The sequence below is a fragment of the Pleurodeles waltl genome, chromosome 5, assembly GCF_031143425.1.
Source record: "Pleurodeles waltl isolate 20211129_DDA chromosome 5, aPleWal1.hap1.20221129, whole genome shotgun sequence".
In the NCBI taxonomy this organism is placed as follows: Eukaryota; Metazoa; Chordata; class Amphibia; order Caudata; family Salamandridae; genus Pleurodeles; species Pleurodeles waltl.
The window spans coordinates 791965830-792110008 of NC_090444.1; the positions used below are offsets into that span (position 1 = coordinate 791965830).

The 144179-nt window shown below is 44.8% G+C and overlaps 1 protein-coding gene across 1 annotated transcript; it reads left to right on the plus strand.

The window, feature by feature from the left end:
• The first annotated feature begins 9212 nt into the window (after nucleotides 1-9212).
• Nucleotides 9213-80969, plus strand: HEY2 (hes related family bHLH transcription factor with YRPW motif 2). Its single transcript, XM_069234808.1, has 5 exons — nucleotides 9213-9436; nucleotides 25533-25611; nucleotides 25729-25812; nucleotides 48087-48168; nucleotides 79053-80969. Exons 1-5 carry the CDS (start codon nucleotides 9354-9356, stop codon nucleotides 79718-79720), a joined length of 996 nt encoding a protein of 331 aa, XP_069090909.1. The 5' UTR covers nucleotides 9213-9353; the 3' UTR covers nucleotides 79721-80969.
• The last annotated feature ends 63210 nt before the right edge of the window (nucleotides 80970-144179 follow it).

Below are 144179 nucleotides of genomic sequence, written 5' to 3' on the forward strand. Positions count from 1 at the left end.
CCACAAAAATATGGGATTCTTCAATATAGCTCTAAAACATTCAGTATTTTTGGTAAAATTTCTTAAGAATTTGGCATAGAATTTGCACAACCCAAGAAATGACAGTAGATGGTCTCTGGACTTAGGGGGAGGAGCTTCTAATATGCTTTTAACTAAACTTGGTTTAGGTTTAATGCCATCCTTTGAAAAAACATGGCCAAGATATTCAATCTCTCTGGCTTTGAAAATACATTTGTCTTTTCTCAATGTCACATCTCTACTTTCCAATGTATACAACACCTCTTCTAAGACTTTTTCGTGCATAGATTCATCATTGGAAAAAAACAAGACATCGTCCTGAAAAATCACAACATTGGGATTTTCAGGAAACATGTCTGACATTAATCTTCGGAAAGCTGCGGCCGCTGAGGCTAAGCTAAAAGGTAACCTACAGAATTGGAAGGTTCCATCAGGAGTAACAAACATAGTTAAATGTCTTGAATCTACATCCAACTCCACTTGGTGATAAGCAGATTTTAAATCTAGGTTGGTGAACCACCTGGATGAACCAATCTTCGCAATTAAATCATCAATTCTCGGAAGTGGAAAACTGTCTACCCAAATTGCCTCATTTAGACTTCTCAAATCCACACACATTCTCAGGTCACCTGTTTTTTTCTTGGCTAAAACTATGGGGGACAACCACAGTGTCGGTTCAACCTTTTCAATTACACCCTGTTCACACATTTCTTTTAGCAGTTTAGACAATTCAGATCTCACACTCAAGGGTACATTCCTTAGCTTATGTTTGACAGGAATGGCACCATGTTTAAGTTTTATTGTGTGAGTGTAATTAGTAATTTTTCCTAATTGTTCCTGAAACAAATTTTTACATTTCTGGTGCCAATCACACACAAGATTGGAAGCAATGTTAACTGGGCTTAAACTTTCTTTTTCTATAACTACAGGTTTGTCTCTACCAGGCTTAATAGCCAGATTAAATTCTGCCTGATGGAGTAGCCCTAGAACATTGATACCTTTCTTAGCAACATAGCCTTTTCCATTTAGCGTCTTATCTAAGATGGTCATTGAAGCCCAAAAATAGCCCAACAAATCGATCTTTCTACCTTCAAATGTGACAGTGGAGACATCTGGAGGATATAGGATTCTGGAGACCCAATTCTCTTTGTATTTTTCTTGGGCTACTATGGTTATATGAGCCCCTGTATCTACCAATAATCTAATTTGTATCCATCAATTGTCACATTGATAGCTGGATCAACAACAACTTTGTTAGAACTGGAAGTATCTTTGACCACTAATACATATTCATTCATTTGTTCATCCACAAAATTCTCAGTAACATCACTCAGAACACAACGGACATTGTTCTTTCTGATACTTCTACACACTCTTGCAAAGTGTCCCATTTTGTTACAATTTCTACACTGTAGGTGAAGCGCTGGACAGTTCTTAAAAGATGATACATGTGCCGAAGAACCACATCTATAACATATCAGTTTCTGATTGAGCTTGCTTCTGAAAGGTGTATTGTCCTGTTTTTTCTCAAAACGCTCTTGCTTTTTGTTGTTGCTAAATTGCGTATTAACAACTGCTCCAGAAATGGTTGTATTAGCCATGGATACTTCTAGTTGTCTGGCGTCCTACATAGAACATTCAATGCTCTTGGCAATGGCAAGGGCCTTGTCTAGTGAAGGATCCTTACAAGTCAGTAATTTCTCTTGGATTCTTTTTGAATAACATCTGGCAACTAGTTGATCTCTGATGAGTTGAGATGTGAAGTTCTCAAATTCACATTTAGCTGCTAACACCTTTAATGCAGTTATAAAGGTGTCAATACTCTTGCTAGAGCTTTGTGATCTTTTAAAAAATTTGTAGCGATGCACCACGATGTTCTTTGTTTTAATAAAATATTTATCCAATTGAGCAATGGCCATTTCAAACTCATCTAGTTCTTCCTCTTCAGCTAATTCATAAGTCGGGAGATGATCAAATATGTTCTGGCCCTCAATCCCTAAATGATAAGATAGTAAGCTTTTTTTTCTTTCCGGTCTGAATTTATGACCATCAATGGCACCAAGATATGCTTTGAACGACCGTAGCCACAGTTTCCATTCGAGAGGTTGATCACCAGGATCTTGTAAAAAAGGCGCTGGAGGTATTACGTTTTGCATCTTTAATATGAAACTATCATTATAATTGTTATTATTTTATTTTATTTTATTGTTATATTAAACCTTCAATCTTAATACTTCAATTGAAAGATGGGCGAACTGGTAAGGAAACAAAAAAAAATTAGCATTTCTATTTTTACTATAGATCCTAAAGACTAGAGTCCGTCTTCTGTTTTTATTTTCCACGTTTTTTTGTTTTTTTTTTTTAGTCTGAGGAGTCCTCTAAGAGAACTGGTGTGAACTGGAATAGGCAAAAGCAATTCTCCGGGAGATAAGGTAATGACGACGTGCTTATTTGATTCCTTGCTTCCTGCGCCGGTGTTTGTGAAAGCATGTGCCGCCGCGCGTGTATCCTTGGAAGCTGTACACACTCGTGCAGCCGCGCATGTAATAATGAAGACTGTACACGCCCGTGCAGCCGCGCGTGCGATAATGGAGACTGCACGCGCGCTACAGCAGCAGCTGGTATAATTCCTGCTGCTATGGCAGCGGCAGATGCGGCGGTTGGCGGCTCGAAAGGAGGGGCTGTGAGGCGCGTTAAAACCACAACAAAACACCTATCACAAAATCGCTCCAGGCGAAAGGGAGGGGCAGTAGTCTCCAATCTCCTTTACACCTCTTGAATGAATACGAGATTCAATGTCCCTCGAACGAACAAGAGACAGTTTCTCTGCTGCCAGCCGCGCTTCTTAAAAAAAACAATAGCGAGCGCCCACGCAGCTCCAAGATCTCTGTGCCCCGTAGTAGTGCAAATTAAAAATAAAGCTCACGTAAGGAGAAGTGTTGAGGAGGTCCGGCCGACTTCTTCAATTAAAGGTGCCTCTTTTGCATGGAGCATCTTGGCTGACCCGCTGTAGAAGACATTTCATCCTCGTCGCCACTGAAGTGAAACACACACAGCGACTTGCGTTTTGTTTCTTTCTTTATTTGTACCCGGAGCTCACAGAAACATGTCCATACCAGAAAGGGGCACAGAGCTGTCAATGTGGAACACGGAACACTGTGACATCATTGTAATGATGCCACGATATTCCGTGAGATCACCACAAGAGTGTCTTCATTTCTCATAAGGGAGGGACCAGCCTCTTCACTATCCTAGCTCTGTGCAATTTGTGTTATGGATAAAACTTGACGGGCTCTGGCTACTTCCTTTGTACTGATCCAGGTGTACCATTGTATCAAAAATAAAGAGAGGTATTGAAAACAATGCCCAAAAAAGAACTGTACCCAGTTCTTAACCACTGGGGTTGCAGTGGTGATGTAGAGAATTTAGATCTTGATTATGGGTTGGCTGAAGCAGTATGCCTAGGGGCCTGAATTTAGGACCCTGTAGTATTTTTGGGCCTTGCACGTTAGTCCATTTTCCAGGGCAAAAGCTCAGAATAGAATTATGCTGGGGAGGCTTTCACAGTCAGAATTTGTCATTTTGGCCTTTGTAATACCAGCAGCCCTGCATTGTTCTATTCATAATTAGGGCCTGATTCACAAGCTGCACTTTCTGATATGCTTCATAATGCTACAAAACATACTACAAAATGTAACTTTTGCCTATACTTATATGTGCTGAGTTCTCTACCCCGGTCATTAGTCCTAAATGTGGGAGGGACACAGGGAATGGTTGGGAAAAGGGAGGACTTACTACAAAACTGGATGGGATTAGAGAGGAGTAGGAGGGGTTTAACTAGGTTAAGGAAGAAGATTAGAAAGTGATGTCACCCAGCCACACAAGAGTAAGCCAATTCCATTACTTTGGGTTTAGAGACACATGACTTACACTTTTGTAGTAAGTTTACACTCAGTGTTTGTGAATACTGCAGTAGTAAACTTATCTGTTAGAAATGGCCCTCTCTACAGGGTCAACCCCAAACGCTTTACTTGCCTCTTCCTGATGTTTGCTGCATTTTTGCGTGTTAGCCTTAGGATTATGTGCACTTTACCACTGCTAACCAGTGCCAAAGTGTCTGTGCTCTCTCCCTAAAACATGATTTGATTGGAATATATCTGATTGGCATATTAAATGTACATGTAAGTCCCTTATAGTTTGGTATGTCATATACCCAAGGCCTGTAAATTAAATTCTACCAGTTGGCCTGCAGCACGTATTGTGCCTCCCCACTTAAGTAGCTCCTTAAAACTTGTCCCAGGCCTGTTATTGCAAAATAGGACTCTCAGACCCACTCGTCAGTTCATTACTGGACCTGTGGAAGAACTCTCAGAGGACTGCCTGTTGCTGTGCCCTGCTGCGTATTCTACCAGACTGCTGGTGCACCTATAAAGACTGCTTTGCTGCCTGGAGCCTGCCTTGAACCTTCAGAGGCCAGCCCTGCTGTGGAGCCCTGCGTCTTCACCTGTACCCAGGACTTCAGAAGTGACTCCAAGGGCTAGTTTAGCTGGTCTCCTGTTCAGAGCCACATGGACATAACAGGCTCTCACAATCTTGAACTTGAGTGAGTCTAGAGCCCCCAAGAGGTCTCCATCTACTCCCACACCCTTGGTTGTGGTGTTAAAGGTGCCCAGGTTGCCATTTTCTTAAACTGAGGACTTGCTATTTTGAACCTTAAACTTTAAAAATCCATAAATAACTCTGTTTCTACTAACTGGATTTTGATGGTCTTGGTGTCAAATAATGTATTAATATGTTCTCTATTTTTCTAAATTGGCTTGGTATTTTTATTGTGTTCTGTTTTCACTGTGTTGCTGTTTGTGTGCTGCATAAATACTTAACACATTGCCTCTAAGATTAGCCTGACTGATTTTTGTGCCACGAAAGTCACTAATTTGAACTGTACTTAGAGTGAAGTACAGGTTAAATTAGTGACTTTTGTGGCTCCCCCTGCAAGTGATTGTGGCTGTTGCCAGTCAACCAAAAACCCAATTTCTCACATTATAACAAAGTTTAAATGTACTTAAAAGTGTAACTTACATTTGTGAATCAGGACCTTAATCTTCATTTTAGGGGTTGAATTTGGTTTGCATCTTCACATGCCTTGCAAACCCATCCCTTTAATACACTTTCCTTAATGGATGCCTTTTAGTTTCCACTGAGGCAAAGAATTTGCATAGTCAACCCTGGAACTCCATGTTGTGAATATGAGCAACACTGGATTTGGTTTTCAGTATGCCCAACTGTGAATTACATTCAAATCCAACAAAGTTACCCTTTTTCAGTTTAAAGGTAACTCTTATAACTGAAATTCCCACAGATGTATTACACCTGTACTCCCAGAATGATAGAGGTAAAGTACATTTGCAGGGCATGTGGCTTTTGTATGGTAGTGGGCTAGAGGTGGACCAGCCACTGAAAGCTCGGATAAGGCTCTGTCTCAGTTCGAGGTCCTGATGAAACCTCGAGCCAAGAACAAGGTGAGCTTTCAAGTAACTCCTGCCTGTCTTCCTCTCTCTGCCCAGTATGTGGTCGTTATTGCCAGAGCTGCAGACTGTGGAAGTGAGGAACCAGGTTAGAGTCTCAGCACTGGATCAACATCCTGTAATGCTGGGAAAATCAAATAATCACCCCATGTCTAAACACAATGCATGTGGCCTTGTTCAAAAAAACTGGCACTCATATAACGAACTCCAATACATTTGTGCCAAGTCTGAGATATGATTAGAACAAGCATTTGCAATGCAACAGGTCTCGTGTTTGCTCATGTTAGAGCTAATAGCGTTGTAAACTCCTAACCGGACTTTTCACTCGTAATGAAACCTATCGGCAAAAGTGCAATTATGTACGTAACCAGAAAAAGTGCAATTAACTGTGTAATGGGGTCGATATTATCCAAAGCGCTGGACTTCTGCCCAGCGAGATCGCACTGCGAAAATAGAGAAAAAGTAGTCCACGAACCGGACGGAAAATAGCGAGCCTCGTATGTTTTCTATACTTGGTTGATGCGCTCGAGGAGGGCTAACCACTGGAAAAGGCATGACGTGTGCGTGCCTTCCACTAATGAATTCAAGCAGATTCTAACAGGCAAGCCCACGAACCAAGGAAAGCCACTGACGTGATGTGGACGGGGCTCCGAGCCCTTTTTAATTCCTAAAGCGTCTCGGTTAGCGAAACGCATCCGCAAGCGCACGCGACGCAGGCTCGACTCTAAAAAGGAAACAATGATGCACTGAAATCTGCTTCACACGATGATACTCCCGCTGCAATGACTTGGGCAGCCTCTGAAAACTTGTAAATTTTCCCTAGAATATGGAATCCTTAATTTGCAGGATACTGGATGGATGCTTCTATCTACACCAATCTTTGAACAATATCAGCGGACAAGTTACAGTTCCTGAATTTTCGCTTGTGTTCCTCTTCTAAGATTAGGCAAGCCAAAGACTGTCAGTGTCACCCTTCCCTCAGCAGCATTCCTTGGCTCCAAAAGAAGTATCCCTTCTCGTTCACTACCCTTACGCAGCTTGTGAAATCGAGTGGCGAAGAGTTATTCCTCCAGCCCCCTTATTTCCTACCCCCCCCCGTTGCCTGTGATTTGCAGTCCCACTCACACCCTCTTTATACCTTATGTTCAGTGGTGACCGCAAAAGAGCTCAGATGGTCCAACCCCCAACAAACAAAAAACAGTCACTGGGAGTCTCACAGTGAGCTAGCTGTGTGGCAATGGAAATATTTCTAGAAGTAAACATCTAATGATATTTCGTGGTGCAATCACTCATTTATCATCATCCAAATGTGACAAAATCACATTCATCCTTGCAAAAACACCTGAAAACATCAAACAACGTGTCAATCCTTCCTAAATCCTCGTACATCAGCTAGTTCAAGTGTGCACCATTTGTGGTATCACCTAGATCAGATGGCAAAGGATCTGTTTCAAGTTTCCTTTTACCATTGCCCAGAATAGGTATACACCAGATTTTCCCTGCCTGCAGTTAATCATGACCGAAAAAAACCAAGGAAACCTATGCATTTGTGAAGATTTTTACTTTGTCTACAGCTTCAGTAAAAGCAATATAAAGAGAGTCTTGCACTTATAAGACACCCTAGCAAGGCAGAAGGGAGTGCCAGCCTGACCTCGTTTCTGTAACAAAGTAGACACTGCGTTCAGGTTTTGCTTTTGTAAATGAAAAGACTCCTAAAGTGAACAACGCTACTGTAGGGATTTCTTTGTTAATCTGTGAGGACGGAGACACCGATCTGTGGAACAAAGCGCTGTCCTAATGTACTGTGCTTTGACCTGAAGTCAGGCCATGGACGGACTCACTTGCATTCAAGTAATTATTATGGAATGCCCATGATACTCATGTCTATAAAGCTTACAAGTTCAGACCAGTACAGCTCAACAACAACCTTCTCATCTCGCTCTTCAAAACAAATATGTAACTGTAAAGTCGCCGATCCACATTTAATGAGTTTTGCAATATTCTGTATGTTGATTTTGTGCAAGGGATCAAGCTGAACCTGGTGAAAGAAACTGTAAGACAGGGCAGAAACAGGAGGTGCATAGTGCGCATCGACTTTCTTCGACCTGCCTGAAATTTGGAGACGGGACTTATGTACTGATAGGTCGTGTCATAAAATGTCCATCGTCGAGGGTCACAGTATGCCCCCCCACTTAACAAATACTAATTAAGCAGGTCAATATTTGCAGCTTCCATTTGATTGTGTACAAACATGGGTATGGTGGTCCGAACAACAGATGACTACCAGTCCTGTGTTAGTATTTCCTAATTAGAGCGCTATTTTTTTTTTAATTATGTACGTAACCGGAAAAAGTGCAATTAACTGTGAAACAGGGCCGATGTCATGCAAAGCGCTCGACTTCTGCCAAGCGAGATCGCGCTGCTAACAAAAGATCATAAAAAGTAGTCCAGAAACCGGATGGAAAACAGCGAGCCTCACATGTTTTCTGTACTTGGTCGGTGCGCTCGAGGAGAGCTAACCACTGGAAAAGGCATGACGTATGCGTGCCTTCCACTAATGAAATCAAGCAGATTCTAACAGGCAAGCCCACAAACCAATAAAAGCCACTGACGTGACGTGGACGGGCTCCGAGCCCTTTTAATTCCTAAAGCGTCTCGCTTAGCGAAACGCATGTGCAAGCGCATGCGACGCAGACTCGACCCTAAAAATGCACTTTGAGGTAAAAACAAAGCTTTCACATAAGAGAAGACAAATAGATATCCATTTACTGGTTGATTTGTACAGTGTGAAACCAAAAAACCTAGAAAAATTGTGGCTTCCCCATCTAACTTGTGTGGTGTTAGACAAATATTGTATTTTACCAAAACTCCTTTTTCTTTATTATCTCATGTAAAAGCACTTACAAATATATTAGCTCACACTACCAGATGCACAAAACTATCACTTTGATTAGTACTACACAGTGCAGTGGTATAATGTGCCCTATTAATGTAAAAGCTTTCACGTCTTACAGAAATACAGTTTTTTAATATTTGAAGAGACCTTATCATAGTTTAGGTGATGTTTGTTGTATGATTTACATAGCAAATATTTTCAGGGCTGGCTCCTGTATTGGCTCTAACATCCGACCCAGACTCTTGGCTAAACTCTGCTCTCCCTGTTAATTTGTTGGCTCTTCCATCTCAACCCCCCCTCCCTCCCCCCTCAAAAATAGGTTTCTTGTAGAGGGCTCCGCTAAAGTTCTGGTAGGCCACTGGGAAACATAGAACAATTCCCCACTTCGTGGGATCTAACTTGTTATCGCAAGAATTCCATAGATTACAGTCCACGTTGATAATTTCATCCACCCCAAATCTCTGCATAGAACTCTACAAACACCAACCCATCCTCCCCGTTCTTTCGGCAGTGCAGATCTATCTAGATTACGCTGATGAAACGAGCCGAGACAGCCTGAGCACAGGAGGGGAAATAAAGCGTGTGTCCATGAAACAGACACGGCTTGTTTCCGGGGAAGATGCTTGGGTCCCATGGGAAGCGCGTGTCCCTGCAGGCAGGAAGCCTGATTCTCTGGGACTTGACACCTCAGAGCTCCGCCTTCACACTCATAGGTCCTGGAGAGAAGGATGTGCCCTCCCGGGAAGGGGCGTGTCCTCGCCAGAGAGGGGGACGAGCCCTCGCGGAGGGGGGGGTGGCTCGTCGTCGAGGTCAGGCTGGGCGGCGTGGGAAAGCACCGCAGAGATCGCTGAGGTTGCCAAGTCCGCGGAGTTGTCCTGTCTTAGCCGACCTCTGGCATCCCGGGCACCGCCGCCATGAAGAGACCGTGCGAGGACTCCAGCTCGGACAGCGACATGGACGAGACCATTGACGTGGGCAGCGAGAACAACTACTCGGGGTGAGTGGCAGCTCACGCACCTGCCCGCAGCTGGGGTTCGGGCACTGCCACGCAGAGGGTACAGTGCCGGGCACTACGAGCCCGGGGAGTGAATATGGTGCAAGACGTTCTTGCCTGCCAGAGCGGGGAGACCCTCCAACTAGGACTGGCACTGGACGCGACTCCCACCGGACTGTCAAAATAAGGCTGCACGTAACCTGTAGTTTTAGTCACCACGGCAGTGTCGCCTCACTGGCCCAGAGCGCAAGCATCACTTGTACATTGTGCTCATCATTTGTACGCACTGCCCCTACTCTCGCAAAAGTATTGCTTGTGTCCATATTGCCCTTTTTTTCCAGACGGTGCCCCCGTCCCCACCACTTGCCTAAAGATACCCTATCATGCCTAAAGATGCCTTCACTGGCCTAAGGTCCTCTCTCTAGTGCTCATCGCTTGCAGAAAGCGCCCCTCTCTTGCCTAAAGTGCCCATCTCTTGGATAGAGTGTCCCTCGGTTATCCAATGTGCCACTCAAACAAGGAGCCCCTTACATTCAGCGATTGTATGGCACTTTCAAATACTTTCCTGTCTTCACGAATTAGCCCTCGTGTTCAGGTGGCTCCCACACCTTGTCTCTAAGAAGCGCTTAAGCTTGCACAAAGCACACTTCCCACAACTACACAAACACGTTCTCTCACACAAGCGTTCACTCTCAAAGTTACATTATGAGACGAGGCTGTTATAGGCCTGCAGTCGGACCGCTTGGTCGAACAGCGTTCTGGTCCCTTCTGACCAGGAGAGGAATAGCTCTCAATGGAGTAGCAGGAGCAGTGGCACCGGGGACAATGGGCGCAATGGTCCACTGCACCCAATTTATGAGTGCCTTTTACCCCCCCCGCCAAACGGAATGGGTCTGTCTTCATTGCTTGCATTAGGGCCAATGGCACACTTCTATGCCAGTGACAACAGCTCGGATTTCCAGGGGTGCCGAGAGGATTTAAAGCTCTGTGGCCTCGCTCCTTCAGTATAGCTTTGATCGAGGGGAAAATTGGCAAACTGGCTTCGCTCTGTTTGCTGCTTGCGTAACTTTGAAATATAATGTTGCTTCAGCGAATGGATGTATCCGGTTCAGAGCTGTGACGATGTCCATTTCACATTTATTTACCGTCCACACTTTTGACTTCCTTTGTAATGTCATGTGCAAAATTACACAGTGAGAGCGGGAGAAATAAAAATAGTTTTCATATAGAAAAATGTGACAAATCGAGGATTTAGCTGCTCATTTAGGGCCAGTAGCCAAATGCGAATACGAATGAGGGGCTACGTCTGAAAAAAGTCTGCTCTTGTCTTCCTGTGTACGCCGCGCCAATTTAATTTATTTCTCACGTGCAACGATTTTCATATTTTCAGATCATTAAACCCATTAGCGCATTCCGTTGTGCTGAGTTCAAATAACGCAGCCTTTAAAATGGTCCACAAGGGACATGTTCAATAGTTACCCTCGTGAAGACAAGGTACTGTAAAACCTCTCAGAGTTCGGGTGGACTGTCACTTCAGACGAAGCAGAGAGCAGGCCTCATGACATTGCTGGGAATAAACATTTTTGACAAATATATATATATTTTTTGTGTGTTTTAGTTGCCCACGCTGCTATCCTTTAGAATACTTTGTAAGTGACCGAGCAACAGCACTTATCAGTCAACTTTCACAATACTTAGAAACAGACAGGGCAACATCATTAATCCAATCATTTTTGGAATACATAAAAATGTATCGAGCATGTGCGTTAATCTGCAAATGTTGAGAATATTTAGGAGCAGAGATGGCACCTGATTTAATCTTCCATTTCTTAGAACGCTTGGGAAAAGGGTACCAGAATTGGTGTGGCAATTTTCATAAAATTTAGGAACAAGCAGAGCAGTTGATGTAATGTGCCAATTTTCAGAATATTTAGGAACAACCAGCGCACTAGGTTTAATGTCCTAATTCTCAGAGAATTTAGGAACAACTATCTCAATAGGTTTAATGTAACATTTTTCAGGGTATTTAGAACAAGCAGCACACTACGATTAATATGCCAATTTTCAGAATAATTAGGAACAATCAGCACAGTAGGTTTAATGAGCCAATTTGCAAAATATTTAGGAGCAAACAGTGCACTAGGTTTAATGTGCCAATTCTCAGATTATTTAGGAACAACCATTTCACTAGGTTTAATGTGACAGTTTTCAGAGTAATTAGACAAGCAGCGCACTAGGTTTAATGTGCCAATTCTCCGACTATTTAGCAACAAGCAGCGCACTAGGTTTAATGAGCCAGTTTTCAGCATACAAAAGAACTGACAGAGCATTCATCTGCTCATTGTGGACTAGTGAAGAACAGACAGGGCATTGCTCTGCTATTCCTTGATATAGACTGGACCAGACAGAGCACCAGCATTATTCTTTTAACGTTATGAGTGCTTAGAAACAGAGACATCAGCACCTTAATTCAGTCAATTTTTACAATACTGAAAACAGACACATGACCAGTATTAATCTGCTAATGTGTGGGTTGCACATGGACAGGCAGAACACTAGCATTAATCAAGCTACTTTTACAATATTTATAAACAAAGCACCAGCATTAATCTGTCAATTGCTAGAATTCTTGGAAGAGAGTACCAGCAATGCTTTGCCAATTGTCGGAATCTTCTGGATAATAGGATTAATGTGCTAATTTTTAGCACACTGAGCAACAAACTAGCACCAACATGTATCTGCTAATCTTTGGAGTAATCAGGGACAGCCAAAGCACCAGCATTATTCTGTAGCTGTTTATAATACTTATAAATAGAGCACCCACATTACTGTGCCATTTTTAGAATACTTGGAAACCGAGCAATGTTATTCTGAGAATTTTATGATTCTGTTTGGAAGATCAGAGGAGCAGGATTAATACGACAATTTTTAGAATGAAGAGAAACTATGACTTCTCCAGGATTAACCTTCCAACTTGTGTAATATTTAGGAATATACAGAGAGGATCCTCTTTAATCTGACAGTTTTTGTAGTAGGAAGGAACAGACAGAGTAACAACATTAATCTGCTGATTTCTAGAGTAGTTCAGAATGATCTAGTTTTTTTTTCTTCACATTTCTGTGATGGTGAATGCTGGTGTTCTGTTGGTTCCTTTCAGCCTGACAGCGCCTAGAGGAGATCCTGTTTGCCGTGTTGCGCTATTGCCGGCGTCTCCAGGGGATAACACCACCAATAACGACTAACTTAATTTTCACACCGCGCTTGTCACAGAGACGAGTAGCTTCTTATATATGTAATTACTAGATTTTGTTATTACCCTAATAATGTTACTTTTTCTTCGAGTAGTTCATAGGAAAACTGCAAACGCACCGCTCAAGCTTGTGTCTTAACGCCCTAATATTATCAGCAGGGTCAATGTGTCGTACTTTAATGATCAAAGGGGGTGTTTAGTATTAAACCTCAAGGAAAAAAACGAATATTCGTCCCGCACCCATACGCTTCAGTAAATTGAAGGCAGCCTGATGATCAGCTTGCAGACCATTCACAACTTCTGGAACTTGCCAGCATATACTATAATGAAAGTAACGTGTTTGTATGTACACTTTACCCAGAGGTTCTGCTGTTTCTAAGCGCTTGAAACAACCGTTATTACTATAACCCACTTTTGTGGCACTAGATTTTCTGCGTGGGAGGCTGGCCCGACCACCTCAGGGTGCAGACTTGCAAATCACCGCACGTTATAGTAGTGAGCGTTCAAATAACTGAATTAATTTTCCAGCGATGGGAGCACTTTTACAGTCTCTCGCACCCGGAAGTTCAGTGAGGTCACTTCGTAGTGTGACCAGTTTTTGAGGAGCAAAAACTGGGGCAGGTCAGCCATAAAAGTAGGACTAAAGCCTTTAGCCTTACTTCTATATCTGGCCTGGCCCGTTTTTACCTAGCCTTGTAAATGTGTGTGCGCGCGCGCACTAGGGTTTGTAATTATGTGCATACACACACACATTTACAAATACATATATGTACACGGATTTACAAGACTATGTTAACATTAGCAAAGGCAGAACCTGCACCCCTTGCCCGCTCCTTCCCGCCCTCTTTCTGCTGGGCGCAGGCTCCTGCTGTGCTGCCTGGCAGAAACAGATATGTTACTTAAATAATGTCATACTTTAGCAGCCCTTCGGGAAAGGAACGCACGCCTTTCAATTCTGCTTTGCAGGGTGACTTGACCTTTCTCTCAAAAACCCAGGACATTTATTTAAAATTACCAAAAGCGTGGGGACACCGTGGCAGTCCCCTGAAACCCTGGATTGTTCGGGGAAATCCGGGACGTCTGGTTCAGTGCTTTAAATGGGCCGGTACTGTCCGGTACTGAGTACCGGCACTTTTTTATTTTGAGAGGGAGAGTACCGGCATATCTCAAGAAAAACGTAATACTTTTAATTGGAGAGTACCGGCACTTCTCAGAAACAAGCAGGTACTCTGATAGAGAGTACCTGCACTTCTATTTTTCCATTTAAAGCACTGGTCTGGTTAGTTTGGAGACACTTCAAATATAGCAGTAGGCCAGAACCTTTCACCACCAGCAGGTTATCTATGCCCCCTTCAACAGCTCTTTACTATAGGGGAGGGGCACAGCCGTCATTATCAGTGATGTTACAATCCTTACACTAACACTGTCCTGTTGCCAGTAGGATTGTCAGTGGCACAATACCAAAGTCCATTAGAGCTTTCAAAATCGCCTGCAAATATGCTATAGTTTCCAATGAACTCCGTTATATGTCAGTTTTTTATCGTGAAAACCTGACAGGATTTTTCTGTTCGGTAGCCAATGCTTCTCTTTTTCAGGATATGGGCAGGGACACGATTAATCATATTAAGAGGCATACTTAAGAGCCCCTAGCGCCACCAGAGCGTAACTTTTCTTGACGCTCCGGTGGTGCTAAGTATTGCTTCATATTTACAAGGAAGTGTAACCCCACTTTTTTGTGGCATTATGCCTCCTTGTAAATATGGGCCCCTCCAACGCAATTTTCTGCGCCAGAGGGGTGTGCAAAGGGTGTTGCAGTTGACGTTCCACCGCAACACACATTGTTTTTGATGCTGCGTCAGATTGGCATGTTTTCCTAAACCTGAGGCAGCGCCAAAAACTAGCGACACCCCATGGGTGGAGTAAGCATGGTAAAACGAGGAGGAATGCTTTTATTCCTCCTCGTTTTTTTTGCTTTTTCTATGTGTGCCGCATTCTGATTCCATTATAGGAGCACCTTCCTGCAAATAAACAATCTATCCCCTTAACGCAGAAACCCTTGCACTATGGTGCAAGGATGCCTTTGTGTTGGCGCTAGGCAGCTTAATTTAGCGCCAGCGCAGGGAAAACACAGGGGCGCACTGTATTCCTCTAAATACGGTGCAGCTCTGCATTCCTAAACTGGCAAAGCGAGGCGCTGCAATTTTTGGCATAGCACCACTCTGCACCACTTTAACATAAATCTGGGCCTTAGCGTCTATATGATTGAAGTGGTAAGGAAAGTCTTATCACTTTAATGCTTATTTAGTTTTACTAGTCATAAGTGATTACACACATGTGTGTGTGTGTGTGTATACATATATTATTTACACTGTGCAGTTGTAGTTAGTACCCATTCACCAAAAGAAGAGTGCTTTTTGCATTGCTAATAAGTTTGGCGTATTTTATGAATTTTCACAAAACTTTCCAAAAAAAAAAGCTCATTCATCTCTGCTCTTACTTAGAAAGTTTCAGGGCGATCCATCGAATGGGGGCCGAGAAAAATGAATGGGCCCAAAATGCAATTTCCCTTTGCAATTTGCACAGCGAATTTTGAACAGAGCTACAGCTGAACAGAATTACACTAAATTTGTCAGATAGCTAGATCTTTACTCAGAACAAATGCTTTTTGTGATTAATGGGTTAATCCATTCAGTAGCTTTGAGAAATTAAGGTTCAAAATTGATCCATATCAGCACAGTTGGCATCGCAGGATTCTCACAAGAGTCCTGTGGGCTCGCAAACTTAAGATATAGAGCAATCTGAGTGTCCAAGGGTTTGTTTTTCCCCATCAGCTTTAATGCCTCCTGTGCAGTTGTTTTTCCCCATCAGCTTTAATGTCTCCTGTGCAGGAGCTTGCACTGTGATTGGCTGGCCACAACATGAGGATAAATATCAGGCCGACATTTTAGGACACAGGGGACTCGGTCCCCATGTCCTGAGAAGTATAAGAAAAGATTTAAGTGGGCAGGGTATAGGTACACTGACCCCATGGACCTTGTGAGCCACGTACACCCCTGTGACCAAATTCATTGTTATTTTTTTAACATAAAGTAAGATGTCGATTGCTAAGCGTGGCACGGGGTTGGGCGCAGGGCATGGCTGCATGCCAAACGCTGCCAAATGCTATGCAAGCTTTGGTGTTGTGCGCCCATGGGGGTTGTGCACCCAACCCTTCGCTGCACATGTTGATGGACATATTACTTTACGTTGTTTATGTTTTACTGGAGGAAAATATAGTGGTACTCATACTAATAACCTGGAAGGATAGAAAGCTCGGGTGGCCAGGCTATGATTCAAACTCATGACCTGCAGGTCAAAGCAAAATGTCGGTAGACAACATTTCACATTGCCATTTCACCACCAGTAACATGATGTTGAAAATTCTAGGACCATTAGGAAATATAAAACATTGTCTGGAGCTTTCCACAGGGTTGGTCTGGCCTAGAGGGTAAGCAGGCAGTCCCCAAAGAACTGGTCTGACAGGCCAGTGCGTGGGCCTTTTTTTGGCTGTGTTGTAGGTCTGTATTTTATGGTCTGGTGTGCCCCAATTTGCACACATGGGCCTCTAATTCATTAAAGGGCGTACTTTTTGTTTTTTTAGCCAGGGCCTATTTTCTTCCCATTCCAATACTTGCTTTCCAGTAGTAACTTGTGAAAAGTCCTTGCAGTGGAACAGAATGAAGTGCCCTCAGGAATCATAAATCAGGCTTTTAAAAAAATATATATCCTTAATAGAATAGTAATATTATTGCGTCGCCAACACAATAACTTGTATATTTCTAGGCTCTATAATAAGTCAGACGTTGGAAAACATCTTCTCAATCAGGCAAAAAATATAACTGGAATAGAACACGTTTTGACCAATCAGAGCCAATCCGCATAGTTGTGCAAAGGGAAGAAGCAAAACAAGTCACTCACTGAGTCAAAGCACCCCGAAATTGTGGGTTCCCCAACAATCAGCAGTGTGTTTTCTCAGTTCAGCTAAAGATAAAGCGCTACTTTGGCATGACTACGCCTCCTTGAAGTGTGCCAATTGTACACACAATATAATGTTTACATTATTTTAGTCAAAGGAAGCAGGTTTGTGTTGGGCCTACCTCTCGAGTATTTCACACGTGTTCCCCAAATCCCTAATTTTCTGAAATATACATGTATGACAACATTAACTCCAGAATATGAAACCTGCCGTGTTTGCTACACCCATAGCGTCACAGTTCTGAGTGACTGTCCTAGGAGTTTTGGTGAAGTCGTGCCAGCAGACGCCGGCTCAGATCGCAGGACCCCAGAGGCGATGCCACCCACAGTACACCTCACCTGTGTGGGAGAGCAAGCTATAGGGAGGGGTAAAGACAGGCTCGCGAGAGACATGTGAAGAAAATGCCCCCTGGCATGTTTGCAAGCTAATCAAAGCCGGACATTGTAACTTGTGAGCTTCGACATCCATCCGTGGTGGGTGGTGGGATGGGGGGAGGGGGAGTTGAAAGGTGGCGATATAGCAGTGGGTGGCGAAAATGATGGATCTCTGTGCAGAAAGCGCTGGGGGTCCCTGCTCCTCACAGAGCGGAGATATTAATATGCCTTGGGCTGAATGAGAGCTTCGTGAAGGGTGGGGCCCGCTGTGCCACAAGGGCTGTAGGTGCCAGCGTTAGGGCCCTGTGTCAAAGGGCTTCCTTACATGTCTTTCAGGTTAAAAAGGGGCCCCAGTTCAGACAATAAGTAATTTCTTTGGAATTTGAAAAAGCCAGGCAAACCTTTTATTATGGCCTGTGGCCTAAAATGCAGATAGTGGTTCAGGCCTTAGGCTTCTCCAGTCCTCTGGTAGCGCGTATAGCTAGGTGGGCGAGCCCAGGATGGCGCGAGGATGATCTGAGCCAAAAGTATGGCCCTGGCTTGGCTGTGGGGACAAAACGAAGGGCGAGCCGCAGACGAACCAAGGCACCCGGCATTATGCAGCTTGTTAACAGAAAAAAACAAGCAGTAGCCTGGAGCTTCTATTACACAATATGAGAAAGAATAAATGTGAAACGTGCATTTCATCTACTTACACATAATGTACAGTTCTAAACAAATGCAAAATAAGAGAGTGACAATATGTTTGTTTAGCAGATACTTCCGATGGCTGGGCTCGTGTATTGGCTCTTATGAAACTGATGGATTGCACATTCATCTCTAGCCAGAGTCTGCAACAGAGATTAAGTGTGCTTTCACTTGTGGGGGTTTGTGTTATTATTTCTAGCAACACTTTCCCGTGTTCTGTCAGGGGAAAGTCTGTTTATGATGGCATCATTTTGGGTCTTTTTGTTTTCCCCACAATGTTGCAAACATGTCTGGTGCCTTTCCGAATAGCAAGTAAAACGTGCGCAACAGGCTACAAATTAGTTGAATGCCAGGATGTAAAAAATAGATTTGTGTGTACCAAACCCTCAAATGACCTTAAATTGAATAGGCTTACGGTTGCAGTTTGAACCAAAGAAGAGAATGGCATCTCAGCAGTGTTTGCCTTTAGAGTAATATCACCCATTATCCCAATTGTATCCTATATTGTATGATTTGTATTGCATTTGTATGTTGCTTTCGTACCCTTTTCAAGGCCCAGAAGATTTCTTGGTGATGGATGGAGTAGCTTTACTGTTTGCGTTATTTACAGTGCTCATCCATCCTATACTCCTTAGCACGCTCTTGAATCACTTTGATTTGCATCAGGTTCCTTCTTCTTACAAAAGATAATGTCCTTTCATGACCAATTGTGCATAATCTTCAAGTTTGTACTAAACATCACTAATGTTTCTTTCGAGTTCAAATATTTCACCATTAATAGTGACATCACTGTGCCCACATTGAGATCTCACATCATGCCACAACCCTAAACTTCCTCTCTCTCTCTCTCTCTCTCTCTCTCTCTCTCTCTCTCTCTCTCAGTTTTGCAGTGTCTTTTTCATCCCTTCTTTTTTATCGTGTCATTGTTTTTTTTATTTATTTTTTAATGTTCGTTCTCAATTTTCTGCCATACTTTCTCTTGCTCAAAGTCAAAGTCTGAGGATGAAAGATAAGTCCGGTCCTCAAAAGTGACAGCCACTTTTACAAATTAAGTAATACTGTCAATGAATACCACAAATGAATTTGGGTAACACAGTCTACAGGGAACGTGGCCTAGACTACTTTAAGATAAAATCTTGTAAATATTTCTTCAAGACATAACTCTAGAAAAAGATTTTTGTGTGTAAATTTGCAGTACCACCCCATGAAATGCCTTCTGGGAGCCCATGTTTTGTGGAGACAAATGCTTCAGAAATGCTTGTGGCTAAAGCCCTACAATGATAGCCGAGAAGACCTTGATAAAAATAAAAAGTTGTACTTGTTATACAAACGACATCTTAACTAATCAATCAATGTTTGTGTTTACTAAGGGCCTGTACATGTTGAGCCTGTAATTGCTCTAAACTGTCTTACAACCCATGCTTCAATGTAAACAATATTCCTAGGTTCGTAGGTAGATTAGTATCATTTGGAGCTGTCTCGCAATCATAGGTTGCTTTGTCATGGAAGCTCGCCACTTCATATACCAGATTCTGTGCTTGTAACATGAGTTTGAGAGGTGCCTTGCCCACTTCCTGGTCACTTATTATTTGCTAAAAACATATATCTTGGGGCCAGATGTAGCAACTTTAAAATTTGCGAGGTGCAAAGTGCGAGTCCATGCGACTCGCACTTTGCACCTCGCAAATTGCTATGCAGTGCGGTGTCTCAGACACCGACTGCAACTCGCTATGGGGTCGCAATGACCCACCTCATGAATATTCATGAGGTGGGTCGCAAATTGCGGCCCCATAGCGAGTATAGGCACTCGCAAACATGGAGGCCTGCTGTCGTCAGCAGATCTCCATGTTCGTGACTGCTTTCAATAAAGCAGTTTTATTTTTTAAGTGTAGCCCGTTTTCCTTAAAGGAAAACAAGCTGCACTTAAAAAAAAAAAACGAAACCTTTAGTTTCGGTATTTTTTCAGGGCAGGGAATGGCCCCTGGGACCACTCCCTGCCCTGAAAAAATAATTTTGGGTCCATTCACAAAGTGGAAGGGGTCCCATGGGGACCCCTTCCAATTTGCGAGTAGGTTACCATCCACTTGAAGTGGATGGTAACTGCGATACCATTTGCGACCGCGTATGCGGTGCAAATGGTATTGCATCCCACTCAGACTCGCAAATAGGAAGGGAACACCCCTTCCTATTTGTGATTCTGAAATGCATATTGCGAGTCGGTACCGACTCGCAATATGCATTTCTGAATAGCAAAGAGGCTTTTGCGCCTCGCAAACGGCGATTTTCGCCGTTTGCGAGGCGCAAACCCTTTGCTACATCTGCCCCTTGGTTTGTTAAAAGAAAGGAATTTTCACATTTGGAGTGCTGTGATTCAAACTATCATGAGAGGAAATATTTATTATTTTAATTTTGAGTTTGTTTGTCTAGGACATGGGTACTCACAAACTTTTTCTCGGGGGCCAAAATTGCAGTATGGTTTGCGGCCGAGGGCCGCACTGAAGTGACAGCGGGGGGCGGGGCTTAGAGGGGGCGGGGCTTAGAGGGGGAACAACCACCCCACCCCCTTTTTCAAAACAATGCCCCTACCCCAGTAACACACACAGCGCGCACACATACAGCGCCATCTGCTCTCACCCCTACCCCAGTAACACACACACACAGCGCACACACACAGCGCCATCTGCTCTCACCCCTACCCCAGTAACACACACAGCGCGCACACACACAGCGCCATCTGCTCTCACCCCTACCCCAGTAACACACACAGCGCGCACACATACAGCGCCATCTGCTCTCACCCCTACCCCAGTAACACACACAGCGCGCACACACACAGCGCCATCTGCTCTCACCCCACCCCAGTAACACACACAGCGCACACACACAGCGCCATCTGCTCTCACGCCTACCCCAGTAACACACACAGCGCGCACACACACAGCGCCATCTGCTCTCACGCCTACCCCAGTAACACACACACACAGCGCACACACACAGCGCCATCTGCTCTCACGCCTACCCCAGTAACACACACACACAGCGCACACACACAGCGCCATCTGCTCTCACGCCTACCCCAGTAACACACACAGCGCGCACACACACAGCGCCATCTGCTCTCACGCCTACCCCAGTAACACACACACACAGCGCACACACACAGCGCCATCTGCTCTCACCCCTACCCCAGTAACACACACAGCGCGCACACACACAGCGCCATCTGCTCTCACCCCTACCCCAGTAACACACACAGCGCGCACACACACAGCGCCATCTGCTCTCACCCCACCCCAGTAACACACACAGCGCGCACACACACAGCGCCATCTGCTCTCACCCCACCCCAGTAAAACACACACACAGCGCACACACACAGCGCAATCTGCTCACACGCCTACCCCAGTAACACACACTACATTAAAAACAAATAAATAAATAACCAAAGAGCCTTACCTGACTCAAAGCACTGTAAAGATGCCACAAATCTGGAACAGCAGGCAGGCAGGCGGGCAGCAGACGTGGAGCCGGTGACAGCAGGCAGACGACCAAAGCCCCGTAAAAGTTAGCTGCAAGCGCTGACTTTTATGGGGCTTTGGCTTCCACAGATCGTCAGGGCAACGCAATAAACAATGGCCGCCGTATGTAAACATAGAGGAGGGCCGCGGGAGCATGCTCCCGCGGCCCTCCTCTATGTTTACATACGGCGGCCATTGTTTATTGCGTTTGGTGTGCGTCTCGCGGTCGCGGGCCGCCAAGTTAGGTCCGTGGGGCCGCTGGCGGCCCGCGGGCCGTACTTTGAGTACCGGTGGTCTAGGAGATAGAGGTTTACTTCAGAAGAAGCAAATTGTATTCCCGAGATGTGTTGAGGCTGTGTAACGGAATTCTTAACATCGTGATACAGTAAAATCTGGCTTATACACTAATCATAGATGAGGAATGAATATTCAAATGAAGAAACAGAATTAATTTCCCAACTACAAGTTCGCTGCAGTCTTCGTTAAGACTACACTGAAAAAACGTTTTTTTGTTATTTTGAGAGGCAAAGTTGCATTTGGTTGACCAGTAGCAGCATCTGAAATATCTGAAGCTCTTTATATGAAAACGTGTGGGACAAAGATAGAGATTAATGTTCCTGTTGTCAGCAAGCTGTAAATATGAATTGCTTGTTGACTAAAAAACCCTTAGGAATAATCTAGTCAAATTTGATAAGCACGTTGCCCAGTTCAATGTCCCCTGAATGGGCATTTTGGAATTGGAGGACTTGGATGTTGCTATTTTTTCCCCTACCTTTTGATTGGAATTTCCTGACCTCTTTGAATTTGATGACGCCTCTTTAAATGTGTACATAGATGGTGAAAGTTTGACTTGATTACCAGTATTAACATCTTCAATGAGTTGGGACTCTGCCATCATCACAAGAGCAGATTGGATCTGGATCTTGGATCTGCCCTTGGAAGGGCATTGAAACTCACCCGGGAGTAAAAGCTGCCTCCCACTCTGTCATTGGTTTTTGATCAAGCAAATACGCAGTGGTGCCTTTTGTCCTTGCCAATTTTTTTTGTTTTTTTTTGTTTCTGTTAAAACATTTTCTCAAAAACATTTCATATCTGCAAGTTCCTTTAGGAGGCAATATGTACATATATTTTTAAAACATGATAATAAAAGTAGAAATTAAATAATGCATCATGCACTGCACGCTAGATACATAAATTAGAGTTTCAGTGTGGATAAACATTGTCTCTGTAAACATGAATGGGTGAGTTAATACAAGGTTTAGCTGTGGTTGTTGGAACCAGTCAATGCAAGCCTCCAAAATGCTTCACAGGCATATTAGTGATATTTTTGCAGTGAGTTGCACTTATAGGGCTGTGCTTTATCTTTCATGAAGTCTTTATTTCGATTAATTAAAACCATAAAAGATAAATCAGTAAATTACAAATAAAAACATGATTTGTAAATTCCATCATCACTTAGGAAACCTAATCGATTGTAAGATTCAAATGCAGTTTATCAAATGCATAATGATTATATGAAAAATCACTAAAAGAATCAATAGAAAGGTTAAAACAGTTAATGTTCTAATTGTATTAACCATAAAAAAAAGTATTCAGAGACTGCATATAATTAAAACTCGTATGTACCCATCATGCCTGCAAATCACCTCCTCATTTACCAAATACAAAGGAGGAACGTAGCCAGGCAATAGAGGATTGCTTCTCTGGTATCTGTTCTCAATATCCTTAGGGCTACTGAATGTTGTGTTGCCCCGTGGGGTCGACGAATCAGGATTATTCACTTCCTTCTAGATGTAACATAAGCAGTATAGAACAGTAAACGGGCCACCGATTTGCTAGACGTGTTAAAACCTGGGCAAGTATAGGGTGGGAGGTTGGAATTATGCCACTTAGAACAAAAACTATTAGTAGGAAGAATGCCACATCTAAATTTAACATAAAGGTGCCTAGCAGCAGGCAGTGTGACAAAAGTAAATACATGTTAAAAACAGTAAGTACATTCAAAATCGAGGAAAGATGTGTTTAGGGACCCAATTTTGGGATTGGTAATTCACATTTCCATCACGTAATCCCAATATATTTATTTTATCTGCTCTTTACATATTGGCTAAGGAGTTGATGTATCTTTCTATTGTGCTTCCTAGCCGAGCACCATCATCGAGTGCACTTTATTAATGTATGGGACTGTATGCTGCGTCTCTAATGAAATGCTCTCCTCAAGGGTTTAGCTGTATTCCACTAATTCCAGAGTGTCATCTGCCAGAACAGACTATCCTCTTTTGGAAAGCAGGGGCCTTAGTAACTTCCTTACTCATGATTAGGCAATGTAAGATGTTTTGCTTCACTCAGTATGAATCACAGCTCCTCATATTTTGGAAATGTTACAGGCATCACCACACATTGTATAGCAATTAACATACTTTACACGTAAATGTCATTTTCTGTTTTTGAAAGGAAAGACAGTATTAACAATCTCTACCAAAGTAAACTCTTCTAGGCAAAACAAGGCCATTCCAGTTATTTTTATGCCTGGCTTTAACCACAACCTAATAATTTTACTAAAATTATATATATATATAATAGACTTCCTTGTAGAGACTGTCAGGTGCCCCTGTTCATCCATTAGTCTGTTGTTGTCAGTCATATTTTCCTTCCTACCACTGCAGCATACAGCAAGGGACAATGGTTCGCCCATTTCAGCCATTTGCTAGCTTCACTGACAGTGACAGATTTCTGCTCTTTCAGAAGGAGAAGTAGCATCCTTAAGTGCCTGGACTGCTGTGGCAAAGCATGCTGTATGGAAGAGGAAAAATGCTTCAATCAAAATGTTTTACTTTTCATAAATTATGAGGGACCGACAAGTCCTGCAACAATAACGTTTTACAAAAAAACTTGAAAACACAAAACAAGTGTTGACAAAGCAAAAGGCCAGAAGCCAATGTCAGATCTGTTACCTTTGCTAGTGCTAATAATTTTAGGCAAGAACCTCATAGCGGCCTTCCCTTGGGCAGTAGTTAGGCCAGATGCAGACTAAGAAAGATGAGGATTGATATTCTAACCCAAGAATTTGTTCAAACTGGATGGTCACAGTAGTGTGCTCCTAACAAAGAAAAGTGAGCGAACCCCGCTTTCAACAAAACTAATACCTACTGGCATTAGGCCGGCAGGCTGGAGCTGTGAGATTCTGCTACTGCAGTGTTTACTGCATAGTTATGGATTTATTGCACTTGAAACAGAATCCACCATATTTTGCATGATTTGCAGATTTCAACAAAAAATAGTTTCTACCCTAAAATGGATCTAAAGTTATTTAAAAATGCCACATGTGATGCCACACAGGAGCAGACCCCCTGCAAAAGTTAACAGGTCACTAGCCAGTTGTGGATTTTAGGTGTTAAATTGATACCAATGCGGTATAACTTTTGCCTGAACAGCATTAAAACGTGAGGAAATTATAAAATAGTGAAATAATACAGGAACAGAATTTGCCCCAACATGTTGCACAATTTACCTTTTCCTGATGCATAATTTCATGATCTCTGCCACATAGTTTGGTCCTCCACTGCAGCATATGACCAGGACTCTGGGATTAATGTAAAATTACTTACCACTCGGGAGCCTTTGTTGTAGAGGCCTTTGTTGTAGAGCTCATGAACCCACTCTTAAGGCAACATGGAAATTCCACCAGATCCTGAATTCCCTGGGATGCTCTGTGGTGTGCTTTTGTCCTGCTCTGCTTGTTGGTTGCACTCTGTTGGGCATGTCATGTTTTGTGGTTTAATCTCTGGGGCTTGTGTTCTGATTTTGAACTGAAACGATCCTTTGAAACCAAATATGCAGTCAATCATAGCTTTGTGTAATTGTGCTGATCTGTATTATTTAGTGGGATTTGTGTGTAAAAGGCCAGTTTACGGGGTTAAGTATCTGCAGTGTCACATGAACACTCTGGTGGTATTGCAAATGGATCTATCTGCCCATAGTAAGCAATGAACTAGCCTTCCGAAGGCATTGAAAACATGGTTGTTCAAAGCATAATTGTCATGGTGGTCTGGGTAGTCTCGATATCAGCGCTTGGAGGCCTACGGGTAGCCAGGCGCTTTATAATTCTATATTACATAACATAACATAACTGTGGTAAAAGGCAGACAGAGCTGTCATCAACACCACCAGGACCAATGCCTTCTTCTGTAGCGCCTAGGATTGGAACACGTCATATGATTGCACTCCTGAAATCCCTCTCTTTACCATTTCACAGGCAAAGCAGCGGCTCTGCAATGCGCTCAAACTCCCCAACTACCACATCTCAGATCATGGCAAGGAAGAAAAGGCGAGGTGTAAGTTCCTCAAGCGAGACTCATTCCTACCAATAACCACAGGAGACAGTGAGTACTGTTGAGTATTCCAACCTAGGTGTCCTAACAGCCGATTCTGTGTGCTTGCTCTCTCCACAGATAATCGAGAAAAGGCGCAGGGACCGCATCAACAACAGCCTGTCAGAGTTAAGAAGACTGGTGCCAACCGCCTTTGAAAAACAAGTAACTTCTTCTTCTTGCAATTCTACTTTTTTTCTATGTGTGTTTTTTAAAGCTTGTGCTGCCTGAGCTGGCATGAAAGCATCAATGCAAGGAAATGCTGTGTTGTGGCTGGACTGTACTCCTCCCTCCCTCCACCACCACATCCTCCATGCTCTGTAACAGTTTGTCCGTTTCTTTTTTTTATTTTATTTTTTTATGCTCTTTTTATCGGTGCCGGTGTCGTGTTTGGTGAACTTCAGTGTTTCATTAAGTTAAAGACCCTGACCACAGAACTTTGCTGGATGTGAAATTAGTTATTTCAGTCAAGTTAACAAAAGTGGACTCGGCCGAATAGAGTACTCGTGAATTTTATGTCTAGGTTTCCAAGCGAAAGGATAATGAGATTTAATTAGTAAAATAGGATAAAGGGGAACTTGGCAGAATCGCAGAAGTCAGCAGCGATCAGGTAGAGCACGCACAGCGGAGGTTGAAAGATACCACAGCGTCAACAAGTCGTAATGTAAACACGCTCGCGCGCCAGTACGTACCTCCTCTGAGCATCACTGGTGGGACTGAAGCCGTGGCACATTCACACCGTGCGTCGCGTGCAGCTGGTACCAAAACACGACGCAGACTCATAGTCTGACCGAAGCAATTTTCAGACACAACAGCGACATGAGAGACAAACTGTGGTTCTTCCACTAAGATGTTTACTGCATGAAAACCGCAAGCATGCTAGAGAGCAGTTAGCAAAGCAAGTAAAAAGTGGGCAAAGAAAGGCAATGTTGAACAGTTAGCTGAGTGATTTCATACCGCTTTCCTCTAAAAGACAAGCAAATCAAAAACATAGTTTATCTATTTGCTATATATGGATGGATGAAAAACTCTATTTGATTTCCGACTTTTATTTTGGCGAGGCATAGAGAAGAAGATACAATTTTTCTCCATGATGACTTTGAACTCACTTCACTCAATTTACTAGATTTTGAAGCGACTATTGCCTTATTTTGTGTGTGCATATGTATACTGTTAGAAATTGGATCTCTAGTTGGCAGAGCTATGCATCCTGTCCAGTAGGCACCGCAATCCTAGTCATGGTAAGTCAGTTACATACCTTAAATTGCCCTTTGCTAAACTCTGGTAGTTTGGCACAGAGCAAGCAGGCTTAAGAGGAAATGTGTAAAGTATTTCTGCAACTCTTAAAACAGTAAAACAGTGATAACACCCCAAAAAAATGATGCACACCAAGTTAGGAAAAAAGTAGCAGTCCAGATATGATTTTTAAAAGAATGTCTGCAATTGTAGTGCCTAAAAGCTTAAAGCACCAACCAGGGCCATCTGGTTGTACTAGACCGAGGTAAATCCAAAGTTCAGGCCGACCGCGGTGGAGCACCAGCCAGCTACGGGAACCAACTTGTCCCGCTCAAACAGTACTTTGTGTGGAGGGCTGCGTCAACATCAAAGAGCTGATGCGAGGAGCAGAAGGGACGATGCAAAAGTGATGTGTCAGTTCTGATCCACACATTCAGGATGCATCGTCGTCGAGTCACGCAGTCGTCTAGCCCTGAGCAGTGGTGCAGCATCAAAAACTTTGCGATGAAGGTGATGTGTCATCAAGCCGCAAAGCCAGCGATGCGAAGGTGATGCACTGGGGCTGATTGTGAAGAGTCGATCCTGAGCCGCGCAGTTAGTGATGTGATGTCCTCGTCCTCAGCTGGGATGCATTGACGTTGAGGTGAGAGCAAGCAGCTCCGACAGCCATACGTGGATTCTGCTGGACCAGCACAGGGGCATTCACTACCAAGGGCCCAGTACTGGATTGTCACCACTTGGCAGGGCAGGACTCACAGTTGGCAGCGTCCAGCAGCTGTCGCAGAGGTCAATTAAGTCTTTGATGTACCTGAAACCTCAGAACAAGAGGCAACTCAGCAAGCCCTTGGAGTCACTTTGGTTCTGGGGATGTAGAGATGCAGGTCCAGTTCTTCTCACTTCCAGGCAAGGAGGGCAGCAGGCAGCAAGGCAGGCACAGCAAAGCAGGAGTCCAGCAATGTCCAGCAGAGATCCAGCAGAGTGACAGTCCCCTTAGCAGTAGAGCAGTCCTTGGTCTTGGCAGAATGTCCTCAGGTTCAGAAGTGTACTGAGTTGGTAAGGTCAGAAGTCCAGTTCCTATACACAGTGGTGCCTTTGAAGTGGGGGAGAATTCAAAGAGAGAAAGTCTCTGTCCTTGTTCCAGACACACTACAGGCAGTTATGCAGCCCTTTGTGAGAACTCAAGGCCCAGCCCATTCAGGTGTTAGTGTCAGGTCCTCCCTCCCATCCTGTACAGGATGAGCCATTAACATGCAGATGGCCACTCAGTCACACCTAAGCCCTTTGTGTGTGGCTGTCTGGAGGGAATGCACAAGAGTCAAGCTGTCACCCACTCAGAGAGTGGAATCCAGAGATAGGCAGTAGGCACTAGATGGCACTAGATGTTAAAGTAAGGAAATACCAACTTTCTAAAAGTGGCATTTTTAATATTACAATTTAAAATCAGACCTGACCATAAGTTGTGATTTTACATTGTGATTCCAGAAACTCCAAACTCGGGGCTCCCATCTCTACCCGGTTGGAAATTACACTTATAAAATGTAATTCAGCAATCTTAAAGTTAATCTATGGGAGAGATAAGACATGCAGTAGTGAAAATGAGTGTAAGAGATTTTCATTGCTTCGACATGTAAAACACAAAAGTGCATGTCCAACTTTTTAAATACACTGCACTTTGCCCATGGGGCTGTCCGGGGCCTACTTTAGGGTTGACTTATATGTATTAATAATAAAAAGGACAGTTTGGGACTGGCAAGCAGGTTAACTTGCCAGGTTGACTTGGCAGTATAAAACTGTACACACAGGCTCTGCAATGGAAGGTCAGAATCATGTTTAAAGTGTTCCTTATGTGGGTGGCACAATCAGTGCTGCAGACCCACTTGTAGCCTTTAATTTACAATCCCTGGGCACATGTAGTGCAACCAACTAGGGACTCATAAGTAAATTAAATATGCCAATTGTGGATAAGCCAAAGGTAACATGTTTTAGGGAAAGAGCAAATACACTTTAGCACTGGCCAGCAGTGGTAAAGTGCCCAGAGCCCTCAAGCCAGACAAAATGAAGTCAGCAAATAGGAGGCCAGAAGAAAAAAAAAGTCAGGGGAAACCATGCCAAGGATGCCAGATCTAACATATACATATTGTGTGTGGGCGTGTCAGTTTGAGTTTTTGGTAGAGTTGTGCGTGTTTGTTTCTTTATATTTATATGTATATGCATTTCTAAGTATACATTCAAGATACAAATATCGAACGTTTAACTAATAATTGAAAAATATGAAAAGAGATAGTTTCTAAACTATACTCACTTTGTTGCCAGGCATTATCTGAATACTCTTCTAGCAGCTACTGAGTGTAAACTTTAACATAAATATTTTAAGAATGTTTATGTTGATTTTATGTTATAATTCCCAATAACAACAATCTCATGTTCATGCAGATTTTGTTTGCTAAATTTGGGTTAGGTTAAAGGGGCCTTAATGACCAGGAACTGTCAGATTTCTTCCTGCAAAGCTTAGAAATTAGATGTGAAATTTCCCAAGCGAATGCGATTCTCGAGTGATGGTAAGGTGCTGCATGAGCCACCTCGCAGTTTGAGGCAGGGCCAGCTTTAGTGCTAGTGGCTTCCAGTGCGACAAACTTTTTTGGCATCCCCCCCATGACCTCCTTCTCCACGGATTCCCTCAGTACCACCCTCCAACAGTGTCCCTCATCTCTCCATAGTCTCTCTCCTACATATTAGGAATGTATTGATACCCAAACGAACCCTTTATAAGTGCAACATTAGGATAATCAAAGACGGGGGGAAAACATTGCGTTCTAACCTATACTATGCAGTTTGTATACAGCTCTTTGATGACAGTTCATAGGTCACTGTGCTATATTAGGATTGGAATTTACAAAAGGCAAGTAATGATGGAGTACACACCTAATGTCGGACATATATTTTTCGTGAGGAATTGACCTTTGGCGGTGGGGTGAACCCCTTGTGGTCCATAATATACCCTCTTGTTTTTAATATTGTGGCAGTGAGATATAAATAAACAGAGTTTACCTAATGCTACACAATTTAAATTTCCTTGATCCTACAATGTCACTCTTACATAAAATGTTCTACCCAGTTCAGACGCTTCATTGGCAGAGTGGATGCTGGAGGACTCCAGTCATATGTAGGGCACACATTTGGACACACATTCCTAAGAGGTCAGTAGTAGCCCACCATAGATGACAGGATTCTACCATGGCAGCGCAGACCCTGTGAGGAAGCATGCCACTCTGAGTTAATGAGGGGCCTTTGACCAACTCAGCATTCTATTAGTTAGGGTTAGCAATTCAGTAGATAAGGTAGTTCAGCTGAAAGAGAGTTTTGCACTGCTTGATACATGTTGCTAATTAGGGTGTGTTGAAATCCTTAAATACTTATCCCATCACTACGTGTTTATTGTCATAGATTGCTGTGATGCAAATCCATTGATGATGAGAATACACAGGCTAGTGCCTTCCACCATAAAGATGTGTGGGTGAAACAAGTGAAAGGTAAACTAAGGGAAGAAGAAACTGAGGCAGAAAAGAAGCAGATTTCAAGTTAGGGAGCATATCAGGAACATAAGTTAGTCTCTGATAAGTGGTTGGATACATGGACGGACACCCAAAGATAATCAGAGTGTTGCTTGTGACCTAATTGTAATTAGCCAAGTTTGCTTTCGTTTTCTTTAAAAAAAAAGGTAGTCGTTCACAGTGTGTGAGAAAATGAGTTGTCCCCATTCACTCTCACTAGAGTGATCGTAAGTGCATATTCTCTTTGAATGTTCTTGGAGTTGGGAAGCCTGCCTAAGGCAAGACAACAAGAAGTGAATAAAAAGCCCACCACAAAAGCACGAGGAAGTAATAAAGATACCGCAGTACTGTAAGCATATCAGCAATAAAGGGCAACAAAGCACGGGGCTTGCTGGCATCTCTTTCTCGTCGTACTGCCCCCTACGGGTTGGGGTCTGTGTTTCCTTCCCGTCAAAACTCGCAAGAAGTGATCCCGTGTTTGAAGTCTCCTCACAGCCTTGTGTGCTCGTGAGGCCAGAAGCCTTGCTGCTCTAAGCCCCCAGCCGCCTCTGCATACCATCATCTCAGTAATTCCGCGGTTCTATGAAGTTTTAAACAGTGTTTCTGTGTGTCCGACTGTTTCACACATTTTCTACTACGTTCTAAAAAAATGAGGCTCCAGTGAATACTTCCACTCACTGTACTGCAGGAAATGTTCTAAAGCATTTTATTTTATATAGGAAAAAAAAATCAGAAACAGAAATATCCTGCAGCAGTTTGCCTCGGTTATATCACAACCAAGACTCAAGTGTTGGGTTTGGTTAGTAATTTGCATGCATACGTTTTAGAAACTATACACAGTCCATCCATAAAAATGTAAACATTTCGTTTTGAAATGTGTGCTTATTTGGTACAGAATGTACTGTATTGTAATTGATTTGATGAAGTGCTTGAGCTCTATGACGACGTATGGTTGTGCGTTAGCAGATGGCAGCTAAGCAGAGAGTTAGCAAACAATACCACATGCATAAAAGATGACGTGAGAAGCCTGCAGTTTGTCTATCCACTATCATTCAGGGTAGCATTTCACTCCCTTGATCTTTTTCCCACCATGCTACCTCATTTTGGACCAAGCATATGCAAATCAGTCTTCACCCTGCTCAAATAGGAAAAGTCCAGCCTGAATTGCCAGGCCAGCTCCTCCCTTAACTGGAACACAAGCAACCCAAAACTGGTATCGCTCTAATCGGGGCTCTTCAGTCAGGTGGTTCCAGTGTCACAACACCGCAAGGATGTGCATAGTGCAAACTTTCAGCATAGCCAATGTGGTAAATGTGTTGATGTTATGCTTTAGTTACCATAATGGTGCCTTTAGTTTGCCCTGACTGTGTCTTGCCTGTGATGAATTCAGACATTCATTCCATCACCTTGTTTGTTGCTGCTTACACCCTACGTGCAATCGGTATGCCAAGATGTGGGTCCCGTGCCACTGTTGTGAAGGACGACAGCTGTACCTCACTGACCAGGTCTCTGTCCAGAGAAGGTTAGCAGATAAAAAACAATCAACTGGAATCTGACCTGACCAATCACCACTGCTGAGAATAATTCAAGCATTCTTTTAATCACCTTGTTTTTGGCTGCTTTTCTTGTCTACATTTGCACCACCTATGCTTCTAAGAATATAAGAGAATTGATAGAAAGCAGGTATGTTAAGTTAATAATTAGAAATGGTTGCACATGTCTCTGTGGAATGCATCCATGAGTTATAAGGGAGCCCATATGGAATGCACTGGCTTCAGGCTGTCGTGGCAAATGTCCACAGAGTGACTAGTAAGAGATCTCAGGCATGGACTGTATACATGTATACATCGGCCATTTTTGGTGATCCTGAAAATCGGTCTAGGAAAAACTGCCATGCATGAGAGACTCCACCACTGTAAATGTTCTTTAGTGACTGCCCAAGAACAACAGACTGCTTGAATAAGCTATTCGGTCACCACCCATGCACATGAGGAATGCATCGTATTCTAAGCCTTTATCATATACCCACAATCCACAGGAGTAGTCCACAGGCATCCAGGTAATAGGTAGCCAAAGCCCCAACGTCACAACTGAGCATGCAGATCTACATCAATAGAGATTAAGGAGCATATTTACAAGCCCCATGGCACAGGGCAGTGCAGCAAGTGACCTGGTGCAAGGGTGTCTGCATTGTAAACAGGATTGGGGCACCTTCCGGCACAAAAGCAATCCTGGGAGGCGTTTTCCTCTTTCTATGTGGGCTGCAAAATGCAGCCCACGTAGAAAGAGGAAACAAAGAGGAGAAATAAAGATATTTCTCCTAGTTACGCCTGCCCTGTGGAGGAATACAGTTTTGACACATTCCTAGGTTTATAGATCTTGTAAATCTGGGAAAGTGTCAAAACCCATGGGTGTTGTGTGGGAACACCCACAGTAACGCCCTTGGTGCACCTCCTTGATGCAGTGTAAGGCAGCGCAGCGACTTGCCACCTTTTGTGTCGCACCAGCGGCTCACAGGGCTTGTAAATATGCCCTTAAATGTGAAGCATACAAATTTAGGTATGTGACGGGACTATGGTGTAATGATCAGCTCGAGCAAATAAGATTCACCCCTGTGTCATCAAGAAATTGGTGGTGTCAGGCAGTGCCTATAGAATTTCCTAGGATCCACCCACTAGTTGCAGAAATTAGGGCCAGGGGCATTAGAGGCAGGCAGCTTGCGTGCGTGAGGGTTCAGCAAGAATAAACCGAGGGAGAGTTCTCATTTTAAAGTGGTTAAGTGCAGCCACTTGTAGATGCCCTGACAGGTCGATTGAGAAGACCAAGGGAGCTGGATACGCTGTGGACTGATAACAAGCAGGTAAGATAAATGACTGGGGATATTTTTCATGTCTTCTCAATGTGTACTTGCTTTTGTTTCAGAAGAATGACTGAAGGAGAGGGCAAATCCTGAAAATGAGTGCCCTCTTAAAAGGATCCCATCAGAGCACCAACACTCAGGAAATGCCTGATTCTAAAGTCATTTTTCTAGTAAAAGTAATAAAAATAGTTCTGAATTTTCGTTTTAGTCAAATATTTTTTGACAGGAAAATACAATTTTCTTACCTGATTATACGTTAGGAGGAAGGATGTTTGGAGATCCGGATGGTTGGATCCAGGTCAGTATCTCTGTACATATGTACTCCTATTATGAGTTAAACTACATAGATTCGGGAATAAATATGCAGACCTGGATTAAGCAGGCAGAATTCCCAATTCCAAAGGAATCAATGTACACATTTTCTTGCTTTCAGCAGGTGGTAACTGTGTAGGACACTGCTGGAAAACCCGGATTCAAGAACGCCAGCCCACTTGACCCATCAGGACCAAGAGCTTTTGTTCTTGGACAGCTGACAAATTGACGGCTGCTCCTCCTCAAGAGAAAAAACGTTTTTCAAGGCACCCACTAACTGTAAGGTAGATTCAGGAGAATAATCTGGCACTGATCCATTGTACATGGTTCTAAAATGTATGACCCAGGCCATGAGAGAAATGTGACAAGACAATAAGCAATCTCCAGACTAAGAAAAAACATAGGCAATTAATAATTCCCCAGAATACAGAAATATTAGACAGTCAGGAGGGCCTGAGACTAAGCATCGTCTATAAGGGTTTTCAGACGAGTTTTCTTCTTCGACTTCTTGTTAGATTGGAAGAAGGAGACCATATTTTGGTCTCTCAGGGAAGCTTTAAGTGCTTTTAATGGCTCCTGAAGTACCCTAGGACATTTACCGTCAAACCACCTACATGACGGATTATTCACTCGCTTATTCTATACGGTCAACAGTTCAGCAATCTGTCTGAAAAACAATATAAAAGAGCTAGTAATATTTAAATTGGATGAGTTCTCACTAAGGCAAAAAGTGAAACCTAGAACCTTGGATGAAAAAAGTTTGACATTAAAATTATGCAGTTCTACCATGGCCCATTTCAAACGCAGACCCCTAACCTTTAAACAACCACTTCCCCTGATGAGGTGAGTTAATGAATTTTTAGGCCAGTCTAGTAAACACAATAAGAGGTTTGTGGTCACTAAAATCTAGGCAAGGTATTTCAGTAGATTTCAAAGTGTTTCTGAGAGATGCAGATACAAAGAATAAATCATTTACTGTAGAACATCCTAGACCTGTAAAAGTGGACAGAATTCCCCTAAGAGCTCCCCTTGGCTTATATGGTCCATGTGCAATACACTGTCTCTTAGGTAAGTAACGGGACCAAAGGACACCTAAGTATCACACTTACATAAGTAAATATTAAAGTCTCCTCTAAGAGAACACATCAAACAAAAGAGAAAATGTTATCTTTATAGTCCCTCAAAAAGTTGCGTAAAAATATAAGTGTTCCAGATTACTAGCTGAAAAATTACCATTATCAAAGTTTAATATCTGCACATGATTAGCATCAGGTGGGCTAAATTCCATTGCCTGTAGATTGGCAGAACACATAATAATCTCACACCAATGTCCCACTAAAGAAAGAGAGACCCGATCATCATTAGCACTCCTTTTGCCTCTCCAGAGGGAGACGAAACCACTGGCACATAGAATTAAGTATGTCAATCCAATAAAAAGGTAGTAGAAGAATCCCAGGTCTCCTGCAAACAGACTAGCCCAAAATGTGAAATATAATCAAACCACAGCTTATCTAACAACTTATTTTTGAAGCTCGCAACATTCCATGTTAGGATTTTCCCACTGTTCGGGACCGAAGTCCCATTGGCGTTATCAATTCCAGCAGGTCCCAGCTCAGAACCTGGCACAACATTCCCATAAAGTGAATGTCAGTCATTACTGGCCAAGGAGCATAAGGCTCAAACGTGTTGTGAGACAACACATTATAGGATTCTGGATTTATCTCTACTTCTGGATTAAAATTGGTTTGAATTTACAAAAGAAGCCCACTATGTTGATACATGTGACCTTGGCTTTTGACAACTCATACAGCAAGAAACCTTCTACATACGAGCGATTAAAACTGATACACAGCCCCCTTCATCACACAAAATCAGAACCATCCAACTCACTTATCTGACCATAATGATTTTATGGGCAACCAGGCTGCCTTCCCTCAAGCACCCTTCTAACTAATGCAAGACCTTGTTTTTAAGCTGGGAATAAACTTCGTTTATACTCTCCTTAAAGGGGGCCCATTTCCCAACACTATAACAAATGAAGTTGCATTGTGTGGGAGATTGATAACTATGGTGGTCATTATGACGTTTTAGACCGCCGAAGTTCCGCCAGCCACAAGACCGCCAGTGATGGTAGTCTACAGACTGCCATATTATGACTGCTGGCGGCGCTCCTCCATAAATTGGTTGGAGAGCTGCCAGCAGCCATACTGGCCGTTGGCGGTGCAGTGGAGGTTGCTGCTGCTGGCGCCGCCACATCAACACAACACCGCCACGCCTATTACAATTTAGTAATAGGCGTGGTGGTGTTGTGGTGACGTGCGCTGGAGGCGGAGCAAGCGCCATGGACCACGTTGCCTCCCGGATGACCACCGTTACCACCAGGTAAGGTGATTGACCGACAAGGGAGGGGGTGTTGTGTGTGTGTGCCTGAGTGCGTGTTTGGATGTCTTTATTGATGCATGTATGAATGCGTGTTGGGCTGTATGAGTGAATGCGTGTATGGTTGGGGGGGTGGGGACAGTTGTGTGGTGTGTGCCTGTGTGCGGGTGCATGAATGGGTGTCGTCTGTGTGAGTGTGTGCGTGTCTGTGTGCGCGTATGAGGGGGTGGGGGTTAGTGTATGGAGTGGGGATTGGGGGTTAGTGTATGGAGTGGGGGTGGTGGGGCTTGTGTATGTATGGGGTGTGGGGGGTAATGTGCTTGCTGGGGGGGTGAGGGAACCACCTACCGGTGACAGGGAAGGAATTCCCTGTTACTGGTAGCCCAACTGCCATGATTTCCGTTCACGGGGCTACCGCTGCGGAAAACATGGAGGTAGGCCGCGTCACAATACTGCCGGCTGCACTCTGTGGGCCACTGGGTCGGAGATGAAGATCTCCAGCCCAGCGGTTCATACTGCCATGGTGGTATGAGTGGTGTTGTGGCAGGTTGCCGGCGGCAAACCCGCTACGGTCATAATGTAGCGGTATGCACCACCAGCCTGTTGGCGGTGATACCTCCACTTTACCCTGGCGGTCAGAAGACCGCCAAGGTCATAATGACCACCTATGTCTAGACAGGACAGAAGGATTAACATACTCCGGGTGTCAGGGCCCAGATATTTTATAGATGGATCCGACATGAGCTGGAGCTCATCACAGAGGGAAGGAATAGGACACTTAATTCTCAAGAGAGATCTACCCTTGTGAATAACAGAACTATGGCCACTCCACCTTTACCACCTTTATGGATAGAGGCTCAGGGGGAGAGGGGAAAAACAGAGACGGGACCCAGAAGGGAGTCAGGAACGTATGATTTAATTCTAGAGCCATAGGAAAAGGACCCCCTTGAAAGTACCTGCACCCTTCCATTGCACCAGTCTGGCTGTAGGATTATTAATAGCTGGAACACAGAGGTGGGCAAAGTAACCCCACTTTCTAGAGTACCTCCATGGGTAGCCATCACACTAGGGTACATAACGTTGGAAGGGTGGGTGGAAAGTCTATCAAACAGACCCTCCCCTTCAATATATTCAGCCCCTGTAGTCTCTTCTAGAGACCAGCAACAGTATCTTTAATCAAAAGTTCTAACTTGCCAGACAGAGTCCAACAGTGAATCTCACAGAGCAGCATGCTGTCGACAGGATAACTTTGATGTTAAACCTGTGGGTAAAGGTGCAGGGTCCAAAGCAAAATTTCTTGGCTGTGCATCCAGGGATGCTGTGAGGCAGTGGAGGAAACAGGAGACATATATTCACCTTGACGGATCTCAGCAATAGTCTGAATTGGACTTTTAGCCAGTGCTAAACACTCTTGACTATCAGTAGGTGGCTGCTCTTCTGGAATTACACTTGTGTTGGTTCTGTGGAAGACATTTGTAAGTAAAAAGATTGCATGCACTTGGGGAAAGTTGGTTTTAAAGATCACAACACCTTCCACAAGCACTGGGTCACTTTTCAGAGCAAGCTTCAGTAACACACAAAGCACAGGTACAGCATGGCAGCCAGAGTGAAAAGTTCCCTCACAACACAGAACAGGTACACCATGAGCAGCAATAGTGCATGATCACATCGCACACAGACAGCAAATTGTATATGGACCACAGCAGTGAAAGTTTCACACATACAGATAGTCAGCAACAAATTAACTTTCCCTCACACAGAGAATATGTGCAATACAGGCATCAGTAGTGGAAGGAACGTTGTGCTGCACGTAAAGAGATATAATCAATAATAAATAAGCAATTGTGCTACAAATGTGCATTTTACAAATAATTGGCTAGGCCTGCACTGGAGAGGTGTGTTATGGAGCCTTCACATGGATTTTTGTATCCTGCCCTGTGGAGCACGACTGGTACATCATGTCCATTTCTGGAAGCTATACCTAGCATTTTGAGTCAATATTTGCAGTTCTCATCTGGAGGTTATGTGCATATCCAAAGGCGAGCGCTATTCTGCCGTCCTCTTTCCTTTGTGATCGAGATTGCGCTGGGAAAATAGAGAAAAAGTAGTCCAGGTGCTGCATCGATCCCTCTTGCAGGAAGTCGGGCTGCGATGTTCTGGCTCGACTACGCATCGATCCAGTGGGCTGTGCGTCAAAGTTCTGGTCGCAACGCTGGCACTGCATTGATCTCCACTCGGGAAGTCAGGCTGCGTCGTTCCAGTTCAGCGTTGCAGTGATTTTCTCACCACAGGGCAGGCTGTGCATCGATTCTGGCAGGCTGTTCATTGATTTTCACTGCACCAGGAGTTTCTTGCAGAGATGAAGTCTTTTTGGCCCTGAGACTTCAAGAAACAGGAGGCAAGCTCAATCCATGCCCTTGGAGAGCACTTCTCAGCAGAGCCAGAGGGCAGCAAGGCAGCAGGGCAACAGCAAGGCAGAAGTGCTTTTCAGCAAAGCAGTCAGGTGAGTCCTTTGGGCAGCCAGGCAGCATGTCTTAGCAGGTTGCAGGTTCTGGTCCAGAGTTCCTTTCCCAGTAGGTATCTTGTCAAGAAGTGTCTGCAGAAGTGTCTGCAGAAGTTTCTTCAGAAGTGTCTGAGTTGGTAGGGTCAGAGACCCAGTTTAAATACCCAAATGTGCCTTTGAAGTGGGGGAGACTTCAAAGAGTGGCTTAGATGTGCACAAGGTCCCCTTTCAGTTTCATCCTGTCTGCCAGGGTCCCAGTAGGGGGTTTGGCAGTCCATTGTGTGAGGGCAGGCCACTATCCTTTCAAACGTAAGCGTCAGGCTCTTCACCTTCGCAGCCCAGGAAGATCCATTCAGTATGCAGATGTGTGCAGCTGTGACTGAGCATCCTATGTTTGGGGTTGTCTGAGTGAAATGCACAAGGGAGCTGTCAACTAACCCAGCCAGATGTGAAATGGAAGGCACAGAAGGATTTAAGTGTAGAGAAATGCTCACTTTCTAAAAGCGGCATTCCTAAAATAGTAATATTAAATCCAACTTCACTTATAAGCTGGATTTTCTATTCACATTCTGGTCATACTAATTATGACCTGGTTACTACTTTCAGATCAGAATCTACCACTCAAAAAGTATATGAGGGTAGCCCTAATGCTATCCTATGAAAGGAGCAGGCCTCATAGCAGTGTAAAAACAAATTTGGAGTTTTACACTACCAGGACATATAGAACACACATGTTCATGTCCTGCCTTTTACCTACATAGCACCCTGCCCTAGGGGCACCTAGAGCCTACCTTAGGGGTGACTTATATGTAGAAAAAGGAAAGTTTAAGGCTTGGCAATTTCTATTAAATGCCAAGTCGAAGTGGCAGTTAAACTGCACACACAGGCCTTGGAGTGGCAGGCCTGAGACATGGTTAAGGGCTACTTATGTGGGTGGCAAAACCAGTGTTGCAGGCCCACTAGTAGTATTTAATTTACAGGCCCTGGGCACATGTAATGCACTTTGCTAGGGACTTACAAGTAAATTAAATATGCCACTTGGGTATGAGCCAATGTCATCATGTTTTAGGGAGAGAGATATGCACTTTAGCACTGATTAGCAGTAGTAAAGTCTGCAGAGTCCTAAAGCCAGCAAAAATGTGGTCAGAAAATGAGAATGGGGAAGGCAAAAAGTTTGGGGGTGACCTTGCAGAAAGGCCATTTCCAACACTGGTGTTACCTCGTCACCATGGAGCAGCTCCCCATGCCAGTAATGTAGGTAGGGTGCCATGGGCCCTGGTGCAAGCAAGGAAAATGGCTCTTCTGACTGCTGTTGGGTATAGTAAAATACGGCAATCTACAGGGTTCAATGGGACCTTCAGGGCTCTCGGCCCCGGTGCACTGCGCTTGCTGTACCAATGGTAGCTATGCCCCTGCCTCATGTAGCAGCAGTCTAGCTTGGTGCTCCCAAGTACCGCTTGACCGGCTGCTGCAGCTGCTTCAGCAACACAAGCTCAGGTCCCAGGCAGTCATAACCTATAATCCTCCAGTTATGGCAGGAGTCAGAAGGGCTCATGCCGAGTGACCGAGCTTTAAGGCAGAGAGTGAAAATGCAGGGCTTGATGTGCTAGCTCAATAACCAGTGGAAGGTTCTTCTTCTGCGCAGTGGGCACCTCTGACTCTCAGTCTCTCCAAAACCATCAGAGAGAAAGGTGTGCATAGAAGGTGGTGAGAGGCATAAGCCTATTGGAGAAGTTCATGTAAAACAAAAAAAGACGTGCAGTCGGGAGGTTTGATTGGTTTGATTTCACTGCCAGGACACAGGCGTCATGAATGGCGATTTTGAGAACTGCTGCAGGGGATCTTTTCTGCACTTTTCTGCACACCCACTGACAGTCCACTACACAAAAGACAAGCATTTGCAATGCAACTGGTCTCGCGTTTGCTCGTGTTAGAGCTGATAGCGTTGTAAACTCCTAACCGGACTTTGCACTCGTCATGAAACCTATTGGCAAAAGTGCAATAACTGGAAAAAGTGCAATTAAGTGTTTAACAGGGTCGATATTATGTGAAGCGCTCGACTTCTGCCAAGCGAGATCGCGCTGGGAAAATAGAGAAAAAGTAGTCCACAGACCCGACACAAAACAGCGTGCCTCGTATGTTTTCTGTACTTGCTCGAGGAGGGCTATCCACCGGAAAAGGCATGACGTATGCGTGCCTTCCACTAATGAAATCAAGCAGATTCTAACAGGCAAGCCCACGAGCCAATGAAAGACACTGACGTGACGTGGACGGGGCTCCGAGCCCTTTTTAATTCCTAAAGCGTCTCGCTCAGCGAAAACGCATGCGCAAGCACATGCGACGCAGGCTCGACCCTAAAAAACTAGCATTTACTAAGTCCCATTAAGGTCTGGCTTCATAGCACACACACATATATACACACACAAATATATATATTACTAGATACAGCAGACTTTGCACCCCTCAGAGCACTAACCTCTCATCTCATGACTTTTGCTGTTTGGTGTATATATTCTGCTTCGTTTGGAGTGCTTGCATTGCAATGCACAAGTGAATATTTCGTATATCCAAAAGTACACTGAATCATCACACATTGCATTATTTATATCATAGATGCACTCCATAAAGACAGCAATCACTTTTCTTTTGTTTTTGCACCGAAGCAGGGTTTTTTTCATATATTTCAAGTAGGCTCAAAATGCAAGCCAAACCTATTGGCTTTGCCAGTGTTTGTTCTCTTGTGTACAAGGATAGAATAGATCACGATCCAACATGAACAAACATCCCTCTGTACAAGGAGGCCAGTACACCACACCTGCATTGAATGTATACTTTCTTTAACTGGCATGTTATTAGGAATTTATTTAGCAAAGCAAATAGCGTGAAATGTCCTCATAATTCCTCTACTCTTTCCTCTTTCTTCTAACAGTATTGCAATTGACGCTGTAATTCGTTTTAGCAACAGCGTCAGAAGTACAGGGGCACTTAGAAGGAGGTCCACAGTGTACCGTGTTCCACCCAAAGGGAGGGATGTTGTCAAAACGCAGAAGTGCTAATTTGCTCCATGAAACTTCAAAGAATTGTAGTTGTATATGAATTAAGACCCTGGACGGCCAATTGACTAAACATTCCTCGGGTATCGGGGTGACTTCTGGAAAAGATCACAATGCATGCTTGCCTACACAGCAGGTGGATCATTACTGTAAAATAATTTGTAATGCACACACGTTCACGTCATCTAGGATCTATGAACGCAGTGCATGCCTACAGTTTCCACACGTTCATTGAAACTGACATAAGAATAGTGTGCATTTCCGTAAAGCATGACATTAGTGGTTGCCTATGCACAGTGCACAAGGATCAAATGTAACACTCTTCTATCTTTGTGGTATGCACAAACATGTTTACAGTGCTTTTCCGAGACCTTTTTTATTGTCACTCTTATTTACTTGGTTCTCATTCGTGGCTCAGGCCACATCTCTTAGGCTTGTGATAAATGTGCCTCTGTGCACCCAAGGGCTATTTGGGACCACAAGGGGAAGTTGTATGGCGCCAAACAAAAGAAGAAGTTACAGCCTTCATGCAGGTCCTTCTCCAAGTTATGAGTGCAAGCTCGGTTCAGCTCGAAGTCCACAGTAAGTCAAAGTTGAAGCACAGACATAAGTGAAGCTGGACTCAACTCCATCCCACCACTCTGAGATGGGTTGACAGCGTCATGATGTGAGTCATTGTGCTTGAGGTCCCTGGTCGCAGAACTAATTTCTCAGCTGATCCCTGTGCACCCCATGATTCCTGGGCCATTGATGATGTTGCAGAAGATTAAAACCTTTAAAGAGACCCTGCTGCATATTTCAGTGTTCTTCCAGCTCCCTCTGGCATGTCTTTGGACGCTATGGAACTGAAGGGCCACCAGTCGGGTTACCAATGTGCAGATCCTTGCTCTGAGCCATCTCTCCCCCTGGATCCTCCCTACGGGCCTCTGTACCAATTCCAGAACAAACTTCTACTCTGGTTTCCAAGATCATCGCTGAGCCGTTCTACATCAACACCACCGGTGCTGGAAGAGGATCCAGTGCTGATTCCGATGGCAGACACCGGGCCAACTTTGCCTGAATCTCGACTTGTGTTGCACAGTGAGATTACAAAAGCTCAACTGGTTATCATACATCCTGACTCTGAGCCAGTGCCTCTACCAGTGTGGCATTCCAGCAGAAGCTCCATTTGTTTTTTGGCAGTGACTCGGAACAAGGGGCACCCCATGATGGGGGATGAGCTGGCTTTCTCCTCTCAATGCAAAGGTGATAAGCTTTACATGGATTTACAAGAGGCCAGTGGGCTTGACACCTCCAATGAGGAAGGGTTTGACTCACCACTTGGGTCACTGGTGAAAGAAGTGTCTCCTTTGCAGTGGTGTTCCACCAGGGAACAGTGGTCCTAGATTTAGAGCTGTCCTCGGATGCAATCAAAATAAATTTTGCAACATGGGCCAGCCACATTTGAGCCTTTACTCACTTTAAAAAGAACATCATTGATACCTTGATACCCCCTTGGTCAAAGTTCTGTTCCTACCCACTGGTGAATATGCAGGTGGTCAGGCAATACCTGTTTTTCTCACTAAACATCGTACTGCAGAGAGCCTTGTGTTTCAGGCTTCAACCAGTAAAGTGAATTCCAAATCATTCCCCACAACTCTTCCAGATAGGGAGTCCAAGAAGATTGAGACTTTGGGCAGGGGCATGTTTTCCTCCACCAGTCTAGCACTGTGGTCAGACAATGGTGTCAGTCTATTGGATCACTACATGCTTGGTCTGAACGAGATGGCCAGCAAAATCTTGCCAGCAATCCTGAAGACCTTAGGGTGGCACTGGCTCAAGTGTTTCATGATGGACAAAACAATCAACCAACTATGTTATCCATGCTGGCCTGGATGCCACTGATTGTCTCAGAAGGGCAGTTTAGACCAGTATGGTTCACCGCTAACATGTAGGTACACTTCACAAGATTTTCTGGTGATGTACAAGCCTGTCTCATGGGATAAGGCTTTTGATGGCCCACACCTTTTTGGTGAAACAGCAGTTTCTGTGTTAAAGCACTTTAAGGGGATTTATGCCACAGTGCACTCTCTGGGTCTGTTTACCCCACAAAGCAGTTTCCATACCAATTTAGAAAGGCCAGAGTTTATTCCAGAGGGTTGCAGTATAGGTGGGCAGTCTCCTGAACCGATATAGCAGTCCCAAATGTCATTTTGAGGTCATGGATGTAGGTCTGGCAGGCAAAGCACAGGCTAGGAGTAGCATCAGTCATCCCATTCCCCCACCCTGCTGCAACAAAAACACTTTAGTTTGCCCTTAGTGGCACATGTTCATCCAATGGGGCCAGGATCTAGCACTTCCTCCCAGCGTGGCAATCCATCACGACCAAACATTCCTCCCATATCAGAGAAAATTTTAGAAGACCACCTGTTCTTCTATGGGATGTGTGTGCATTACTCTCTAAGGGTTGAAAGGGTACCATACTTGGAAAGAGGAACAGGTTGTTAATCTTGTTATTTCCTTTTTGCCAAAAAGGACATGGTATCCAGCCTATTCTGGTCCTCCGATCTACAAATGCCTTCCTGTAGAATGAAAATTCAGAATGCCTATGCTGGCCAAGTTAATGTCTGTCCTAGATCCGGCAACTAAATTGTGTCATTGAACTTGCAGGATACGTATTTTCATATACAAGTTCTGTAGTCCCACAGACATTTAACATATTCAGGGATAGACTAGGAGCCTTTTCAGTTTGCTGTGCTCCGATGTGGCATCATCCAATGCCCCTCCTGTGTTCGTAAAAATGATGGCGGTGTCTGCTGACCATTTTCGGAGGTCAAGGATACCAGTCCTCCCCTACCTCGATGACTGGTTATTAAAGGCAGTCTCACCACAGTCATAGACCACCTACAAACAAAGCAAATCTCCTGACATTGTTATGGCTTACTATCAGGGAGCCTAATTCGCACCAGGGCTCCTTCCAAGAGGATGCCATTTTTTGGAGCTGTTATGGACACAGAGCAGTTTTAGGGCTTTTATCTGCTGAAACGACTCAAGGATATGTAAGCTACAAGCCTGGTGTTTCAGCCTCAGTCCTGGATCACAGTGATGGCAGTTTTGAGACATCCTTGCCTCATAGCCTCCTGCATCCTCGTTGTCAGCTATGCCAGGTGGCATATGAGGGGCTCTGTAAAAAAATCTGATGTTCATACGGGCCCAGCATCAAGGAAATCTGACAGATGTGATTCAGATTTCAGAGGAATTGGCTCATAATCCGCAGCATACATCCGGAGGTGGTGATGGGCATCATCCATCTGTGGTGAGAACCCTGGCTACATTTTTCAGTACTGTTGATGATGTGCAGTGTCGTAAGTTTTGTGAGTTGTAATTTCTGCAAGAACACTCCCTAGGAGATGCATTCTAGCTGGAATGGGGTTTCTACGCGCCTTACCACTCCTGACTATCCTGCCCAGAGTTCAGAAAACAATCAGAAGTGACCTGGCACATGTCATCATGGTGGCTCCGGACTGGGCCAGGAGGGTAAAATACCTGGAACATCTGGGCATGAGCATGTGTCCTCTAATCAGGCTATCACTTTGGGAGTATCTTGTGTTGCAGCAACACGGCAGGGTGCTCTGCCCAAATCTGCACACTACACCTACATGCATGTCGATTGATTGGCAGCAACTGACTGTGTTTAACCTGCCATCTTAACAGATATTGAATGTCATCCTTGTCATGAGGCGCCCTATGGCTAAATCCATTCATGCCATATCCCTGGGATAAATTTGTGGCCTGGTCTAGTATTTGTTGGCCCTTTTGGCCTTTCTGTGTTTGCAGGACCATCTATCCTTGTTTAAATCACCTGTTATGAGGAGATTTATTAAAGGTTTTACACACATGTGACCTTTCAAGCTGTGTTTGTGATGCCACAATGGTACCTTAACTTGGTCTTGACATTTATTATGTGTACATTCTTTGAGCCAATGTACAGTTGCTCGCTTCCTCTCCTGACTTTGGAGACTGTTGACTGACTTCCTCTTCACAATTATGTCAGCTGGTAGCGTGAATGAGATCCATTACCCTTCTTGTGTCCTTTCCTCCCTGCAACCCCTAGAAAGAGGAGGAGAGGTCTCATAAGCTGGACCTCAGGAGGGATTTAAGCTTTTAAACTGATCGTACCAAGGAAACCTGTGAGGACAATACGCTATTTGTGGGATTCTGCAGGGAGAAGAAAGGGAAGGCTGTGCAGAAGAGAACCCTGTCAGGGTGGATAGTCCTCTGCATCAAGACCTGCTGTGCACTGATAAGAAGGTCTGAGACCCCATTCCACATGGGTTAAAGCTGCTAACGCTGCATTGTCTTGTGGAGTGCCTGTCCTTGACATATATTTACCTGTGACGTGAGCATCAGTGCTTACATTCATGAAGCACTACTGCCTAGATAACCAGGTCCAGCAGAAAGGATACCTTACCCACTCGGTCCCGCAGGATTTGTTGGTTAGGGCCACTCCACAGACCCTGCACCTGGGGAGGGACTGGTTTGGTATCAATTCTAAGGTGAGGAATCTCTGGTTAGAAGTATGCATCAGAATAACAAGTTATATACCTTCTGTAACACTCTTGCTGGTGGATACTCTAACCACAGATTTGTCACCTCCCTGTTCTGTGGTGTTCCCTTATTTTAACATCTAAAAAGATCCCATGGTAGAGGTCAACACACCAGTACCAACAATTGTTCAGGCTCTGCATCTGAGGGAAATAAGAAACTGATGCAGGGGTTGGGTGGTATGAAGCCAAGGGGAATCTATAAAGAGCCACTTAGCTGTGTGCAGAAGCACCGCTGAAGAAAACGTTCTGGATCCAATCTGTCTTCTGGGGAATATTCTAGGTTAACAAATCTGTCGTTAGATAGAGATCTACCTGAAAGAGCATTATCGAAGGTAAGCAACTTGTTCTTTAGGCTAAGCTGCACCCCCAAACTGGCCAGCATGAAGGGCAAACCTCATGTGGAGCGGCCATTCCCATCTCTGCAAACTAAGTCTACCAAATTGTGTCAACAGAGTGCAAAACAGGCAGGGTACGAAGCCTGAAATGGTGACACCTAAGCCCTTCACCCATCTCGTGCCAAGCACTGTCATATACATGGCTGTGCAGGTGCAGTCTCCACACAAATATAGCAAACCCAGTGAAAGCACCCCAGGCCCTATGGCAAAACCAGGGATGTGTGCTCAAAATTGAAGGGTGAATGTTTTGGTGTACTTAAGGGCACTAGAAGGACAATAAGACTCCTGGGCAAAGGCCCTATTGTCAAACGGACAGCCCTGTCTAGTGGCAGTTACAGTGAGATGGCATGTCAGTTGGACTGGTTATTTTTTCACTGAAGTCGTAGATTAGGGGCTCCACCAAGACACATTAGGGTTAAATTCATCTTTAACTATATCTCTCCTTGAAAGTCCTTAGGTTTGGGAGTGATACAGAGCTTGTAGAACAATGCTGCGGCTACCATTAGCACAGAAGGTGAAGTTCCGCTGGGGCCCTGGATATGAGAGGTGCCCTACACCCAGGGACAGCTCCTCCGCTAAGGCGGAGGAGCGTCGCCCCACTGGATGGTGGGGAAAGGAATAATAAAATGATAATAACACTACATTATTATCATTTTATTTTTCCTGGGAGAAGGGGTGGGGCTGGGCTGGAGGGAGGGGGCTGAAGGAGGGTTATGTACACTATAAGGTGCCTATGTCTGTTTGGCCGGCCATGTTGGGCCAGCCAAACAGATATGCGCACTGTGCATGTTCTCTACCCGGCTGCATTGCACAGCCGAGTGGAGAACATGCCCAGGCTCCCAGTGTGAGCGGCAAAAGCAGGATGCTGAGACCAATCCCGACGCTGCTGGTGACAGCAGCATCGTAATTGGCTGGGAGGCTGGGAACGGGAAGAGGACGAGGACAGAGGGAAGATGAACGTATCTCCCCCATAGGTAAGCTTTTTTTTCACCTCGTGCCCCCCTTCCCTGCATCTCCCACCACCACCCCCGTTGAGTGCCACCCACCACTGCCTACACCTCAATTGTGGCTGTATTTCCTACCCAACCAGGGGTTGGAGCACTCACTTTTCATTGCTTGCACTAGGGCTATATTGTTCCCATGCCAAGTTACTGAACAAACACCTTGCAGATTCGTAAAAATCACGTAATGATCAAAGCACGCCTAAAATAACGTTAATTTGTGTACTGTAAATCCTTGCCAACAGCCTTTCTATTGAGTTTGTTCACAGTAGTCAGAGTCCTTAACAGATGTTTGTTGATGACGCATTTCAGACATAAGCAGCTCCGGGATGTGCAACATTTACTCACTTATAAAAGAAGTGTATCAACTCACGCACAGCTCGTCTGGAAGGCCGAGACTCCCTGAAAGGCTTACTGTGAGAATGCCGGGTTGTCTCGGGAAATTGAAACCATAAGACGAAATGAATGGAAAGGGTCACAAATTAGTGCCTCTGGCACTTGTTAAAAAGCAAGAAAAACTCGGGGAGAGCAATCTTTTTTATGCGTTTCTTTATCTCACGCAGGGATCTGCGAAATTGGAAAAGGCGGAAATCCTGCAGATGACAGTGGACCACTTGAAGATGCTGCAGGCGACCGGAGGCAAAGGTAAGCAGGCTGTGAGACGCCATTTAATACCTTCTGGCGGGAGGAGCGCGCGGGGGGTGGGGAATCCGAACAAACAAGCTCGCCATAGGCGGTTCCAGATTAAAGGAGTGGAAATCAATGCTAATGGCAGGATTGAACTCGTGGGAAAGAGCTGCCGGGACAAAGGAAGGCACTTGACCCTGGGCTTGTGTTTGCTTTCATAACACTGTGGGAGTGAAGGCTTTATTCACAGGCCTCCCAGTCCCAGGGTTTGTTTGGGCTTTGCGAGGGAGCTCTGAAATGCGCACTTGGGGAGACAAAACAAACACACAAACATCCAAACACAAACAAAAGGTCAGAGGCTGCCATTCTGCTGCCCAAAAAATATCCATGTGAAATTCCGTTCGCCCACAGCTTGGAGTGGGGAAGTAGGCACGCGGAGTGTTTTGTTTGGGCGTACTATAGGCAGTTCTTTAAGTTGAAGGGAAAAAGCCACATGGGCAGAAACCGTACCAGAAGGAAAGGTGCTGGCCAGCAGATGGGTTTTACTTTTCATGTTTCTTTAAATCCATTGATGTAACCGATTTGCCACAACTCACAACAGAACATTCACTAACATGAAATTCCACACCATATGATGCTATACACCACAGCATCACACATCATTTTCATACGACGCACACACCATTATTTAACCCACTATCACAGAATGTTCTTGTTCTCAATCCACTATCGCAGGATCAGCATGCACAAGATTTCCCACCTAAAAATCGCCATGCTAGACCATACAAAATCACTCCACACCATCCAACACTTTACCACACTACACCTTTTTGCACACTACAACATCACAAAATAACTGTATATCATGCTTTATATAACTACATCGCACTACAAAGCACTCAACCTTGCCCCACACCACATCCATCAACATTACATCACAGTCTAGCATGCACCATACCACATCACATCACTTCACCTACAACCAGATCACAGCGCATCCTATACAATAATGCAGTATGCAGCACATCATTTAAACAAGATCCACCACCTTATTATAAGTTTGCCAAAACACCCCACCAGTCCACAAAGTATTACACCAGGCCAAACTGTAGCTTGTCACATTTTGCCAAAGTACACATCCACAACACGATGCTACACCTCACACCTGGCTTAATCAGATAACAAAATAACAATGTACATAATATATTTCACAGCATTTTTCTATGCCACACCACACAAAACATCACAACAGGCATCACCAGAAGACCAAATCCAGCACTACATTATACACTGCAACACAAAACACATCACATTTCCTGAAACCATGCCATGCACCTCCACACAACACAATACCACATCATGCTACATGACAACTCACAACACCAAAGTTCAGAGTCTTAGCCAACCACACGATAAATAACATGTCACCTCGTCATCCAGTACCATGAAAAAGCAAATAATACGCCTTTCAGTGTTTTGTGAGGATTATCGCCACTCCTCACAACACACATTAGTTCAGTATATTAAATTATTCAACATTTCAAAACACCAAAGAATGTACTGCAACATCATACTATCCAACATTATAAAGTAATAAAGGTATGCCTAAAATCTGTGGCAGTTTTAATGAAACTTGACCTGTTTTAGAAAACATTTATATTTTCTGTATTAGAAATACCCCTGCCTTTTAAATAATTTGCTGGGTTTTACTTTTCACTTTTTTCTTTGACTCCATTGAAGGATGTCATTTAGCAAAACAGATATCTAAAAGGCACTATATTTTTACATATCAAGATGTGAAGTCAATTGCTCATTTTGACTCTAGTTTGTATCAAATGTGCTTGTAGTAAATTATGTATTTTTCCTGATTTTTGTTGATCATCTGTTAAACTACTTCACACATTAGATAAGCAGACTATTCTATTCCAGAGCACATCACAGCACTTCCCAGCATGGCCAACCAACCCCACCTAGTACTACATCACATTGCCTGCATTAAACTATAATCATCACACCTCATCTCCATGGACATCAATTCCCCAAAGTTCCAGTGGTAGCGGAAGTGACATCACATGCCATTTCATCATTACTTTCACACACACGCACACATGCTCACACAAACACACATTCATTCATACACACAGTCTTATTTACATAAGAACAGTCTTGCCCACAAGCATGCATACAACATACGTTTAAAAGGGTTTTTACTTACCTCAGCTACCACGGAGGATCTTATTCCTTCCTAACTGTACTCCATTTTTTATCACACTAATAGTGAATAACATATTATTTAGAACTTGGCCCGGAAGTAAACGGCCTAGATTTGAACATAAGTGACACAAACAATACAGTGAGGAGTTCCACCATAAGAAAATCCTGTATTTCAGAAACCACTTCACCTTCTCTCTTCGGCATAGGACAGCAAATGGTTTAATAAAGCCCACAATCACAGATTTAGGGCCTCATTCCGAATACGCCCGTCCATGGACTACCGTACCTGCGGTGGTGGTAGGACTGCTGCAACCTTGGCGGTCCGATCTCCACATTACGATGCTGGCGGTTGGACCACCAGCACACTGCCGTCACCGCCAGGATCAGAGATCTTGAAGGGTTGGTGGTGGGGCAAGTCGTGGTCAGCCACGGCGGTACCGAGTCTGGCACTGCTGTAATGATTACGACTTGTCTTTCCGCCTGCCTTTCCATGGCGGGGACCCCCCCATGGAAAAGCCGTCAGAAAGGCAGGGAGGTGGCCACAGGGGGGGCCCTCTGCACTCCTGAAGCCCATGGCATGGGCAGTGCAGGCCCCGTCGTCAGCACCTTCAGAATGAGCACGGTCTGCCGTGGCAGACAGTGCGCATTCTGAGGGTGCTGGGGGCACTGTCTGTGCGACAGTGCGCATTCTGAGGGTGCTGGGGGCACTGTCTGTGCGACAGCATTGGCCTCGGCTCCCTGAGAGCCGAGTCCAATGCCGCTGTACTCTTTCTGCCGGCCAGCCTGGAAGAAACATCATAATATGGCAATGAGGAGGTCTCTAGCTTGGCGGCCACCTCCCCAGTGTCATATTGGCGGTCCGGCGGTCAAACCAGTAAAAAGAGGCAAAATAATCGGCATACACTTGTATAAGCAACAACTGTGTACCATAACAAATAGGAATGTTATCAGCCATATTTTACCCTGATATTCTGCATTTTATAAGGGATAAAGTGCCCCGTATTGTACATTATAAAGATATTGTAGGTCACAGAGGATTTCTTTAATAAGAACTCTGAGGTGACTAGCAATATCCTATAATGCACAGTAAAGGTACTGTATTCCTTATAATCTATGCCACATCGTCACCATTCCCATTTAAATTCTTGCTGTGATCAGTGGCGGCTGCAGTGAAATAAAATTGGGGGGAGGTAGCACAGGGGGCAGTGTGGGGAAGAAAAATACGAAAAAATTAAAATAGCACTTACCTGGTGACCACAGCTTCAGTGCTCTTCTGTTCCTCTGCTCCTCTCAACTCCTGGCACTCCATGCACAGGCTGCCAAACTCCCCTTCATCAACCCAGAGGCTGCTCTCATGCTGGTAATACCCAGCATGAGAGAAGTGGCGGGATTGGTCTGAGAGGTCTGGTTTGACACTCAGTCAGGCCCTGAGAGCCTGTGTCTTTTCTCCGCCCTTCTGAGCAGCACAGTTCAGGTGGAGATATTGAACTACAATGTCGGTTTGGCCAGCCAAACCGAATGCACAGTTGCAGCACTGCCTCCTCTCTGCTGTTGATGTCCATTAGGATGTCCCCACCCCACTCTAGACTCAGCTAAGCGAGGAAAATAAAATGATAATAAGCTCTTTTATTACCTTCTTATTTTCTATGTTTTCACTGCAGAGAGAGCAGTGGCGTGACGCTCCTCTGCCTTGACGAAGGAGCCACCGCTCGCTGTGATACCATGCCATATGAAATAGACAGGATGCTAGCAGATGTGATGAATAAAAGTAGAATCAGTAGTTCAACTCAAAAAGCAGTTAGATTTATGTTTTAAAGACATTAGAACCATTTTATACTAGTCAGTTAAAAATAATCCTTGTAGCTCTCACTTTCCAATAATTGCCTAAGCGTGCAATAAATAAACATCAAAAATACCTCCTTTCTTCGTGAGCACTTTTCATCTAGAAAATAAAGCAAATATGGAAAAGCCATCTTTTGTCTTCACTATTGAAACTGCAGCTTTACTTATTCTCAGTGTCCTGCCATTCCCCATGGCTGCTGGCTCTGGCAGCAGCCATTGTGATGTCAGAACTAATCTGTAATAAGGTATTACAACTGAGCAGCTATGTCATTTCCTTAAAACAGGCGACTAGAGATTACAGAACTCACCTGTAATGAGGGAATTGAAGAAAAGCTTTTACACAGAGTTTGAAGGCTTAGTGTAGTATTCGCACTTTGCTCTGATCAGTTGGTATAAATGCTGGTTCACAATCACCAAATCTTTCAAATGCTTTGCTAACCTATATGGCAGAAGAGCCATAATTCCATCGCTTAAAGCTCTGAATACCAAATTAATTTCTGTTCCTCTCTATTCATCTCCAGAAAGTTGAATAAAATATATATCCAGTCTATCCTAGCTTTGTTAAAACTAAGGTCTGCAACTCCACATTGTTGAGTTGGGTTCAAGTTCAGCCTAATGTAACTTACTCTACGCATGCTGGTGCTGTCCTGAATTATTTCTGTGCCTGTGTTAAGTACCCACTCAGTACACTGAATGGGTTCATCTTTGTTGAACTAAAGCAAATCAAGGGTAGGTCGCTCCCCCTGCCGCTGCAGCTCCTCCAGGTTCCTGAGTTCCTGAGACCCACCCCACAGTAAGTACCCCCCACATCCCAGCCCCTCGTTCTGCCCCGCGCTACTCACCCTCTCTCCTGCTCCTGCTTCTTTTCCTCTTTCCTTCTTCTCTGTTCTTCCTCCTCGCTCCTCGTCTGTATTCTTCTTCTGTACTCCTCTTCTCCCCGTCTTCTCTCCTCTTCTCTTCTTCCTCATCTTCTGCTGTGGTATTCTGCACCCTGTTTCTTCGTTTTTTGTATCTCCCTCCGTGTTCTTCTGTGTTCTTCTGTGTTCCTCTGTCTTCTTCTGTCTTCCTCTGTCTTCCTCTGTGTTTTTCTGTCCTCCTCGGTGTTCTTCTGTCTCCCTCTGTGTTCTTCTGTATTCTTCTCTATTCTTCTGTCATCTTCTGTCTTCTTCTGTCTTCCTCTGTCTTCTTCTGTATTCTTCTGTGTTCTTCTGTATTCTTCTCTGTTCTTCTGTACTCCTCTCTGTTCTTCTGTGTTCTTCTGTGTGTCTTCTGCTCTTCCGGTCTTCTGCTCTTCCGGTCTTCAGTCCTTCCGGTCTTCTGCTCTTCTGTTCTTCTTTTCTTCTGTTCTTCTTTTCTTCTTGTCTTCTTGTCTTCTGCCTTCGGCTCTTCTGCCTCCTCCGTCCTCTTCTCCCCGCGCCTGCCCTCCTGCTCCTGCCTCATCCCCCTCCCCCACTCGCATCCCCCCCTCTATCTCCACTATCTAACCCGTTCACTTTCTACCTCCCTCACTCCTCCTATCTACCTATCTCTCCATCTCTCTATCCCACTATCCAATTCCCTCACTCTCCACCTCCTCCTATCTTCCTATCTTCCTATCTCTCTATCTTTTTCCCTATCTATCGATTTCTCTATCTACCTTTTCTCTCTACCTATTTCTCTATCTCTCCCCCCCTCCCGCCACCCCCTCTATTACCTATCTTCCTATCCCCTCACTCTACCTCTCACCCTCACCCACCTCTACAACCCCTCCTCCCCTATCTTCACAACCCTACACCTATCTTTCTCCCTAATCTCCTAAACCTCCTAACACTCTCCCCCCTCCACCCTTAAACCCCCCTCCCCCAGCTCTTCTCACTCTACCTGTCCCCCCTCCTCCCTTGCGCTTTCCCGCCGCGACCTCCTGCACGCCCCCGCCCCCCAGCTCCCATCCGCCCCCAGCTGACCCCTCCCCCCCTCCTACCTCATATGGCGGCCGCTGCGCGACAGTGGTAGCGACCCTTGACCCAAGGGTAGGTCGCTCCCCCTGCCGCTGCAGCTCCTCCAGGTTCCTGAGTTCCTGAGACCCACCCCACAGTAAGTACCCCCCACCTCCCAACCCCTCGTTCTGCCCCGCGCTACTCACCCTCTCTCCTGCTCCTGCTTCTTTTCCTCTTTCCTTCTTCTCTGTTCTTCCTCCTCGCTCCTCGTCTGTATTCTTCTTCTGTACTCCTCTTCTCCCCGTCTTCTCTCCTCTTCTCTTCTTCCTCATCTTCTGCTGTGGTATTCTGCACCCTGTTTCTTCGTTTTTTGTATCTCCCTCCGTGTTCTTCTGTGTTCTTCTGTGTTCCTCTGTCTTCTTCTGTCTTCCTCTGTCTTCCTCTGTCTTCTTCTGTCTTCCTCTGTGTTTTTCTGTCTTCCTCAGTGTTCTTCTGTCTCCCTCTGTGTTCTTCTGTATTCTTCTCTGTTCTTCTGTCTTCTTCTGTCTTCTTCTGTCTTCCTCTGTCTTCTCCTGTATTCTTCTGTGTTCTTCTGTATTCTTCTCTGTTCTTCTGTACTCCTCTCTGTTCTTCTGTGTTCTTCTGTGTTCTTCTGTGTGTCTTCTGCTCTTCCGGTCTTCAGTCCTTCCGGTCTTCTGCTCTTCTGTTCTTCTTTTCTTCTGTTCTTCTTTTCTTCTTGTCTTCTGCCTTCGGCTCTTCTGCCTCCTCCGTCCTCTTCTCCCCGCGCCTGCCCTCCTGCTCCTGCCTCATCCCCCTCCCCCACTCGCATCCCCCCCTCTATCTCCCCTATCTAACCCGTTCACTTTCTACCTCCCTCACTCCTCCTATCTACCTATCTCTCCATCTCTCTATCCCACTATCCAACTCCCTCACTCTCCACCTCCTCCTATCTTCCTATCTCTCTATCTTTTTCCCTATCTATCGATTTCTCTATCTACCTTTTCTCTCTACCTATTTCTCTATCTCTCCCGCCACCCCCTCTATTACCTATCTTCCTATCCCCTCACTCTACCTCTCACCCTCACCCACCTCTACAACCCCCCCTCCCCTATCTTCACAACCCTACACCTATCTTTCTCCCTAATCTCCTAAACCTCCTAACACTCTCCCCCCTCCACCCTTAAACCCCCCTCCCCCAGCTCTTCTCACTCTACCTGTCCCCCCCCCCCCTCGCGCTTTCCCGCCGCGACCTCCTGCACGCCCCCGCCCCCCAGCTCCCATTCGCCCCCAGCTGACCCCTCCCCCCCTCCTACCTCATATGGCGGCCGCTGCGCGACAGTGGTAGCGACCCTTGACCCAAGGGTAGGTCGCTCCCCCTGCCGCTGCAGCTCCTCCAGGTTCCTGAGTTCCTGAGACCCACCCCACAGTAAGTACCCCCCACCTCCCAGCCCCTCGTTCTGCCCCGCGCTACTCACCCTCTCTCCTGCTCCTGCTTCTTTTCCTCTTTCCTTCTTCTCTGTTCTTCCTCCTCGCTCCTAGTCTGTATTCTTCTTCTGTACTCCTCTTCTCCCCGTCTTCTCTCCTCTTCTCTTCTTCCTCATCTTCTGCTGTGGTATTCTGCACCCTGTTTCTTCGTTTTTTGTATCTCCCTCCGTGTTCTTCTGTGTTCCTCTGTCTTCTTCTGTCTTCCTCTGTCTTCCTCTGTCTTCTTCTGTCTTCCTCTGTGTTTTTCTGTCTTCCTCGGTGTTCTTCTGTCTCCCTCTGTGTTCTTCTGTATTCTTCTCTGTTCTTCTGTCTTCTTCTGTCTTCTTCTGTCTTCCTCTGTCTTCTTCTGTATTCTTCTGTGTTCTTCTGTATTCTTCTCTGTTCTTCTGTACTCCTCTCTGTTCTTCTGTGTTCTTCTGTGTTCTTCTGTGTGTCTTCTGTTCTTCCGGTCTTCTGCTCTTCCGGTCTTCAGTCCTTCCGGTCTTCTGCTCTTCTGTTCTTCTTTTCTTCTGTTCTTCTTTTCTTCTTGTCTTCTTGTCTTCTGCCTTCGGCTCTTCTGCCTCCTCCGTCCTCTTCTCCCCGCGCCTGCCCTCCTGCTCCTGCCTCATCCCCCTCCCCCACTCGCATCCCCCCCTCTATCTCCCCTATCTAACCCGTTCACTTTCTACCTCCCTCACTCCTCCTATCTACCTATCTCTCCATCTCTCTATCCCACTATCCAACTCCCTCACTCTCCACCTCCTCCTATCTTCCTATCTTCCTATCTCTCTATCTTTTTCCCTATCTATCGATTTCTCTATCTACCTTTTCTCTCTACCTATTTCTCTATCTCTCCCCCCCTCCCGCCACCCCCTCTATTACCTATCTTCCTATCCCCTCACTCTACCTCTCACCCTCACCCACCTCTACAACCCCCCCTCCCCTATCTTCACAACCCTACACCTATCTTTCTCCCTAATCTCCTAAACCTCCTAACACTCTCCCCCTCCACCCTTAAATCCCCCTCCCCAGCTCTTCTCACTCTACCTGTCCCCCCCCCTCCCTCGCGCTTTCCCGCCGCGACCTCCTGCACGCCCCCGCCCCCCAGCTCCCATTCGCCCCCAGCTGACCCCTCCCCCCCCTCCTACCTCATATGGCGGCCGCTGCGCGACAGTGGTAGCGACCCTTGACCCAAGGGTAGGTCGCTCCCCCTGCCGCTGCAGCTCCTCCAGGTTCCTGAGTTCCTGAGACCCACCCCACAGTAAGTACCCCCCACCTCCCAGCCCCTCGTTCTGCCCCGCGCTACTCACCCTCTCTCCTGCTCCTGCTTCTTTTCCTCTTTCCTTCTTCTCTGTTCTTCCTCCTCGCTCCTCGTCTGTATTCTTCTTCTGTACTCCTCTTCTCCCCGTCTTCTCTCCTCTTCTCTTCTTCCTCATCTTCTGCTGTGGTATTCTGCACCCTGTTTCTTCGTTTTTTGTATCTCCCTCCGTGTTCTTCTGTGTTCTTCTGTGTTCCTCTGTCTTCTTCTGTCTTCCTCTGTCTTCCTCTGTCTTCTTCTGTCTTCCTCTGTGTTTTTCTGTCTTCCTCGGTGTTCTTCTGTCTCCCTCTGTGTTCTTCTGTATTCTTCTCTGTTCTTCTGTCTTCTTCTGTCTTCTTCTGTCTTCCTCTGTCTTCTTCTGTATTCTTCTGTGTTCTTCTGTATTCTTCTCTGTTCTTCTGTACTCCTCTCTGTTCTTCTGTGTTCTTCTGTGTGTCTTCTGCTCTTCCGGTCTTCTGCTCTTCCGGTCTTCAGTCCTTCCGGTCTTCTGCTCTTCTGTTCTTCTTTTCTTCTGTTCTTCTTTTCTTCTTGTCTTCTTGTCTTCTGCCTTCGGCTCTTCTGCCTCCTCCGTCCTCTTCTCCCCGCGCCTGCCCTCCTGCTCCTGCCTCATCCCCCTCCCCCACTCGCATCCCCCCCTCTATCTCCCCTATCTAACCCGTTCACTTTCTACCTCCCTCACTCCTCCTATCTACCTATCTCTCCATCTCTCTATCCCACTATCCAACTCCCTCACTCTCCACCTCCTCCTATCTTCCTATCTTCCTATCTCTCTATCTTTTTCCCTATCTATCGATTTCTCTATCTACCTTTTCTCTCTACCTATTTCTCTATCTCTCCCCCCCTCCCGCCACCCCCTCTATTACCTATCTTCCTATCCCCTCACTCTACCTCTCACCCTCACCCACCTCTACAACCCCCCCTCCCCTATCTTCACAACCCTACACCTATCTTTCTCCCTAATCTCCTAAACCTCCTAACACTCTCCCCCCTCCACCATTAAACCCCCCCTCCCCCAGCTCTTCTCACTCTACCTGTCCCCCCCCTCCCTCGCGCTTTCCCGCCGCGACCTCCTGCACGCCCCCGCCCCCCAGCTCCCATTCGCCACCAGCTGACCCCTCCCCCCCTCCTACCTCATATGGCGGCCGCTGCGCGACAGTGGTAGCGACCCTTGACCCAAGGGTAGGTCGCTCCCCCTGCCGCTGCAGCTCCTCCAGGTTCCTGAGTTCCTGAGACCCACCCCACAGTAAGTACCCCCCACCTCCCAGCCCCTCGTTCTGCCCTGCGCTACTCACCCTCTCTCCTGCTCCTGCTTCTTTTCCTCTTTCCTTCTTCTCTGTTCTTCCTCCTCGCTCCTCGTCTGTATTCTTCTTCTGTACTCCTCTTCTCCCCGTCTTCTCTCCTCTTCTCTTCTTCCTCATCTTCTGCTGTGGTATTCTGCACCCTGTTTCTTCGTTTTTTGTATCTCCCTCCGTGTTCTTCTGTGTTCTTCTGTGTTCCTCTGTCTTCTTCTGTCTTCCTCTGTCTTCCTCTGTCTTCTTCTGTCTTCCTCTGTGTTTTTCTGTCTTCCTCGGTGTTCTTCTGTCTCCCTCTGTGTTCTTCTGTATTCTTCTCTGTTCTTCTGTCTTCTTCTGTCTTCTTCTGTCTTCCTCTGTCTTCTTCTGTATTCTTCTGTGTTCTTCTGTATTCTTCTCTGTTCTTCTGTACTCCTCTCTGTTCTTCTGTGTTCTTCTGTGTTCTTCTGTGTGTCTTCTGTTCTTCCGGTCTTCTGCTCTTCCGGTCTTCAGTCCTTCCGGTCTTCTGCTCTTCTGTTCTTCTTTTCTTCTGTTCTTCTTTTCTTCTTGTCTTCTTGTCTTCTTGTCTTCTGCCTTCGGCTCTTCTGCCTCCTCCGTCCTCTTCTCCCCGCGCCTGCCCTCCTGCTCCTGCCTCATCCCCCTCCCCCACTCGCATCCCCCCCTCTATCTCCCCTATCTAACCCGTTCACTTTCTACCTCCCTCACTCCTCCTATCTACCTATCTCTCCATCTCTCTATCCCACTATCCAACTCCCTCACTCTCCACCTCCTCCTATCTTCCTATCTTCCTATCTCTCTAACTTTTTCCCTATCTATCGATTTCTCTATCTACCTTTTCTCTCTACCTATTTCTCTATCTCTCCCCCCCTCCCGCCACCCCCTCTATTATCTATCTTCCTATCCCCTCACTCTACCTCTCACCCTCACCCACCTCTACAACCCCCCCTCCCCTATCTTCACAACCCTACACCTATCTTTCTCCCTAATCTCCTAAACCTCCTAACACTCTCCCCCTCCACCCTTAAACCCCCCTCCCCCAGCTCTTCTCACTCTACCTGTCCCCCCCTCCCTCGCACTTTCCCGCCGCGACCTCCTGCACGCCCCCGCCCCCCAGCTCCCATTCGCCCCCAGCTGACCCCTCCCCCCCCTCCTACCTCATATGGCGGCCGCTGCGCGACAGTGGTAGCGACCTTTGACCCAAGGGTAGGTCGCTCCCCCTGCCGCTGCAGCTCCTCCAGGTTCCTGAGTTCCTGAGACCCACCCCACAGTAAGTACCTCCCAGCCCCTCGTTCTGCCCCGCGCTACTCACCCTCTCTCCTGCTCCTGCTTCTTTTCCTCTTTCCTTCTTCTCTGTTCTTCCTCCTCGCTCCTCGTCTGTATTCTTCTTCTGTACTCCTCTTCTCCCCGTCTTCTCTCCTCTTCTCTTCTTCCTCATCTTCTGCTGTGGTATTCTGCACCCTGTTTCTTCGTTTTTTGTATCTCCCTCCGTGTTCTTCTGTGTTCTTCTGTGTTCCTCTGTCTTCTTCTGTCTTCCTCTGTCTTCCTCTGTCTTCTTCTGTCTTCCTCTGTGTTTTTCTGTCTTCCTCGGTGTTCTTCTGTCTCCCTCTGTGTTCTTCTGTATTCTTCTCTGTTCTTCTGTCTTCTTCTGTCTTCTTCTGTCTTCCTCTGTCTTCTTCTGTATTCTTCTGTGTTCTTCTGTATTCTTCTATGTTCTTCTGTACTCCTCTCTGTTCTTCTGTGTTCTTCTGTGTTCTTCTGTGTGTCTTCTGCTCTTCCGGTCTTCTGCTCTTCCGGTCTTCAGTCCTTCCGGTCTTCTGCTCTTCTGTTCTTCTTTTCTTCTGTTCTTCTTTTCTTCTTGTCTTCTTGTCTTCTGCCTTCGGCTCTTCTGCCTCCTCCGTCCTCTTCTCCCCGCGCCTGCCCTCCTGCTCCTGCCTCATCCCCCTCCCCCAATCGCATCCCCCCTCTATCTCCCCTATCTAACCCGTTCACTTTCTACCTCCCTCACTCCTCCTATCTACCTATCTCTCCATCTCTCTATCCCACTATCCAACTCCCTCACTCTCCACCTCCTCCTATCTTCCTATCTTCCTATCTCTCTATCTTTTTCCCTATCTATCGATTTCTCTATCTACCTTTTCTCTCTACCTATTTCTCTATCTCTCCCCCCTCCCGCCACCCCCTCTATTACCTATCTTCCTATCCCCTCACTCTACCTCTCACCCTCACCCACCTCTACAACCCCCCCTCCCCTATCTTCACAACCCTACACCTATCTTTCTCCCTAATCTCCTAAACCTCCTAACACTCTCCCCCCTCCACCCTTAAACCCCCCTCCCCCAGCTCTTCTCACTCTACCTGTCCCCCCCCTCCCTCGCGCTTTCCCGCTTCGACCTCCTGCACACCCCCGCCCCCCAGCTCCCATTCGCCCCCAGCTGACCCCTCCCCCCCTCCTACCTCATATGGCGGCCGCTGTGCGACCGCGCAGCGGGCGCGTGCAGCGGATGCGCCGCTGGCACGCCGGAGGCGCACCAGAGGCAAGCCCGTCTGCGCCTGGCCCGCGCCCAGCGCCATGACCCCTGGTCCCCAGCGCTCCCAAGCCCCGATGATCCGCTATGACCCCACCACCCTCCATGCCCTCAACCCAGGACGCTCCAACACCTGCTTCCAAGCTCACCCCAAACGCACCCATGGACCCTTCGCCTGCAACTCCTGCAAACGCATCTTCCACCACGCAACAACTACGACCACAAGCCCACGCGCCATCAACCACCTCAAGTGCATCCTAGTCAACGCTCGCTCCGTTCACAAACACGCCGTTGAACTCTGGGACCTCCTAGACTCCACAGCACCGGACGTCGCCTTCATCACGGAGACCTGGATGAACGCCTCCTCTGCTCCAGACATCGCCACCGCCATCCCCGAAGGCTACAAGATCTCCAGGAAAGACCGCACCAACCAAGTAGGAGGAGGCATCGCCATCGTCTTCAAAGACTCCATCAGCGTCACCACCTCCACTGAAGACTCCCCTCTTGCCGCTGAACACCTACATTTTCAGATTCGCACCGACCCGAGGACCACCCTCAGAGGATCCCTCGTCTACCGTCCTCCCGGACCTCGCGCCCCTTTCAGCGACACCATCGCCGACTTCATCTCCCCGCACGCCCTCGCCTCACCGGACTACATCCTCCTAGGCGACCTCAACTTCCATCTGGAACAAAACAACGACCCCAACACCACCACCCTGCTCGACAACCTCGCCAACCTCGCCAACCTCGGCCTCAAACAACTGGTGAACACTGCCACCCACATCGCCGGACACACACTCGACCCTATCTTCTCCGCCAGCAAACACGTCTTCTTCAGCCACGCCTCCGCCCTTCATTGGACCGACCACAGCTGCGTCCACTTCACATTCCGACGCGAGACCCGCCACCTCCGCACTCAACCCATCCCTCGCCGACAGTGGAACAAGATCCCTGAAGAGCAACTCTTCGCCGCACTCGCCACCAACCAACCCACCCTCACCACCGACCCCAACGTCGCAGCCCTCAACCTCACAAACTGGATCTCCAACTGCGCAGACAAACTTGCTCCCCTCAAACGCTCGCAGCAACAGAACAACACCAAGAAACCCCTCTGGTTCTCTGACACCCTCAAAGAATCAAAGAAAACTTGTCGCGCACTTGAGAAAGCCTGGCGCAAGGACCGCACCGCTGACAACATGACCGCCCTCAAGAACGCTACCCGCAAACACCACCACCTGATCCGCACTGCCAAAAGGAATTTTTTCACCGACAGACTGGACAAAAACAGCCACAACAGCAGAGAACTCTTCAGCATCGTCAAGGAGTTCTCCAACCCCAGCGCCAACGCCAACGCCGTCACGCCCTCACAGGATCTATGCGAATCCCTCGCCACTTTCTTCCATCGCAAGATCAGCGACCTCCACGACAGCTTCGGACACCAGACCCAACCTAACACCACCGAACCCACATCCCCGACCATCACCCTCAACAACTGGACACACATCAGCACGGAAGAAACCAAATCCATCATGAACTCTATCCACTCCGGCGCCCCTTCGGACCCCTGCCCGCACTTCATCTTTAACAAAGCCGACAACATCATCGCCCCGCACCTCCAGACCGTCATCAACTCTTCTTTTTCTTCTGCTACCTTCCCCGAATGCTGGAAACACGCCGAAGTCAACGCCCTACTAAAGAAACCTACGGCTGACCCGAGCGACCTGAAAAACTTCCGCCCCATCTCCCTTCTGCCTTTCCCAGCCAAAGTATTAGAGAAGACCGTCAACAAACAGCTGACCACCTTCCTGGAAGACAACAACCTGCTCGACCCCTCACAGACCGGATTCCGAACCAACCACAGCACTGAAACCGCCCTCATCTCAGTCACAGACGACATCAGAACCCTGATGGACAACGGTGAAACAGTCGCCCTCATTCTTCTTGACCTCTCGGCTGCCTTTGACACCGTCTGTCACCGTACCCTAATCACCCGCCTCCGCTCCACCGGGATCCAAGACCAGGCCCTGGACTGGATCGCCTCCTTCCTCGTAAACCGCTCCCAAAGAGTCTACCTCCCTCCGTTTCGCTCAGAACCCACTGAGATCATCTGCGGCGTACCTCAAGGCTCATCACTCAGCCCGACACTCTTCAATGTCTACATGAGCCCCCTCGCTAACATCGTACGCAAGCACGACATCATCATCACCTCCTACGCCGACGACACCCAACTTATACTCTCCCTCACCAAGGACCCCGCCAGCGCCAAGACCAACCTACAAGAGGGTATGAAGGACGTCGCAGATTGGATGAGGCTCAGCCGCCTAAAGCTGAACTCTGAAAAAACTGAAGTCCTCATCCTCGGCAACACCCCGTCCGCCTGGGACGACTCCTGGTGGCCCACGGCCCTCGGCACCGCACCGACCCCCGCAGACCACGCCCGCAACCTCGGCTTCATCTTGGACCCCCTTCTCACCATGACCAAGCAAGTCAACGCCGTGTCCTCCGCCTGCTTCCTCACCCTCCACATGCTCCGCAAGATCTTCCGCTGGATCCCCGCCGACACCAGAAAAACCGTGACCCACGCCCTCGTCACGAGCCGCCTGGACTACGGCAACACCCTCTACGCTGGGACCACCGCCAAACTCCAAAATCGCCTGCAACGCATTCAAAACGCCTCAGCCCGCCTCATCCTCGACGTACCCCGCAACAGCCACATCTCCGCACACCTGAGACACCTGCATTGGCTCCCAGTCAGCAAAAGGATCACCTTCCGACTTCTCACCCACGCACACAAAGCCCTCCACGACAAGGGACCGGAATACCTCAACAGACGGCTCAACTTCTACGTCCCCACCCGCCCCCTCCGCTCCTCTGGCCTCGCACTCGCCGCCGTCCCTCGCATCCGACGCTCCACGGCGGGTGGGAGATCTTTCTCCTTCCTGGCGGCCAAGACCTGGAACTCCCTCCCCACCAGCCTCAGGACCACCCAGGACCACTCCGCTTTCCGGAGACTCCTAAAGACCTGGCTGTTCGAGCAGCGATAACCACCCCCTTTGTCCCTAGCGCCTTGAGACCCGCACGGGTGAGTAGCGCGCTTTATAAATGCTAATGATTTGATTTGAAGATCGCAACCTGGATTAATCTGTGAAAAATATTATTTTGTAACAAAATATGGCCATTCCTTCTCTGAGTCTGCTGTCTTCAGTGTGATCACTGACATAATATCGGATCCAACAATATCGTGCAACAAAAATATCCTGTCAGAAATATCATTAACAAAAATATTGTTTTCCTATACTTATAATTTAAAGTACAAAAATATTGAAAAACATTTGTTTCACACTAACATTGTTAAAAACATACAATATAGTTTCTTATTATTATACCTTTAGTTTATGGTAGTAAATCTTAAGTATTTTAATGTATACCATTACTATAATGTTAAATAACTTTCACTAATATTTAATACTATATAAAATATTTACCTTTATAAACACTCATTCATATATAGATACATGTGTGTATGTGTAGATATATTTATTTATACATATACACACACACACATATATTTATATATGTAAAGCACACTTATTAAAAATATATATTTTACATTATATTATTTTCTTTGATCAATTATTTGAATTTACTACTGTAAAAATACTATATATACACATATATATATTACATGATACATACAAAATATTATTTCTATTTTTACACAAAAAAGTATATAAAATACTAAACAAATACAATTTAAAAATTTTTTACAAAAAATAATATACAAATTTAGATACAAATATAAACAAATACTATAAAATGAAAATTATGAACAAATAATAATATTAAGTAAATGTAAAACATATCAGTAAATGTAATTAAGTTTGGCAATATTACATACACTGTTCCAACCCCAATTAATGCAACAGTACAGAAAGAGTAGAACTTCAGAAGGGTTAAATATATTATTCCCACTCCAAACAGTGCAACAGCAGGGAAAGCATTGGACTTCAGTAGAGATAAATGTACCTTTCTCACTCCAGCCTGTGCAACAATAGAAAAAGTGTTGGACTTCGGAGGGGTTCAATTTACTATTCCCACTCTAGTCTGTCGAACAGTAGGCAAAGAGTTGGACTCAGGAGGTTTTAAATTTACTATTCCAACTCCAGTTTGTGTAATAGTAGGGAAAGCATTAGACATCTGCCGGGTTGAATTTACTATTTACACTCCAGTCTATGCAACAATAGGGAAAGCTTTGAACTTGAGAGGGGTTAAAGTTACTATTCTCACTCCAGTCTAAGCAATGGTAGGGAAAGCTTTGGACTTCAGAAGGGTAAGATTCACTACTTCCACTCCAGTCGGTGCAACAGTAGGAAAAGTGCTGGACTTTTGGGGGGTTAAAATTACTATTCCCACTCCAATCAAAGCAACAGTAGGGAATGCTTTGGACTTCAGAGGGGTTAAAATCACTATTCCCTCTCCAGTCTATGCAACAGTAGGGAAAGTCTTGAACTTCAGCTGGGTTAAAATTACTAATCCTATTTAGCTTAAGCAGCAGTAGGAAAGCGTTGGACTTCGAGGGTGGTGGTTAAAATTACTATTGACCCTCCAGTCTAAACAACAGTAGGAAAAACAATGGACTTCAGAGGGGTAAGATTTACTATTCTCACTCCAGTCTGTTCAGCAGCAGGGAAATCTCTGGACTTCGGAGAGGTTAAAGTTACTGCATCCACTCCAGTCTAAGCAATAGTAGGGAAAACATTGGACTTCAGAGGGGTAAGATTTACTATTCCCACTCCAGTCGGTGCAACAGTAGAGAAAGCTATGTGCCTCAGAGGGGTAAAATTTACTATTCTCACTCCTGTCTGTGCAACAGTAGGGAAAGCGTTGAACTTTGGATGGGCTAAAATTACTATTACCACTCCAGTCTAAGCAATAGTTTTCAAAGTGTTGTACTTCAGAGAGGTTAAAATTACTATTTCCACTCCAGTCTAAGCAACAGTAAAGAAAGTGTTGGATTTTGGAGGGGTAAAATCTTACTATTTCCACTCCAGTCTACGCATCCATAGGGAAAGTGCTGATCTTCAGAGGGGTTACAATTACTATCCTTACTCCAGTCTATGCAACAGTAGTGAAAGCATTGGAATTCAAAGGGGTTACAATTACTATTCTTGGTCCAGTCTGTACAACAGTAGGGAAAGTGTTGGACATTGGAGGGGGTAAAAATTACTTTTCCCTCTACAGTCTGAGCAACAGTAAGGAAAGTCTTGGACATCCGAGGGGTAAGATTCACTATTCACAATCCAATCTACGCAACAGTAGGTAAAGTACTTCATAGCAAACACATTACATATTTGCATAGCCGTATTAATTTAGAAAAAATATAATTCTCTTAATATAAACATTGTTACTTAATATATGAATATATATTTTACAAAAATAAAAAAAAATGAACCAATTTACAAAGTTCATAAACAATGTAATAATTAATAATCAATTTAAAAATTATGGTTGTTTGATTGTTTCTTAATTAATTTTCCATCCTATACCCCTAAAAGCCAAGTGACCAATAACTAAAATAAACAAGTCTAACACAATTTACATAATTGATAATCAATTAAATACCTACTTTAAAAATATTAATTAATTAGTAATTAGTATTACTTGGTTAGCCCCCCCACCCAACAACACTACAAACTCAGCACCCACACCTAAAATGTAACTAATATATATAATTATTACACAATTGAAATAATTATTAATTAATTAAGTATTTGATTGTAAAATAATAATTATTTCTTAAATATTACTTAATTTTTTTCCTGCCCTACCCTATAAACCTACCATCCACAACTAAAATGTAACAAAAAAAATATTAATGTAATAATATTGCATAATCACTCCAATAATTTATAATAAATTAATGAATCATTATTAATTACTAATAATTTAGCATCCCATCCTATACCATACAAATCCAGCAACCCGCACATAAAATTGAACTAAAATAAATGAATATTACATTGGTTACATAATAATCAAATAAATAATAAATAATACATTAAAAATTAAGTGTTAATTATTACCTAATTCACTTCTCACCCTATACCCCCACAAGCATAGAAATCTGCTCCTAAGATATAATTAATTAACTCAGTATAACATAATATACATAATTGATATGAATCACATACTTACATAAATATTATTAATTAATGAATAATCAATGATTACTTATTTAACTTCCCATCTTATCCCCTACAAAACCCACCAACCTGCTACAACACTTAAAATTCTATTAATGATTAAATGAAAAATTCTAAATCTCTTCAAATTACAAACTATATTTGAGTTGTTAATACCAACGGTACAAAGAATAATAACATAAAATTATTATATAAACTAAAACACATTAAAATGATATAAAAATGATATTCTTTTTACAACTATGTGATTGAAAACGATATGGGCAACAGCAATGTTCTTTATAACAATTATTACTTACCTAAAAAAACGATATTCTTGAAAATAATATTTCTGCATCACAATATTTTTGTATCACAATATTTTTTCCAATATTTCTATGTTCCGATAATAAAAACTCAATATTTTGTGCAAATACCCTTCAATGAGCACACCATCCCATACGCAACTTATGAGGAAGACCCTGGTGTATAAAAATCATTAAAGAGGCCCGCATACCTCTATAAAATACAAACATAAAGAACTTTTACGTGATACGTACCTCAATGGATCTCAGCTTTTTAACTTCTGCCTTAAAGCCACATATAATAAATAAGTACTTGAGATTTAGGCTTTTGTACATTCCACTGCTAAGATTTGATGGTTTATGGCAACTTGGCGGCATTAAGTTCTTCGACTTAACTTATTCAATGTTGTCAAAATTGGGGTCTCATTCTAACCCCTCGTTGTTTTAACCTAGGTTTCACTGGATGTCACCTTTAATTTTTTACTGTTATAAATGGACTTTTACTTTTAGTATTGTAATCAATTTATTTATACACAATTTTTGGTGCTCCATTGCAGTGGCACAAGAGCTGTGCAGGTAATCCATAAATGATGGTGTAAAGTTCCTCCAGAACTCACACAAACTCGGGCTGCACTACAAACATTGCACTGATGTTTTGGCAAATTTACAAAAGATAGCGCAATTTTGCACCATTATTTGCACTATGAGATGACTGCAGAAATAGATTTTAAAAAACTAGTGTATTTTTCCATGTATCAGTTAGTGCAAATGTTGCTTTACACCACTCGCTTGGACTAAAATTGGCTCTCACATACATACTCTATTTCCACTCTAGTTTATGCAACAGTACAGAAAGTGTAGCACTTTAGAGGGGTTACATATATGAATCCAACTCCAAACAGTGCATCAGTATGGGAAGTACTGGACTTCAGCAGATATAAATTTACCTTTCTCACTCCAGTCTGTGAAACATTAGGGAAAGTGCTGGACCTCCTAGGGGCTAAATTTGCTATTCCCTGTCCAATCTGTCAAACAGTAGGGGATGCATTGGACTTCGGCAGGGTTCAATTTATTATTCCCACTCCAGTCTATGCAAAGGAGGGAAAGCGTTAGCCTTCAAAGGGGTTAACATTACTATTAACACTCCAGTCTAAGCAACAGTAAAAAAAGCGTTGGACTTCAGGGGGGTAAGATTTACTATTCCCACTCCAGTCTGTGCAGTAGTAGGGAAAGCTCTGGATCTCAGAGATCTTAAAATTACTGTTCCCATTCCAGTCTAAGCAACAGTAGAAAAAGTGTTGGACTTCAGAGGGATAAGATTTACTATTCCTACTGCAGTCTGTGCATTAGTAGAGAAAACTATGGACTTCAGAGTGGTAAAATTTACTATTTTCACCGCTGTCTGTGCAACAGTAGGAAAAGTGTTTTACTTCAGATAGTTTAAAATTACTATGTCCTCTACAGTCTAAGCTACAGTACAGAAATCATTGGATTTCAGAGGGGTAAAATTTACTATTCCCACTTCAGTCTATGCAACGGTAGGGAAAGCGCTGAACTTTGGAGGGGTTAAAATTACTATTCCTATTCTAGTCTAAGCAACAGTAAGGAAAGCATTGGCATTCGAAGGGGTTACAATTACTATTCTCACTCAACTAATAAACTTTTTTGTCCAAAATTGGCACGGATGTAGTCCTTGATTGAGGATGTCCCACACAGTGTAAGCTAGGCAGAGGAATTCCTAGCCATCCAACTATTCTCATGCACATTTTTCTTTGAGACTAGCCACAATAACACAATAGTGAATTAAACAATCAATCAATCAATAGCATAATCTGTAGCACTTCAGAAGAAATTCACCCTCCAAAAATATTGCTGTTGTGCCCAGTTGCCACACTGTTGTAGTCAATGTACCCTGGCACTTAAGATCAAATCAGATCTCCACCACGTTTTTATGAGTCCTCAAAAAAATACATATCTGTTGTCCCTTTAAGAGATATCATGCTGACAGCTTAACCTGGCTGAGACCCTCCCTTAACTAATCTAGCAGGGACGAGAACATAGTAAACAGTATGGCTGACAGGAATGGCTGTGGATCAGTGGCAAAAGAGGCAGAAAAAACCCTGATGTCCAAGGGTGCCTGCAGGCAGTGTAACCCTCTGAGTCTTGTGCCCCCACCAGAAGCACGAAGCTCAAATTTACAAAGGATTACTCCCTCAATCAAATTGCTATGTTCCTTACAGTCTGCCATTGTCCAATAGCCTTTCCTGCCACCACCGCTGCTGGGTCTACTCCTAAATTTTAGAACAACCCAGTCTTTAAAACAGCTTTCTGTATTTTACTGTTTAAAAAATACTGTCAGAGACAACAATATCCAATTTCGTAATACAAATGGAATCAACTGGAAATTGTTTTATAAGACTTAAGAAAATCTCAAAAAAACCTTATGCCAGAAAACAGATCTCGTGGTAACCATTTGCAACTGGCCAGATTGGATTTCAATTGAAGGCATGTTAGCTAAATCCACAGTCTGTTAAAGTACTGGCATGAACACTTGTTAAATTCGTCATATGACTCTTTGTCAGTGGGTCATCTTGTTTCCAACCCTGGGGTTTCATTACAAAGACAAATGTTTTCTGGTACTAGTGGTACTTTTGTTTTCACTATGAACCAATCAGAATACGTTGCCTTGTTAAACAAACGTCTGATACTACAGACGTGACACACTTGCATATGAAGCCATGGCCAGTTTGTGAACCATACAGAGGGCATAAAGATCAAGCCAAACGAACTGTGTCGAAAGACAGCACTTGGTGGTACAGTTCCTTTTGTGAAATCTAGGGACATGATCGAATAAGAGGCTTGGCCTCCCTGAATACAACAAAGTTATCTCTTATATTCAATTTCTCATAACTGGCACAGGACAAAGTAAGCAACTGAGGCCCTCATTACGAGTGGCCTGAAGCAACTCCCTGTTATTTATCCCCCGAAATTAGGATTACTGGGAGGGGGATCCCGATAATTTTGGGTTTGAGGAAAAGAATGAAATTTCAGGTTGAGAGGGATTGAATGTGGAAATCTTGTGCAGATTCGTGTTTGTTTTTCCCCAGTATTCCAGCTGGAGGCTATCTGTTTTCAGCTGGTGAAATCTCGGGGTGAAGTACCACTCACCAGTGGTGTTCCTGCTTAATTTGTAATTCGGATGGGCAGGGGACCTGCATTTACCAGGCCCACAGATATTAATAGACAATTCCCAAAGAGACCTTAAATGTATTAAACGAAGATCAGTATGCATGAGAGTATTTTGGTGACTTTCTATATTTAGAAAAAAGGGGAAGGAAACCATGGAGCACAAAACCCCCACCAATCACCCACATCAAGACAGTCATAACAAAAGCTGTGGTGAAAAGCAGGACACACTACTCTGCTTTAATAGATAATGATTGGATGTGCGTTCACAAAAAGGCCACGAGGGAGCATGTAAGTTGAAGCGAGGAGTTGCATCACAAATGCTGGGACTACGTCACCTAGAATCATGAATACCTTGTGGACACAGAAACAGTGAGTGACAAGTACAAGAGCCATGTACAATTATTGTAATACAGGCGCATATCCGAATGTGCAGATTTTCTACACATTCGAATATGCACCCATTATTGTAATAACTGCAATAAATGCTGGACATCTATACAAAAAGCCCACTATACACAGCACTATTCTCACCTGCTCATACCATACAACCAGTAAAACACATTCAGACACAAGTGTGAAGATACCCAGTTGTGGTGGTGGTGTGAGGAAATATTATTGACAGTACTTCACTATATAAATTTGTGTAACAGAACATAACCATGACAAACATGAATGTAAAGCTTACACACCAACCCCAACAATATGAATTATTTGCTCAGAGAACGGAACCACAAAGTTTTGTTTGCAAATATTAGGGGAAAACAAATTGCATAATCTAATGGTAATACCGGAAGCTAGTATAAATGACACAGCAACTCAGAGAAATTAAAACATGGGCAAAAACCGACTACTCCTCCATAGAATTATATTCTTTTTTTACTGTGACCGGGTCAGTGCTTAATTTGTAAATAAAAACGTGCCGGTGCCAAAAGCCCTCCTCAAACATGCAGCTGCTGCAATTAAATGTGGGAACACGGAATACTGAGGCAGCGTAATCCTGGAGCCATCTTAAACCTCTTCAGTCCATTTACAGCCACTCCCTGCCCCTTCAGCTCACCCTTGCAGCTTTCTTCTTTCTCCATTTGTGATGCTTTTTCATTTTTCTATTCCTCTGTCTTTCCCATATGTGTCTTTTGCTCGCGGCAAATGCTTGAGACAGAAGAATAAGCCCTGGCCCTCAAAAATAAGTGCCGGTGCTCAGCACCGGAAACAATAAGCACAAATTAAGCACTGGACTGGGTGTGTCTCAGAAAATGTAGCCATCATTTTACTTTTCAGGAAGTGCTACTGATTTGTAATCACTTATCTAGTTGTTCTTGCTTGATCCATTAGCCACCATACTCTTTTAACAAATGGTCAACCAGAGATGGAAGATGCTATTATCCCATTTGGTCTTGCAAGCAGAGGAGTCGCCATGATAAGACAACAGATATATAGCATGACATAACAATGATGAGCATCAGTATTTGTAGTATTCTGTGTGAAGCCCCAATTTTATGAGTGTGTGAGTGAAAACGATAGCAACACAAAAGGATGATGGACGGAGTGCTGAAGAATGCAAACACTCACCCCAAGTCACAGATCTGGGTTTAATCCATCGTTCTTTTGCTCACCATGCCACCCCAGTTTGGACCCAGCCATATGCAAATCAGTCTTGACCCTGTTCCACCGTGGGAACAGTCGAGCCCGAACTGCCAGGTCAGGTCCTCTCTAGATTGGAAACAAGCATCCTGGGACCAGTTTCAGAGTATCACCTTTTATCATCCAGGTTAGTTTGAATCCAGTGGTGCAGTGAGCAAGAGACCCATGTCTGAGCATCCCCTTCCCACTTAGGGCAACTTTAGCAACACAAAAGGATGATGGACGGAGTGCTGAACAATGCAAACACTCACCCCTAGTCACAGATCTGGGTTTAATCCATCGTTCTTTTGCTCACCATGCCACCACAGTTTGGACCCAGCCATATGCAAATCAGTCTTGACCCTTTTCCCCTTAGGAAGTCCAGCCCAAACTGCCAGGCCAGGTCCCCCCTGGACCGGAAACAAGCATCCTGGGACCAGTTTCAGAGTATCACCCTTCATCAGCCAGGCTAGCTTGAATCCAGTGGCGCATTGAGCAAGGGACCCACGTCTGGGGATACCCTTCCCACTTAGGGCAACTTTAGCAAAACAAAAGGATGATGGACGGAGTGCTGAACAATTCAAACACTCACCCCCAGTCACACATCTGGGTTTAATCCATCGTTTTTTTGCTCACCATGACATCCCAATTTAGACCCAGCCATATGCAAATCAGTCATGACCCTGTTCTCCATGAGAACAGTCCAGCCCGAACTGCCAGGCCAGGTCCTCTCTGGACCGGAAACAAGCATCTTGGGACCAGTTTCAGAGCATCACCCTTTATCAGCCAGGCTAGCTTGAATCCAGTGGCGCAGCGAGCAAGGAACCCACGTCTGGGCATACCCTTCCCACTTAAAGCAACTTTAGCAACACAAAAGGATGATGGACGGAGTGCTGAACAATGCAAAACTGACCCGCAGTCACAGATCTGGGTTTAATCCATCATTCTTTTGCTCACCATGCCACCCCAGTTTGGACCCAGCCTATGCAAATCAGTTATGACCCTGTTCCCCATGGGAACAGTCCAGCCCGAACTGCCAGGCCAGGTCATCCCTGGACCGGAAATAAGCATTCTGGGACGGGTTTCAGAGCATCACCTTTCATCTGCCAGGCTAGTTTGAATCCAGTGGTGCAGTGAGCAAGGGTGCCATCAGTCCTTTGAACAGATGGCAACAACTAATACTTCCAGAACAACTCCTGTGTCCTACGTCCTGTCTGTTAATGCCTGTATAACTTTGACTAGCAACAGAGCCCCTGTGCTAATGTAGCAATATTCCGTATACAATGGCTTTAAAATACCTACTCCAGTTTTTTAAGCTGCTCCAACTAAAATAAAAGACACCCTTTCAAACCTTGTTCTTCTTACCCCCCCACCCCCTGAAAGAAAAGTTTATTTGTAACCCAGTATTCTCTGTCTTATCTGCAATCGAAGATGATTTTTAAAACCTAATCTAGATATCTAACTCCCTCCTCCCATTGTATTATCTGTCTTTTCTAAAAAAAAAAACTAAAATAAAACAGTTCAATTGTACCTCTGCTCCTACTGTTCTTAGTTCTTGCTCTTTAAACAAAGCTCTTGCATGCCCGAGCCATCTGGAAATCTGTGTTCCCTCTCCTAAAAACCATTGTCTTGTCTGAGGCCACATATTCTTCCCAATTATCCATGGTCCATCGTCCCCTTCCTACTTTCTCATTCAGAGGACCTCTCCTTCCTCAATTAGTTCATTGTCCCTTCCATCTGCTCTCTCGGGGTCACCTCTCTTCATCCCAGCCTCTTGCCCTGCTGGCTTATTCCTATTCCTATTTCATTCGTGGGACTTCTTTGAGGCCCCAAAACTGTCACCTTTGCACACCAGGTGTAGCCATGTACCATGAATCATGCACCTCTGTGCATCTGTGCTCTATTGGCAGAGACCCCCTTTCCAAAAGGCAGATGGCCGCGATATCTTAACAAACTAATTATTGGACTGCATGTTCTGTTCTGCTCCACAGCATCCCCTATAGACCCCAATTAACTCTTATTTCCGACTGTTATTATCTTGCTGTACTTGCATGGCACAAAAATCAGACTCACTTGCATGGCCCTGTCTCTTCTCTCAGTAGACTGATGTCACCCTCACTCCCACCTTCTACACAACACATTACCCATAGGACCTGATGCTCTTATCACATGCACTATCTACCATTCATTGTATGTGCTAAGCCTCAGTGCTTCACTGACACTGAGTAGCATGCATGATGTCAATTTTTCAGATAGCTAGTAGCTGTGGGCCACCAAAAGCCTCCTAGTCACCACCACTATTGCAGACCCAGCTCTCCCATTGCAGACATTATTGTTACTTATAAAAGACCAATTTCTCAGTGTCTCCCTCCTAGCCTTTACAACCAATAATCCTCTTTTCCCTACTGGGTTTAAGGCCTTCCACCCAGGGCTCAGGCTTTGGTCCGCACCATTGCAGCACAATGCACTGCATTGTGTAGCACAAGAACACACAATGCCTCGTCAGGGGTAGGAAGCACTTCGTTCCTCTGGTCACACCAATCGATAACCCACTCTGGCCATCCAGTATGTTGCCTTTTTTTACTGTCTCTCTGTAGTTAACCGTTGCATTAGGTCTCATGCAGGCCTGGCTTCTCAAAGCTACTTCACCAGATACAACAGGATAACCAGCGAAAGTTGCAGAGGATCCCAGGGGCCCGAGATAATATGCAGCTATACAGAATTAGCTGCAAGAGCGGAGACGGAGGCGTTAAATACAGTGTAAATCTGAAGCATTGCTTTGAGCATATGTTGAGGATTGAAACCACTACTGGTGGTCACTTGTGCATGCTAAGAGCCTAGTTATCTGTAACCACCTTACCCATCCGATCATCTGTGCCTCTTGTCTCCTTTTAAATAGCTCTGTCCTTGGGTGGCCTGTGAAACCTCAAGCAGAAAACCACTTTTTTCCTGGCAACGTACAAAGAGATCCCTGCATTATTAGCCACATACACACACACCACTCCATCTAACCCAAAAGCACGTTCTCCACTATGCATCTTCAATAAAAGGGTTACACTTTGCTTCTCTGCAACATCCTAAGAAAACAATAACAATCACACGGTCAACCCTCACTACTAGGCAAAAAGTATTCGGGATTCCTCTTTGCTCCGAGTCATCTAGCTTATTAAGTGAAACACTATGTCGCAGTTTCCCTTGCCATGCCTCTGGTCTACTAAGTACAGCCCTTTTGATGTCCTCGCCTTGGTGCTACAAATGCACACACTGAAATGTTTCCAGTTGAAAAACTATCCTCGCCTGGCTCCTCTATGACGTACATTCCCACCTTAAAAAGAACATATTTTAGTAGCCCCAGGGCCCATACATTCCATCTTGCCAATATAATTTGTAGCCACTTACCTTTTTTCAAAAGAATAAAATGCTACATTGGCCCAAACCTGTTTCATGCACCTCCAGCAAATGTGCCCAAAAACCTGCATGGCTTCCCACCACCCTAAAGATACCTTATCATACCCTTCCTCATTTTCCCTTCTTTTGGACCACTGTTTAGAAAGTAATCGTGTGCTGACCCCCATTCCCTGCCACGTTTGGAGATATTCGTACAACATTGATCTCATTTGCTACCACCATCATGTGATGTATTCACTTTTAAGTTTTTGTTTTGACTTGTAAGTTTAAGTAGAGGTACACCAGTGGTTTTGCAACTCCTAGCATTTCACCTGTGTGTAATACAAATATCATCTGACAGAAATAGTGCATCCTAAATATAGCTTACATAATTATCTCCACATTAGTATATGTAGGCCCAATGGGACAATATCTTTGTAAACCATATTTAGGACACAATATTTCAGTTGGACCATATTTTAAAAAAATATTTGAACAGTTACCCCGTTTCCCATATAGACTACAAGCTAGGGGGCTTCTTTAAGACCTGGGTGGACTGCCATGACTCAATCATGAGACTTACCCCTGCTAATAAACGGATTCCTGCAGTGTGGAGCTGGTCTGATTGTTTTTGCCAAGGCTGATTTTGGTTTTATGTGACATCAGCATCAGACCTGTTTCTTTGTGAGTATTGGCTTCGCGGTGGCAAAGCAAGGGTGCAATGACCTCTAATGCAAGCAAATTCAAGCAAGAGGCAAAACGGTCCCCTTCATCCACCAATGAGCAGTAAAAGCCAACCATACTTAGGTTGGGGTGGACTCCTCACACCCTTGCTGCTCTAACGATTGTTGTGCCCGTTTCTTCCTTTCTCCCCAGACTTTGAGGAAATGCACCCCAGCTCTTGCAAGTTGCATATTGTCGTCGAGTTTTAAAAGAAATGACGACGAAAGTGCAGTGCTTCCGCAAAGTTAAGCACACGACTAGGGAGTAAACCATTTCAGATGCTGCCAGGCTCCAGATCAGTAACCACGTTGCATAGAAAAATTATTTTCATTATGTGTCGTGTGGAGAAAGAAACGACACAAGATGTTTCCAGTTTGCCTTTAAGTAACTCAACATGTGAACGAAGGGCTTTATAGATTCCCCCAGCAGACGACGCTCAAACACAAAGTCTCCTTTTTTCATTTTTCAATTACTTTCTATCTTTTCACAGTTGTCAAGAATCCTTATGCCATGTCAGACATGTTATAATGATGGATGGATAGGGCAGGGTGTCACTGATAGCCTCTTTAATATTTCACCCATGTTCGTGCCTGTGTGTATGTGCTGGTGAGGATGAGAGGAAGAGGGGAACACAGGGTCTGGATCCAAATCTCCATGAAAAGCCTGCCCTGGAATTTCAATATCCCACAATACAAGATGAGAGGCACTGCAGTTTTTTTGTTTTTTTTTATTTTGGCTTCAAAGCAATTTGAACACTGATGTTCTTAATTTTTTCTCCACATTGTTATTTGGTTACGAGAACAACTCCTACATATTATGTTACCAGAAATGGTCACACATGTTAATTTCCATATGTCTCCTAAACTCATCCCTACTGAGCCATCCGCTTACAATGCAACTGATGCTAGCAAGTGAAGATTATGTTCATATGTTATCTAGTTATCTAAGATATATGATACCAATTTTGGAGGTAGAGAGTCTTTAGGCAGTTCTTTTAAGAGTTTGCATATTTTTCAAAAATGTGGGAAGGCATCTTTGAGGAAAACTAGTGAAAACACACAGGGTCTGATTCACAAAGCCATCTTCACTGGCATATAAGGTTTACTGGTAAGCGTTCACAAAATGTGGCAAAGTATCTATAAATGTACTTACTATTGCATAATTGTATGCGAAGACTGCGTGCAATGATGCTGTAGTAAACCCCACACAAAGGGGGTGAGGTATGGGTACATAAAGGTGTGGTTTTCCTTGCGAGTTTGTGAGCATCTGAAAACTCATGAGTTAGTTACCATTCACATACTCCTCTCTGAGCTTTTCCATCCTGCAAATGGTCTGAGATTTTCCCCGCAAAGAGATGGAGTAGGTTCCCTTCGAGGATGGGTAAGAGAACAAAACAATCCCAAACTTGGTGGAGTAGTCAGAGACAGCAGGATTTATCCACGCGAAAAAATATCTAAATTGTAGACTATATTCATATAGCTCTTACTACCCTTGACAAGGCATTGAAATGCTTTGCAGCGAGTAGAACGCGTCTCCAGAACTCAAGAATAGAGTTAAATAGAGGATTAGTAATATGTGCTTCCTTTTCTTCCTTATGGATTAGTTGTAGTAAATTTGTTAAATTTATACTTCTGAGTACTCATGCGCTTAATAGTGTTTTGAGTAGGGGTAGGATAATGAAAGTGCATTAGAAAATGGCAGTTGTGAGTTGTCATTGGGAGTAGTGGACGTTTGTATTTTAGTTGGGCAAACTGGATAAACCGGAAGCGGAAGTCTGAAAAGGATATTTAGAAATTCATAATAGTCAAAAAGGTAGGGGATGAGTCAGAAAGAGGAATGGGACAAAGTTGAATGGATTTCTTCTTCTTTTTTTTAACAAATAATTAAAATTAACATATCCATGTACAAGATAAACCGACACCTAGATTTGTGGTGTTATCCATTCACACGTATACATATAAATACATGACACTTAGCTAAGTTTTAGTGCCATGCATAAGCCCTTTTATATATAAACCCATATGTACATAGAAGCAGCAATACTTAAATGGTTAGATATATACATGTATGTAGTAGATAGATACACATATTTTCCTCCCTTTGTATTAATGTATCTGCTTATAATGGGATAAGTAGTTCCATGCACAGGGACTGGACATATATAAAATGAAAACATGATCACCATACATTCACTTGCATATTTTGTCATATCTAAGTGTACATGCACTGCCTACATATATACATATGTATATACACACACACACATATATGTACATAAACATATATATAGTGCAATTCAACCTCGGGGCTGGCCTCCTGTGTGCAGAATTGTACTTTGCGTACAATTCCAGATTGCCGAAATAGCAGTGCCCAAAAATGTGACATGGACTACCCACTAGTGTGCCTGGAAACATAACATGGGCTACACTGCTCAATACACAATGGGCTATCCAGCCCCAGTGGACAAGATGAGCTCAGAGAGTATGATTGTGGCTACTGATAACTCATTGTTTTAATGCGCAAAATATACAATACATACATACAGCAAAAGTAGGCAGGGACACTTAAAGGGTCTTGTCCAGAGCACAGCAAACTCAAAAGATAGTGTGTCTTCAAAGTAAAATGTGATGCATCAAACTCATTGTGAGAGCCTGTTAGACTTGAGCACCAAGCTTCATGGCACATGCACCGTTCCTGCGAGCCAGTGAGGGAAAGACTCTTCTTTTTGATGTTTTAGTTTTTTAATCTCTCTTTGGTTTCAGCTTCAGAGGCTTGTGCCAAAAGATGATAGATGAATTTCTGAAAATGTCGTCCAGGAAAACGAGTGATTGAAATGTATTTATGTTTGAATTAGGTATCAGTAACCGCTAGCACTGTGATCTGTATCTGCTATTTAACACGATTCTCTTATCGTCCTCTGCGCAGGTTTTTTTGATGCACACGCCCTGGCTATGGATTTCATGAGCATCGGCTTCCGGGAGTGTCTGACGGAAGTGGCGCGCTACCTTAGTTCAGTAGAAGGCTTGGACACAACAGATCCCCTGCGGGTGCGACTTGTCTCTCACCTCAGCACCTGCGCGTCCCAACGTGAGGCAGCCGCGATAACCTCCTCAATGGCTCACAACCACCACCCCCTGCATCCTCAGCACTGGACTGCAGCATTCCACCATATCCCTGCAGCACTTCTGCAGCAAAGTGGACTCCCTTCCTGTGAGAACAGCCCTTGCAGACTATCGGCAGCCACCGAGGCAGCCTCGCCACATGCCTCAGCCCTCGTGACAGCTACTTTTGCTCATGCTGACTCTGGGCACAGGGGGCCCTCTGCTGGCAGCGTTGCACCCTGTGTCCCACCACTTCCTACCTCTTTGCTGTCTCTTTCAGCCACAGTGCAGGCTGCAGCTGCTGCAGCTGCGGCCCACAGTTTCCCATTGTCCTTTGCCGGCGCATTTCCTGTGCTTCCACCAGGTGCAGCTGCAGCCATGGCCGCATCAGCAATCAGTCCACCCCTATCGCTGTCGACAAATTCCAGTCCACGACAATCTGGCAACAGTAAACCATATCGACCTTGGGGAACTGAAGTAGGAGCCTTCTAGTTGTTCCCAACTCAGCCTTTCACTGGATATCGCAGTAGTGACTAAAAATATTTATTCCCAGCACAAAAAAGAGCTCAACCGAGTAGCCTTAGATCACACCCAACAGCTTGCCGAATCTTGTGCCTCGAACCTGGGTCATTTCTGTTAACGCACACACTGGGAGATGGAGGCCTGGCTGGAGTGACTGCAAGGTTTCAAAAGGGCCACTTGTTTTGCTATGCAAAGCCTCACTTGGCAATCGACTGTCGCGCTGACTCCAGGGCCACCTTCTTCTACACTTACAAACAGAAAATGAAGTTTAGTCATTCGCTGGGAAACTTTCTGGATTAAGAGGAAATGAGAGCCGAGCGAACATCGTTATTCTTCAACAGACTAAACAATGCTACTAAAAGCGTAAAGGGGCCGATGGAGTCAGATGCGTCCTGGAGAATGCACTCAACTTGGGTTGCTCCCTATCTTTCCACAGACTTGTGAAGGAAGGCCTCCACTGTAGAATATCTCTGCTCAATTATCCTATCAGGGCCCGGATCAACATCTCAGCACAGCCCAGTCGCCCTTGGCAATGTTGTTTCTTTCCTTATAATCTGCTTCCTGCATAGTTTTGTACAAACCAAGACATGACTAGGGCTCAGTGCGGTAACCACTTTCAAGGAGATATTGGGCCGCTGCCAACTTTGTTAGACTATCAATTTTGCACAAATCTTTTGTGTGGCGTATGGGGCATTCAGTTCATCCGTCTCCTAAAACCATGCCACTGTTAATGTTAATGAGGTGCCTGGTGGCATCAGGGATTTCCAGTTATAGGGGCTAGATTTGTGCCTTGTGGGTAATTCTATACCAAAACTAATGTTCTAAATGCATTGAATGGTAAAGTGATCTTGAAACATGCTCCTTCCTCATAGCTATGACCCGGACTGAGGTGCATAGGTCGTTGTGTTTCATGTCTGAGTGTGCCTCTGCCACATAAAGGAATTTGTAAGTATGTGAGTACGTCCAGCAGCCTTTTTTACTTTTAACAAAGTCACAGCATGTATTGTTATGCACTTGATTTCTCTGCTGTGTGGAGAGAGCAACAAAAAAGCTATGAGAATGTTAAACATTATGCAAACCCTAATACCTTAAAATATTTGTTTTAAAAATACCATACCCTGGTCGCCAAGTTTTCCGTTTTTGTGTTTTTCTTTATAACATTTTTCTATGCAAAGTTATTTTACATGTCGCTCATTAAAATAAGTACTTTTTGACCCTTTCCTTGGGATTTTGGTCGGCAGTTTATGCGTTTTCCTTTGTGGAGTTCAAAACCATTTGTTGTTCTGAGGAATGACTTGAACAGTATGGTCTTGGTGGAGGCTAACATTGTTTAGAATTCATTTAATCTAATTTCATGCTTTCTAAGGGATGAAGTTCATTGCATCTAAGGGACATATTTATACTCTGCGCTGAATGTGCGTCAAAAATTTTGATGCACAATCGGCGCAAACCCTGCCTCATATTTATACTTTGACGCCCGACCCCGCAGGCGTCAAAATTTCACCATGTGCCTCATTTTTTGGAAGGGGGAACCAGCCTTGTGTTAATTATATGCAAGGTAGGCGTTCCCTTCCAAAAAATGACTTCAAGGCCTGTGCCCCTTATTTATACTCTGGCGTCATTTTGACGCACAGGAGGGGGTGGGCCTTAAAAAACGGCGCACAGCCTGATGTGCGCCGTTTTTTAACGCCTGGGTCAGGGCAGGCGTTAAGGGACCTGTGGGCTCGGAAGGAGCCCAGAGGTGCCCTCCCCTGTCCCCAGGGACACCCCCTGCCACCCTTGCCCACCCCAGGAGGACACCCAAGGATGGAGGGACCCATCCCAGGGAAGTAAAGGTAAGTTCGGGTAAGTATTTTTTTCCGATTTTTTTTGTGGCATAGGGGGGCCTGATTTGGGCCCCCCTACATGCCACTATGCCCAATGACCATGCCCAGGGGACATAAGTCCCCTGGGAATGGCCATTGGGCAAGGGGGCATGACTCCTGTCTTTGCTAAGACAGGAGTCATGTCAATGGAGGTTGGGCGTCAATAAAAATGGCGCAAATCCGGTTTGAGGCCTGAATTTTGCCTCAGACCTGACTTGCACTATTTTTTGACACACATCCCCCATTTTCCCATACGCCGGCGCTGCCTGGTGTGAGTCATTTTTTTTAACGCACACCAGTCCGCAGCGCCGGCTAACGTCAGTCCATTAATAAGGCGCCCGCATGGTGCGTTGGAATGGCGTTAGCCGGCAGTACAATTTTTGACGCACAACTGTGTTGGTGCAGTTGTGCGTCAAAAAGTATAAATATGGGCCTAAGCATCTTTTGAAATACGACAATCTAGGCATGGGGAACTAGAAAGGTTTGTTTTTAAGCCACTTAAATCCATGCCGGGTAGGTTGACAGCAGACTGCATTAGGATATGCCCAGCCCAAAGCAACTGTTTGTGGCTGCGTAGTTGTCTGCTGGTTCTACACGTGGGCGTCAGTGGAGTGCAGCACCTCTGTGCAGGTTGGCCAGATACGCAGGTGAGTGCCGGGATGAGTCAAAAGCATCAGTATGTCTCTTATCTGGGCTGTGAATAATCTACAAGTTAGTGAGACTGGGATTTCAACAGCTGGAATTTAGCCTGGATACACACAGTAAGGGTAACTATTTTTGTACATCTACTTAACGATTTCAGCAGATTTATAAACAAACATCAACATATGGTGTTGCAGGCTATGCAGACTCATGCGGAAACGAGAGTGCATGGCTGCCTACCCATGCTGATGAGTGAACCCCACATGAGAGACAGAAATTCAGACGCACTCATGGGAGTGTGCCAAAAATACTGCTGCGCATCATAAGGATGATGGAACTCTGTTAATGTGTCTAGGCTAATGGAGGTGAGTCAAATTCTCACTGATTGTTAACGTTTAAAGAATGAGAGAAAGGCAAAACGTATAAACAACAAATCGACGGTAAGCTGGTTGGCATCACAACACTTGACACTTAGATAATTTTAGGCAAAAATCTCGGATTCAACACATGGGCCCTAGTAAGTCCCAGAAAATAGTAAAAGACTTGTTCAATGAATATCTTGCGGCGGCGGGTGGAGACAGGTTCTTCAAGTTCTGAAACTGGCCATGTTGTGGAATTGTTACTGCAAAAAGGGGTAGTGGAGAGTTGGAATCCCCCTTTCATAAAGCAATTATGTAAATTAAGGTACTCCGAGAGAGAAAGTTAATAATACCTTAAGAAAGTATGTTATTTTCCCAGATGCACAGAACTCTGGATGAATGGTTGATGGCTATGAGGTATAGGCAGAGTGCAGTAGGACCCACCTCCTTTTCTTCAGAAACCATCCAGAAAGTTGGTAGTTTGTGTTCCAGTCAAATCCAAGATGGCTATTGCGTCCATGTAGCCATTTCCTTCATAAATGGAGAAAGATCACTATCAACTTTTACATCAAGGAAAGCATCATTTTTCAGGTCAATGTTTGAAACTATCATACCTTTTTACAAGATATTGTATGGCTTGTATAGATAAAACAGCATTTCCTTGACACTCCAAAACGTATCTGTTCCTTGCGTCAACTCAATACCTTATTACAAATCACAGGCACATGCGCCTCTACATGTCACATTCAGATAGAGACTTTTAACTGCAGCCTCGTTTTTGAATAGTCCCCCAGGTGTCAGACTGATCTGCAAAAACCCTCAGTAGTAGCCCTGTGCACCAGCAGGTGGAGTTTGCTGTTCTGTGTCATTCACACCGGCCATGATGTCTACTGGCCTATAGAGGTGCCACTCATGCGCTTTGACATCAGTTCCTTTCTTTCTGCACCAACAAACGGGGATCCAGTGCTACCCCTTGCCTCTTTAAGGCTGGCTTTTGACTTTTTAAAAACAATTCTGCAACGTTCAAGAGACTACGTCAACTCCCAACTCTACAGTATTAAAACAGTTTCAGGAATGGCACAAACAAATGTCTGTAGCTGACCCACATGTGTATACCTGTGAAGCCTGGTGTCAGACTACGATTCCAAGGCCCGCAGTGACTGTCTCTTGATGCACCCCAAGGCCATCTGTGATTGGGAAGTAAAGTTGTTGGTGTCAAAGCACCTAAAAACTCCCATCGTGACCAATAAAATTCCGGGGCTAGGTCCCGCTCCTAAGGTCTCTCCTGAGACAAATTGTTGTCAAAGTGCAAATCACCAAGTAACTCCAAGGAAAAACACATCATGACCAAGCAGGATTCTGCCTTGTCCTGCCACTCCCGTTCTCTTGAGAAGATGTGGGGGTGTCATTGTGCCTCTAGGTCTCACTCTCAAAGTTGTTCTACCTCAGCATCCAATTCCAACCCTTGTCTCACAGCAACCTGAATTTCCAGGACAGTCAGTGACACTTTGAGTACTTCTGTGAAGTCATTCTGCAGCATTTTGGCATGTTGCTGGCTCCCTCTGGAGCTCCTGTGTGCCCCAAGGAACCACAAAGCCTCCCTCTTGGACTTCCACCAGCAGTTTGTCCTCAGTACCAGCTGAGCCCTCTGGGTTCATTCCAGGGTCCGACCAGACCTCTGTACCTGTTACATCTCTGGTGCTACTACCCATGCTGGAACCCAATCCATTGTTGTCAAGACCAGCAAACCCATAGTGCTGTCCCACACCAAAACTGCACTGTGCCAACCTCAACTCTGGCCACAAGCTCCTCTTACTGCACAACCACTGCTTAGTCACCCATCTGACTCAGACACAATGTCCTTGCCCCCCTAGACAGGTTCACGTCCTACACAAAATGTTTGGTATGGATTCATACAATGCCTGTGGATGAGTTTGCCCAGCCCTATCAGAAGGATACTTGGTATGAGGATCTCCAGATACCATTTTGTCCAGAATCACCATACACTGGATTGGTGTCACCTCCACACCCTGCCATGGAGGAAAGAGCAGTGGAAGGGCCAGACCTTCAGCTTCCTATCCAGGAAGTCACAAATGGCTGCCCAGAAGGATCAGAAAGCAACTGATGTCAGCTCGAAAGGTTGGCATCTACACCGGCTCACAAACATCATGTTGTGCACTGAACAATGTTGAGGCAGTGACACCAGCACCACCTGCTAGTGCACAGTGGTACTGCTGAGGGTATTAGCTCCAGTCCAATGCCTGGTGGAATATTCAAAAGATGAGGAATCTGCAGTTAGATAGAAGCCCTACCAGAAAGAGCTTTACCAAAGATAAGTAACTTGTTTGTTTCTTCTCACCATGCCTATGTAACATGCCCAACACTTTTGCTCTCTGCCTTCCGATACCCCATATCCCTTAGCTAACCAAAAAGCTCAACATTTCACCCTGAGTCACCCTCCTCCACACATCATCCCTTAGTCTTTGCTACCTGTAGTACCACTGGAACTGAGCCTTTCAATAGGCACATTCTCTCCCTACTAAACTTCAGCTCTATAGCTCAGCTCAAACTAGTAGGCTTGCCTAATTCCTTAAATAAAATCTAGATCAACACACCCATACACACATGTAACCTTAATGTGGAATTTCCCTATCTTCCTCCACATAACTGAGACATGTTTTGGAGACATATCTAGTATATGATTTGATGACGTCCTTGCCATAGTCCACTAAAAGCAGTCTATAGCCAAAAAAAACAGTAATCATGGGAGCTTTAACTTTCGGATTGAAAGGGTAGATTGAAAACCTTTAATGGACCTCATTCAGAATACATAAACTCTCTTCTTCGTACATATAGTGAACTGCCCAATGCACTTAGCCAGATGCATGTTAAATCTCAAGTTCACCCATAACCTTGAAAAATCAAACTTAGTGCTACAACTGTCAATGTGGTCTGATCACTCTTTCATCTTCACTGACCTGACCTCTTTACCGCATTAATTTGTCTCTCTTGTACCCACATTTCTCTTAGGCATCTAAGAGACTTAAGCAAAGAGGAGATTTAGTCAAAGCACAATGCAAAGAAAACAACGCTATTCAAATCAATAGACTCGAACATTTTGCTTTCCAGTCTCTACTAAAGTATTATCCACTCTATATAGCCTGTAACTAGTCTCATCTAGAAAACCTAAAATGGGCATTAAAGCAACAAATGGTTTACTGGAGAATTTGAAGAGCATATATGCTAACTGCAACCTGGATTGGCAAAAGGCCATAAAATGTGTTGCTAGATATATCACTAACCAATAAAAGAGCCAAAAATAATTACTTATCTAAAGGTATCCTCAAAACGTGCCTCCATTATTTTCCATCAGGGTGTGTTGCTATACATGCGAGTGTCCATGTGTGGTGCTGGACTTATCCCAATGCTGGGCTGTGGTATATTTACAACTGTTTTGGGTCTTTCTTAGCTGTAGTAATTTTAGAAGTGGAGTTTGTGAATATAAATGGGCTTACTGTTTTTGTTTGGATTATAATGTCTTTCTTAAACTCCTGCAAACCCCTTTGGAAACCCTTCTTTACTTCTCCTTAAATACTTCCCATTTAGTAGCCAGAAGTGTCCCCATTTCTCCCTTGTTCCTCCCGCATTTACTACTAAAACATATACCTATGTGTGTAGAATCCTCTGCGCCCATGGTGGGGAACTCAGGGCCATATTTATACTTTTTGACGCAAAACTGCGCTAACGCAGTTTTGCGCCAAAAAAATTAGCGCCGGCTAACGCCATTCTGAAGCACCATGCGGGCGCCGTATTTATTGAATGGCGTTAGCCGGCATTAGCCGACCGGCGCTGCCAGGTGTGCGTGAAAAAAAACGACGTCCACCAGGCAGCGCCGGCGTAGGGAAAAATGGCGTTTGGGCGTCCCAAAATGGGGCAAGTCAGGCTGAGGCGAAAAAATCGTCTTAACCCGATTTGCGCCATTTTTTTGGGGCGCCCAGACGCCATTAACATGACTCCTGTCTTAGCAAAGACAGGCGTCATGCCCCCTTGCCCAATGGCCATGCCCAGGTGACTTATGTCCCCTGGGCATGGCCATTGGGCATAGTGGCATGTAGGGGGGCACAAATCAGGCCCCCCTATGCCACAAATTTTTTTTTAAAAAAATACTTACCACAACTTACCTTTTCTTCCCTGGGATGGGTCCCTCCATCCGTGGGTGTCCTCCTGTGGTGGGCAAGGGTGGCAGGGGGTGTGCCTGGGGGCGGGGGAGGGCACCTCTGGGCTCATTCTGAGCCCACAGGTCCCTTAACGCCTGCCCTGACCCAGGCGCTAAAAAGAGGCGCAAATGCAGGGTTTTTTGCCCCGCCCACTCCCGGGCGTCATTTTTGCCCGGGAGTATAAATACCACGCACATGCCTGGGAGTCATTTTTTAAGATGGGAACGCCTACCTTGCATATCATTAACGCAAGGAAGGTGTTCACGCAAAAAAAATGATGCTAACTCCATGAACTTTGGCGCTAGACGCATCTAACGCCAAAGTATAAATATGGAGTTAGTTTTGCGTCGAAATTACGTCAAAAAAAATGACGCAATTTCGACGCAAACGGAGTATAAATATGCCCCTCAATGTAGAAAGCATAGAAGAGGCAGATTCACCGCCATAGGACTTTCATAGTACTATTAAAAATACTACAAAGGGCAGCTCTTGAATAGGACCGCAATACTTTGGATGGACAAATAATGTCACATAATAGGACACAAAATACAATTTGTTGTGATCCACAACTGTGTTAGTATTAACTGGGAAGTGACTGTTTTAATGAGAATAGTTTTAGCCTTGTGTGGATCACACAAGGTAATTTTAAAGGTTCTGATTCTCAAAGACATCCAAATCTGCACCTCCAATGTTTACACCGATGTTTAGATGTACATTTACAATTTTTTGAATTCTTGAAAGAATTCCTGGCTTACTCATGGGAAGCTGCTACAATTGCAGCTTCGTAGAATTCATGAGAAGCATAAGCAATTTCATGCTTGTAACTCTACATAGGATACAATTCCACATGCCTGAATGCTTTCAAAAGTAAGGGCCTGTTTTAAGGAAAGTGGCGCTGAACCCAGTGCCTTTCCTTGTGCCCCTTTGCACCCCCTAACGCCACCATGTGTGTGCCGTATCTATGATACGTCATAGCATGGCAGTATTTAGGGAACTAGCGTCAACATTTTTTATGCTAGTTCGAAGCTTTGCAGGATTAGCGTCAACAATTTTGATGCTAATCCTGCAAAGCCCATTGAGGCCCATTGAAAACAATGGTGTGCTGCCTTTTAACACCTGCTCTGAGCCGGCGATAAAAGTGACGAAATAAATGACGCAGAGAAATCTCTTAGATTTGTTTGCACCGTTTTTTTTAGCCACCCTAACGGGGGAACACCCCCTTTGCATACATTATGCCTGGTGCAGGCATGATGTAGCGCAAAGGATTACAAAGTGGCGCAATGCATGCATTGCGCCACTTTGTAAATTTGGCGCTGCAATTTTAGCCCCGTTGGGCCACATTACCATAAAAAAAAATGATGCTAATGTGGCTCAATGAGGCACTAGGGGCTCCTGAATCTGTCCCAAAGACTGCACCCACTAACGTTTTTCAACCACAGAGAAAATATTTTAGCCCTGGAGAAGCGCATTTCCCCTCACCGTCATCAATGGGATGTTTCCTACCCATTCCAACCCTGGAGAGAGATATACTCATCCTCCTGTCATGAATGAATTTATGATTTTTTTCATTGTGTGAATGGCTACGAAAACTTTTATGAACAACCAAAACTCACAAATATGTTGGTGTGAGCAGTCCTTCCGCACCATACTGGTATAACGTTCTGTGTGAGTAAACTGATGGAAGAGTTTTGTGAATAAAAATCGCACATTTTACAAACGTATATCAAGGCATGTGCGTGTGTACGTTGAACTCACATACAGAAATGGCTCATTGAATGCGGCTTAATCCGTCTTTCTTCTGACCCTAGAAAACTTGTAATTATTTTAATACTACAGCATTGTGGTAGGGCAATATACCACAATATAGCAATGCCGTTAAATACGTTTGTACGTGTGTGAATACGTTTAGAAAGATTACGTACGCATCTTTTTTATCGCCATCTTTATTTTTTAGAAACCCCTTTGAAATTTTGTTTTAAAGTTTCCTGGGTGAGTTAATTAATTTAACAGTTTCACGTGTTATTTGGTGTAAACTCCACCGGAGGATTTTGTAACCCCTCATTATATTGTGCTATTCTTTTATCTACAGGATCTAAGGTCTTCGCTTGAACTTGAACTTTACTCATCATGGTCCTCAGAAAAAAAGCTTTAATGAGTGTTGTTGGCCTCGTGTAACAAATGGTCATGTTTTTGGCATTTTCCGTTAAACCCAGGCTTTAATTTTACAGTGAAAGCCCAGATTTGTGTTTCTTTAATTGTCGGACACTGCAATGTGTGGAGCCTATCTCTCCAATTATTAAATAGGACACTATACAAATTGAATGGTCCCCAGGCGCTGACATCATATGATTATTACGCAACAGAGTTGTACTCGTTTCATCGAGCTCGAAGCAAGACAGGTTTAATCGTGCACCCACTTGTTCAAATTTGCGGCCTTCAGATTACACAGAATTTCCGGATTTAGCTGCGAAAACGTCCCTTTTTAAGTGTGACTCCTTCAGCCTGTTCGGGAATTTCTATCCAACACCACTCCGTCCTCACCGTGACGCACCCGTAATTATTGACCCCTGCTCAAACGCAGGGCTCGCCGTTGGGTCAGGTAAAGTCCGTCCTCGCACAATTTACCCCATTCACAAATTGGCAGGTTAAACCTTTCGACCTACACCAGGTAAATGCCAACTAAGTCCCGGACCATGCTTATTTACTAAGTCCCGGGGCTTGAGCATTTACTAAGAATGTACTACGTACTTGGGTATGCATATTTTGCAGCGGAAACCAAAACAATATTCATGCTTCATTTGAAATGGGAAAACTTGCTGTAGGTGCTATTTATAGGATCTTTTACATGTCGAGCCCAATGGCTTCGGCTTTCAGCAGTTAGGTAACTGAGGCATTGGAATGCTATTTTGAGGCTAATCTTACATCCTTAAAGTCAAAATTAAAGATCTCATAATGAGTAATAAATATGACTGAAGGTCAAGGATTGACTGATGGTGGCACACATGCCATGGGAACACTTACTGACACGGTGCATTGGCCCACTGAGCAGTCTCGCCAGCTTCTAAGCTTTGATATGTCCTAGACGTCAAATTGAGTTAATACATACAAAGAGAAGTGCTGGTGACTTACACATCCTGCGCAAACCGTGGTGACGACACGCGGTGTGTGTGCAATCTATACATTTAAAAAACATTGAGGCCTGCAATGCAGTCACACGTTGCTCGGATAGTACTCATTGGCCCATATTTATACTTTTTGACGCTAAACTGCGCTAACGCAGTTTAGCGTCAAAAAGTTTTGCGCCGGCTAACGCCATTCTGCAGCGCCATGCGGGCGCCGTATTTATTGAATGGCGTTGGCCGGCGCAAGCAGACCGGCGCTGCCTGGTGTGCGCGAGAAAAACCACGTACACCAGGCAGCGCCGGCGTAGGGGGAAAATGGCGCATGGGCGTCTTAAAATGGGGCAAGTCAGGTTACGTCGAAAAAATCGTCGTAACCCGACTTGCGCCATTTATTTTCGACGCCCATCCCCCATCAACATGACTCCTATCATTGTAAAGATAGGAGTCATGCCCCCTTGCCCAATGGCCATGCCCAGGGGACTTCTGTCCCCTGGGCATGGTCATTGGGCATAGTGGCATGTAGGGGGGCACAAATCAGGCCCCCCTATGCCACCAAAAATTATTAAAAAAAAATAAAAAAAATACTCACCTGAATGTCCCTGGGGTGGGTCCGTCCAGCCTTGGGTGTCCTCCTGGGGTGGGCAAGGGTGGCAGGGGGGGTCCCTGGGGGCAGGGGAGGGCACTCTGGGCTCATTTTGAGCCCACTTGTCCCTTAACGCCATGCCTGACCCAGGCGTTAAAAAGCGGCGCAAATGCGCCGTTTTTAGCAACGCCCACTCCCGGGCGTCTCTTTTGCCCGGGAGTATAAATACCACGTAAAGGCCTGGGAGTCATTTTTTAGACGGGAACGCCTCCCTTGCATATCATTAACGCAAGGAAGGGGTTCACGCTAAAAAATGACGCACATTCCGGGAACTTTGGCGCTATTCGCCTCTAACGCCATAGTATAAATATGGCGTTAGTTTGCGTTAGTTTTGCGTCGAAATTGCGTCAAAAAAAACGACGCAATTTCGGCGCAAACGGAGTATAAATATGCCCCATTGTCTCCTGGTTAGAAGCTATGACCGGGAATACTGCAGAGTGTTAGCTGACCAGTGACGTGCCATGGTGGGGGGAGGGGGGGGAGGTGTCTGTGGTATTACACCCCTCCCCCCATGAAATGTATCTTATAGTATAAATAGTTTCATACAGTTGCGTAACTTCTGGTTTGATGAGTGTTTGTCAGATTTCACTTGGCATGTTTACGTACCCATGCAGAGCAAAACACACACACAATCCCATCTCTGTTTTAGAGGTCTTAAAAATGGTTACCGAAAAAAGTGTTAAGTACCCCTCACAATCCGCTCTCCTCTCCTTTCCGACTGCTCTTTAACCCCTACCCAACTTCTCGTGTAAAGTATTTTAACTAGCGTGGATGGTGGGAAATATGAAGCTCACCCTCCCCCCTCCCCAAAAAGCAATCTACGCCCCCGCGAGTGACCTGCTGCGAGTGACCTGCTGCACCGCCTGTGCCAGTCCCCCCGACACTCGCAGGCGAGTGACCTTTCCGAGGCCTTGTAAAACCAAGAGACGGTTTCCCATTAGTAAATCACCACAGGACCATTAAATCTTTTTGTGGCGAAACGTGCTCTAGATTGAATGCCCGTTAGGACACCCAGAGCCTACTGCCCACTGACGACCATGGGAACCGACCTGGTAATAAATCCTTGGGTTATGTGGCCCGTTCTCACGCCAGAGCATCCTCTTAGATCTTACAGTGGACACCAAGAAAGGCCCTAAATCTTTGTCAGGGAAAAAACAACATCCGAGAAGTCCTAATCGAGTCCTAATGGGAGGCGCGTTTTGCACAGTTCGCTCTTTGGTAGCAATGAGCGTGCCGCATGCATCTCAGATTAATAGTTGTGTTTTTTCTTTGGCTGGGTTAAACTAGTAAACTAGCCAGTGTTAAAAAAGCTTCACAGTCCAGTGTTTCATCGACGCGTTTTCACAATCATGAACTGTAAACAGGAATTTTATGGGTTTAGAAAATGAGCGTTTTGGGCGTTGTAGCTATTGACAGAGAACGTAACCCATCTATGTACATAAATTATATATAGTGAAAATATGTGAATATTTGACAGAGCAACAAAACGATATTGTAGAAGAATACCGCCGATGAAACAATGGATAGCTGGGAAGACAGCGTTGAAGGTAAAATACGCAGCGTCCAGAAAATTGAACAAAGCTCCCTTTTTAGTCTACACTTGTTTCCACACATTTTAAGGTATTAGTTGCCTGGGTTTGTTTTTTGTAGCGCATATTTGACAGCATGAACAACAGATCACAAATTACACCTGTGTGTATGAAAGCAAATCACAGCAAATGTTGACAGTTCTAGGATGCCTTGATTACCAAACTGTAAATGTCTAGTATATTCAAATTGACATAACCCTTGTTTATGTATTTTTCTCACAGAGTTGAGAATGATGGCAAACTTACAGTCAGCCACAGTTACAACTATAACCCTGGGTGTTACCCATGAAAGAGTTCACACTGTCCTTTCTTAGACAAAGGTTGTGTAAAACGTAACATGGGGTACACCTTCAGAGGGACGGTGGAGGCACGTCTCAGGACATAATGCCGGTGCTTAATTTGTAAAGAGTGAGTGCCGGTGCCCAAAGCTCGCCCCGGCGGTTCTATTAGGAATCACTGCGCCGAATAACAAAGCTTCATAGTGTTGAATTCACCCCCAGGCCTCTTTCATTCACGACCAGACATTCCCTGCCCCTTTATCTCCCTTCCCGGTTCCTGCTTTCTCCATTTATGCTCATTTTTCCAACTTTCTCTTCCTTCTTCTTTCCCATTTGTGCGTTTTTCTCTCTCTTGCTCCCCGGAAACGTCTGATGAAGAAAAATAAATGCCTGTCCACCAAAATGAGTGACGATGTTCCCTACTGGTAGCCACCAGCTCCAATTAAGTCCTGCATAATGCTAGCCCAGCCCTGCTACATGTCAGTAGACAGTGCTACTCCTGTACGGATGCATCTCAATACACAGTACTGAGAAGTATCACATAGGGTTAATCCAAGAACACTCTGAGCTGGGCCAACACTCTTCCCCCAAAACTAGAAACCAGTGGCACGCTAATACTACACATTGCTGACCCAAATACGAGATGCCAATGAACCAAAACCACACCTTGATGGTAAATAATCATCTACCTCTGGTCCAGTACGACAAAACACAGGGCCATTATTACCAGCATTTCAGCCAAGTCAACAGTGCTTTTTCTCACGAGGGCGAGGGCAGAATCACACATCTATGGGCCCGCTTTATACAGTGCAGAAAGAAGATCGCTAAGCTCTGCAGCAAGATCCTAGAAGGCTGGGCCAAAAAGACATCAAGCGCTTACCTAAAATTACACAGCACTAAGCAGAGATCACGTAAATCTATACGCAAACAACACAGCACTGATAGATTGTTACACAGGAATGCGCAAATTAAAAGTCACTTGAGAACTGTGCTCCTTCAGAATTACCCACCTCCTGCCCCAGGGGCTCCACCGCTTAAGTACTTGCTAGAAAGTCTTGCGGACCTATGAGTAATATTGTCAGCCCGAGTCATCAAAAGTGAGGCAAACCTTCCAAAGCAAAACTTTATTTGTGCTGTAAAGTTGTGTAAAGGTAAAGAAAGTAGCTCTATTTGCTGCTTTGTATTACTTTTCATTGAGGATTGTACCTGGGTGCTCCCAGCTACAACCCACGGTTTGTGCTGCAAAGCCCTATCTACTAACATTTGTACACAGGCCTTAACACCTAAAATATGCTTTCTGGAGGCAGGCACAAAGTAAGAGGTTTTTTTTCTACAACCACTCAAGATACAAGACCAACAGGCCATCAGGTCCAGAGAGATCCACTTCCTGATCTGGCCCCTAAGTCCTGTTCCGGCCCTGTTTCAAGGGCCCAACTAACCCATGATCCTGGGGCTACTTCGGACATTGACTGACTATGTCTCACCAACCTTTGCACAGCTACAGCAGCCATGAACTTTCCATCTAATCCACCTTGCCCAGGCTCTCTTCTTCTATCGGACCCACAACCTGGAACTATTAATAATATTACAAGTTCACTTAAGGCGAACCCCGTTGCCAGTTACGTCCAAGTTGATACTACCACAAACTCAAATATTACTTGTGCCCAGCACACAGCAAAACTTTTGTCCTGGAATGTGGCTGGCATTAACAGCAAACTTGTTGACACTGAGTGGGGGGCATTCGTCGGAAATTTTAACGTTTGCATGTTCCAGGAAACATGGGCAACGCATTGTACATACAAACAAGGGTATAGCTCTTTTTTTAAACCTGCTAAGCCATCTTTAGCTGGCAGGGCGGCAGGGGGTTTAATCACATGGGTAAAATCTACAGAGGGGAGTGGTACAAAGGAGATATATGTGGATTCCCATGATATTTTGGCCGTTGCCATCTACCCAGCCTCAGGCTCTCCTGTCCTTTGTCTAAATATTTATAGCAGACCGGGACCCTCAAATCACCGATCTCCCACTATCGAGCTATTGAATACCTTAATCTCAGACCTTCGCCTCAAATATCATATTATAATAGCTGGTGACTTTAACGTTCTACTTGAACTTAATGCAGATCATATAGAGGTCATGCAGTCTGAAGATAGTGTATGGAATATCCCTCCTCCTGTGACTTCCCATTCCACCCAGCAAAATTCATATAAACCATGCGTTAGGGCCATACAGATAGTGGATCTCATGATATCCCATGGCCTTCGTTTGGGCAATGGCCGCTTTCCAGCGGACATTCCGGCCAGACCAACCTTCTTCAGGGGCTCATATAGCAACAAATTGGATTATATCCTCTTTGATTTAAGACTATGGCACCATATTCTAGACCTAGAGGTGGGCATTCCCCATACTAGTGATCATGCTCCCCTCCAGATCATATACAAGAGCCCTCTCCTAGTAGGGGTCGCATTTCCCTCTGTCTCCTCTACTGCTATGGAGCTGTCTAGTAATAGGCGTACAGTCAGGTGGGACTCCTTTGTGCAATCAAACAAGCTTCAAGGAAATCTGCGTGCCCTAACCTCTTCTCATCAGTTATTTGATACCAACCTTATTTTGGCTCCATTCGAAATATTGCCTCTCCATCTGGACCTTTTTGCCACTTTGAAAGAGTTGTTTACTAAACGTCCTAGGCCACTGACTATCTCCTGTATTCGACCACATACTAAATGGTTTAACAAGAGGTGTAGGGAAGCCAAAAATATTTTGGCCATCGTGCTAAGGACTAAGGATAGATCAGGCATCATCAATGCTAGACGCCATTATGCCTCTACTTGCAATAAAAGTAAACTCGAGTATGAAGAGGGGCTATGGAGCAATCTACTTGAGGCAGCTACCGTCCATGATTCCAAATGGTTCTGGCTTCTAGTTTCCTGTGGTGATCAGAACCGGGCATCTCACCTGGAGTCTTATATCCCTCCTGACATCTGGCTCTCCTACTTTAAGGAATTGTATGGACCATTGCTGGCCAGTCATATTCCTGACATAATTTCGGAGGAGCTAACAACTTTTGACGAGCGCACGTCCTTTTTGCCCCCTTTTACACTGAATGAAACTGTGTCGGCCATCGCAGCCCAGAAAGCAGCAAAAGCCCCTGGGATGGACGGGATCCCCTCTGATATGTTTAAAGTGGACCAGAATACCTGGGGCCCATATATTAACAGACTTTCTAATGCCATCCTGATTAGCAGAATTTATCCTGACTCATGGAAAGAAGCGATCATAGTGCCCATCCATAAGAAAGGAGAGAGAAACAACCCGGGTAATTATAGACCTATCAGCCTCCTCGACAACCTTCAAAAAAAATTCTGTTATCAGTTGTTGAGCAGGCTGAACAAGTGGCTAGTTGAAAACCAAATCTTAAATCATCTTCAAGCAGGCTTCAGAGAAAAAATCAGCACATTAGATCAGATATTTCGTTTTACCTCTATTAAATGGAAAGTTGTCGATGTTGACTTAGGCCACCTATATGTAGCATTTGTGGACCTAAAATCGGCCTTCGATCTAGTACCCCGCCACAAACTGTGGGAAGTTCTGTCCAAAATAGGAGTCCCGTGCTCTATTTTAAATGTTATCAGAGATCTTTACACTGGCAACTATGGTAGAATTAGATGGGGCCCACAAGGTGAATTAACAGAAAAATTCCTTACTGCCCGAGGTGTAAGACAAGGTTGTGTTCTTGCCCCTACCTTATTCCTTCTCTTCATAAACGCATGCATCCCTTATCTTATGGAGTGCTCTAACGACTCTCCTAAAATAGGAGGGCAGAAGATCCCCTGCCTTCTTTTTGCCGATGACACCCTGCTGGTATCTCAAACAGCCACAGGCCTTTCAACCCTGCTCTCAAGATTCATTGACTATTGCAATGACTATGGGCTTGAAATTAACCGATTAAAAACCAAGTGCATGGTGTTTGGCGATAGGAAAGGCAGAATGAGACGACCTATTTATTTAGAGGGTGCCGCGCTGGAAAGAGTCAGCGACTTTGATTATTTAGGCCTGAAATTAGAAGACTCGCACAAGTGGCAGTGCCACATCCAGAAGGCAACTTTACGATTGCAACAGCGAGCGAGTGGCATTGCAAGATTTGCAGCTAGATCCCCTAGCTTTGCCATGACGCCCGCAGTAGAAATTTATAAACTACAAGCAAGAGGGGGAGCAATTTATGGAGCTGAATTGTGGGGCCACTGTTGCCTAGATGATTTGATAAACGTAGAGAACTCTTTTTTAAGGTCACTGCTAAGAGTTCCTTCCAGCACCCCACTGCTCCCAATACGCATGGACCTAAATCTCCCTTCTATTAGCCAGATTGTCGCACTCAAGCCCCTGTTGTACTGGATTCGCTTATGGTCAACAGATTCTCTCGTCCATTATAGATGCGCGCTAGTTAACTTGATGGCCAATAACACTAGCTCCAAAATCAAGTGATGTGCATATGTAGAAAGGACCCTCTCGCTTCTTGGCTTGGGGTCCTATTGGAAGGAACCATTATCTATCCTTAAGAACGCAACCCAGACACTAAAGGATGCTTTCTGGCTCCACGCTCAACTTTCCCAATTGTCCGTTGTCTCGCCATCATCCATGACGGGAAACTTTCTATATTTTAAATGCCATTATGAATTTGTCAAATATATGGATATAGTATCTTCTCCGTTCGCTCGTTCATTATACATTAGATTCAGGGTGGGCTCCCTTCCTCTGCGTTCCCTCACATATAAATGGTCCAATTTTAGTTGTTCTTCTAAGATGTGTCCGATGGGCTGTGCCAGAGAAGAATCAGTAACTCATATTCTCTTCCAATGCCCCGCATACTCCAAACAAAGAGCCCGTTGGATTATTCCCCTGTGCAGAAGTAAGGGTTTTAAAAACTGCTCGCTAGCTCTGAGAATTTTTAAATCTGATTTATCGGTTTTAGTGGTTTGTTGTCTGTCAAAATATTTAGATTCAATCTGGCGTATCAGACTGAACACGCTTAAAAAAGCAGAGGGAAATTTAACAATGAATGTGGCAAGCAACAATTGATGGACTTATTATTGTATGCACTTACTACTTTTATTGGTTCAGACGTACTCCCCACCTGCTGTTTTTATTTCGTTTTGTTCTTAGATACTTTTTAAATAGAAACGTCCTTTTTATCTGATATGGTTTGCCAGGCTTGTATTTCGACTTTTTACCCACAATGTGTTTTTACGTATAACTATTAGGTGTGATTTTCCAGTTGGGAACTGCTTATGTTTAAATATTTCTCTCTTCTTTTTTCTCTCCTTTTTAATCTTTTATGACTTAAATTGTTTATCATGTAGCTTGCTGTTCCTTTTTTACGTGATGTGCTTTTATGGTATTTATATTTACCGAAATAAAGCTAATAATGATGATGATGAAGAGGTTTTTTTTCTCCGAAGTTTTCAAACTTTGCATGTCTGCTGCATGGTACAGCACAAATAAAAAGCGGACAAAGTTCAAAAGAATGTTAGGGTATGGTATTTTGTATTATAAGGATACAAAACGTATGCTAGACGTCACACACAAACACACACACACACCTTTGCACTGTAGTGCAAAGGTGTGTGCTTAGTACAAGGAAGCCTAAAATGAACAGCAACCTTGAAGAGAGTAGCAGCACTAAATGTGAGTAGGTATGGTGCTGTCCTCCTCGCTTCCTTTAATGCAGTGCAGCTCAGCAAAAATTGGTTCCTGCTATGCATGATATATAATTACATTCACCTCTGAATGTGCAGATTTGTGTATGTGCAATTGTACACACCCATTTTCAGATGATCATGCTAAAGTTGGATTTTTATTAAATATATGGTGAGTGTAACTTTGAGAAAGTTAACTTTACCCTGTCTGAAGCTGCTGAAGGTTAATGTGCATTTGCTGTCCAGAAGCTACCCAACTTGGTGTGGCCTGAATTAGGTGTGAAAACTGCTTCCTAAGCAAAGACAACAGCCAGGGAGTGGGAAGTGTTTTATTTCCCCTGAAGTTGGGGGTCGGCTCAGGAACTTAATTAACTTCAAAATGGCCTGTCCCATCATGAACAAATGTTAGTTGTCACTTGAAAAACTCCAGCTTTTGAGAACATTTTCAGAAATAGTTCTCTAAAGTTCCAGGGCCACCAACCTGCTGCACGTTTCCAGTCTTCCACATGGGGGTGGGGAGTTGGTTGTAGGTGGGGGAATTGGGTTACAATTCCAGCTGCAGTCCTCCTAGACAGAATTTAAAAACTTGTAAAAAACCTTTTCACTTCCAAACTTTCACCAGGGCAAGTCCACTTGTATCTGACCAGCCTTCATTAACTCGCCTTCAAATTGCACCTCTATCCCCGTCCACCGCATCCATAGACTGTCATTGGTGCTTTGTGATTTTTGGCACTATTTTTCCTCAAATGTTTAAAAAAATCATATGTTCAGTTCCCCTTATTGGATTTTCGTAATTTTGGTTTTATTTCACTCATAACCTTTGCCTCTTTATTCTGGAATGTTATTATGTTTGTGTGTCTTTGACTACTGTGTATGGCATCCTTAAATACTTTACACGTTGCTTTTTTGATTTAATCCTGACTGCTTCATGCTCTGTTACCAGGGATTGAGCACATCTTTATTTTATTTCCTTTGTGTGACATCTAGCCAGTTAGTTCCTATAGGCTACATGTTTATTAATTCAAGAGCACGTCCTGAGTAATTTTCGGTGTAAGTTGGATCAGTACCTGGTGAATACTAAGTTGACTGGCCCCAGGAATTTTGGTGAGGCAGCTGACAAGTTGTTAAACTAAGAAGACCCAAGTGGATGATTCAATGAAGGAGGAGTCCAAGCTTTCCAAGTAAAAGGAGGGAACCATAAAGATAAAAATACGTTTTTCTGTAAAGGGCACTGAAATGCTGAGAATGGAAGTGTTTTTCTAATAACATTTTTATACATTCATCATGCTACACAATTTTTTTTATTTTTTGTGTTGAATCTCCATGTAGATTGCAATATTTGGGTAGGAGTTTTTTAAGGAGTGAGATTGCCTGTTTTAGAACATCAGTCTTGAATTAATTATAAAGTGATAAATTCACTTTTTGTGAAACTTTTTTTTGAAAACAACATAGAAAAAACTAAATGTTTTGACTTGCGATTGATGTGGTACGTCCTTCGAAAAGGAGAACAAATATAAAACTAGTCCTCTCTTTAAAAGAGAACAAATGGATCTGTAAATTGGATAACAAAGGTTAAATATGGCTTAAACACAGAGGTTAAGTGGTATTCACTGGAAGTCCTATAACAACTTGGACTAGTTGAATAGTTTTGAAGAACTGTTGCATGTCCATCTGTAGTTACCTGTAGTAGAGCTTTGTGATTATGTCTTTGTGTTGTCTATTTCCCATACTCATTCTTACTCTTAGCAAATATTTTCACTATTGGTATTAACATTCTAACTAGTGTTCATTTGTGGTAACTAGTTTATGCCTCTACATCTTATTTATGAAACTGTATCCCATTATATAGATTTCGAGTGGCAGTACATTTATGTGCACTATAGCTATGAGCGTCGATTCACCAAAATGCCAGGGATAGAGGAAGTGACATCATATGCCCTTTCACCCCAATGACATCACAGAAAGTGACATCATATGTCTTATTTCCTCCCCTTGTTACCACAGGAAATAATGTTACATGATCTGGCACTTGTGGACACTCAAGTGAAATAAATTACACATGTAATACCACTAAAATCCCTAGAACCTTCTGAAAGTTTGTAAAACTGTATTTTAGTTTGGAACCACATACCAATTAATAGAATTCCAAACTATGGCCTGAGTAAGCCATCATAAACACCAGTCCAACTACATGTAACCAGTTGTAGCCTGTAATGTCTAGACACAGTCATCATATATTCCTGCATTGGTTCAGATATCCAAATATTGGCCCTCATCACAACCCCGGTGGTCCGAAGACTGCCAGGGCTGCTGTGGCAGTGTCACCGCCGACGGGCCAGCGTCGAATACCGCCAAATTTGAAGTTTGGCAGTTTGGCCGAAGCCATACCAACGAGCCTGCACTCGTCCCAACACATTACCGTGTTCCGCTGGGCTGGAGGTGAGCACCACCAGCACGACGGATGGTGTGATACCGCTAGTGGTATCACGAGGCAGGAGACCACCAGCATATTTTCTGGCGGTCACGCCTCCAGAAAAAGCTGCTGGTCTTGCACAGTGGCAACAGGAATAAGCATTCCTGTCACCAGGATACACTCACACACATGTCCACATGCCTTCACACACTTCTACACACAAGCAAACACACCCCTAATCACCCACGCAAATATGACATAAACACCGCACCGCATACACGCACGCATTCACTCCCCCTCCCCATGCGCATACATACATTCACATACACGCATGCATTCCCTCTCCCATGCCCATACATACATTCGCACATACCCCCCTGCACTGCATACATGCACGCATTCACCCCCCCTTCCCCATGCGCATACATACACTCACACACACACCCTGCACCCCATACACTCATGCATTCACTCCCTCATGTACATACGTACATTCACACACCCCCTGCACTGCATACACACACACATTCAGTTCTCCATCCCCCATGTGCATATATACATTCACACACACACCCTGCACCGCATGCATGCACACATTCACTCCCTCTGCCCATGTGCATACATACATTCACACACACACAACCCACTGCACACATTCACTCCCCCTCCCCAAGCGTACACATACATTCACACACACTCTGCACCACATAGACGCATGCATTCACCCCCTCCCCATGCACATACATACATTCACACATAACCCCTGCACCGCTTACACACACACATTCAGTCCCCTATGCGCATACATACATTCATACACACACCCCTGCACCGTATACAGGCACGCATTCACTCCCCCTACCCCATGCGCATACATGCATTCACACACACACACACACCCCTGCACTGCATACATGCACTCACCTGCTCTCCCCACCACTCACACAAGCACTCACCCCCTCCCACATCCACACACAATCACTTACACACACAGACACGCACCTACAAACACTCCCGCCTGCCCCCACATTCTCAACATTCACAAACACACTCACATGCACACACACACCCTCCCCTGTTGGACGATCCACTTACCTCATATGCTGAGGAGGTCATCCGGGAGGGTACAGGTCCTGGCGCTTCCACTGCCAGCAGCGGCTCACCATCTGAAGACCACCATACCGTATTACGGGTTGTAATGTGGTGTGCGGCCTCTTTTTGGCGTGGCGGTACCGCCACGGTACCGCCTCTGCACTGGCAACAGCCAGCATGACTGGTCTTGGAATTTCCACCCAATTTCGGGCGGAAGTCAGAGATCAGTCATATTAGTATTTCGGCACCTGTGGCTTTGGTAGTCTTTGGAAAAGACGGGCAAAGTCATGATGAGGGCCATAGTTTTAAATGCTCAGGTCCAGGCCTACCCCAGAGTGTTTCAGCAAGAGAAATGGCTATCCCTTATGGTACCAAGATCTTTCAGACTTTGGGCAGCCAATGTAGTCATAAGGTTAAGCAGAGTTTGGAGACATCAGACAACACAGCTATTCCTAAGGTTAAACAAATGTTACAGGTTGAACTGTGAACAGCAGCCTTGCTCCTCTGGTTACCAAAGTTTAGTATCTCAGGGGTTAAGATAGTAGATATACTCTTAGATACCCTTAGGCACTGAGATCTCAGATTTCAGAGGTTTCCATAGGTAACACAGATTTTAAATGCTGTCATAGGTACGGAAGGTGAGCAACACTGTCAAATAACACTAATTCCACTTTCTCAATATTCAGCCTTTCTTAATACAAGGTTAGTAATTAGACTGTGTAGGATAAATATCTTTATAGTCAGTGAATAGAATACATTAATATTTGCTCACATGCCTCATATTTTTATCTTTAAACTTCAACATATCTGTTTCTTGTAATACCTTTGTGATTTAATTTAGGGTCACCTACATTTAATTGTCTTACATAACTATATCATTTTACACAGTTTATTCACTTGAGGAGTGCAGAAATAATGTTTTTATCCTTTAAAGGAATAGCACTTTTAATGAATGACTACATCTTTATGCACAGTAGTAGTTAAGCATTTGTGAGTATTACAACAACACTTTACAGGAATGCTTCGCCAATGAAAATCCAGGCACTGATTTAGGCAATTTTCTCCCCACTTGGAGAGTAGGTTTGCATACAGACACTAAAGGTATACATACTCTTGATCATTTTCAGAGTCCTTTACATATCTTTTGACTCACAAGCACTGCATTATGCAGGTAAAATAAACTAAACACAAATCCTTAAGCCCCTTTTGTGTTTGGATCCTGCTACCTTTGAGGCTTTAAGCCCTGTTTCCTCTGGCGACACCTAGTCAATGTCTATGGCAGTTGTATTCCATTAGTAGGCCACAAACATAGCTCTATCATACTCCTGATTATTGGCATGCAACACCCACCCACTGTTCCACCAGTGTTTTGTCGGGCACTGGCAGGTGTACACTGCACCTCAATCCTGGCCTGCCGCACTCCACTCTATGCCTTTTGTTCTTGGTCCCACAAACACATATTCGGCACACCTTCCCAATGCTCTTGCAATAAATCACACTTTTAGATTTGGAAAGGTGGCCTGGCACTGCCAGATGGGCCAACTTGGAAGGGACAATGAGAGGGCATATTTGTTTGTCCTGTGACGGGACCAGCTCGCACAATGGCCCTTTAGAGCTCACAGATCTTGCAGTGCCAGACTGCCTGAAAGGTCTTTCCAACACTCACCGGTGTTGCTACTCCAATACTAGCAATACATACTGCACACTTCAATCTTGACCTTCAGCACTCACCACTGTACTCCAGTACTAGGACCCACATGCAGCTCTGCAATACACTACAGAGCTGACTTACAGCACCCATGCTCTGATGTTTGAGTACCTGGATCATATGAACGTTTGCCAGACATCTAAATCATTACCTGTAGCATCCCCCATCTACTGTTTTTCCAGTACAGGTACATACATATCCAAATTCTATACACCTTAATTCTGACAGGCACACCCACCCAAAGGTATTCCATTACTGGGAGACACATGAGCTCTCCCACAGTTTTCTTCATTAAGCTGAAGCCAGTACTTGATTGCATCAGCAAGGCTACAACACACCTCATTCCTGACATGCAGCCTACACCCATTGCTTCCCCTGTTTCAGGACCCACACATAACTATGCCATACACCTCATTTCTGTCATGCAGCCCCTGCCAACGTCTCTTGCATTAATGGAACATACAAGTAGCTCTTTTATACGCCTCAGTCCTAATGTGCAGCAACTAACAGCAGCAGTCAGACCTAGAAGCAACTTTGCTATACACCTCCACAAGACCAATATCAACGTGTCCTATTCCATAAACATACTCTGTCCTGATCTACAGCCCCCAAACAATCTTCTGGGTCTCTAAAATCTCAATTTCTCCCTTCCACCCAAACTTGAATGAAAATGCTATTTTTTTCTTGTGGCTTACATGGCGACAATGAGAACCACTTTGAACGAAAGTGAAGCAACTAAAAATATCTGAAATATGGTATTTTAAGAACATATTGGTAAAGTTACTAAATTGGATTGCAGCTCATTGCAGAAGCCAAAGTTCTTGCACTGTGTTGTATGAAAGAGGAAGAGCATGAAAGTGCCATATCTACTAAGATATGGATCTGTCCTGCTCTCTCCTCAGCGCTGGTGCACAGTTAGCCTGCCTAGTGACACCCACACTGGTGGCTATGTCATGTCTAGCATAGATTTTGTAGTGGAAGTCTGCCCTTCCAGTAAAAAATACAATTCCTAGACAAACTTTAAAACTTTTCTCACTTTGGATGTGTGCTGCACAGTGCAGCTCCCATGCAAAGTCCAAAAAGAACCCCAAAATAAAAATGCTCTCCTAGATAATGCAAACGACAAAACAGCATTATTTTTTTATGCAAAGCCCTGTCTACTTTTTTAGTAGATAGGACTTTGCATAAAAAGTCATAGATAGGTACATGGGCTGCCCATGGCGCAAAGTATAACAAAACAGTGCTAGGCACTGCTTTGAGTTAATTTTAGGCAACTTTAAAGCGTAAAACAAGTTTAGCACTAAGCGTACAGTTCGAATAACAAATTGCACTGATTTGCGTCACTTTTGAAGCGCAAAGCTGGCACAAAAAGTTAATAAATATACCACAAATAATAACTCACTGCCATTGTGTGCAGGAATGTGTGTCATTGCAGAAGGTTGCCCACAAGAAAAACAATTTTTTGGTCAGCAGTGGAACACTTCATGACACAACTCTCTCCTGACCAGTCCAGAGTGAGATTCCAACACCAGTACTGAAAGACTTCAGAAGAAGGCACATTTATGTATGATTGAGGCTGCCCAGGGCCTGAGATGCCCTAATAGTGACTGTGTTGCTAGGAGACGCCCTGGCTGATCAGGCTGAGTTGTAACAGTTGCCGGCTGTAACTGTTGCAATCTCAAAGGATGCTGCAACAGCAGCTACTGTTTTCTGCATCTTTGGAACATTTGCACAGCACACTGTCCCTGTTGTTCTGTTTCTGGTGCTGCCTTTTCCCCTCTGAGGCTATGGGTCGCAAGGGCAGTGCCAGTGGTCGCATGGAGAGGGCCAGGGACTGCATTTGCGACCCCTGGAACTCCCAAACGTCGCCCATGCCTTTAGCCAGTATAGCAATAAAACGTTTATAATTAAACCGTTAAGGATCTTACTATAAAGTCAGTTTTTGTTTATAAAAGAGGACAATACTGATAGAATAAAAGGCTCATCCACTACTGGGAGAATGTTGTTACCCAAAAAAACATAGAGGCATTTATAAATGTATTAAAATACTGATATCCTTTGGTTAAGAATGTAGAAATGTTTATAGGGCATACTGTTTGCTATGGATATGGTCATATGACAATAAAACTGTTAGTTGTATCTTGTATTTGGAATATAGTGAAAATGAATATTTTAAGTTTTATTAGGTTTTGTAGTATTTTAAATCGCATATTTTAATATGTAATCATCATTTCCCTATGATACTTATTTCAGCCATGAAATAAGTTCTTATGTTACAGGAACAAAGGGCCAGATGTATGAAATTGCACGTTTGTGATTTCCTAATAGGGACTGTTTGTAATTCACTATTAGAAAATCACAAAATGCGATGTACAACAGTGTGTTTAACACTGTTATCAATTTGCAGTAGGTCGCAAAATGGCCTGCCTCATCAATATTCATGAGGCAGGTGCAATCTGCAACCCACTGTGAATGGCTTCAATCCCAGGGATGGTGGTCTGCTGGGTCTAGGAGACCACCATGTCTGTGATTGTTTTTTAAATAAATAATAATGGGCTGCATTACAAAAAGAAAACTGAAAAGTTTTCTTTTCTATTTTTAAAGCTCTTAAATAATGTTTGCACCCCCATTCGCAAAGGGGAAGAGGTCTGCTCTTCCAGACTGGATCTCAGGTTGATCACGTCTGCATGGTTACGGAGTCTTCTGACTCATTGCTGACTCACAACATCTCTTCCTCCTCTTGCTCAACCATCAACATTGAAAAATGACTATGCTTCTTTCCCTAGTTACAAACATCTTACTACTACTTACTTACGTTTGGTTAATTTTTGGTAAATAACAATATTGCTTTTACAGGTGGATCGTCGGATAGAATTTTGTGTATCGTAGAAGTGTTATTTCTATTTTCTTTCTCTTACTCTCCTTATTTTATTTTTGCTGTAAATTCACTTGTATTTGTTTCATTTCCTATCTCCTTGTTTGTTGTTCTTCATCTTTATCTGTAATTTATTTTATTTTTCTACTATTCTTGATTCATTTGCTTTATCATGCAACATATTTCATCGCCCCCTCTCTTTCTCACAACACCTGGTAGCCCTCTCCTTCCATGGTTAAGTGGAAGTAGATAATTATAAATTATTTAAAGGTATGCTGTTCCAATTTATCACCTGAAAAGAATTCACTGTCTAGGGCAGAAGGATTTTATGGAAAGACTTATCAATTTGTATATATAATTTTAAAGTGCATTCCAGCTTATGAAGTTCCAATTAATTCCACTGTAAGGGCTGGTTGTAACGGCTATTGGGAGCAGGAACTGTTGCAATTGGTTCCTGATGAAAGTACACCTAGAGGGAAACCCAATGGATGAAATGCTACAAGTGTGCTACTTAGTACCACAGATGCATTTCGTGAATTACTTCATGATTTTTTTTGTATGTAATAAAATCACTGGGTGTGTTGTGTTGAGTTGATGTGTTTTATGGTGTTTTCATTTTATGGAGTTGAAAGCCGGTTAGCTTTGGTATACCTCACAAGAAATGCCTGGAATGATAACAATGAACATAGAAATAAAGTCCTGATTACTTACCTACGTAATCTTTATTATTCTTAGTTCTACTTGTCCTTGTCTTAGTTTTTAAGACATACGCTCCCTTTCCATGATTGGTCTAGTTTCGACATAGGCGTGGTATGTCAAGAGGATGCTGGTAATGCCAGCCCCTTTTCATGGTACCCAGCTTAAGGTAGGCGTTGCTTTTATTCTTTCATGAAGTGTTTTCCTCTCTAAAAGGACAGCCTCATGCGGCCCCTCTGACCTTTACATGCGGCCCCTGGGGCAACTGGGCACTAACAAAAATATTAAATACACACACAATCATTTATTTCAAACTTAATTGGTGCTAAAGAAAGGAAGTAACTAGGGACTTCTGCACTTAACTTTAGAAACGCCTTCATTTTTAAAGACATCTTGCAGCATAAGTGTAAAACTAAGACCAGCTTTTCAAAATTAATTAAGTGTATTTAGTTAACATGCAGAACCTTTTCACTTTAGTACAATTTATTTTATCAGTGCGTTGAGATGCATTCCTTTTAAAGTGATAATTTTCAAACATAAATTTGGAAACATGAATTATTTCCTTTACCCTGAGAACACCACCAATAGTAAATTAAAGAGGCCGGTCACTTGGTATGTGCACTTTATGGGTAGCCTGGGTTTCTATCATACATAAACAACATTATAGTTTATTAAATCAAACATAGAAGCAGGTTTTGTGCAGCGCACACCATGAATTATGTATTTCGAGGTCATCTTAAATGTGATAATGCAGAAAAAGGAGGGAAAGAAACACTAAACAATTGCCTAGGATCACACAATTTAGAAAAGTGGGTAAGCCGGAATTAATTCCAGGTTTTCTGGTTTCCCATTGTTTATTTCAGCCACTAGATGTATATTCTTTGCTTCCCCTACACCTACCTTGCCACCAATCCACCTAGTCACCCCACCCAACCGCCACCGCCCTGGCATCAATGCGGCCCCCAGGCGCGTCAGAGACCAAACTTTTTGGCCCCTGGGAAAATGTTTGCGAGTACCCATGTTGTAGAGGGTTGCTGGGACTATTAGAAAATAGTGAGAGTTAGAAAAATAACCCTCCCCAAAACCCTGAAAAGTGAGTGCAAAGAGCACTAAAGTTCCCCTAAGGACAAAGAAGTCGTGTTAGAGGAATAATGCAGGAAAGACACAAACCAACAATGCAACAACGATGGATTTCCAATCTAGGGTACCTGTGAAACAAGGGGACCAAGTCCAAAAGTCACAAGCAAGTCGGAGATGGGCATATGCCCAGGAAATGCCAGCTGTGGATGCAAAGAAGCTCCTACTGGACAGAAGAAGCAGAGGTTTCTGCAGGAACGAAAAGGGCTAGAGACTTCCCCTTTGGTGGACGGATCCCTCTCGCCGTGGAGAGTCGTGCAGAAGTGTTTTCCCGCCGAAAGAATGCCAACAAGCCTTGCTAGCTGCAAATCGTGCGGTTAATGTTTTTGGATGCTGCTGTGGCCCAGGAGGGACCAGGAGGTCGTAAATTGGACCAGGAGGTAGAGGGGACGTCGAGCAAGACAAGGAGCCCTCTTAGCAGCAGGTAGCACCCGGCAAAGTACCAGAAATAGGCACTACGAGGATGCGTGAAACGGTGCTCACCCGAAGTTACACAAAGGAGTCCCACATCGCCGGAGACCAACTTAGAAAGTTGTGCAATGCAGGTTAGAGTGCCGTGGACCCAGGCTTGGCTGTGCACAAAGGATTTCCGCCGGAAGTGCACAGGGGCCGGAGTAGCTGCAAAAGTCGCGGTTCCCAGCAATGCAGTCTAGCGAGGTGAGGCAAGGACTTACCTCCACCAAACTTGGACTGAAGAGTCACTGGACTGTGGGGGTCACTTGGACAGAGTTGCTGGATTCGAGGGACCTCGCTCGTCGTGCTGAGAGGAGACCCAAGGGACCGGTAATGCAGCTTTTTGGTGCCTGCGGTTGCAGGGGGAAGATTCCGTCGACCCACGGGAGAGTTCTTCGGAGCTTCTAGTGCAGAGAGGAGGCAGACTACCCCCACAGCATGCACCACCAGGAAAACAGTCAAGAAGGCGGCAGGATCAGCGTTACAGAGTTGCAGTAGTCGTCTTTGCTACTATGTTGCAGTTTTGCAGGCTTCCAGCGCGGTCAGCAGTCGATTCCTTGGCAGAAGGTGAAGAGAGAGATGCAGAGGAACTCTGATGAGCTCTTGCATTCGTTATCTAAAGTTTCCCCAGAGACAGAGACCCTAAATAGCCAGAAAAGAGGGTTTGGCTACTTAGGAGAGAGGATAGGCTAGCAACACCTGAAGGAGCCTATCAGAAGGAGTCTCTGATGTCACCTGGTGGCACTGGCCACTCAGAGCAGTCCAGTGTGCCAGCAGCACCTCTGTTTCCAAGATGGCAGAGGTCTGGAGCACACTGGAGGAGCTCTGGACACCTACCAGGGGAGGTGCAGGTCAGGGGAGTGGTCACTCCCCTTTCCTTTGTCCAGTTTCGCACCAGAGCAGGGCTAAGGGGTCCCCTGAACCGGTGTAGACTGGCTTATGCAGAATTGGGCACATCTGTGCCCAAGAAAGCATTTCCAGAGGCTGGGGGAGGCTACTCCTCCCCTGCCTTCACACCATTTTCCAAAGGGAGAGGGTGTAACACCCTCTCTCAGAGGAAGTTCTTTGTTCTGCCATCCTGGGCCAGGCCTGGCTGGACCCCAGGAGGGCAGATGCCTGTCTGAGGGGTTGGCAGCAGCAGCAGCTGCAGTGAAACCCCAGGAAAGGCAGTTTTGCTGTACCAGGGTCTGTGCTACAGACCACTGGGATCATGGGATTGTGCCAACTATGCCAGGATGGTATAGAGGGGGCAATTCCATGATCATAGACATGTTACATGGCCATATTCGGAGTTACCATTGTGAAGCTACATATAGGTAGTGACCTATATGTAGTGCACGCGTGTAATGGTGTCCCCGCACTCACAAAGTCAGGGAAATTGGCCCTGAACAATGTGGGGGCACCTTGGCTAGTGCCAGGGTGCCCTCACACTAAGTAACTTTGCACCTAACCTTTACCAGGTAAAGGTTAGACATATAGGTGACTTATAAGTTACTTAAGTGCAGTGTAAAATGGCTGTGAAATAACGTGGACGTTATTTCACTCAGGCTGCAGTGGCAGGCCTGTGTAAGAATTGTCAGAGCTCCCTATGGGTGGCAAAAGAAATGCTGCAGCCCATAGGGATCTCCTGGAACCCCAATACCCTGGGTACCTCAGTACCATATACTAGGGAATTATAAGGGTGTTCCAGTAAGCCAATGTAAATTGGTAAAATTAGTCACTAGTCTGTTAGTGACAATTTGGAAAGAAATGAGAGAGCATAACCACTGAGGTTCTGATTAGCAGAGCCTCAGTGAGACAGTTAGTCACTACACAGGTAACACATTCAGGCACACTTATGAGCACTGGGGTCCTGGTGAACAGGGACGACCCTGTACCTGATTGGAGAACCAGGACCCCCCTGCTTTTCACCCAGGAGCAAGGATAAAACTGGCAGACCTGCACCCACACCTCAGATCCCCACCAGATTTCAACAAGAAAAGAACTAAAAGAGAAGAAGGACTGCCCTGCTGGACCCCTGGCCTGCACCTGGAACATGCACTCAGAAGGACTGCACCAGCTGCACACTTGGGCTTCACCACAAGAAGGACTTTGCCTGGCTTCAACTGGTTCAAGGAGGGACTCCCTGTTTGCTACAGGTGAAAAATTGCTAACCAGAGTCCCCAGCACCAACTCCTGAAGAAAGCGACCAGCTGACCACTGCCCAGTGGCCAAAAAGGAGTTTGCGCCAGGTGCATTCAGGGAGTTGTAGTCCGCACCCCCCAAGGACCATCTCAGAACTTCTGGACCCTTGGGGTGAGCTGTGGACCCAAAAAGAACCTTAAAAGGACATCTGGGTGAAGCCCCAGAAGTTTGGAGAAGATTTGAGAATTTTTGTAAAAAAGCTCCATAGAGGGACCGACCCGCCGCGGAAATTCTAGCCGGCTTGCCTCAACCGCGACCCGGCCTGATTTGGTGGTTCGTGCCGGTAAAGAAAAATCTCCGAAAAAGAGACTAAGTCCGAAGGTAAAAAGTTGACTGGGACCTTCCAGCCATCGTATCCGAGAAGGGCTCCATGGACGTCGGATCAAGATCCAGGTTTACCCCGGTCGAAGGATTTTCACCTCGAAAAAACGACTAAGTCCGAAGGTAAAAATCTCCACCGAGGAATCCAGCATCGCGTATCCGGAGAAGGGCTCCAGGAGGTCGGATTGGACTGGCAGGTTCGTCCCGCTGAAGAAAATCTTCAAAATAAAGACTAAGTCAGAAGGTAACTTTTTAACCGAGGCCTCCCGCGACCTGTAGACGAGCAGGGCTCCATCGCGGTCGGCCTGAAACTTTGACTTTGCCCCGGTCGAGGTGCAACCAGATGATCCGATTGGCACTTTTTGTTTCTAAGCGCTAGAAAAATAATAATTCTTTAAAAATTCATATCTCCGGTTCCCCTTATCCGATTTTATTCGTTTCTGTGTCATTTTAAAGATAAAAATATAAACTATTTTTATGAATTGGTTTTGGATTTTTAAACTGTTTCCTGTGTTTTATTTAATTACTGTTTTGTGATATTTGAATGCTTTACACACTGTCTCCTAAGTTAAGCCTTGGCGCTCGTTGCCAAGCTACCAAGGGTTGAGCTGGGGTTAATTTACTGAGACCTAACTGGACCTAAGTGGAGGTTAGTGGCTTGTTGCTAGGTGTAGGTACCTACCTGCCCTTACCAATAACCCATTTTCCAACATCCACCAACTGATATTGTGCCTTTTTTGCTATTAGCTGACCAGCTCCTTCATGGTCCTCAAGTAAACTGTGAGCATGAAACAGTGGGGGTGTTCACCCAGTGCCGTCTTTGCCAAAATGAAGATGGAACCCGTGCAGCTCACAGCTGTCCCTAAAATGATGAGAATCCTGTCAACCTTGGGCAAGCTAGACAGTGTTACATAAAATGCCTTGACCCGGGGTAGTGTGGGGGATCTTAGGTTCCCTAATTTCCCCCACACTTTTGGCAAGGTGGGGGTATGTAAAACCCCTATTCTATTCTATGCTATTTTTTTACTCATACCCTATGTTCATGACCATAAGACTACTAACACGTCCAAAGGATTGTCCTTGGGAATGCTAGAGGAGGAGGAAGAAAGAAAAAGACAAGCACTGTCATATCAGCACTGCAATTGAAAGAAAAAAACACCACCACTTCTGGACAAAGGATACTAGGAACTACTCTTAGCTGTCCTACTTCCTTGATCACAACTGTGTAGGCTTGAGTTGTAGCTCCCACTTGCCCATGGTCCAGGAAGGAGTGGCAAAAATGCATTGACCCTTTGAAAAGATCCCCTGCCCTTGACCAAGACCAAAGGGCAAGAGGCACCTAACGTCCCCTACCATGACTAATGCAGAATGGATGGAGAGTAATAAAACCAAAAATACCCCCCTCAACATTTGTCAACATGGTAGGCATCCTAAATAATTTATATCTCTCCCCTACCTGGGCCACATCATAAGAACTGAAACCCCTCAATGTCACATCCATTCTTTGGGTAAGTTGAAGGGGGAGTGGTTTGGAATTTACAGAACCCTTAATTCCATACACAATCAATACCCCAAGCACACGGTCAAAAACCCATGCACATGGTTAAGCATCCATTTACCAACTCAAACACCTATGGCCATGGTCACACTCACAGACATACACATACTCAAACACCCTTCAACAACCACATTCCAGAAGACCACAACACACACCATGAGACATTTATGACAACTATCAAACATTAATGTATGCCATCACACACCCACAAACACCATCATACACCGATGTATGGTGCAACAAACCAGTGTGGTGACATTGGATAAGTGTACATGCTTTTGGACACCGACACACCCAGAAACTCACACAGTCAGACATTCAAGAATGTTATCAATACCCATGCACACAAGCAAACCCACAAGCATAAAGCCAGGCACCAATGCACAAAACCATCATAATACACCCACTCACATACAAACACCATCATATGCCACAGTTCTGCTATAAAATTCACCCTAACCACCAGGTGCCCACAAACCCCCTCCTAAGATGCCCACATTAGACATATCACACATTCACACTAATTAGATACCCAAACCCACAAAACACATTGTATGACCACACACCTACCATCATACACACACCATCATTCACCCACACACAGCTAAAAACACCTCTACTCAACCAGAATCAGAAATCTAAACAGTCTGTCATACACCATCATACACACCATCAGATGTCCACTGACCCACTATCAGATACCCATGTACACACCATCAGCCCACCTTCAGACACCTGCACAGACCCTTCTGTCATTCACATAACCAACATCACATGTGTATAAACCCACCATTAGACACTAATACACATGCCATTAGATGCCCACACACCCACCATTAGACACACAAAACACACATCATCAGATGCCCCAAACACTAATCAGATGTGCACACACTAATCTGAAGCCTCACACAAATCATCAAATGTCTATCTGTACAGGATTAGATACATACTTACACCATTAGACTACTGAGCATCTAATATAACACCCATGCACTATATTGAAAACCTCCACACAAATAGACAACCAAGCACCCCCACACCCATCAGGAGACACCCACACATCCATCATCAGAGGCCCACACACCTGCCACCAGACACCCAAACATACATTTTAATATGCTCATAATCTCTGATCAGATCAGATGTCCCTAAATAAACCACCTGACAACCCTACTCTCCATCAGAGCCTATACATGCACACATCAGATGCCCACACCATCACATGCATATGCCCACCATCAGACACTGATGTAAAATAGACACTACCCGGGTGGGGGTGGCAGTAGGGAAGGAGGGGTTGTGCACCAGAAAATGGTGGGAGTCTGGTTGGAGGAAAAAGAAGTCCTCTGGGAATGGCCATCGCACCCTGTGCCTTGCAGGGGGCCCCAAGTTAGGGCCCCTGATGGCAAAAAAATATATATATTAAAAAATACTTACCTTTCTTACCTGGGATGGGGTCCCTCATCCTCTGGTGTCCCTCTGGTGGGGCTCGGGGTCTTTCTGGGGCTAGGGGTGGGCACCTGGGGGCCTATTCCATGGCATTTACCCACGGAAATAGGCCCACAGGTCCCCTATCGCCTGGTCTGACACAAGCTAGCTTGCACCATTATTTAGCCCCCCCCCCCCCACCTGTACATCATGTTAGCACGGGGGATACATTTGGGGCTATGGGGATAGCACCATTTTTTAGATGGGAACTTATACCTTGCATCTCATTGACGCAAGTTAGGTTCACACATCCAAAAAATGGTACTAACTCCACTATTTTGGAGCTAGAAGTGTCTAGCATCAAAATATAAATATGGAGTTAAGTTTGCACCAAATTTGTGTAAAAAAATGATGCAAATTCGGCACAGAGTATAAATATGCCCCCTAGTTCCCATGAAAAAATAGTTTTTTGACTTGCCTACATCTTTGGCGTCATTTGACAAATCTTCACAAAAGTTTCCAACAAAAGTGTGCTGGAGAATTTTGTTGTGCATAGGAAGTTTCAGGGTAATCCTTCATGTGGGGGCCGAGAAAAAGGTGGGGGGGGGGTTAAAAAAGTGTGCTTCCCATTTTAATTCTCATAGGGATTTTAGACACCCTTGCAGCCAAACTACTGGACAGAATGACACCAAATTCAGCACAAAGGTAGCTCTCAATGCAGAAAGAGTGCTATTTGTTATTTGGTGTAAATCCGTTCAGTATTTTTTTAAATATTAAAAGAAAATCAAATGTTTGTATCTGGAGGTGCGAAGGCTTTGCAAATACTCCCGACCTCATGCAGAGATCTGATTGGGTACCAAAACTTCAACCAGGAAGTGTTGGCAGTCATTTTGAGACTTGGCTTCAGCTGAGTCCAAAAAAAAAAAAACTGAATAAAATTGAAATGCTCTAGCCGTGGTGCAGGGATATCCCAGAGACCCACCCCCAAGGCCTAAAATCATATTTTTTTTTAAAAAATCAAACAATCGTGGTCTCCAACAGACAGAGATGTTATAGTTAGGTTCTGAATTTACTCACACAAAACCATGGAAATTCAGCAATTAGAGTTATTTGGCTTGCACCCTGGGAGCTATAACTCGTGCCCTTGCAATGCACCTCTTATTTCCCAGGTATTACCACAGTCCTGAAAACTTCTATAACAGAATTAAAAATATAAATGAAGTATTAAGAGTCAAATTATAGAAGAAAAAACTGTGCATGGGAAGGGTGCAAGTTATAGGGCCAGATAGGGCCAGATGTATCAAGCGTTTTTGCATTTGCAAACGGTGCGAATGCAAAAATGCATTTTGCGATGTATGAAAGGCATTTGCAGTGCTAAAATAAGGAATCGCTAAAACAGCGATTTTTTGTGAATGAGACATGATTTTGTGTGTTACAAACAGCGTACCGCAAATAGCGATATGAATTACCAAATCGCTAATTGTGAAACACAAATTGCAACATCGATTTGCGAATCGCAGATATCGATACGCAAAATCAGGACGCTATTTGTGATATGTTGATTGCGACACGCAAAAAACAATTTGCAATGCGATGCATCAAAAATGTGCAAATTGCGAATATTCGCCGAATGGCCTTTTGCATATGCAATTTACCACGAATTGAAATCAGGTGATAACCAGGTGCAAACTATATAAAGAGGCCCAGAATGACTCAGCCTCTTTTCCACAATGGCTGCACTCTACATGATCGCGAGGAGAATGAGGATCTTGGCAGGTTTGAGCAGAGGGAGGAGGAGACAGGAGTGCATTTTCAGAGGGCGCATAACCCTTTTTGACCAGAGTGAGGATGAAATTTATGAGAAGTACAGGTTAACCTCAGCCATGATACTTGACCTGATAGCTGAGCTACAACCCATGCTGCAGCGCACAACACACAGGACCAATAGCATACCCATCCATGTGCAGGTATTATGCTCCCTGCACCTACTAGCCTCAGGGAGCTATCAAGGGGTCATAGCAGCAGCTGGAGGGGTATCACAGAGTGCCCTCTCTAGATTTTTCAACACATTCCTCAATGCCATGCTGAGCAGAATACAACTGTACATAAGATTCCCCAACACCCCACAGGAATTACAACAAACTAAAATAAATTACTACCAGATAGCACAGTTCCCACATGCCATAGGTGCCATTGATGGGACACATGTAGCAATCTGTCCACCATCAGCCACCGAGTATGTGTATCGCAACCGTAAAAACCATCATTCTATGAGCATACAGGTGATATGCAATGCCTCCTACATCATTACCGATCGCGTGGCCAGATACACAGGGAGCACACATGACTCGTACATTTTTCGCCACAGCGGGATTCACACAAGACTGCTAGCTGGGGAGTTTGGTGAAGGATATCTACTAGGTAATTTGATAGTTTACAATGTTGCATTGATGTAAGTGTGACGTCAGATATCACAAGTACTCATTTTACTCTCTGTGCATTCAGGAGACAGGGCCTAAGCTGTGCAGCACCTATATGCTAACGCCCTACCTGAGCCCTGCAACTCCAGCAGAGAGGAGGTACAATGCTGCACACAGGGCACCCCGCAATGTGGTGGAGCGCACTTTCGGGCAGCTGAAGAGCCGCTTCAGGTGCATCCATAAGAGTGGAGGTGCACTACAGTACAGCCCAGAGATGACATGCAAAATTGTGGCCACATGTGCTATCTTGCACAACATAGCAACCACCAGAGGCATACCAGTGGAAATCACAGAGCTGGACTCAGATGAGGATGATGATCCCTTACCACCCCTTCAACCAGCAGACAGGAGCAGTGCAGCAGAGGGCAGGCAAAGACGTGCTGCCATCACGCACAACCATTTCTGATGTAAGTAATGACAACTCCACCTCAATAATATGTATTTCTATAGTTAGCATCTTTATTACCTTGACTTCAGGTAACAAATGTGTCAATAGGACATAGCTATGCACTATAGGCAGACATGAACGATTAACAGTGTCACACTATTAGCATCATACTATAACTGTATTGCTACATGTTAAGGTAATTCCCTGTAGCCCTCAACATCACTTCTTATGTCCACGCACTCCACTTGAGTGCTCACTGCCCTCGCTGGCACCTCTTGTAGCGGGTTCCAAGACAGTACCGTGCCTGGTACTGTGATGCCTAGGATCCATCACAGGGGCTGTGAGACTGCTGAGGCTAGAGGACTCCTCACTATCCCCAACACCCAGTTCGCTGGTAGTAGCACTGCGTGCTGTCTGCATTGCATCCAGAACGTTAGTTATATGCACCAATCCCTATGCAACGTCCCGACTGCAATGTGCCATTTCCACCTCTATGGCCACAGCACGCCGTGATATCAAGGCAGTTGAACTAGCAAGCTGATTGATGGATCTGCAGAACCCATTAAACCTTCCCATTAATTGGTGATGGCGCCTGCGGTGGTGGACACGCTCCTGCTTAATCTCAGTGCAGAGTTCCCTAATGGCGTTTGTCAACTCCTTTGTGTTTTCTGCTACTTGTTGCAGTCCCTCATTCAGAGACTCCAACTTCTTGTGCAGTACTCCCATATTGTCATTGTGAGACTCCAACTGCTTGTGCAGTACTCCCATATTATTGTGAGACTCAAACTGCTTGTGCAGTACTCCCGTATTGTCATTGTGAGACTCAAACTGCCTGTGCATTGCCCCCATGTTATGATCAATTGGCACCAACTGCCTGTGCATTAACCTCATGTGTTTGCATTGCAGGCGCTGCACTTTCAGCATGGAAGCTTCAAGGCCACCAAAGATTGATGGGTCCTCTCCTTCATCTGTGCAATGTCTACCTGCTTCGTGGCGCCTCCTGAGGGGAGTTGACTGACGCTGGGGCAGGGACTGCTGTCTTCCTGTGGATATACCTTCTGGGGGTGGTGTATGGACTTCATCCGGCATGTCATCAGAGTCCAGGTTATACTCTGGGAGAGGTAACACCCTAGCCCTGCGTCTAGTTGGTGCAATACTGAAAGACTCACTGGTGTTTGAGTCGGACTGTGCCTGTGTTTCGACAACCCCACCATTTCCACATTCTGCTGCAGTAGGGCCTGAGACATCTCCAACAACAATGGGCAGCATGTCATTGATGAATGTATCACAAAATGGTGCACATAAGTAATAAATGTACACTGACATCGTATCACTGTGGTTTGTGTGTGTTGTTCCTCCTTGTAGCTGTACACATACTTGCTATCTATGTGGTATTTGCAGGTTAGGATTGTGGACTACCACTCCCATAAGGCATTGTTGTGTTGTATGTAAGATGTGGCATGGACTACTTATCACAATGCATTGCACTAATAGCTATTTTCTAAGGGGCATTTGTACATGCACATATAGGGATACACATCATTAATGGCCTTACCTTTGCAGGTGCTAGGTGTGCCTGAGGTGTCAATGTCAGTGACCCCACTGACAGCTTCAAGGAGCAGTGTGGACTCCACCATGTCCTCCAGTGGTGTAGACGGTGTCTGGGTGGGTGGTCCTCCTCCGGTGCTCCTTGCCTCCATCAGCCTTCTGGCTACCCTTTCCTTGGCGCGGGAATGCAAGTCGTACTATCTCTTGCGTATCTCCTCCACTGAGCGCTGCGCAACGCCCACTGCGCATATCTTTGTTTGGATTTCCAGCCACAGCTTCCTTTTCTCACTCTCTGGCACCTGTAGTGAGTTATTTCCAAACAGTTTGTCATGGTTCATGACAACCTCTTCAGTGAGCACCTCCAGTTCCTGCTCACTGAATTTCAGCTTGCGCTTCCTGTCTCCCTTGTCCTTCTCCTTCCCATCATTGGCCATCTTGCAGTTTGGGCCTGGCAGGTTCAGAAAGCTGGCTCCCTGGTGCTGGGCGGTGTCTCTCTGCCTGCTCCTGTGGGTGTGGCTCCTGGAAACAGCATGGGCTGACTCACTTCCTGGTTGTGATGTCATCACGCTGTTCCTGTTTGCCATTTTCGCAATTTGTGATTTTCAGATACTGAATCGCTATTTATTTTGCGATTCGGTATTTGGACCTCGCAAATTGCGTTTGCGATTTTTAAGAAATCACTAATACCGACTCGCAATTTTGATACATACCATTTTGCGACTCAGAAATAGCGATTTCTTAAATAAAAATCGCTATTTGAGAATCGCAAACTGGAATCTTGATACATCTGGCCCATAGTTCCCTAGTTACCTTAGGGTGCAAGTTATTGCTACTTCAAATACCTCATAACTGCTGAATTTCTATGGTTTTGTGTAAGTAAAATCAGAACGTAACTATAACATTGCTGTAACCTTTGTATTTTTAAGTGAATATATAAAACTATATCACTATATATATAAATTTATATATATATATATATATATATTTATATATATATATATATATATATATATTAATAACTTTCAGGCAGCAATAAAAATGTCAAGATAACGCTTGTCATTATGTTCCTGTTAGAGAGAGAGAGAGATCAATGTTTTGTTTAGTGGCAGTTTTGCCATCAAGTTGCAAAGAGGGTTAATGTGCCTTCTGCAAAGACCAGATCCGTATTGTATAAGAATATCTGAGTGGATTAGTAATGTCAGCCATTAACAGCACTTTAAAACAAATTAAATCTATGTTAGAGGGGGAATAGAGAGATGAGGGGCACTTTTCCTGTATGGCAGTGAGCGAATCCAAGGAAGGGATTGGAGGGGAAGCGCCAAAAATGATTGTCTCACTGGGCGTCACCAGCACTAAAAGCTGTGATGATGGTTATGTGACAAGGTGAAGTAATATTGTGCCTTTTTTGTTTTTTTTGTGTATTTAGAGAACCTGTTTATTGAGGGAAGAAGACAAGGTAAGGTGGCCAACGTTATTTTTTGTTGTACACCTTACACACACACACACCAACATATCTGCCTTCTACATTTCTACATGGGATAGTGTTTTAGAAGGACTATTTAAGCCAGTAGCAGAGAAAGCATCTTGGTGGATGAGTGCTGCTCAAACCCTAACTTGAGTTATTGAAGACAGCTCTGAGGCAGGATACCTCAGATACTGAGACAGCATCTGGGGAGAGGACAATGGAGCAGAATCTAGAAGTGACGTTTCAGGTAGTGGAGTCCCATCTGACAACTCATCTTCCAGCGATTCTGAGGGACACAATGATGACAGTTGTGCTGTCCTTTCGCAAGCAAAGTCTGTACGGCGGTCCAACAACTGCAGGTTAGACAAACCCAGAGAGCAGGCATGCGCGACAGTAAGCAAATACGGAGTGATCTATTGGCAGCCCATCCCCCCAAATTAGTTCAGCCCCAAATTCTGCTTTTCACTGGCAATGCTCGATGTAAATGATGTAAATGTGACCAATTTGTGTGCCAACTGACTATGCCCATCTCTTTTTGGATGTTGACTTCCCTGAGCAAATTGTGCAGCAAACAAATTTGTGTGATGAACAATTTCTGAGAGAGCATGGAGGCTCTCTAGGACCCCATTCTACAACACACCAGTGGACTACCACATCACTGGAGGAGTTGGAAATATTTTTGTGGATTACACTCAAAATGGGGTTAGTGCAGAAACCAAGCTTGCAGTCCAAGTGGTCTACTTGCATGGTTTAGGAAACCCTCATCTTCGCACCGTGCAAGGGCGGAGATTGATTTTTTGCTTTTGCAGCACATGCTGAATTTCAGTGACAGTTACGCTGCATCACCCTCGGACCCTCCAGACCATGACATGTTGTTCAAAATTCAGTCTGTCATTGAACATTTGTATGCCAGGTTTACAGAGATTAAAAATCCTGGAAAGTACATAGCCGATGAGTAATGAGTACTTGATCATGTACAAAGGGTGGCTTCTGTTCAGGAAGTTCATTGTGAGCAAAAGAACTTGCTATGGAATCAAGCTGTACATGCGGTGTGAGAGGTCTATTGGCTACGTGTATAGCTTGAGAGTGTATACAGTGAAGGACTCCACTTTAAACCCTGTAGGTTGCCTTCCCACGCTATGTTTCACAAGAAAGATTGTACGGGATTTATTCCTGCCACTCCTTCACGAAGTTCACAGGCCAACCTGTATACATGATTACAACAAGTACAAGGATTGAGTGGACAAGAACGACCAGGTTATTCAGCCATACAATGCGAGTCATAAAACTTGCACTTGGTACAGGAAATTGTTTATTCACCTGATCCAGATGGCAACATACAATGCATATGTTGTTAATTGTCAGACAACCAGAGAAAAACTAATGTCTTTCCTTGACTTTTAGTTGTCTGTGATTGAAAAATTCACTGGTCCAGAAGCAGCAGGCTCCACTTGATATGTTCTGGAGGACGTGGCAAGGCTGCAGGAGCATCAATTTGCTGATCGCTTTCCTAACACACTCAAAAAGGATTGACCATCGTCATCATTAAGTGTGCTCAAAGCAGGCACAGAGGCAGGAGAGTCATGGCCATCTCAGCCTGGCCCATGTTTTCCTACTTTTTTTTATGTTGTGTCATACTAAGGCGAACTACTGGGAAATTGACTTAGGTGGAGCTGCCATTAGGTAAAACTTTCAATGGCTGTGCAGGGAAGCCTACCATGCATGGGCCACTGCTTTGCTAAGCAAACATCCTCAGAATTGTATTTCCTCTAATTCAGGAAATCATGAATATCCCTTCTCGACACCTTATTCTGCTGTCAGAACATGGTAGATGTTCTGTTGGCCAATTGAGAAGTGCATTTTAATCTCCACACTGTACATACTGGTAGACAGAACATATGCAACGTTGTCATGGAGTACCCGTGTGGAAAAATGCTAAAGGCTTGACTGGATTTTGAAGGGATTTTTAGTGAACCTATGTATGCTGCACAGGGACTACCCAGATTGCCACGAGAACCAGAGTAAGACTAGTAAGTCTAACAAATGTCCTGTGGGACTTATTCACCAACATTTCTACTTGCTTTGAAAGTGTGCAAACTGAATTAGTAACTTCTATCATAACCCATGTTATTGAAAAGGGGTACATGGCACACTATCATGTATGATGATTGTTTTCACTTCTTTGGTACAAGATGTGAAAACATTCATCATACGAGATATTGTGTCCTGTATCCTTCATCAAAAATATTTGGTATGATATATGTTAGTAATTGACTTTTCGTACTGTCAAAGCAAAAGTAGAAGCGTTGCTGAATGAGTCCCACAGGACATTTGCTTGGCTTTTTACTTTCAGGAACATTAGCAGTATTCCCCAGCATGTTTGCCTTAGTTTCAGAGAAAGATATGCTCACTCAGTTCAATGAATGAGTCTTAGGGCATACTCAGGCACCCCCAGCTTGTATCCACAAACTGGATGGAGTTGGTGTTAGCACAGTAAGTGTGCTGATGGTGCATGAAAGACACCTTTTCTGGCGCTTCAAGTAGCTAGGGATGAAGGCATTAGTATAGGTTAACTTGACAATTATACAGGATTAGTCAGGACTTTGAAGAAGACAAAGACATTAATGGGTAAGAAAAGCTTACAGTAGGTGTGCTTTCCCAGGGATATTGCATAGGTAGAAGGCAGATAGTAAAGGTAGTTCAGATGCACATGCAATGGCCTCATCTTTACCTATGGATTCAAACCCATTGGTGCCTCACTCTCTCCGAGCCTGAATTCCTATGGCACGTATGGATCAATGCTTCACTTGCTTACTATGTTTATCCTCTGTCACAACTTAGTAGATTTTCTGTCTGCTGTATGATAAGTGCATTACAGACACATCACTGCACATAACGGTGGAAGGGACGTATGCTACGTTCTCAAAGGCTACCCTGTGTGTCAAAAACTACCATATTTCCTAGGTCATGATGTTCTCTTTAGGGAACTTTGGAAAATGTTCTACTATGTTTGCCTTATTTTCAAAGATATGCAGTTTGAGGAATGAGACTCGGGGGCATACTCAAACACCCCCAACTTGCATCCACAGACTGGGTGAAGTTGGATTTGTCAAGGTGAGTGCACTAAAAGTGCATGAAAGACAATTCTTCCTGAGCTTCATGTGGTTGCCTTTGGAGACACTAGTAAAGGTTCACTAGGCATGTGTTCAGTAATGTTCGTATAAAAGGAGGTGGTTACATGACAGGTGGTAAAATGTAGTCAAACTCATTCCATCCTGTGGCGTGTGAAAGTGAGGGCCCTTGCATGGTGGTGGTAAATTTATGTGCAATGATCAGTTGGATTGGGCCCATGGCCAGCGGTATGAAAGTTGCGTGTACGGTGCATGAATGGCGTGTGAATGGATCGTAAAGCGGTTGGTGCAGTGAAATGGCTTTATGGCTCACCTTCAGAAGGCTTGGTTTTGATATTCAGCTACTTTGATAAGTATTTGTGCTTTAAAACCAGTGTTTCTGGAGGTGCTAAAACCAACGAGTGTAAGTGGTCGATTAATTTAACATTTCTACCAGATTTATATCTGTGGCGGTAAGATGGCTGTTACAAAGATCTTGTTTTCTTTTTATGTCAATATGAGTAGCTGTGAATTTTGGGCACTGGCTCAGCTGGCACCCAGGCAAACCTGCACGCTTCTGAAAACTAGACAACTAGGGGATTCCAGGGGAGTCCAGGAGTGCATGACTAGTGTGTATCTCAACAGTTGTTTTACACAGAATCCCTACAAATCTCAAACTTTGCCTAAACTAATTTTCCTTCCATTTTCCATGAGTAAACATCCTAGAATCTACAGGCAGCCACAAATTTCCTACCAGGAAAGGGACCAAAACTTATTTTAGAGACATCAAAATAATTTATCACAAAACAACCTAGGTGAACACCTGTAGAATGCAGCATACTAGAAGTAGCAAATCATCATTATTTAATGATTGTTCATGTGCAGGCACACCTTCCTGCACATAAACAATCATTCAAGGCGTTTTGTCCTTCTTATGTGTGTTGCAGAATGAAGAACACATAGGAGAAGCAAAACCAAGGAGAAATAAATGTATTTCTCCTCATAGCGCTACCCCAGGGGTGGCGTTAGCTTTTGGTGCTGCCTCAGGTTTATGAATTCTCATAATTCTGGGGGAGTGTCAAAATTCAATGGGTGTTGCAATGGAATCCCGACAGCAACACTCATTGCACACCCCTATGCCGCAGAAAACTGCATCTGGGGCCCATATTACAAGGCAGCATTAAGCCACACAAAGTGGTTTAACGCCACCTTGTAAATATGGAAAATGGCACAGCGCTATCTGAGCATCACTAAAAGTGGCATCAGGGCCTCATAAATGAGGCTTGAAGACATAATTGCCTTAATTGAAAGTGGAGAATTACATTAAGAGTTAATGTTTCATAGAAATAATTGTTTTCACTTTACATGTTTTTTCAATTAAACAAATGACTGTATTTTTCATTATAAATATGCCACTATGTCTACTGGCCACTGAGAGCGAACACCTAATGTTTGTAAATTTGACACTTTGAAATGGGAGAAAATGAAATTGAGCAGTTGACTTCATTCATTAAGCTAACTTCATTTTGATCTTCACACTTTTGAAAACATTTAAAAACATAATTTTGTTCTCTCCTTCAATACTGAATTTACAAGGTCTTTTATTTTAGGGTTAAGTGCCTCAGTGCTTCAGTCTTCGCCTCTGTCCCCAAGGCTGGGTCATAAATCCAACTGAGAACTGCTCATTATCAGGTCCTGCTATCTGATGCCTGATGATAGTAATGTAAAATAAACTCAGCCACCCCTTAACTTTAAAAGGGAAATGTGACCCTGTGCTTATTAAAAATAAACTCAAGTTACTCTGAAGGTGTCTGCGAGCTACTGGCAAATGGACTGGTTGGAGACACCTTCCCTATATTATATCACTCAGCTGACAACTGTTAAACGTAATAGGAGAAGATTTAAGAGCCCCGAGCTCTACCAGAGTGTCACTTTTCGTGACGCTCCGGTGGCGCTAACTATTGCTCCATATTTACAAGGAGGTGTAATTGCCACTTTTTGTGGTATTACACCTCCCTGTAAATATGGGCCCCTCTGACATAGTTTTCTGCTTCCGAAGGGCATGCAATGGGTGTTGTAATGGGAGTTCCACCGCAAAACCCATTGTTTTTGATGAGTTGTCGTAAACCTGAGGCAGCGCCAAAAACTACCTCCATCGCAGGGGTGGCATTCGCATGGCAAAACGAGGAGGAATGCTTTTATTCCTCCTTGTTTTTTGCTTTCCCTGTGTGTTGCATTCTGCAGCACACATAGAGGAAGCAAAATGTCATGGATGATTGTTTATATGCGAGAAGGAGTCCTTTCCTGGACATATACAATCATTCCGAAATTACGCTTTGGAACTCCTATGTGTGCTGCATTTTGCAAAAATCGCCATAATAGATTATCTATGAGCTTCCTGCAAATAAACAATCTATCTCCTCAAAGCAGACAATCTTGCACTGCAAGGATGCATGGGTTGGTGCAGGCAGCTTAATTTAGCACCTGCGCGGGGGGAAACGTAGGGGAGCGCTGTATTCCTGTAAATCCCTGCATTTCAAAAGTGCCGTGGCACTGCTATTTTTGGTGCAGCACCGCGCTGCCCACTTTTTAATAAATAAGGGCCATAGTCTAAAAGAAACCTTTTGCCACCTTGAGTGTCCTGGCACTATGTGGACACTGTAGCCAAGGCCAACACTGAATTTTAAATATCGCACATACTGAACTGAATTTGTTCAAGGTGATCTGAGATGTTATACTCACTTTAAATGAAGGACAGTAATGTTATTGGTGCTGGATCACACAATATGTTCTGGTGAGGACACCAGAATTTGAATAACAAATTCCTGGTTTCCCATAATGCCACTTGAAGAATATCTTTGTCTCAATCCCTTTTAGCACAAAAGAAGAGTGCGTATTATTAATTAACACAACAGGAAATATGTATATGTTCAACAGAAACAGAGGGTCTGTGACTTGTGCTGGACTGGCCAGTATGGCATTCTGGCATTATGGCAGTGCTAGATGGGGCAGTTTGAAAGAGTCAGGGCCTCCTTTACAACAGTCTGACATATCGCCATTGATGCCTCAGATTTCTTGCTCTTCCAACACATCCTGGAATAACACCATGGATGCACTGTCTTTACAATACAGAGCTCCATGGCGCACATTTTCACAGATGCATCCAAAATTCTGACGCATCTGTTGGCGCTAAACTAACGCATTGCTGGAATAGCGTCACTAGACTGATGATACTCCAGTAGTGCAACAAATCTCCCATAAGTAAAAGCCCTGCGTCAATTTTACGCCTGCTCTGAACATGGATGAAAGAACGTCGTCCTCGAAGGCTCTTGTGCTTGCCAATGTCCGCTGGTAAAGCCGGGTCAGGCTTCACCTCTTGTGTCAGGACTCCAGTGTGTAGGAGTCTCCTCGAGGCCCTTATGACGGGCTGCCACGGACTGTGTGGACTGTGCAGGGCCTATCCCAGGCCAAGCGAAGGCATCGCTGAGGAACAGCCAACAGGACAACATCCAAGTCACTCATGCAGCCATGAAGGGCGGTTGTCTCAGTGTCTGTGTGTTCTGGCAGTCAGGACTCAGGTGAACTGGCCTTTGTCCAATAGTCTTTGGGTGACCAGTATCAGTCCTCGACCTCAGTGCTTCCAGGTTCCTATCATGGAGCTGCCTCTGACACACCTCTCTGGTTGGGATTCCCCTCTCACTGCAATTCCTTTGAGGTCTTTGCCCCTGAATTACCATGGGACCGCATGGGCTGTGCGGGCCTCTCGTAGGCCGCACTGGGGGTGTCACTGCAGAACTCCCAACAGGGCCACGTTCAAGCCTCGTGGAATCCCAAGGGTGGATGCTCCAATGGACGAGTATACTCTCTTCGGCAGGTCTCCGGTTCATGGGGGCTAACAGCAGGTTTCTGGGTGGTCAGCCTCCCATAGTGCCAGGGATGCCTTGTCAACTTCTGGTTCTTTTGCTGACATACAGCTCTACTCTGGTGGTGCTAGGAGATTTGGGTGATGCACCTGGTAAGGATGACAATCTTACCAATTAGTAGTTAGATCAATAGGTGGCGGTGTCTTGCTTGGAGAGGGGATGACTCAAGGGACTTTGTAGCCACTTGCGGTTGTCGTTCTGTATGTGCAGTTACCAGCAGAGATGTCAGTTACATCAAGAAGCTGGTGACAGGTGGGTGGACGGCCACACTGAGAAGCGTGGGGCCTGGACATGGTTTGCGCACACTGGCGGCTTACAGTTGGTCCACCCGCAGAGCTGTCTCCAATGATGTCTGTTCACCCTAGTGGCTGGCTTGTGTTTATGGATGCCCTCTCTGGTATTGGTACTAGTCTTCAGTCCTATCCCTCTTGTGTATTTCTCTTGCACACCTGTGGTGTTCCTGATTTTCTGTGTGACAGGTCTATCACACACATTTCTTCCTCAAAACTTCACAATGTGGCATGTACCTCTCTCTTCTCCATTTTTTTCTCCATGTAACGTTGTGCCATGGGTCGCATGTTGAGTCACATGGACCTCTCGCTGGTCGTCTTCCTATGCAGCAGCTCATAGGTTTAGTCTTTTCATTAGGACTTGATTCTCTCACTTCGCGGACCTCACGCCGGTCCTGTCCGTTCTTCAGGGATGTTCTTGGTGGATTGCTTCCTGACTGGAGGGTTACCCCTTCTTTCTTCCTGTCTTCACTCGAGGGCACAGCGCCTGCACCTCAAGACTGCACCGATGCGGCACTTGCTCCTGCGTCCGTTCTGGTTTGCTGTACAGGGTCAGTCACTCCTTGTGACATGCTCCATGTCAGGCCAATGGTAGCCATCTTATGCTGGGGGGTAGCCAGCTGGTGCAGCCTTGTCCTATTGCCATTGCTTCATGTCCTGTGGGACTCTCGCTCTTACTCGGGCTCCTGCCTGTGCTGTCCAATTGAGAGGTGCGACTGTCTGCTCACCTCTTATAGTGTCTTCCTCCAAGGGTGCCCTTTTTGCTGGCGCTGGTCATGCCCGTTCTCTGGCCCTGCAGTGGTGTCCTTAACCACTGGGGCTCTCAGCCTTCTCAACCAACACAGGCCTTAGGCAGTACATCCGAAGCGCATGAGGATGTCTTGTATGGGTGAATACGGCCTTCTGTCATTTTGGTAGTTGCCTTTGGTTTCACTTCTTTTGCATTGATGTCCTCCTTGCATCTGTCTTGGCAGTGTCAGCTTTGGGGCTCTTTGCTTGGTTACCAGTCTCTTCCCTCAGTGGATACCAGGCAGCTCACCCAAGGTCCAGTGGTGCTCCGTCGGCTAGTCCCTGTGATAGCGACGGAGCAGTTTTTCATTTGCTGTGGGCTTTTCAGAAGCGGGGGTGCTGGTACGGGTAGCGGACAACAGGTGACGCTGCTGGTGGTCCTCGTTGCAGGCCTCTGCAATCAGTCCTCAGATTGCGGGCCTTGATGTTTGCTAGGGGCGTCGGGTGCATTTCCTTGAGCCACCACCAGGTGGTGGAGCAGTCACTCTTTAGTTGCCAGCAGTTTACCGGGTATGGCAGGCCGCTGCAGGCAGGAGATGCTGATGCTGCCCTGAACTGTGTCCTGTACGGTATCGGGTCCGGAGTATGCTCCTCACGCGGCCAGGGTGAGTGATAGTGCAGGCTAGGAAAACACACACACAGCACTGCAGCTCTCTCTTTAATGCTGAAATTAAAGGCAGCTGGTGCAGTAGCATGATCGCTACGGGTTGCAAAAGGTCTCTTTTCCACGGCTGTAAGGTGTGGCCAGCAGGGGGTGCTTAGTGCTTACTGTTGAGGCAGCCACAGCCCGATCCACGTTCTTCTCGCCTACTGGCAGTCAGTGAGACAACATCTGCCCCTGCACACTGTGTGGCCTTCGGCAGTGTTTCAACGTTGCTGCCAGAGGCAGAAATCATCTTCATATCCCACGCTGCCAGCCCACTTTCTTCAGTGAGTGCGCAGCATTCACAGGGCTCGTCCTTCTTTTCTCTTTTGTCTCTGCAGGCAGGCTGGAACGGGAGCTCCTCTATATCATTGCAGTACCTTTCAGGCGTGGTCCTGTGTTGGTGGGCCAGTAGCCTGCACGTCGCTTGCAGGTTCTTCCCCTGCTGGCACAGCCCTCCTTTGCGGCTACGCATGTACTGCCAGACGAGGAAGGCCGCTCACGTGCTGCAAGAGGATCGGAAACGTGGTGCAAGCTGGGACGCTTCCCACTCATCTCGAGTTCACTGACCTCGTGCTGCCTGGCCCGTTGCCATTACAGCTGCATGGGCATCAGCATGTGGGACACAGGTGTTGCACTGGGTGGCATTGTGCTGGCAGTGGGTATGCAGGTGCTTTATGCATTTTCCCTCAAGGAGCGACAAGGTTGCAGCTGGCTCACACGTGGGGCAGACCCACTCGTCGACATTGTAGTGTTGGAGGCCCTAGCCCTGATGCTACTCAAAGTAACGACACGGACACAGCATTATAGTTGCTAGAACTGGCCTCAGGCATGTGCATCAGGACCCTTTTATTTGCAGGGTCACCTGACCGGTGAGGCCTGTGATAGTAGGGTGTGGAGTGAGTGTAAAACTAGCCCTCGAGGGGTGGCTGGTGGAAGCGCCTCATCTCAGAAGACTAGTCTGAGTCTAGCCGTACTCTACACATAATACCCTGGGTATAGTTAAAAGCAATCGTCCTATAAATGTCTAAAATGTCAAGATGTCTTTCTGGAAAAGGAACAATTTTAATGTTAACATCGTTGACTTTGCTTAATTTACAAACAGCAAAGATGAAAAAGGTCAAAACAAAGACTTAAATTACTCGGTTTAACAAAAAAGGACATTTCTGACTGCCCGCAGATATTCCGTGAGAGACAAGCTAAACAGCTCACCTATGCTGTAGACAAAAACCTTTTTCGGTTTGGGGCGCTCTAGCAGGTTTTGCCTTTTTAGGGTTGAGCCTGCGTTGCATGTGCTTGCGCATGCGTATCGCAGTGAGACGCTTTAGTTCTTAGAAAAGGGCTCGGAGCCCTGTCGACGTCACGTCAGTGTGCTTCATTGGTTCGTGGGCTTGCCTAGTAAAATCTGCTTGCTTTCATTAGTGGAAGGCATGTACACGTCATGCCTTTTCCAGTGGTTAGCCCTCCTCGAGCGCAGCGATCAAGTACAGAAAACATGCATGGCTCGCTGTTTTCAGTCGGATCGTGGACTACTTTTTCTCTATTTTCCTAGCGCGATTTCGCTTGGCAGAAGACGCAAGATGGCGGCCGGAGCAGACGCTTCATAGAGAGCTCCGCTCGCGGCCCGTTAATTATTCAGCATTCATCCGGCCCTGCGGGGTCCCGGTGCCCACTGTAAGCGCGCAGTGTCCACCCGGGATGGAGTGGGGTCCGCGGACGACCAGGGAAGGAGGATCGCCTACAGGAGTCCGTGATGTGGTCTCTGTCTTCGCATCTCTTGGATGATGGCGGATGGCGCAGTGTCCACCCGGGATGGAGTGGGGTCCGCGGACGACCAGGGAAGGAGGATCGCCTACAGGAGTCCGTGATGTGGTCTCTGTCTTCGCATCTCTTGGATGATGGCGGATGGCGCCGGTGGAGGTGCTACGCTCACGCCGGCTCGCGCGAGGGGCGCGAGTTTAAGGAGCACTTAGGGGTCTATTTCAACCGTCTACCGTCAGCCATGCTTGTGCGCCAGACCCGTACCAAGCACCGATTCCTGCCGCCAAACAGTTGCACAAACATTCACGTTACTATGTAACTGAGTGAACACAACACGGGGACCATGGTGCCTGACCCCAAAATGGCGGCGGAACGACGGCGACGGACTCCGGGCTGGGGGCTCCTGAACACGCCGACAATGTAGGTGGTGTACGGATCAGCGTGAATGTGGGTTGATGGTGCGAGCGGGGTTATCGTGCTGGTTATTGGAGCCAGGAGTTGCGCAGGCCGCAGATGCCTACTTTGCTGCACGGGCGCTTCGAGATATGCGCGATTGTGCTATCACAATATAAATGAGGCTGCCTGTCTTTTAATTTTAGCTTTGTCAGACCCTCCGATCCTTGGGTATCAGTTTCTTCCTTTCAGCATAGAGACGCGCTGATAACAGAGGCTGCCTGTCTCTCCTTGCTGGTGATTTAAAGCCCAGGACTGGAAACTTAATATTACCTTTTAGAGTTACGTTTTTCGAACATTTATTCAGTGGGTTGTGTGCACTTCAAAGACTCGAGTTACATCACATGACGGAGGCAGACATATCCCTCTGAATGTAATGCACAAAAGGAATAATTCATACAGCAAAGTACTCAGCCTCGACATCATTTATATTTCCAATACCGGAAATGACTTCTATTTTGAGGGACTAAAGTCATCAATTATTTTTCTCTTGCCTGAGACATCAAGGTCACATCTTTCTTCTATACTTCCCTGAAGAAATTATCTGGACTATATACGGTACTGCACAAACCACGCTGGTTGCTTTTTATGCAACACCAGTATAAATTGAAGATAAAGGACTATAAGAAATGTTAAAAGACTGAATAAGTTCTTTTTGTTCTAGTCCGCTGCTCTATATATAAAGTAAGCTGGAGACAATGGTGGGAACAGCTGCACAATAAGAGCAGATAAAACCTCTCCCAACGGGTGAACTGACGAAAGTTATCCTCCTCTAGACTCTTAGGGCATTTGGAGGTAGTTCTGTCTGAGTTAGGAGTGAGATGCACTCCTTGCACCATTTCTTCACAGCTGTGCAGCACTTAGTGCCAGTTGCAACGTTTAGGTTTGCGCAAGTACGCACGCTGGTCTTTCGCTGCTTTGGCAGCAGCCCCGACATTCTGGAAACAGGACATTTGAGACCCTTTGAGTTGACCAGTTGACCAGGGGGTCCTGGTGGTTTGTAGGGCGCCAGGCCCCATTGTGTATTTGTGGTGCTAGGAAATGTATTTCTTGTAGTTTGATTGTCAGACCCTGTTCTGGCTACCTCTAAAGTGTGTTTTATTATTTTGAGGTTGTCTTGCATACTTTGGGTTATGCTAGTGAAATTATGTTCCACCCTGTGCTTTTTGCCCATAATGTTGGTGATACTTAGGAGGTAAGTGTCTAATATTAGACTGTTGAGATTTTGGGCGTACATTGCGTTTGATACCTATTGTGATGCTGTGCTTTATGTGGTTTATATCTCAGGATGATAAGTACAGTGATTTTCCTCTTACACCACTCCATCTTCAGTCCTATCTTGTTGAATCAGCCCTGTTCTGAAGTAACAACCTATCCCTAATCGCCTCACTTTCCTGTCTCCACAATAACTCAGGTTCCTTCACCCGACGTCTCGCTTACGTGCCCCCTTCTCGCCCTCATACTTCTCCCCACCACCACCGTCCTAGTAACACCCTTCCCTTATCCCCACCACCCTCCTCCTCCACAATTTCCCAACATGGCCACCGCTCGAATTAAGTCTGGAATTAATTGCTACAAAATCATCTACCCTTCTAACCTGACTAAAGCTGCAGCAAAACGTTTCAAGCATAACACCATTGAATGTTTCCCCGATTCCCTTTTTGTCGATCAGTTTTACAATGGTCGGTATGGGGGGCTCAAAAACGATCTAATTTTTTTCACGCACGACATACCCTCTTGGTCTACCAGCTTTTACAATTCCTTTAACGTCACCTCCTCCTCCTCTATCCCTCATGGGAAAATTTCCCCCTCTGCGGGTTTTAACGGCTCCCTCACTATCTCACTCTATAACAACGGTACTGTTATGATTCAAGCCGAAGACACCGTTCTCTCTCTCTTTGACCGCCTCTTCCCTTCCCTACTCCCCTCCCCGGCGACCAGGCTATCCCTTGACTCTCCATCTAGCTCCACCAATTACTCCCTTTCTCCTCCCTTGACCCCCCCACTCTACAATAGGCTGCACCCTGGGGAGGCACAGGTCGACCCTCTTCTCTCCCCTCAGACCTCCCCTCCCATTCTTCCCCCCTCACAGTATGCCCCTCCCCTCTTCACTTCAGCCCTACCTCTAGCTAACACACTCCTCGTCCATTCTGCACCGTCCCGGCACTCCATTCTCATCCCCTCCCCCCTATCCCTTCCGGCCACCCCCCTCCTTAGACCACCTCTCCTCCAGCCCTCTCCCCTTGTCTATGTTCCTTACGTTCCCCTTGTTCCCTCCTCCTCTCTGCTTTTCCGCCCACTCCTCCCCTCACTATGTACCCCGATTTCCCCACAAATACATTCCATCTCTCTCCCTCCCTACTCTCCTCCAGCAATGCTGTGCTACCCACTTCCCTCCCCTGGTAACCCCTTCCCTCTCTCGAACTGAGCAGAATCACTTCCTTTCTTCAACTTCCCTTTCTCCCAATCCCCCCCACTCTGCCTGATACCCGCTCCCTCACAACCACCTCACTTAGCTACCAGGACCTATCCAACCCCCTCCCCTCCCTTCCTTCCAGACCTCCCTAATCCCTATGACTCCTCACTCTCCTCCCCTCTCCTACCGCCCCACCGCCCCACTCCCCTCCTAATTTTGCCCTTAATTCCTATCCTTCTTGCAACGCCAACAACGACAACTCTCCTCTCACCCCTGGCGCACCAACTCCTGCTCTCATCCAAAACCTTTCCCCACCCCTGAACCCTATACCCCTACTCCCCTCCCGTTCCCCCACCTTTCCCTGCCGTACACTGCCTAGTGCACCCCCTCCTGTTTCCATCGAGCCACCCAACATGCTGTGCTCTTCCTTACTCTTTCTGGAAAATAAGCTAGGCTCTCTAATCACCGCCATCTCCCAACTTGAAGCTACCATTCTAGTTTTAAGCTCCAAGATCTCGACTTTTCCACACACCTCAATTCCTTTGGCAAACACTCACCCTTCCACGAGATGCACCTCACCCCCACACCCCAGTATAGCTAAGCATAGCCTGTCGTCTGCAATTCCACACAAGCACTCGAACGCCACCCTTCCTTCACTTCCACTTCCCAGTAATCCTGTTATCTACACTATTCCGACCATCTCCTCTGTCAGAACCACTCGCCCACCTAAACTCTCCCGAGCGCCCTCATATAAGTAAAATATCCCTATCACCCCTCATAGCCCAAGTGCCCCCGTCACCAAAACAGTTGCGTCAGAGCTGCGCTGTTTGCTCCACAACTGCAGATCTGCAATAAAACACAAACTTGAAATCTCCGATACCATCAACTTGCACAATATTGACATGCTCTTCCTCACAGAGACCTGGTTCAACGATACCTCTCACTCTATGTTTGATCTCCTTGTACCCACAGGCTATTCTATACTTAGAAATGACAGAATTGACAAAGTTGGGGGAGGTGTTGCAGTCATCTTTAGAAACTCCCTTCAACTTAAGGCTCTTCCTAACAGCTCCTTCCACACTTTTGAATGCCTATCTCTTGAGCTTCAATTGCACCACCGCTCACCTCTCAGATTCCATGCTATTTACCACCCGCCTGGTAGCAGCCCTTCGTTTATGGAGAAACTCACGGACTGCATCAGCGACCAATACACGCAAAGTGACAATCAGATCTTCGTGGGTGACTTCAATGTCCACTGGGGCTCGCCTCAAGACACCTATACGAATTTGCTGGCCACCTTCCTCTCTGCAAACGATCTTATCCAACACTGCACAGAAACAACACACTCTAAAGGCTCAATCCTGGACCTTGTTATTTCTAAAGCAGGCTTGCTGACTATCGCTACCCCTATTCATGTAGACTGGTCGGACCACCTCCTCATCCCATTCTCTCTTCACCTATCACACTCTATAACTCTTGGCCAGCCTAAGAGGGCTACTTCCTGGTTCCGTGACACTAAAAATATTGACCTCAGTACCCTCTGTGATTCCTCTTTGCTATCACTTCCAAGGCTAGACCCGGACCTAGATGTTAACGAACTCACCTCCCAATGCCTCACAGTCCTTGCAGTCGAAATCAATAATGTCGCTCCTCTCCAAAGGAAAAAGAAAAGGCCCACTCCCTCAGCACCTTGGTTCAACAAATCCCTCTATGAAGAAAGGAAGTTCCTAAGAGCCCTTGAGAAACAATGGAGACAAGCGCCCTCCACTGAAAATTTGGCCACGCTTCGTTCAGCAAGATCCAAGTACCACAAGCTCATCTTCCTTGGAAAAGCGTCACACTACAAATCCCTCCTTGACTCAGCCAAAAATAGACCCAAAAAACTATTCGACCTCATCAAGAACCCAAACAGCTCTCCCCCAACCTCCAAATTGGAAGATTCCACAAAGAAAGCAGCGAAATTCGCTATATTCTTTGACGAAAAGGTAAAATCACTTGTAGATCAGGTCATTCATCCTACCCCTTCAGAGGAGCGCAAATCCTTAACCATTTGGCAAAACTTTGACCCCCATCTCTGACGATGCTCTCCTTAGATGCATCCTCGATACAAAGCCCTCTAACCATTCTCTTGACCCCATCCCTAGTGCCATTGCCATTGACTTCTATACTAACTCTCTTTCCTACTGGACCACTTTGGTCAACCTCTCCCTCAGTCAAGGCTCCCTTCCTGTTTCCTTCAAAACTGGGCAGGTCACCCCTCTGCTTAAAAAACCCACCGCTGATGCGAACGACCTCAACAACTACCGTCTCATCACTAACCTACCCTTTCTTGCGAAAATCACAGAAAAATGTGTAGCGAAACAACTTTCTCGCCATATCAAGGAAAATGATCTTCTTGACAATTTCCAGTCCGGCTTCATTCAAAACTGCAACACTGAAACAGCCCTGCTGCTAGTGATTGATGACGCGCTGCGGATACTCGATTCAGGGGAGTCTTGTCTTCTAATTCTTCTTGACCTTTCTGCAGCCTTTGACACTGTCAATCACAACACTCTCCTTAACACTCTTCAACAGAGAATGGGCATGGAGGTCACTGTGCTCAAATGGTTTGCATCCTTCCTCTCTGATAGATCCCAAATGATCAAAATAGCGAACAGTCTTTCAGCTCCTTTAGCGGTCAGTCAAGGTGTTCCTCAAGGCTCCATACTTGCACCCACACTGTTCAATCTCTATTTAGAACCGTTGGGAAATCTCCTGAGTAAATCCGGGATCCACTATCATCTATATGCGGATGACACTCAGATTTACCTTAAGGTGGCCTCCAATCACGATCTCTCCTTCCTTAGCTCTACTCTCGACTCCATTCAAAACTGGATGTTAACTCATCAACTGATCCTGAATCCTTCCAAAACAGAATTCCTCCTCCTCTCCTCCTCACTTTCTCATCCCCCAGTGCAATCATGGATGGATCAGATCAATCTAATGAACAATAAGCCCATCATTGTCGAGAGCGCAAAATCCCTTGGTGTCATACTCGACAAAAAACTCAATCTACTCTCCCACATCGACTCCATTGCAAAGTCTGCTCGACACCAACTGCGCCTTCTTTGGGGAATTCGTCGCTTCTTCCCGGAGCACGACCTTAAAACCCTGGTCCAATCGCTGGTTCTCTCCAGATTGGACTACTGCAACTCTCTTCTTACTGGCCTTCCCAAATCCCACCTTTCCCCCCTGAAGTCTATTCTCCATTCAGCAGCTCGTTTCATATATGGGGCCAAAAGAAGCGACCACATTACACCCATTTTATCCACCCTCTGTTGGCTTCCCGTAGAGGCAAGATCTATCTACAAAACTGCATGTATCACCCACAAAGCCTTGCACTCCTCCTCCCCTCGCTACCTGGTGAATAAACTGAAACTCTCTGGGGGCTCCAGACCATCACGTAATGCAGAAAAGTTATTGCTTGAACCTCCCATTTTCAAGAAGGAAAGATCGATGGCCCAATCCTTTTCAGGCAACGCAGTGAGAATCTGGAACTCACTTCCGCCTCAGCTTCGGACCACCACCTCTTCCCAGGCCTTCAAAACTGACCTCAAAGCTCTCCTCCTTCAAAGACACTTCCAAATTTAATTCAAGCCCTCTATTTTCTGAAGGAAGTCCTTCCATTATAGGAAATTCTGTTCTCCATGCCTATAGAAGTGCCTTCCCAGGGTGTTTTTGTGTTTTGAGTGTATGCCATTTAGTGCAGTTTTATACCTCTACCTGTATTTTGTACTCTTTTGTATCATGCACACGGCACCTTTCCTTTTACAACGTATCATTTGCTACCTCTTATATCTTGTTTGCTTTTGATACATGCACAACGGCCACCACTGCCTCATGTAACGTAACTATTGTTTTAGTGTTTTGAGTGTCTACCATTTATTGCAATTTTTTTTTTTTGTCTACCTCTACTCGTACTTTATTTGCTCTTGTAACCTGCACACGTCACTTTTTCCTTTCGTATTGCCTCATGTAATGTAACGTTTGCGTTTGTAACAGGCTCACTTGTAATTCCTCTCCTCTTGTATCTTTACTTTGCCTATTGTGAAGCGCTCTGACACCTTCGGGTAAAGTCCGCGCTATATAAAAACGCATTAAATAAAATAAAATAAAATAAGAAGTCGAGCGCTTTACACAGTTAATTTCACTTTTTCGGGTTACGTACATAAAAGCACTTTTGCCGATAGATGAAAAGTCAGATTAGGAGTTTACAGCGCGATCAGCTCTAGCATGAGCAAACGCGAGACCCGTTGCATTGCAAATGCTTGTTATAAAACTGCAGTTGGAAGGAAAGTGTCTGTGATGCTTGGGTCAGTTCTATTTTGTCTCACCGGTCGCTCTGTGGCAAGAGCCAACCAGAGGCAGACATTCAGCCTAAAACAAGCTAAAGTCTGTTTTTTGTCATCCTGACTCGGTGCATTACGTTGGTATCCGCTTTAACCTTGAATGACCTACTGTCTGGCATAACTCACATGCCTAATCCATTGAAGGCAACCTTTGTTTGTTACTGATAATAAAATCATATATTATGCAGGTACTGACCGAAGATACCATCGACAGCTTTTCTCAATGAAACTGGAAACATGGTTAATTCTTGTCTCTAACCAATCCTATGACTGCCATCTAGTGGTAGATTGAACCACACTCCCAAAAGACGTAAATAGACTAGAGAAAAATTAAAAACTAGTGGCATGTAAATGTATTAAAAATCGATCATCTTTGTATTAAGACTTTAATTAAAAAAGGATGGGTGACGTTTTAGAGCTAAAAGATATATTTGATAGGTATTTGATTTTTAAAAAACTGTTTTTATTGGGTTTTACATTTTGGGAGAAAACAAGGGTGACAATCACTTACAGGCGAATTATTGTTTCCTGTGTCAAGTATTGACTTTACAATGTCCTGTAGCCATCTTTATTAGATATAGTGGTTATAACCTTTGCAACTGTCCAGGAATCATCTTCCCAGCCTGGGAGCATGCAGATGAATACGCCTCAGAGGAGCTGTGGTCAAACATTACTTTATTCCTCAGTATACACTCACACACTGTTCATTACATCATACTTTCCGTTAACCCATCCTTAACACGTGCCCACATATTAAGTACTTCCTGTTCAGAGCCTGCACAGAGCCACCATTCTACTGTGCATAACATCAGTATGCTACATCTCCCCACCATTAAATAAAAATATGGCAGACATCATCAAGGCCTTTGTACATCATCAGATGTACAAAGCCCCTTATAGTCGACTGGTAATATGCCTTTTGGCATGTATGATCAATATTTTGCAAGTTGGTAACCTATTACTGACTCGCAAAATGTGTCTACGACTTTCTGTTAGGAAGGGGAGTGCCAAGGGGGTCTCTTCCTAATTGCGACTCCCAGGGGGATGTAAGAATGTTTTGCAACCAGGAATGTGGCTGCAGTTACCACCAACTTCAAGTTGGTAGTAATCCATTCACAAACGGGATGGGGTCCCTTCTCCTTTGTGAATGGTAGGGAAAATGTTTATCAGAATAGACCACTGCCTACTTCTAAAAAATTAAAAGAAAACTTTTATTTTTCATTTTTCAAATGCATCCCGTTTTCAGTTAAGGAAAAAGGGATGCATTTTTTAAAAAACTGCCTGATTTCAAAAGCAGCCACAGTCATGGTGGTCCGCTGACTCCAGCAGGCCACCATCCCTGTGAGTGCGGCCATTCCCAATTGGGTTGCAATTGCGATCTGCCTCATGAATATTAATGAGGCAGGCCCCTTGCAACCCATTTGGGAATAGCAAACAGTGTGGTTAACACTGTTGCACATTTTCTTATGTGACTCACAATTTCACACACAAATCGCAAATTACACGTCACAAAACAAAATGTCATACTTCTGGCCCAAAATCAAATTTTTTCAATTAGTTGACGAGGCACTCTCACTTGTCTGCCGGCTCAGGTGAACCAAGATGAACGAGGTCCAGATGATCAGACAACAGCAACATAACCTCTGGCTCTTGCACCCGACCTGCTGAAGGGTTTGCGTCCTGTACAGTTTCAGCTCGACAATTGTTACAGTAGGCGTTTAAAATGTGATGTGTCCCGAGTGATGGATTATCCAGGGGGATGTGCTGTCACCATATGTCCTTGCACACCACAACTAGTAACGGATCAGCAGCAAAAGGATTGTCAGTTTTCCGTCTGCGTTTCAACTTAACCAATAAAGTCACCTTTGTCAAAAACTGTCTCATGGGCATGTCAACGCTGATCTGCTTATATTTTTATTGTCCTTTTACGAGCTGCGTCGGTATCTCGAATCTTGTCAATATTCACTGATCCATCCAGGGTCCATTGAGGTAGTTTTGTTCTGATGGCTCTCCCAAATAGAAAGGTGGTTGGACTCTCACCATTTGTGGAGTGAGGAGTTGATTGTTAGGCCCGGATCAATTCCTGCCATGGGGGCTCATTAAATAACCCTCTTGAGGGTGCCCAGGAATCATTCTACTGCACCGTTGGCAGGGACCAGAGGTGTGTACTTTTTTGGTGTTTGACGTTGGACGAGAAATTCTCTGAACTCTTTGCTGTTAAAGGGTGGGCCATTACCAGATTTGAGGAATTCTGGAATGCCCCACATTGCAAAGATGACATCAGCTATTCAATGACTTTGTCCTGGTTTGCTGAAGATGAGTCTTTTACCAAAGGAAAACAGAAGTTTTCATATATGATTACTATGAGATGGTGTCAACTTCCTAGCAGCCCCAAAAAGTTAACTGCAACTCTATCACAGGCATGGGCAGGAAGATCAGGCATTGTCTCTGGGTGCTGCATCACCTTGGGGACAAACAATTGCAAATGTGGCATGCTTTCAGCGCCTTCTTGACTCGCTCATCTAGCTGCAGGAACTACACTTGATCTCTTAATGATCTCTTGGTGTCTACAATATCACAGTGTCCTTCATGGACCATCTCAATGACCTGTTGTTTTAGGCCTCCGGGTATGATGAATCTTGAGCATTGTACTATTCTTGGGTGACTGCTAACCATCCTGTAAATTTTTGAACTTTTGGAATTCAACATCATCAGCAAGGGGCTGGGCACGTCTCCTCCATGAATGTATGGTAATCAGTTATATGTTCATGTCTTTATCCACATTGGCGGCAGTGATGATTTATTTCACACAGAGATCTGCTGGTGTGCTAGATATCACAGTACGTTTCAGCTTTCTTGGATGTAGAACTGTGATGACGCAGCTGCACTCATGAAAAGTAATTTTCCGGGTTTTGATCCTTCCCCAGATGGGGCACAATCTCATAGTCATATTCTTGTAGTTTAAACCCCACCTCTATCCAAGGAGGCAAAAATTGTAAGCAATGCCTGGTGATCCGTCACAAGTGTGAATCATTTTCCTTAGAAGAATACATGAAAGTGTTTGCAGGCCCACACCAAAATCAGACTCTCTTTTTCTGGCTGAGAGTAAGCATGTTCTGTATCAAATTGGCTTTTATTGGTAAATGCCACAATGTGTCTCTGAGCATTTAGATGGGGATTGTGTTGAGCAAGGATGGCCCCTAGCTCTACCAGGCTTGCATCAACTGTTATTTGGGCATGTAACTTGGGGTCCAAGTAGGCTATTTCCATTGCATTCTCAATCCCATGTTTAATGTCTTTGAAACTCTGGTCACATTCCGGAGACTACAGAAACAGTAGCTTTCCCATTGTCAAGTCCCTCAATGGGGGTTGTACCTTCAGCAATAACTGGCTATGTCTAGAAAGGATCTCAGCATTGTAACATCTTGAAGGGGGGGGACAAGTTGATGCTAGTACTTGCACCCTGTCTGGGTCTGGAGTCATTCCCCCTTCACAGAATATGTGCCAAAAAAACTTGAGTTTGTTTTTGTGAAACTCACACTTTTCAGTATTCAGAGTGAGACCAGCATCAGTGAGTAGCTGGCACACTTGGGTATGGGCTTTGTTGTGTTCCTTTTGTGTTCTCCCAAAAACTTGTATGACGGCACTGTAATTGAAAGTATGCATAATAGGTTGAATGACTTGGTGTGGTAAAATGGCCCTCTCTGCAGGGTCATCCAAAATGTTTTGCATTCCTCCTCTTCTTTTTCTGACGTCTTGTTTGTTGGCTTAGAACTCTGGGCACCAGTGATGAAGTGCATACGCTCTATTCTTTAAACATGGCAACACTGGCTTATCAACAATAGGCATATTTAATTTACTTATAAGTCACTAGTAGAGTGCACTATATGTGCCCAGGGTCTGTAAACTAAATGCTGCTGTGGACCTGCAGCACTGATTGTGCTATCAACTAAGTAGCCCTTTAAAAATGTTACAGGCCGACCACTGCAGAACCTCTGTGTCTGCAGTTTGACTCCCATGTTGCCTTGGCATTTAAAACCCTTTCCCAATCCTTAAACCCCCTTTTATCACACATAAGTCATCCCTCAGGTAGGCTCTAGGTAGCCCATAGGGAAGGGTGCTGTGTAATTAAAAGGTAGGGCATGTACTTTTAAGTTCTACATGTCCTGGTAGTGAAAAACTCTCACATTTATTTTTCAGTACTGTGAGGCCTACCCCTCTCATAGGTTTACACTGAAAATTCCTTCTTATACTGTTAAGCTGTAAATCCTGATTAAGAAGAAGCACCTATGTCATGATTCATTTTTTTTTATAGTAATGATAAATCCTCTTTACTGGTAAAGTTCAATTTAAAATTACTATTTTAGAAATGCCACTTTTAGAAAGTGGACATTTTATCTCCTATTACAGCTCTGTCTGCAAGCAGCTTGTCTCCAATGCACATCTGGGGTGGGTGACATCTACATTTTCTACATTTTCTCTAGACAGCCACAAACACAGGAAGGTTAGGTGTGTCTGAGCACTCGTCTACATTCTGATGGCTCTTCCTGGGCAGGAAGTGAGGGAGGGGTTGACACTTACACCTGAATAGGCAGTACCTGTCCCCACACAAAGGGCCGATTACTCCCTACTGATAGCCTGGAACTAGGGCTGGAAACAAAGAGTCTCTGTGCACTTCAAGTACCGTTCTTTGAAGTCACCCCAACATCAAGGGCACAGCTGGGTATAAGTATTAGGTCTCTGACTCCACCAAATCAGACACTTCTGAACCTACAACTGGACTTTGTCAGAAGAACTGCTCTGCTGTATCAAGGACTGTAGCTCTGCTGGACTGCTGACCTTTAAGAACTGTTTTTCTGATGTGTGCCCTGCTGTCTGATGCTCTCTGACCCTGCTGAGGGAGAGCTGGACTCTGAAACCCAAAGTGTTCTCCATGGGCTTGTCGGCCTGCCCTGTGGTTAAGACTTAGGGAAATCAACGTCTCTCCCTCTGCTCCTGTGCCTGAATGACTGGAAGCGGACCCAGATACCTGAACCAGTGAAATCAACACATTACCTACCTGCTGGGTGACAACCGACACATTGCCACTGTTGTGGGAGTAAAATCTGCGGATTGCACTTGAGAACCGAGCAGCATCTCCGGAACCTCTGCATTGACCACTGCATCCCCTGCCTGCCGGAAGCAGCACTCGGTGCATCAGCATCGACTCAACACTAAAACCACTGCAACGCCGGCAGAGCTGAAGACCAATCAACACACCACTTCGACAGCATGGAGAAACCCAGCACATCCACATTTGAATCAATGTATTGAAGATTTGACGCTCGTCTTTGAAAACCAACGCATTGCCACCAGTGCATGTGAATAAACAACTCATTCCTTGATTGTGGGAGTGACATCAACACATCTACCAATGCATCAACCTCTTATCTTGTGATTGCAACCAGGATCAAGGTGTTCTGTTCCCCGGGCCTGCGTGGTCCCTGTACCTGGCCTGCACTCCATCACGGTCGGCTTCAACTGTTGACTTTGCCATAGTCCAGCAGAACCTCAAGTAATCCCTAAAGCACTATTTGGTTTTAAGTTCTATTTTCACACGTTTTCTTCTAAAATCCATATCTCGACTTGTACTTATTGGATTTTGTCATTTTGGTCTTGTTTTGTTCAGAATATAATAATCAGTTTTTATAAACCTGTGTTGAGTCTTGTTTTGCAGTGTTTTCATGGTATTACTGTGTGTGTTTGCATTGCACAAATACTTTACCCATTGCCTCTTCAAACTAGCCTGACTGCTCTGTGCCAAGCTACCAAAGGGTCAGCACAGGTAATCTCCAAGAGTGTATCTGACTTACCCTGACTAGGATTCTGGTTCCTGCTTGTATAGGGTGCAGACTCTGACAAACAGAAACCCAATTTCTAACACTCTGAGAATAACATCCTGAAATATCTCAGCAACCGAAAATATATGCTAAAACTTAGGGTCTGATTTAGAGTTTGGCGAAGGGGATTACTCTGTCATGAACATGAAAGATACCCGGTCTGCCGTATTATGATCCCAATATATCACTGGAGATTGTAATACAGCAGATGGGATATCCATCAAGTTTGTGATGGAGCAAACCCTTCGCCAAACTCTAAATCAGGCCCTCAGTCTCTTATATCTGAACAAATCAATATGAGTTGAAAAGATAGTAATGTACCTGCAATTCTCCACCAATTCGAATTGATGGTATCCTTAATTCAGCTCAATGCAAGACAATAATTTGGCTCCGTCCAGTTGCATGATCATGTTTGTGATCATGTCCGCTATGTGCGGACCAGGTTGTCTCTGCCTTTCAATGGGTTTGTTTGATTGGCGCGTATCAACGCAAACGCACTCGGCTACGCTAATATCCTATTTTTGTATACTACTATGGGCAAAACCAGTGGCGTGGGACCTGTGGAATGTTCGAATGATGTTATGTTTTAGGAGGGCTTCCAACTCTTTTTCTACAGCTTC

Coding starts and splice junctions, on each gene's coding strand:
- HEY2 (XM_069234808.1), top strand. CDS start 9,354: ATGAAGAGACCGTGCGAGGACTCCAGCTCGGACAGCGACATGGACGAG. Junction 9,437..25,532: donor AGCGAGAACAACTACTCGGG/GTGAGTGGCAGC, acceptor ACCATTTCACAG/GCAAAGCAGCGGCTCTGCAA. Junction 25,612..25,728: donor CAAGGAAGAAAAGGCGAGGT/GTAAGTTCCTCA, acceptor CTCTCTCCACAG/ATAATCGAGAAAAGGCGCAG.